At 51.5% G+C, this 102,100-nt stretch overlaps 1 protein-coding gene across 2 annotated transcripts; it reads right to left on the bottom strand.

The window, feature by feature from the left end:
• Positions 1 to 47,407: 47,407 nt before the first annotated feature.
• Positions 47,408 to 99,934, bottom strand: CACNG3 (calcium voltage-gated channel auxiliary subunit gamma 3). Of its 2 annotated transcripts, none has more exons than XM_019750202.3 (4): positions 98,701 to 99,934; positions 54,696 to 54,779; positions 52,094 to 52,234; positions 47,408 to 48,164 (listed from the first exon to the last, which is right to left on the bottom strand). In XM_019750202.3, the coding sequence occupies exons 1-4, from the start codon at positions 98,909 to 98,911 to the stop codon at positions 47,653 to 47,655; spliced, it is 948 nt and encodes a 315-aa protein (XP_019605761.1). In that variant the 5' UTR covers positions 98,912 to 99,934; the 3' UTR covers positions 47,408 to 47,652. The 2 variants fall into 2 exon arrangements, with proteins under 2 accessions (XP_019605761.1, XP_088657277.1); XM_088801151.1 differs by lacking the exon at positions 98,701 to 99,934 and adding an exon at positions 94,961 to 95,124 and having other exon boundaries at positions 47,592 to 48,164.
• Between the last annotated feature and the right edge of the window lie 2,166 nt (positions 99,935 to 102,100).

Here is a 102,100-nt window from a genome sequence, read left to right on the forward strand (position 1 = left end):
AGTAAGAAGCTCTTATACCCACTTATAATCGAATCCCACCAACGCCACAACAGCATGACGTCAGCAGCTTCGGAGTCCGGCCTCCAAGCTCTCAGCTCAGAGTCACAAAAGGTATGTCCCTTGTGTCCCCAGTGTATCTTCCCCTGGTGGTTGGTTGCCTTCCTGTTTTGTTTATTTAATAAATGAATGCCCATGCTAGGAGAAGAGATGCATTACATCACAGGCTATCCAGACGGTGGAATATGACATGGCAGCAAAAATAAAGAAGATACCGCTACATGAACAACATGAGTGTGGGGTCTTTTTAGCTGTTCTTGAGTCAAAAAAAACCAGTCTCCGAGGACGATAAATTGTATAATACCTTTTCTATGAATTTCAAAAACAAGTAAAACTAAACAATACATGATTTAGCTAGATATACGAATGGAACCCATCGGGAAGAAGACGACTGGAAAACACAGAATTCAGCGTAGGGATTACCTCCGAGAGGGAAGGCCGTGACAGGGGAGGAGCCCAGAGGGGGCGTGAGTTACGCTCTTGTTCTTGGGTGGAATGACAGCTGTTCGCTATTCTCCTGAAAATAGACAAATAAAGAGAATAATGAAACTACAAGGGAGCCATGCACAGAACAAGATGACAAGAGGTCACGAGCTCAGGAATATGACTAATCCATTAACCTGCCCCTGCTGTTGCTTCACTCCCTACTTCCCACTGCCAGCAAAGAATGTCACAAGCATTCAGACAGAAAAATGAAGTTCCTTAAGGACACAAAACTTAGGCTAGCTCCCTAAACTCGTCCGCAGCTCTGAAGGCCATAACGAGGCACACAACTCATGTTTTACTCACCTTTTCATAACTTGGTTCTCGTTTTCTTCTGTTGACTTCAGACAGGGGACGTGATCATCAGACACCTGGTGACCTAGAGCCAGAACATGCCACTGGCGACCTCACATTATCCAGTGTCTTCAAACGTCACTCCACCCTATACAAGTGAGACTCAAGAGCAGGAATATTTTTAAGAGGTGAGGCCTCATAAAAGCGCCAGTGGACATTATCTAGAGACAGCCACATGCCATGCCGGCTTCTCCTGGGAATTCAAAAGCTTTAGGTAAACAAACAGAAAGGTGGAGAAGGAATGGGGCTGTGCTCGTGCCAGAGCTCCGGCAAAGCACGGAACCTCGGAGAAGCCTCTTCTCCCTTGGGCGAACCCGATTCATTCTTCCACACAGGAAACATGTCAGGAGTGCCAGTGTGTGCCAAGCACGGTGCTGGGTGCCTGGCCGTCGGCGGTGAGCAAATCAAAGCCCCTGCCTGCTGGGGGTTCACTGCAAGTGAAGGAAGCCACATACTTTTAGCGACTCCCCAATTTGCTGTGTGACCTTGAGAAAGGAGCTTAACTTCTCAGGGCCTTGGTTCCCTCTCGGGCCTGTATCACGGGCCCCGTGATGTGACTGCGCTTGGAAGGGCCCTGTGCTCTGCGGTCACGGTCTTGGTATTCCTCACACATACCATCCTCATTTTCCTTTTGTGCTGAGCCCCGCAAACTATGTAGTTGGCCTTGGTTTCTTGATTTGTGATACAGTTTCGTGCCTCCCTAGAAACAGAAAGAGGGGTTGGGGGAGGGGGAAATGGGAGATGATGTTCAGTGGGCATCGAGTTTCAGTTTCGCCAGATGAAAAAGTTCTAGAGAGCGGGTGCACCAAAATGTGACCCTATTTAGCGCTACCGAACTGTACACTTCAAACTGGTTCACACGGTACATTTGATGTTACGTGTTGGGGAAAAAAAAAAAAAAGAAACAGTACCTCCCTCGGAGGGTCATTAAGACAATTCCATGACAGCTCCTGGTGCAGAAGCACCATTTGAATGCAGTTTGGGGAATAAACTTAAGTGGCAAATGCTAGCGATGTACTTCCAGCTCAATAAACACAAGGCCACCAGCAACTACGGCTGCCACTTCGCCACGTGTTTCCTCCCCATCACACCCTGCGTGCCAAGTGTTTGTCATGCAATCGTCCTTCAGTCCTCCCAAGAACCCTTGGAATCAGTGCCAATGTCATTCCCATTTTATAAACTCGGTAACGAGGTTCAGACAAGTGAAGTCACTTGCTTGATGTCATACTGGAACCACAATGTGAAGTGAGGTGTGCCTGGCTGGGGAGGGCAGTCTCCCAACCGCTGGCTATTTGGGGGCCAAGGTGTCCCCTGGAAGGGCCCAAGGGAAGGGGCTGCGTCTCTCTGGTCCCAACAGCTGGCCTGGCCCACTGCCAACAGTCCCTGCAGGTTTCCCTCCCTGCCTCCAGCTCACCCTTGGTTATCTCTGGTCTTGTGTTTTATCTCTGAGATTAAGTTTCTGGAGGGCACAGACCTCACGGGCTTCATCTACGTCTTCCCGAAGGCTCCTGGCAGTGCTGGGGCTGCAAAATGACTCTTGATAAGTGGTTCTGTCTGGCTTCTTCAGCAGAAACAAGTACCTGGACCTCGTGCTCCCGAAGGTCCAGAGCAAATGGGGACACCTGCATCTACATCAGCCTTCATTCGGGCCCCCCCCCCCCCGCACTCTGTATCAGGACAGCTGGGCCCGCCAGCCTGGCACTGGGCTCCAGGCTCTCATTGATCATGTATTGTCTCACTTATTGTCACCGCAACCCAGTGAGGACGGCGCAGTTCTTCCCCAGGTTTGTGCAGAGGAACACGGAGGCTCCGCGCGGGAGCCCAAGGTCACAGCTGGTAGTGATTCAAACCCACTGGTGAGCTTACTCTCCCTGTCAGGTGTCCGTCGTGGTGTCTGTCACACCTGTGCCTCTTGGGGCTACACCTTGCCTTCAGTTTGCCGGCGTTGGTCCCGGAGAACAGAGAACGCTGGACGAGATGGGTCGGGGAACAGGAGGAAAGCATTCGGTCATCTCACAGATATTTGTGGAGTGACAGCTCGCTCCTGGCATGGTTCTAGGCTCTCGGGACGTAGAGCAGTGGATGTGACACGCAAGGATTTTGCTATCTGGGGTTTCCGTGCTGGTGTGGGAGAGACCCAGTAAGCAACCATCCAAGCAAAGAGAAGCTGTAACCGTGACGGTGCTGAGTGCTATGAAGAAGATAAAACAGGGTTGGCGAGGGGGGGGTGGTGGCGGGAGAGGGTGACAGCACTGGATGGTCAGGAAAGGCTTCTCTGAGGAGGTGACGTTTTAGCTGCCATTTGAATGACAAGGAAGAGGTAGCCAGGCGAGGTTCTAAGGGAGAAGCTTCTGGGTGAGGTGCCTGGAAGTATAAGAGTCATGAGGTGCGCTCCAGGGACAGTCAGAAGACCGGTGTGCTGGGGGCGTGTGGGTAATGAGGGACAGGACTTCGGCCAGCGAGAAAAGCAGGGGCCAGGGCACGAGGGACCGGAACAGCCATCTGAACAACTTTTGGTTTGGGAGAGGAATGTGCTGGAAAGGCTCGAGAGCTCAGGACCCCCTATATCAGCGTTCGAGCCATCTCAGTATGGCTGACACCACGGCTTCCGAGGACCCAGTTACAGCGGAGCCATACTTCCCTTCAGCAGCATGCTGGCAGGTTCCAGAAACTTGACGGAGAGAGCGAGGAGTTGTCAGGTGTGGCGCACTTGAAAGGCAGAGCAGAGCTTGGGTGACACATACGCCATGGCAACTAGCATTGTCCCCAGTGGTCACGTGACCAGGTGATGGCTTCAGATGGGTAGCGACAGACGATCCCAAGACAGACCCTGCAGCTCCTGGAGCCTGTTCCACCCGTCGTGCAGGCTGGTGACACAGATCTGTCAGGAACGGCTCGAAGATAATCTAGGCTACGGCTTGGGAGAGGGCCCGCAGGGGCCTGGAGGCAGAAGTCCTCGGTGGCGAGGCAGGAAAAGGGAGACGGGAGGGGGCGGGGGTGCCCGCAGGGCTCCGTGCCAAGGCCCGCGCTGGTTCCAGGTGCAGAGGCCCGAGAGTCTGACTCAGCAGGGCTTCCGGCCAGGACTCCCACGCTCAGCCAGGGTTAAGAGTCAGGCCATTCGGGGTGGCAGGTGGTTAGGTGCTCGGACACAGTCCCCAACGCGCCGCGGTTCAAATCCCAGCTCTGCCACGCACTCCGGGAGGGGCACTGAGCAAGTCACGGAAGCCGAGGGAGCCCCATGTCCTCACTGTCCAGTGGAGCCGATAATCGCACCCCAGCCCGGGGCTGTCCCAGGGAATCCCGCTCCCGAGGGCAGCAGCCCCGCCAAGTGCCACACGACCTTCCAACCTCCTCGCCTTTTATCTTCAGCACCAGGCTATAAGGAAAGCGTCCTGAGCGTCAGATGTTTAGTGAGAGAGGTTTAGTGACCTTTCCAAGGTCAGAGTGCAAGTATTTTACTTGCGAAACAAAAAGACAAAAAGAAACACACTCCATTCGCAAATGCTCACGGAGCAGGGGTTCCATGAGCCACGTTACCCAGGGCTCAGCAGACAAGAAACAACAATAATGATACGTTTGCTGCAGGGCTGACCGGAAGGTGAAATGTGGGAGTTGGAGACAGAGGCCAAATTCCACTCGCGTCACCGTGGAGTCCTCCTGGAGCAAGCCACACGGATAACAACTGTAAACTCTGGACAGAATGAAAGCAACTAAGTAACTTGGGAAAGAACTGAGGAGCCATCAGACCCAGGCAGGCGCTAGAGGGGTGCCGTCACTTGGAAGAAAGGGACAGTACTGGGTGTCCTGTTTTCAAAGGCAGGGTGTCTGCCACGGGAAGGTAGTGGCCAGAACTCGGCTAGGATACCTCGCTTTATGGCCCAAAGAGCCAGAGGACCGGAGTGCACAAACACAGCCTCTGGAAACAGAGGAGGGATCCTGGAAAGGGAGATCGGGGAAGGGAGCCCCACATTCTGTCCGTGAACTCTGCCCGAATCTCTGGCAGATCTTTTGCATCCAGGGCAACACCAGCTAAGGCTAAACCCCAAAAGGAGGCTTCCCCCAAGTTACCCACCTGCCTCGAAAGAAGCAAAGGGACAGTGACGCGGGAGTATATTCAGACCACAGTTAAGTGCAGGGCTCCGTAAAAGCCAGCATGTGACATGCTTCCAGATTCCATGTGCACACGTTTGAATACGTGTATGCGTACATACAGGCACATACAAGCATGTTTCCATATCCACTTGTATATGTGAACAATATTTCTGGAAAGCTGAAAGGATACTCCAACTTCTAAGTGACTAAAAGGAAATGGAATTGCGAGTTTGGTTGAAGAAAGAACCACCTCCTGCCCCCCCACTTCGGGTTTTTTGTTTGTTTGTTTGTTTAAGTCAGATTCATTGAAGTATAATTTCACACAGAAAAAAATTTCAGCCTTTGTAGCTTACCGTTTTCTGATTTGGGGCAAACACATCCAATCATGTCACAACCACCACGGGAGGGGGCAGAGTATTGCCACCACCGTCCAGAGTTTGCGCTGGCGTCCTCCTCTGCCCCAGCCCCCCTGCGCCCCCGACGTCTCTGCATCTCCTCCTAGCCTCTTGCCTTCTCCAGCCACCGCTCCGCGTCACTTCTGGGCGCTGGCGTCCTTCAGATCGTGCGTTGCATCTGAAACTCATCCGAGTTGTATCAAGTGCTCAATTTCTTGTCCCTTTGGCTGCTGACTGAGCTTGCGGGGTATGGAGGCACCGCGGCTGGTTTCTTCTCCGCCTGCATGGGGGGTTGTTTCTTGTGTGGCCCTTACGAATCACACTGCCATAATATTCAAATGTAGGCGTTTGTAGGCGCATGCATTTTCATTTCTCCTTGGGCCACGTGTACATTTAACTTTGCCAGAACACCTGCCGAGCTGTTCTCCAGAGCCGTGGAGGAGGGTCCCCGCGGGCCCACAGCCTGTCGGCCAGGGGTAGTGTCAGTCCTGTTTCTTTCCTCTAGCCATTCTAACGGATACGAGGGAGTATCTCCCTGTGGTTTCCGTATACATTTATTCCCCTAATAATAAAGTGGAGCATCTTTCCACGTGCTTATTTGCCACCGTATATCTTCTTTACAACAGCGCTATGGAGATATAATTCACATACTGTAACGTTTACCTTTTAAACACGTACAACTCAGTGGCTTTAAGTATATTCACAGAGTTGGGGGACCATCACCACCACCTATTAGGTTGGTGCAAAAAAGTTAATTGCGATTTTTGCCATTTCTTTTTAAAAAACCTTTTAAACCGCAATTACTTTTGCACCAACCTAATAATTTCAAAACATTTGCATCACCCCATCCCATCAGCAGCCATTCCCACGCCCTTCCCCCATCCCCCCCACCCAGTTCCTTTGTGTCTCTGCGGACTCGCCTATTCTGGGCATTTCCTACAAATGGAATCCTACACGGTGGGACCTTCTGCATCTGGTGTCTTTCACTAATCATTCTATCCCCAAGGCTCAACCATGTCATAGCAGGGAGCGGTACTTCATTCCTCTGATGGCTGAGTGGTAGTCCACAGTATGAATATACTATTTATTCACTCATGATGGACGTTTGGGCTGTGACCACTTTTTGGTTAGGGTGAGCAATGCTGCCGGGAACACTTAGTACAAGTTTGTGTACGGACATGTTTTTATGTCTCGTGGGTATTTACCCAGGAGTGGAATTGCTAGGGCATACGGTAACTCCTAGCTTAACTTTTTGAAAACCTGCCCAACTGTTTTTTAAAGCAGCTGTACCATTTTACATTCCCCCCAGGAATGTACGAATTTGTCACATTCCCACCAGCACCTGTCCTGGATTATGGCCACCCTGGGGGGTGTGGGGCGGTGCCTCACTGTGGTTTCGATTTGCATTTCACTAATGACTAACGATGAGCATCTTTCCATGTACTTATTTTGGCCACTGATTTGGTCCGTCTGGTGGTTTAGCCTACATCTTCATCATTGAGGGCTCTGAGCCCCTGGTTTTCACGCCTGAAGGAGGCTGGGGTGGCTGTAATTGCCTCTTCACTGTTAAACTGGGCCCGGGAGCACCAAGGGGCCCCCCAGTGAATCCTCTGAGTTTCAGAATCCCCTTCTCTGTCCTCATTCCATAGCAGCAATTGGGTGTCCTGGTGGTAATGAGAGTCGATTAGCCTTGCAATACAGTAACTGCTGTTTTTTGCCTGCTGGGCTCCTAGCATAAGGAGCCCCAAATGACCAGGTAGCAGCCTTCGGTTAGTGGAATGGTTATTGTGTCACCCAGTCAGAGGGTCCCTCCCCTAGGATCCAGGACCTTACTCCAGCAGAGCTTAAAATGGCAGGGAGAGGAAACAGATTCCTAAGTGGGTCACTGGGAGTGCCGGTGGAGGGGCCGCTGTCACCCTTTGGTTCTCAGATCCACGCCTCATAGCTTGTGGGGACACAGCGCCATATCACGGCTGTTGGTTCAAAGTATATATTGCATCTTGTGGGGCAGCACCCGGACCCCCAAGGTGTCGTCCCCAATCTGGTGTTAGCTGGGCTGCTACGAGGCCATTTCAGTGTTTGATCAGATGGGCAGCTTATGAGTGGTGGGCGATATCACGTCACGGTCATCTCTTCTTCAACACGAGTGAGTCCCGTGGCCTAAGGCTGTGCTACCCGTGAGCCCATGATGGAAAATCAGACCCTTGGTCTTTCGACAGTGGCGCTGGCCAAGGTGCTGCAGATGGGAACGCAAACAGATCCATACTTGGGACCCACACGAATCCCAGTGGGGACAATGCACCGCCTGCTCCAGGGTAGAGAGTCCAGTGCAATCAACTTACCCCCAGGGGGCTGGTTGGGCTCTGGGGGGTGTGTGGCACCATACGGAGGGTTTAGTGTCAAGAGATGAGGCCCACTGTTCGGCTGCAGCAGTAGCTAGATCAGCGTCAGCGGGAGGGAGCCTGTGCACTGGGGCTTTTGCCGGGTCTCCACGTCTGCCACGTGGTTGCTCCCTTCAAGGTCACACAGTTCCAGCCCAGTTCCAGTTGCACACAGAGGCTGGCCAGTGTCCCCTGGACACATCACCCAGGCCACCCGTTGTTCAGGCGCTTCTTGTTGCTCGATGCTCTCTGGTGGGCTCTGGCGTGAGGCACGAGCATCCACATGCACTGTGGCCGCCCCACAGAGCCACCTACTACTTCTCTTCACGACCTGTGACCTTCTAACCTCCTTCAAGGCTCCCGACCAATCACGGAGCCTCTCACCACTGCTCTGAACTCGGCACCTCTAATCCAGGCCACTCTCTCCTCGCTCCAGGTCGACAGCCAGCTCTGCTGCCCAGAGCTCTGTCCAGCCTTGCAAAGCTGCCCGAGTGGGGATGGAGTGCAGCAAGAGTGCATTTTCAAGCCACACCAGTGTAGTGAGCGTCCATGAACTTGCCTTTGGTTTTCTCCTTCTCCATAGCTGTATGTAGGCAACCCTTTGTTAGGACATAGCTATGAACTGAGGAAGAGTGTCAGAACCATGGAGGTAGATAACCAGGCATGGTGTCAGATGGGTGCTAGATTTATCGGGGTGATGGATGGGAGGGGGTTGGGGTTAAAAAGGGAAGGGATTAAGTACAAATTGGTAGTTACACAATAGTCGTGGGGATGTAAAGTACAGCACAGGGAATAGAATCAATAATATGGCAATAACTATGTACAGTGCCAGGTGGGTACTAGACTAGTCAGGGGATCACGTCTTAAATTATATGAATGTCTAACCACTGTGCTGTACACCTGAAATTAACATAAAATAGTATTGAATGTCAACTGTAATTGAAAAATTTACAAAGGGGCGGGGGAGGTGAAGGGGAGTAAGAGGTACAAAACCAAATCTCCAGGTATAAAAACAAGTAAATCTTAGGGAGGTACTGTACAGCTTGGGGAATATTGTCACTAAGATTGTGACAGCGTGGGACGGTGTCAGACGGTTGCTGGGCTTATCATGGCGATCACTTCTTTAGGTCTATACGTGTTGAATCACTATGGTGTACCCCTGAAACTCATATACTATTGTATGTTAACTATATTTTTAATAAAAATCTTAAAAGGAAAAATAATGGATGTAAAAACCTCTTGTCACAGGATGTCTGCGTTGTTTCCGTGATGTAGCAAAGCGCTTTATAAATGGGAGTGTCTCTGAATACCCGCCGATGGTTCCTTCCAGCCAGACGCTGGGCCTCGTGGATAAACCAAGAGGGGTCAGAAGCCAGCCAGAATCGGGTTAAAACTGCCCCTGAGAAGCCGTGTGGCCTTCACCGCGGCTGTGACTGCTCTGTGGATGAGCACCATTCAGCCTGTAGTGAGCTGTCAATAAAAGCTGCCCAACAAAGCGCCTCGCTGGGGCCCACCCTTAGCTTTTCACCGTTTGAGCATCTCCCACGAGCTTTCCGCCGAGTTTTCTGTTTGACCACTAGAGGTCAGGCTAACCCCAAAGTTCAAGGCTGCAGCCGGAGAAGCCGTTTCTAGCGTCCACAGGCAGAAGCTGCCTGGTCCTGAGCAACTGAGCTTATCCGCCGTCTAGGGTGTGTCTCTGTCCTTCCCAACCAGCGCTCCGATCTTGTCACCAGGCCAAGAGGACGGAGACACCCACGGAAGGCAAAGACTTCGGAACTTCTATGAAATATCAGGGGAGCAAAGGAGACAAAAGGCAAAGCCGAAAGTAGGAATAACCATTTCTGGGCGCCAACTCTATGGTGGGAACTTTTACAAAGAATTTTACATGGACGAACAGGTTGAATGCTTATAAACCTCTGGGGTCGGTATTTGCAGTTTCTTTTGACGGATGAAAAGCTGGCACAGGGACATGAGCAGTTGGGATGAGCCTGGGCCCAGGCCTGAGATCTGAGAAACGCCAGGGGCTCTGAGCTCTTCCCAGGCCCTGATTCTTCCGGGCTTTGGGGCTCATCTTTCAGGCATGTTGGACACGATCCTTTCCACCTCTGTGGGTCTTTGAGGGTCACACAGACACGGAGTCAAATCCTGGCACCATCGCTCACCAGCTGTGTGGCCTGAGCCATTACGTACCTTGCTGGGCCTCAGTTTACCCTTCCTCACAGGTCTCCCTCCTCCAACCTCTCTACTCAAACACATGCACTTTCAGGCAGAGCCCTGGGAAAGAGTGCTCCGGGCCAAGAGTTGTTCTGGGCGTGCCTAGCAATCTCAAAAGCAGGCCTTGAAAGATTCACATTGTTTCCAGTAACTTAACTGCATCTGAAAACAACCGCCCACCCGCCGATATTTAAAAGAATGCAAAGAAACTTCAGCACTCAACAATGTAAAACTCACAGTGTCTGGCATCCGATCAACAATTCCCAGCCAAGCAGAGATGCAGAAAAACATGAAGGTGAGGAGAAAACATACAGTGAGGAGAAAAATCAGTCTATAGAAACAGACCCAGAAACGTCACAGATGACAGAGCTGGTTGACAAGAACTCTCAAACCGCCATGAGAAAGACATTCCATACGCTCAAGAAGCGAGAGAAAAGCACGAGCATGTTAATGAGAGACAGGGGAGCTACTACAAGAAGGCCCACATCAGGTCTGAGGTCTGAGAATCTCAAGGAAACCCACACGTATCTTGGCCCGACATTTGCTGTGGAACCACAGGCAAGTTACCGCATGTATCTGAACCCAGCTCTCATCTGCTGACTAAGGCCTGACACGGCCTACATATGCATTGTAAAAAGATGCCCCCACCTCATTAATTAACTCATCCTACACCTTGCATATTTATTTGTTTATTTTGGGGTGAGAACACCGAAATTCTACTCTCTTAGCAAATTTCAATTAACGAGATAGTGTCATCAACTGTCGTTGCTGTGGTTTACATTACAGCCTCAGACCTTTTTCATCTTAGAGCTGAAAGTTCATAGGCTTTTTTGGTGACGGTTAAACCAGATAATCCATATGAATGTGCTCCCTTAGCCGAGAGTGTTTGTTCAAAGTGGGGGAGGGGGAAGGAAGTTTCAAGAATGGCTGGTGTGGGGAGAGGGAAGGCAGATAAGGCCACAAATGAGTATTAACACCACTATTTACCAACCCTGGGACAGAAGCTTCTGGGATTTTGCTTTGATGGGGTTTCTTAAAAGAGAAACCCAACAGGCCAGCCACTCTTTGATACTAGGACTAGAGCTTCTCTCCCTGCCTCATCGTACCCAGAAGTCACCTTCTGGCAAATAGACTTCCCCAGTGTAATCCCTCTGAGCAAATAGCTACCATGAGGACAAAGGTCCCACGTGGGCAAAAGCACAGGAAAATGACCACCTCGCAGTCTGCTGCTGTGGCTTTTGGAGAAGCCTCTAGAACAGGGCTCAGAAGCCAGCTCTGCCACTTCGCTCTGGGACCTGGGCACCTGCAGCTGACGCAGCGTCCTCGTCTGTCAAATGGGGTGATGACAACAGAACCACTGCATATCAGCCCTGTGAAGATGCACGGTTCTTAGAACAGCGCCTGCCCCACAGGAAGCCCCCTATAAATATCTGTTCAATCAATGTCCATTCCACCTTTCAGGGCGGGATTTTCACCATGTGCATCAGCTTTCCATCACGCACGTGTGCAAAGATTTTCCTTCAAAGACGCTTATTGCGGCCATCAGTAAAACGCCGGCTAAATAAACAGTCGCAGAGGAAATCGTATGTCATGCAAGAGACTGTGCGGCTTCAGACCTCACAGAATGCAAAACTCTCATTATGCAGGATTCAACTTCCTACAAAAAAATTAAATGCAAAGCAGGACTCAAATCATTTCAAATTTTGCCCATAAAGCAAGATTTAATCAATATTTTATATCCTATATCCTACTGTTTCAAATTGTGTAATTCAAATTTGCATTAAATGTAACCTGACTGTGTATTTATTATGGAACCACACAAAAATTTATGTCACAGAAGAATAAGCAATCGCTGAGTAAGACATCCATGGTACATCAATTTGTAAAGCGTGACTCCATTTTCATCACACAGACATTTTTTAAATGTTGGGGGAAAATATACATTAAAATTTAAAGTGTGCTGGCAGGGTTACTGGAAATTTTTGGTTTCTTCTTTCTATTTAACTACATTTTCTAAATATTCCGTAAGAAACATGTACTATTTTTGTAATAAGAAACAATGAAAGGAACTTTTAAGGAATAGCTGTCACATTGATACTAACCTGACTTTGAAAAAAGTTATAGGAATGTGTATGGAAAGAAGTAGGTACATAAAAGCAGGCAGTTCCAATCTGTTAGGTGATGGCTACAGCTTTGGTGAACTGGAGGTGGCTTTTTGCTAATATTTGGCCCCAGGGACAGAACCAGACAGGAAATAACAAACTTGACCAGAGCTCAAACTGAGGTGCCATCGTCCACTTCCAGTAACTCTTTCAGATGGCAACAGAGAACACTCTAGAGGCCAGACTATACCAGACCATTTGCTCCATATGCCTGTATGTGCTTCTTCTGAGATGTCAGAATATCTTGAAACAAAACAAAAAGGTTTCGTGACTCGAAAAAGAGCAAAAGACGTGACAAAGCCATCAGTCAGCTTCTCTGAGCAGTCTCCCTCACACGGTTGGCTTGCTCCATGTGGAGTGGGGAGGGGTGGGCATCCGAGCGAACCAAGGGTCCCCCATTACAGCCCAAGCACTTGTGGCCCCCGGAACCTTATATTGTATAAGACCTGTTCTTATATTATAGCAAAATAGGACTGGATCTTATATTCATTTTTGCTCCAAAAGATGCATTGGAGCTGATGGTCCGGCTAGGTCTTATTTTTGGGGAAACACAGTATTAAGGTGGTGAAACTATAAAGCAGAACAAAGAATTGATTCTTTAAAAGGCTGGGGCTGTGGTTACCTCTGGAGGGTAGGGAGGAGGGGGTGATGGGAAGGGGGCACACGAAGAACTTCTGGGGTGCCAGCAATAAACTTATTTGTTGGGGGGGTACTTCACACGAGTTGCTGAGTTACAGGTTTGTGTTTTATACGCAAAGAGTGCCTTCTGGTTTTCAAGGAAAACGCATATCAAGCATCCTGCACCAGGCTGTCCAGGCTCCATTAACTAATTGAAATCCCTTGTCTGCGGCTGACAAACGTGAGCGTGGATTCCTGCGTTCTTATTAGTCCCCTCGTTGTTATTCAGCATCGGCCACGCAGCTGAATCTCGGGGGAGTGTGTCTGTCCCCCAAACGCCCATGCCTGAGCCCACCCTCTGAAGACATTTGCTCAGTAGATTCAGGCTGAAGCCTGGGCCGGGGGAGTTTGCAGACGCTCCCCGAGTGACACTGACAGGCAGGGGCTCCAAGCCTCTGCTTGGAACGAAGCTGGGAAGGTGCAATGTCTGCATAGTGTTCCCCTTAGTCACATACTTCACCCCAACAGTCGCCCAAACCGACAGGCTGGGCTTTTTTTTTTTTTTTTTAACGCATTTGTCTTGAAGTCAGGTTTCCTTTGAGTAAAAGAGTCAGGTCCTATTCAGTGTTATCCGGCATTTAGTCTGGGCTCCCATTCACCCACCCCCAGCTGAACCGCCCTGGAACTGCCTTTTGAATACCCTCATTTTCTCATTTGAAACCAAGTGTGCGTTCTTGGCTGCAGACAGCCAGTCCCCTCACTGGCTCTTCTCCTGGGCCGGCCACCCACCCAGGCGGAGATAAGTGCCTTTGTTTCTCGGCTCCCAGTCCCTTCCTATCGCGAGGGAACACTCCTTCCAGCCTCTGCTGACGCCTCTTTATCAGCGTTTACTGCAGAGCCTTATCAATAGACTTTTCAACAACCACGGAAATGGAGTGTGTGCCTCTTATCCTCAGTCCTTCCAAATAGCTCTAGAAACTGCAAAAGAGGAGCCCCAATTGACTTCCTTTTGGAGGAAGCACTTCTTCCCAATAGGTTTAAAATAAATGCTTCGGAATTTGTTCATTGGAAGGTAATTCTGTTACAGCCAGGGTACCCATAAGTTTCTCTTTGCTCTGGACAGTTCTCCTTTATGCCCGGTAATTGTTAATGTGCCCCCTTTCACTTAAAAAAAAAAAAGTGTCAGTTTGGACGGTGAATTTTATGGTGACGGTTAAACAGTAAAGCCCACGTGGCCTAGTTGAAAGATAACTAAGGAAAGGTCGGGAGCCAGATGCTCTCCCGTCAGGCCACAGGTTAGCTGTGTGGGTTTGGTAATCAATTACACACCCTCCCCTCAAGGTGTGGCCCCCAAACCAGCAGCTGTCACCTGGAGGCTTGTCAGAAATGCAGAATCTCAGGCCCCACCCCATGTCTGCTGAACAGGAATTAGCAGTTGCCAGACACCCAGGTGCTCTGGGAGCAAGTCACAGTTTTGGAAGCGCTGTCCTGAACCCAACTTTGGTTTCTCGTACAATAAAGACCGTCCAGCCTCCTCCACACGGCATTAGAACTTGTCCCATTCAGTTCACTGCATTTTTGATTTGGTTTTGGTTTGTATTTTTTAAGTGAATGAATGGAGTCTACTACACAATCAAGGTGCTACAAACACCCATTAGTTGTCACTGATAAGAAAGGGAGCTGGCTAACGTGGCCGTCCCTGGAGGGGTGGTGGTGGTGAGCAGCCTACACTCGGGGAGGGGGTGGGATGAGGTGTCCCACCGTCCCAGCTGACAGTATCTGGATGGTGCACCAACAACATCTAGTGTACGTTTCACTCAAGGCCACGCACTCTTCTCAGGTCTCTCATTAGGGTTCGAAGTATTCACTACCATGTTTCCCCAAAAATAAGACCGGGTTTTATATTAAGGTTTGCTCCAAAGGACCCATTAAGGCTTATGTTCAGGGGATGTCATCCTGAAAAATCATGCTAGGGCTTATTTTCGGGAAACAGTAATTACTCTTTGATAAGGGTACCTTTTAAAACCCTGTGCTACTGCTTTTCAGACATTTTTCTGAATGTGTCTCTGGCCGTTCCCAATCTTTGATCCAACGGCTAAGAGCAGGAGGAATGCCCAGAAGCAGGCAAACTACTCTCCGAAAGCCTGGCGTTTCCTTGAAATTATGTGTTTTATCTCTAAACATCAAATAAGTGTCATCATCTACTGAAAAAAAGAAAGAGAGAAAGAAATGTACTTCTTTCAAAGATCCAGATGCTGGCATGGTTTAGAAAACATTTAAGCGGTTTATTTATGATTATTGCAGAATGGCTCACCAAACATTCTGACTTGCTTGCATGTGTATGTCCCTGATTTGCATTAAAAATCCCCACACAGATGAAAACGGGAAGAAAAAGAAGACTTGCCGATACCTGTTTTTCTCTGCTGTTATTTCCATTCTCAGTCACACACTAAGGTCGCATTTACTCACTCAGAAAAAAAAAATAGTGCCGTAGTCACATTTCCGGGAACAGCAACCAAGGAAAGGGTACTTGTATGGACCTGCGAGGGACGTGCTTCTTGTCCTGAAGCGTAAGGAGCACAGGCAGCGCGCTCGCTGGGTGTTGGGGGTCAGGAGAGCAGACCGAATATTTCTGTTTCTCCCAAATGCATGTGTTGAAATCTTACCCCCAGTGTGATGGATTAGGGACCTTTGGGGGCTTATTGGATCATGAGGTGGAGCCCTCAGGAAGGGGACTCGTGCCCTTGTAAAAGGGACCCCAGAAAGCTCTCTGCTCCTCTGCCCTGTGAGGTCACAGCAGGAAGAGAGCTGTCGATGAGCCGGGAAATGAGTCCTCACCAGACACTGAACATGCCGGCATCCTGGTCTTGGACCTCCAGTCCCCAGAACTGTGAGGAACACATTTCTGTTGTTTCTAAGCCCTCCAGTCTGTGGGCTTCGGTTATCACAGCCCAAATGGACTAAGATGGTTCCTCATTTGGCACCAGGTTGGTACCTTCAAACAGGTGAGCCCAGAGCCTCACGTGTCTCCTGCAAAGCACAAGCGGCAGCTTTCTGGAAGCCCAGGTCTGGGGTGAAGTCTGGGGCAATTGCCCGCACGAGACACAGGAAGTAAAGGTGACCCACTGCAGAAAAGTCTGGATGCTGAGGGGACAGGCATTTCCTTACCAGCCAGAGAGGCCTGTGGAAGTAGCCAGAAGCTTCAGCAGTCAGGGCAACAGAAGGAATGGCTGTGGGCGTGGGGAGTGGGCATGGGTGGCTGAGTGGTCTGTCAACAGCAGCAGGAGAGTCACAGGGAATGAGGGGACCAGAGCGAGTCCCAGGCTGGATGTGGAAGCCCGTCTCGCCTGTGAGACACCCCCTCATTTGGAGAAACCCTAGGGACGCCCAGGGAGAAGTGTCTTGCTATTTGGTAGGTGGTACTAACCATCCACTGGACAAAGGACAAACTCTGAAAGTGGACCCTGGCCTGGCCGGGGGAATTTTTTTAGAGACTTTCCCGAGCATTATGGGAATTCTACTGTGATGACGGGTCACTACCCCTGGCGTACAGCCTGCATCCCGTCCTCACTGTGGTTGGAGAATCACTAGCTGAATGTGCCGCAGTGACTCGGGGACCCTGCTGGCTTCCAGGATTTCCCAAAGGAGAAGAAAACAGGGGAAGCAGCTGCGACTGTTTATGCCCATTCATCTCCAAGGTGAGACGATGATACACAGAGGGTGTACTGTTCAGCCGGAAGTCTGGCCTGACACTTTCTTCAGGAAGAGGTGGGGAAGGCGGGTGTATGTCTACGGAACTTTTCCACTGCAACAGACAGAAACTAAGCAAATGGCTTAAAAACAAGATATTGGTTCATGGACCCGAAGAGTTAGGGGTCTCTGGCTCGGGCCACTGAGATGGGACAGCGTCAGTTTTCGAGGCCACACTCTCCACCACATGGCGCTGCTTTCTTCGTGTTGATTACAATCTCTGGTGTGAGTCCAGATGTTAGAGGGTTTCAGGCAGCCTTGGGTGTGGGGGGACAGGGGCAGTCCCTGACTGCTTAATGGCTATTTGGTCCATTTTAGCATTCCATATCATTTTCACTCATTTTACAAAAAGATAGCTCTATTGGGCCAGCCCAGTGGCTCAGGCGGTTGGAGCTCCGTGCTCCTAACTCCAAAGGCTGCCGGTTCGATTCCCACATGGGCCAGTGGGCTCTCAACCACAAGGTTGCCAATTCAATTCCTCAAGTCCCGCAAGGGATGGTGGGCTGCGGCCCCTGCAACTAGCAGCGGCAACTGGACCTGGAGCTGAGCTGCGCCCTCTACAACTAAGACTGAAAGGACAACAACTTGACTTGGAAAAAAAAATCCTGGAAGTACACACTGTACCCCAATAAAGTCCTGTTCCCCTTCCCCAATAAAATCTTTAAAAAAAAAAAGCTCTATTACATGGACTTCTAAACTTTTAGTCTGTCTTTAAATGAGGGAACAGGGATGACAGCAAGATGAAAGGCTTGGGTGCCCTCCCCACCCCGACACGCGTCTTCTGCTCATTAGTGCCAGAGAGGTCTGTCTGAGTGAAAGCTAAACTTCTAACCCAGCTTCAGGGGACTCACAGATCCTCAGGTAGTTTTGGGGGGCAGGGGACAGACTTTCTCTGGAAAACTCTTGTCTTTGGAAACTTTGACAGCATTGCGACCTGTGAATACCCTGTGAAGACCACACACAAGAAATGTCACCCCCAGAACTGGGCCCGGCACAGTGAAAAGTGGCCGCTGGACAGGGGACAGCGAGCTCGACGCAAACTCCTTTGCATATGTGCCGCGTGCTGTGGGACATATAAATCTTCAAATGTGTGCTAGTCCTTTGCAAAAGGAGGACATCAGACTTATGGGAGTGTCTGCTGGCGCTCACGACGTGTATGAGTCATCTGACAGTCCTGGGAGGTCGCTTCCTGGTCCCCCACTTTCCAGACGAGGAGATGGAGGGGTGGAGAGGAGGGGTTGGAACGCACGGGTGCCCTTCTCCTCACTGCCCTTCACTTGTCAGCTGCCACCACAGCGCCCACGGAAGGCCCTGCCTCAGGGATGTCCCCGTTTGGGGCAGAAGGCTGGGTGAGACTAAAAATACACCTACCTGACGTATTTCCTCTGGACTTGCTGGTACTCTAAAGAGAGAGCCAAGAGTCACCACCACCTGGCCAATGATGAAACTGTAATAACCACGTCCGTGTTCATAAATTTTGTCCGTGACATCAGAGAGGACTATTTTTAGGATCGAACTTGGAACTAATACACCCCAAAGTGGGGGTGTGGATTTAAGCACGTATCTCTCCTTGAGATTTATCTTCTAGGACACAGCAACGAGGCCAGAAGGGGTCTGTCCCCAAGAGTCAAATTGGGACTCTGCAGGTACGCCGGGGCACACATCCGTTTGTCCCAGGACATCTCACCAAATGCGGAAGCTTTGTGGACGTCTATGCTCTTTGGTTCTTCCAACCTCCTAGGGCCCTTCATTCATGCATTCATTCACTCATTCATTCATTCACTTTCATTCATTCATAATTCATTAACTAATTCACTCAACATTGAGTGTTACTATGTGCCAGGCACTGGGGATAAAGCAGTGAATAAATAGACAATTTATTTTTCCGCATGAAATCAAAAGACTCCAGACAAATAGAATGAATGACCCCACGTTCAGAGGAAGTCCTGGGGAAAGGAAAAGAAGCCCCTTCAGAATGGATAGTAAGTTGGGGGTAGCTGTTCCTGTCTCCGCGAACACTGAGGACAAATACAGTCGCCTGGCAAGTCCAGGCAGACCTCGTAGAGAATATTCCAGAAGACAATCGAGACTAGCTCTGTCCTTTTCCTGTCTTTGCTCCACGTCCTCCTGCAGAACTGCCTGCAGTTTGGACAATCAGACACGGCTAACAGCTGCAGCCCAAGAACTCCGGTGCTCGGCAAAAAGATCCTGACACACAAGTGTTTCTTTGTGGAAAATGATGCATTCATCGGGCTCATTGGAAACAAAATATGTCTTGCATCTTAACTTCCTATCACAAGCTCCAGTTCTTCTGTGGATTTCATAACGTCTGATTTTGTGGGAGCAGCTTGGTGAGGCACACGCTTTACCAAACAGTTTAAATCCAAGCCTAGGTTTTTCTTATTTTAAATGGCAACAGCTGCTGGGCATGGTAATTATTATATTTCATCAAAATAAACTCACCGAGTTGCCTGGCAATGTTCCTTGGAGCTGCTCTGCTGGGGGCCGGTGGGGGGGTCCTCACTGCTATCAAAGAAATCACGAGGTTTGGCTGTGAAAACACGCGCTGAGTCCGGGGGTCTGGATGTGGAGGGAGGGACAGTTCCAAGGACACGAAAGGAAAATAGTCACTGGCTGGAGGCAGACCCGTGAGCTCCTTCCCTCTCAGTCTCTGGACTTTCTCGTCGCAACGTCCAGCACTTCCAAGTCTCGGAAAGGCGGACAGGGTATGGGAGGGAGGGAGGGACGACCCCATCAGGGGTCAGCGAGGTGTCACTGCTGTGGGAACGCCCTGGATTTACGTGGCAGGCAGTGGGACGACCCTCTTCTGGAGAATTCCGATCACGTCACTCCTGCGTAAATCCACCTCCAGTGGTTTTTCATCCCCGTGGTCTCAACCTTGGTTGCCCATCAGAATCATGGGACAGCTTAAAAACCAAAAACAACAACAACAACAACAACAAAAACCCAATCGCCCAGGCTGCACCCCAGACCAACTACAGGAGAATTGGTGGGAGAGAGACCTGGACGTCAGTATTAGCTCAAAGCTCCGTGGATGGTTCTGTCACCGTTAAGACCTTGCATTAGACCCTGAATTCAATGCAAACTCTGACCACAGCCCTGACTTATCTCAGGTCCCAGCCTCAAACACCCATCCTCTGTCTTAACTCAGGTGACGCCACTGGTCTTTCAGGTCTGGGGTCTGTGTGGACCGTAGGATTTTGCAGATGGGAAGGTCAGACTTGCAATGTCCCCGAAAACCTGAAGCAACTGGCCTCTGCCACCGGCCCAGTGTCTCCTGGGCCCCGCCCCTTCTCTCCCACTGCCCTTCTTTCTGCTCCTTCAGCATAGCTTTCCTTTCTGAACCTGTGCACCTGGAGTTTCCTTGGCCTTTTTCTGGTAACACATTCTTTCCCCAGGTCCTCCCAGGTGCCACCTGCCATTCAGGCCTCTGAGAAGCCTCCTGTGACGTGCTGCCTGTGACCTTGGTCGCTGCCGTCTCAGCACTGCATGTTGTCTCCTGTGCATCCAGTCACCGTCTCGTCTGAGGTCATCTTGTTTGTCTGCTTGCTGTTTGTCTTTCCCCTAGAAGGTGAGCTCCGTGAGATCTGAGACCTCCCGGCCATTCCTCGCTGCTGCGTCCCCAGGGGGTTGGCACGCAGCCGGTGTCCAGGAAGTATCCATCGGGGGCATAGTAAGGCACTCGATAGATATTGGTGGAAGGAATGAATGAAAGCATGCATGCTCTCATTTGTTCCTTCAAACAATCCCTCTTGTCAACACCACCTTACAGATAATTATCAGGGTCAGAGGTCAAGTACCTTTTCCAGGTTACAGATAATAGCAAGGGTTTATAAGGTTTCTGCTTCTGAAGGAAGTGTGCGTTGGGGAGAAGGGGGAGCGGACACCCTGTTTTCAGACTATGGCTTTTGGGGGAACTTTGCCACCACTAGCACAGGCAACTCCTTCACTAATCGGCAAGGATGTGTAGTCAGGTCTTAACTGGGGCTTCCGAAGACACTATTTTAAAGCCACATCTGTAGCAGCTTTTAGTGGAATCTGACCTTCTGACCTTCAAGAGGCTGATGGGAGGGCAGTCGTGATCCTTTGGAAACCAAGAGAGAACCTCAGTATTTTGGGGTGACACACTCTCAGCATGCCCAAAGGAGTGGGGGGCTGGGGAATGGAGCAGGTGTCTGAATCTCAGGGGCTTCCCTGCTATTGACTCATAGCAATTGTCATCTGGTCTCTACAGCGATCGGCAGCCAGCACTGAACCCTGAAACGGCATGAGTCATCCCGTGACGGTCTCGGCAGCCACTCAGCCAGCGTGGCAGGACGGGGCAGGACTGTGGCTTTTGCTTTCCTCTGCACCATTGGTCTGGGAGCCTTTATCAGGGTGCAATCCAAGGGCACCTTGGTTCTCAGTGCTGCATTTGGATCCACAATTAATAAACAGTAGGCGGATGCATTAATCTGCTGGGACTGCTGTTAACAAAACACCACAGATTGGGTGGGGGCGCAGCTTAAACAACAGACACGTGTTTTTGGACAGTTCTGGAGGCTGGGAGGCCCAGACCACGGTGTCGGCAGGTGTGGTTTGTGCGTGGGCGTTCCTGGTGCCTGTGTCCAAATGTCCTCTTCTTATAAGGACACTAGCCCGGCGGGATCAGGACCCATCGCCACGGCCTCATTCACCTTCATCTCCTCTTTACAGGCCCATCTTCAAATACAGTCACTTTCTGGGGTCCTGGGGGTAGGACTTCAACCCATGAGATTTGGGGGAGGACGTAATTCACCCCATCACAACATTTATTGACTGCTTATTACATGTTAGCCTCACGGCAAATTATTTTACAGACACCACCTCACACAATTTCCCCAACTACCCTAGGAAAACCCAGCACAGTGTGAATTGCCTCCACCTTCAGCCTGAGGGCCATGGGGAAGGAGCACCAACTCCCAAGATGCAACAGGGCAGCCGGGAAGAAGTCGAGCATGACACGCACGTCTACCCTGCCAGGCTCGGAATCACCTTGAACTTGTAGCCCCAGTAGCACAGCGAAGACCACGAATGCCTTCCTCCCCATGACCCTTCTCCCATCCGCCTGGTCTACGGCAGAGGACAGGCGGCAGGCTCTCGCAGCTGACTGGCGCTGTGCTGTGTGGAATGTTCTCTGGCCTTCTCTGGGGTCCCAGACAGGACAAGCAGAGACTGTTGGCTTGTTTCTCTGTGGGAGACGCAGGGTGGGTGGCTCGGGGGAGGTCTCTGAGCTAAGTGCGCTCCGTCTTGCCAGACGCCCTCTGCTCCTTGGGTCCAGATGTCTTCTCTGTCAGTCAAGCTCCCTGGGGAGGCATGTCCATCGCCTCTGGCTTTTTCTCCCTCTCTCTGTGAGTTTGTTTAGCTTCTAAAAAGGGATTTATTGCAGGAGCCTCCAGGCACAAATTCAAAAACACCCAAATCACAAGGAGAAATTTGCCCAAACTCACATTCTACCCATCCATGCAGAGCCGCCCCCACCAACACTGGGGAGGGCTTTCCACAACAGCCTGAAGGGCGATGCCGTTGTCCTTTGTCCAATCTGAGCAGTTGAGGCCTCAGATTATTTTCTGAATCCTCAGTGAGATGGGCTCAGAGAGACAACAACATCTGGGGGTGTGTGTATGGGTGATGATTATACTAGAATGATCTGGAGGGGTGTGGCTCCATCACCCCCAGGGCGGCTCCATCTCCCCCAGGGCGGCTCCATCTCCCCCAGGGCGGCTCCATCATCTCCAGGGCGGCTCCAAAATCTCCAGGGCGGCTCCACCCCCCACCTCCAACATTCCTTGATATTGCTCATGCTGGTCCTTTCGGTTCCTTTCAGTGCCCTTCTCTGCCTGCCAAAATGTGACAACTCTTTCTCAGTCTAACTTGTAGAAAGCATCTGTTTTTACGAAGCCTTCCCCGGTTCTCAGAGTTAACGTCTTTCTCATCTGCGCTGCTAGCATCGCCTGTACACCTTTCACTCACGCACGCAGCAGACATGTGCACCCATTGCTAGGTGCCGGTCCTGTGTGAGGCAGTGGAGACGTAGTGGTGAGTGACCTTGGGAAGGTGTTGGCGCCCCTGGAGCTTACTTCCTAGGTTGCAGCGACAGACACAGAGAACGCTCACCCAAGTCTTTCTCTCCCCCACTAGGGGACCAGCACGGCTCCCTGTCATCCTCCCCTTACGCCTCATCTTCTCAAACCCCTGAATCATCACTACGTGCCTGGCTCCTCAGGCACCAATGAACTCTCGCAAGGTGGGCACCTGCCTTCCTCACTCCGTGCACCGCCCCTCCCCCCACAGCCCAGAGTACCAAGCATCGCGTCTGCCTTGTGGCAGACACTCAATTCGCCTTTGTCAGATTCGTAACTCATCTATATTATCATATCGACTAATTCTAAAGAAGCCTGGGCAGGGGACGTTTATAACAGAAACCGTTGAATCCAAAGGGACCCCATCAGGAAGAGAGATTTCCTGGTTTCCTTAACCCCCATCTCCCAAACACATTCAAACATACACACAGGTCTAAGTAGAGAAACGAATGTCTTCAGGATCTATCACAGAGCAAGTTGTTGCAGGAACTTGGTTACACAGGCGATGAGAGAGATGATGGTAAAGTGTGGGAGATTTCAAACATGGCCAGCAATTCTTCCTCTTTCACCAAGACGTGCAGTCTATTTCTTTATCCCTTGAATCTGGGCAGGCTCTCATGAGTCCTTTTGGGACGAGGCAATGCTCGTTCAAATGTAAGTTCCAAGTTTGAGCTTCAAGAGGTTTCCCGCTTTTCCTTCTCTTTCCTGAAACCAGCTGCCAACTGACTGTGGCTGGTCTAGACTGTCGGATGCTGAGCGAGACATGTGACTCACCGTTGCCTCCTGACGGCCAGCCCGCCCCCTGCCGACCTGGCCTCAGACCACAGACGCATAAGCAGCCCGCCAGGACCAGCAGGGGAATCGCCCAGCAGATCCCAGTCTCAATTGCTTCCTCATGAGTTGTGAGCTGCACAGGAATGGCGGCTATTTTAAGCCATTAAGTTGTGGGGTAGTTTGTTTCAGATCAACAGCATAACTAACATATAAAGTAACCCAGAGATTAGCGACAGCAGGGAGTCACTGCCCTCTGAGGCCACAGGGACAAAGGGAGAACCTGGGGCCCAACATAACCAAAGCACCCTGAACACAGGGGATAAGGGCACAGGTGTCCTACAGAGGCTCAGCGACAAAGGAGCTGGAGGCGAGGCAGCTGGCAGAAGCAGGGACGGGGAGAAATAACCTGGGCTCTCCCTCCTACCTGCCCGCCAGTCTCCCACCTGGGCCAGCCATCCGCTGGGCTCAAAGGGCAGCGGGTTGGGGCGAGAGCCTAGAGACGCAGACTTCGGGAGTCAGCCTTCGTGCCACACGGGGCAAAGCAGGGGAAGGGGGACCGGGTCTGAGCGCAAACAGGGCTAACACTACACATCCTTCAGGAGTAAGAAAAAGAAGTGGGAATACAGATCCAGTGTTCAGAACAGCCCCATTTCATTCTCATTCATATTTTATTCCCTATTCAGGAATGGAGCCCAGACTAAAAATGACTTGTAGCTGTTGGAAAGCTGTGATTACAAGTGTCGCAACTTTTGACAAAATACACAATCAAACTGTATTAGCCTACTCATAAAATGTTGCACCACACTGGCCCATCAAAGAAACAAATCATCGAAATGTAGCCAGAAGGATGCTACTGTTAGGTCCAAAAACACGGAAGTTATAAAATACCAATGTGATTCATTTTAATTCATTCAGCAAGCATTAAAAACTTCTCACATGCTACGCCAGCCAACCACAGACAGAGCACACACATATACACACAGATAATTTCAGTAAAGTACAAATGTTGTCACTGAGGTAGGTGAAGACTGGGGTGGGGTCATTTAAGTTGGGTTTTGAAGAGTGAGTAAGAGTTCACCAGGTAGAAAAGAGAAAGCATAGCCTTTCAGGAGGAGTGTGCAAAATTCAGAGGGAAGACACAGGATGCCATGTAAGTACTGCAGCTCAGTGTGGCTGAAACACTGAGTGTGGGAGACGAGGCCACAGAAGTGGCAGGGGCACGTCCCCCGAGGGCTTATATGTCACATTGAGGAGTTTGCACCTTAGAGTCAACTGGGAGACATCAACATTTTTTATTTCATAAGATTGTAAAGAATTAAAATAATACGTTTCTTTCAAGGAGCTACAAAACGATACAAAAGGAAAACCCAAGTCATGATTTCCGCTCTCTTCTACCCTGGAGGTAGCCAGAGCTGGCAGAGGAGGGCGTCCTGTCACATCTTCTATTCAGGGTTGGTTGGTTTGCTTATTTGCTCCGGCGTGGATTGCGAAAGATGGTATACTACACTTCTCACACGGGCAGCTTGCTTTTTTCCCTTCAGATGAGTTTAGATTTAACTCATGTATTTATTCAACCATTCTCAAATTGGAGAGCATTCAAGTGGTCTGTTTTTAGCAATTACAAAAACATGGTGGTCTGTCTCCTTGAGGACACGCCTAGGTACATGGGGGCTTTCATTTCAATAAAATAGATTCCCAAAGGTAGGCTATCTAGATCAACAAATGTTCTCGTTTTTTATTTCAGTGGGTGGGTCCCGTTTGCTTTCTAATAGGTTGTAGCAATTCCTGTTTCTCAACACTGCCAGCCAGAATTGGACGTTATCACTCTTTTATTTGTAAATTTTGGCAAATATAATGGGTGAAAAAACTTGCTGCATTGGTTTAATTTGCATTTTCTTGGCTTCTACAGACATCGAGCATCTTATCGTATGATTACTGACAATTTGCATGCTCCCTTATGTGAATCGCCTTGCTCATTTTTCTATTCAGTTGTCTTTTTGTTATTAAGCGGTGAAAGCTCTTTAAATATTAGTAATTGTTCATCTTTATTGATAGGTTTGCAAAGGGTCTATTGGAGACAGAGAAACTTTCCCTCTTAGAATTCTTTTGGCCAGTCAAATAAATAATGACATCAAGGCAGATTAACGGGAGAAAAATCAAGTTTTCCTACGTGCACACGAGGAATTCATATAGCACGGAAACTCCAAAGGCAGTGAATCAAAATGAGGCATACACGTCATTCTGGACTAAGGAAGGGCCTAGAACTTCAAAGGGAACTTACCAGGAGATAAAAGATGTGTGTTGGACCATCTGGAAACAGTGGGACACAGGGAGAACTTTGCTCAGAGGGGTTTTGCTAGGTTCAAGCCTGTCTATCACACACTAGCTCAGACTGAACTATACTTATGTGTGGTGACACCCCCCTTGCCAGAGAAGGTTTTCTACCTTAAATTCTTTCAGGCAGTAAGGTTTTTCCTGGGTCTTTTGTTTCTTAAAACTAACCAGCTTGAAATCATCAGTATTCCAAAGAGTGTTTTGGGGTGGCAACTCCGGTCTGCTCAATTGCCTTTCCTTCTCAGATCATCGTCTTTTACAAAACGTTTTATTTGGAAATAGAGACGAAGAGGAAGGAAGTTGTGAAAGTTACAGAGTCGCATGTAACTTTCACCCAGCTTCTGCCAAGGGTAACATAACTGTGGTACAATATCAAAATCTCATTGGTCTTTGGATGTAGTTTATGGTTCTATTTTGATTTCAATAAATTTATAGTACATTTTAATATCTGATAAGGCAAGTCCACCCACTCCATACTTTTTCATTATTTTCTTGACTGTTTTCAGATTCTTATTTTTTTCCATTTGAAATTGAAAATAATTGTAACCCTTTTACTCCCCCCTCCCACCCCCGTCTTTCCCCCTAAAAAGCTCTCCTGGAATTCTGATTGCAACTCACGTCACGTTACATATATTCATTTGTGAAGGACTGACATTTTATGGATTAAGTTTTCCTACCCAGGAATGTAATGCTGTTCCCCAACTATGCAGGCCTTATTTCATTGAGAGTTTAGTTTTCTTCACATAGATCATGGGTCATCTATGAATCATTGATTCATAGGCATGTTACCGTCTTTTTTTTTTTTTTTTGTCGTAATAAAGGATGTATTAGTTTCCTCTTGCTGCTATAACAAATTACCATGAATATGGTGGCTTAAAAACAACAGAAATATATCCCCTTACAGTTCTGGAAGCTCTGGGGACAATCCATTTCCTGCCTTTTCCTGCTGTGAGAGCTCACCTGCGTTCCTTGGTTTGCGGCCGCTTTCTTGAATCATTCCTGCCTCTGCCCCCTTCTCATAAGGGATGGCAGTTATGCTGGGCTCACAGGCTTTGAAGGTTAGTATGTGAACATCTTTGGGAGGGGGTTGCTGTGTGTGTGTCATAATTCCTTCCATCTACCCCAAGTGGGATTCGTATTTTGCATTAGTTCCATGTCTTACTGTTTACTGTCGGCATGAAGAAAACTTTCCTTTGTATGCGTAAGTACTCTCGTGCGCCTCACCAAAGCTTCATTACTTCAAATAGATTTTGGGAAGAGTCTTTTGGGTTTTCCAAAGACACACTTATGTCATGTGAAAGTAATGTGATTTTGTCTCTTCTTTTTCCAACATTTATATGGATTGTTTAATTAATCATGATAAATAGTAATTAATGTACTGCATTAGTTAAAGTCTGCAAAGTAATGTTAAGAATGTAATGTTGACAGAAATGACTTCAGCTTATTAATATTATCGTTGCTGCTGGTTTTAGGCGAATAGTGGTTATCACTTTGAAGTCGTTTTCTTCTTTTGCATATTGGTGGGAAAAGAGCTCACAAGTGCTGTCACCTGCACTGGGGACTCACCCTCATACCTCTGGGTCCAAGAAGGGGGACAGACGGCTTTCTTTCAATCACTCACACTGACATGACACCAGGCCATCTAAATACTTCCACTGCAGCTCTCCTGGGCTCAGCAAGCGAGGGCCGTCCCCACCAAGGACACCCGAGGGGACCCCCGTGGCATCACAAAATCTTGGCTTCCAGGCGAGGAAGGAAGCCTCACACCTGTCTCTCCTCTCAGCTCGCGGCACAACTCCGGTTCCATCCGAGCTCTGATTCTGAGGGTTGCGTCGTTCCAGGGGCAGATTGCAGAGGGGAGGGGTGGGGGTGTTCATCCAGTTTGCCATCTGCCTCGAGTCTCCTTAGCACGTCATGCTGATGGCTTGAAGCACAAGAGAAACACGATCAGCTTTCTGTTTTATAAAATATTTCTGGAAGAAGCTTAAGAGACTGATTTGAACCGGATCCCCATTTGAAAAAAAAACACCATGACAAGGGGAACTGTTATATAAAATATGGTATCTCCATACCATTTCTGTTACAGTCGTCCCTCCTTAGCCACCGTTTCACGTTTCATCGGTTCAGTTGCTCGCGGTCAACCACGGTCCAAAAATATTAAATGGTAAATTCCAGAGACAAACAATTTGTACATTTTAAATTGTGCACTGTTGTGAGTAGCGTGAGGAAATCTCGGGCCGTCCCACTCCGTCCCGCCCGGGGGCTGAATCATGCCTGTGTGCAGCATTTCCATGCTTTAGGTGCTCTCGACCCATTAGTCATTGCGTAGACTTCTCCATCACATCAAATGTCACAGTATCACGGTGCTGTGTTCAAGTCGCCCCTGTTTTACTTGCTCATGTCCCCGAGCACAAGAGTGGCGATGCCTTTGATTGGCATCTGCCAACGAGCAGCCAGAAAGGGCTTCCCTTAAGTGAGAAGCGGCAAGTTCCGGACTTAATAAGGAAAGAGAAACAATGAACGCTCTGGTCGCTGAGCTCCACGGTAAGAACGACTCTTCTAGACGTGAAATTGTGAAGAAGGAGAAGGAAATTTGGCTCGTTTTGCTGTCGCTCCTCAAACGGTGAGCGTCACGGCCACAGTGTGAGAAGCGCTTAGTGAAGACGGACGGGCATTAATTTGTGGGTGGGAGACACGAGCGGAACACATGTCCCGACGACGGGGACGTGTGTCGTCAGAAAGCACTGAGCCTGTACAAGGCCGTCAGCACGAGGTCCCCGGAAACGAGTGACACCGGCCAGCGACAGCCAGTGAGGGCGCTTACGCAGGAGCGGGGTTGGCTTTTCTCGTCACCATCGTCACGAGAACAAGGGTGAGTAGGTACAATGCGAGACATAACCATTGTTGGCCTGCACTGTCCGATTTCCTATTTCATTATTAGTTATTGCTGCTAATCTTTTCTACGCCTAATTTAGAGATTACGCTTTATCACATTTAGGAAAATCAGTACATATAAGGCTCAGCATTATCCGTGCGGTTAGGCATCCACTGGGGGTCTTGGAACGGCTCCCCCATGGATAAGGGGGGACAGCAGTGCATACAACTAATCCTCTTGAGGCATGTGCGTGCGTGTGCATGTGTTGAAGGCGGGCCTGGGGTGAGGGTGATGGGTGGTGGCATTTAGAATTCCAATGTCCCCTCCATAGTCTGTTGCCCTTTAAATGGGAGTGAGTTGATGACCAGACTGTGTGGCCAGCTGGGTCACCCCTCAGAGGACATAAAATCCTGCCCGTGACTTCAGTCATTGCAATTTCTCCCTGCCACTCTTCTGGGACCAATGAAAAGTGACCACTAATTTTAGCAAGAGCCCCTTAAACTGTGTCTTTGGCATTGGCCCCAGAAGCTGTTGACAAAGGTCAGGAAGGAAGTTAATAAATTAACCCAACGCCACACTCTTCACTGGACCGAGGAGCCCCCCGGGTTAATTACCATCTGGGTTTTGCCCAGTGACCGTGGCCTGCTGGACCCTCAGGGCGTCATGTTGATGATTTAACATCATCAACAAGGTCCAAACCACACAACACCCGAGACATAAAACTCCCAGACGAGCCAGCGTGTCACAACTCTCTCTTTATCAACCTCACCCCTTGTTCCCACAGTGTAATTAAAGTTGCTTTTCTGTTTTTCTGCATGAATCCAGCCAGTGGGGACCTCGCCTGGGTGTGTCACTGGCTGTAAAGACTCAGCTCAGGCAGCTCAGCAGAATCCCCTGGGCGCTGAGCAGGCCCCGCCCCCCACGCCCACCCCAGTGACTCAGACCCAGTTCTGGTGGGGAGGGGCCCAGGCATCGGGATATTTGAAGCTCCACGGAGGTTCCAACCTGCATCCAGGGCTGAGATGCACTGACCTACAGCTCCTCCGAGCGGGTTTCCTGCAATGCCAGTCTCGCTTGGTTCCACCTCTCCAAAAGTCTAAGCCCACAGAACATTCTGTGCTGAGGGAAACAGTCAGGTCAGGACTGGGACGAGGGTGAGACAGGTGAGGCACGTAGGGTGCAAAATTTAAGGAGGCTCTTACTTTAGGTGTAGACCTTCCGTTTGCATGGCCCTGGTAGCCAGGGCCTCCTTAAATTTTGAACTATAAGTGCCACACCCTAATCTCAGCCCTGGTTTGCACAGCACAGGCCTTTCTGGTGGGGGTGACACTGCCCCAAAGGGGTGAATTGGTTGCTGGCTGGAGGAGGGGGGCAAAAAATCTTGCTGTTTTTATATGGGAAGCACAGATATTACATATAATATACCTGTGTTATTAAAATTTCTCAGGGGGTGGCGACCAGGAAAAAAATGTCTGAAAAGGCTCCTCGGGGCAGCAATAGTGAAGGAAAGGCGGACACGGATATGAAGCACTGAGCCCAAGAGCTGACAAGCACTTGAGATGTGGTGAGCGGGGCTGAGAAACCGGATTTTAAATGAAATCCATTTGCATCCATTTCAGTTTGCGTAGATGCCTGTCGTTACTGATTGCTGTGTCACCAGCACAGAAGGAGAAGAAGGGCAAGACACATCAGGGTATCGCCATCGCTGCGTTGGTCCCACGCACAAACACATCCTGGAAACCAGTGGGCGCTCCCTGGCCGTTCACGGCGTAAGCACTGAGCCACACGCACTCACACAACCGCTCAGACAGAAGCGGAGTCCCCCGAACCCAACCAGCCGGGCACCCGAGAGGGCAGACGAGAGGCAGAGCGGAGGGAAAAGAGCATGTTGCCCCACCCGTCACTCACCATCAGGGAGATGCAAGTCCAAACCACAAGGAGACAGCACCTCACACCTGTCACAAGGCTGTCACAAGACAGGAAGTGCTGGCGAGGATGGAGAGCAATTGCAACCCTCGTGCACTGTCGGTGGGGATGGAAAGGGTGTGGCTTCCACAGGGAAAAGGATGGATGCTCCTCCCAACATGGAAAACAGAACTACCCTGCAATCGTGTGATCCAGCAGACCCATTTCTAGTACGGATCCCACAGAACTGAAATCAGGATTGCGAACCGATATGTGCACCCCCATAGTCACCGCAGCATTGTTCACAGCAGCCGAGGTGTGGAAATAAGTGCCCATCAGCGGATAAAATGGATGACTATCAGGTGGTACACGCCTGCAACACGCCTACAACACGCCTACAACACGCCTACAACACGCCTGCAACAGAGTATTATCCGGCCATAAAAGGCATGAGGATTGGATGCGTGTGACAACACGGACGGACCTCGAGGACATTATGCTAAAGTGAAATACTCCGGTCACAGAAGGACAAATACTGTACCATCCCCCGTAGATGAGGAACCTAAAATAGTCAAACTCATGGAAACAGAGACTAGAACAGTGGCTGCCAGGATCTGGGGGGGGAGGGGAGCGTGGGGAGGTTTTCATCAGGAGCTACAAAGTCCCGGGTAAGGCAAGGTGAGCACGTCCTAGCATCTGCTGTACAACAAACACGGTCCTCACAGGTAACGATGCCGTATGGAACACCTGAGAGCTGGGCAGGAGGAGCCAGACTTCCGGTCAAAAAGGCGGAGCAGGTAAACGCCGTGCTCACCTCCTCGCACGACCGCGTCAGCTACAAGGAAACCACAGAACAACCGTCACGGAGAACCTCCTGAAGTCGAGCTGAACCGAAGCCTGACAGCTAAGGACGTGCAGGAGAAACCACCTCGAGACTCATCCGAGGGGCGGAGACGCGGACCAGGCGGGTGCCACACCCACGTGTGACCATTAAAAATCAGGAGGGATATCGCAGCTGTGGAGGCCCCTCCACCCTCCCGAGGAGCAAGAGGTCCCAGCCCAGGGTTCCAGTGCTGGGGAGGGAAGTCCCCAGAACGTCTGGGTGTGAAAACCAGTGGAGTTTGTGGCTGAGGGAGACGGACAGCGGCTGGAGCGCCAGGCGCTCCTCCCAACAGGCCCGCACGCGGACTTACCGCCCACGGACTCACTCACTCCGAGCTCCGGCGCTGGGGCTGCGGCTCACACGGCGCCAGGACATACAGGGGGACTGAGTCGTCTGGCCCCTGGGCCAGGGCTGGGGGCAGCTGCCTCCCAGACCGAGTAGCTGGTAGAGTTGCTGGCAGAAGCTGATGGAACTGGTGGAAGCCATTGTTCCTTTGTTGAGCCCGCCCCCTCCGTGCGTGCAGACGTGCAGACGCACGCACACACACATGAACGCACGCAGATGTTATACTTGCGTGTCCACACAAATGGCTAACGCTGTTCTTTCACCCAGGTTCCCTGAGACCCCGCCCCATCCAACTTTCGGGCACACACGAGCCACTTCCAGTGGCTTTTCCATACAAACCTCACGCCTTGGCTCGCGCTGTGGACTTTTATAAAAATCTCTCAAAGGTTCACGGAACCCAAACAAGCAGCATCTGGCTTTGGCGTGTCCTGTGTCTCTAGCAGAGCAGCCCTAAGCCGGCACTAGCGACAGCCGGCCTTGGTTCGCGGCTTGGCCTTTCCAGGCACCTGCAAGCACAGAGGGGGAAGTAGCCATCTCTGGATTGCTTTATGGCTCATGCCAGGTGGCCCCAGGCAGGGCACAGACTGTGGCAGAATTTGACCTGCAGTGGGTCCCCTCCCAGGAGGCCCCAGGCTGGCACACCTGGTGGCCAGGTTGTGACCCAGTCAAAGCATCACCCAGACACTTCCAAGGAGGACACACCCAAAGAGCAGGCTGGGCAGGCACGAGAGCCCTGCCACAGTGAATCCTGCTCTGTAGGGTCACCCCTGCATCACAGCTCCCCCACTGTAGTCACGGCCAGTCCTCACAACCAGTGAGCCCGAGGGTCCATCCCTCCCACCGATGTGCAAACAGCAACCAAGGCTCAGCTACAACAGGAGGGCACACACAAGGGACACACCTGGAGTGCATGGCTCCGGTGACCAGGAAGATTGTACCACTGAGCCCCACAGGACACCTCCTACATAGGCCAGTTTACTAAGACCGGGAGGCATAGCACCCTACCCAATACATAGAAACAAACACAGGGAGGCCGCCAAAACGGGGAGACAAGAAAACATGTCCCAAATGAAAGAGAACAATGTCCCAAGAGAAAAAGAACTAAACAAAATGGAGACAAGCAATATACCAGATGCAGAGTTCAAAACACTGGTTATAAGGATTCACTGTGATCTCAGGGAGAACTTCAACAGAGAGATAGGAAACATAAACATGGAGATAGAAATCATAAGAAAGAACCAGTCAGAAGTAAAGAACACAGTAACTGAAATGAAGACTACATTGGAGGGCATCAGCAGCAGACTAGATGAAGCAGAGAATCGAATCAGTGATTTAGAGGATAAGGCAGCAGAAACACCCAATCAGAACCGCAAAGAGAAATAAGCACCCAAAGACATGAGGATATGTACACGCAGGCACTTTCCGCCTTCCAGCCGAACCTGGCTGTCTCATCAGGACTTCTGGAAAAGGGCTGTGGCTGTGGGGTCAGCTCGGTCAGCTCTGACCCTGCCAAGCCCCGCTTCTGCTTCCCAAAGGCCCTGTCCCCTGGCAGGAAGCAGCCTGCTTCCACCTGGGACTCTGCCCAGCACTGCAGTTGGGCTTTCACAGGAAGGCGTGCTCCAAGAAGCCGGCCACCCACATTCCCGCCTTCTGACACACTCGCTTCCCTCTGCCAAGTCACCAGTTGTGAGACACGCCTCAGCACAGGAAGGAAGCGACGAGTGAAGTTGGCGGGTCCCAAGCCCTGCTCTCTACCCGCATGGCAAGTTAGTTGTCTTCAGTCAAAAGCAGCACTTTTTTTCTCTAGGCAACGGTCCTTCCTGTGTGACCTCCAGCCACGTCCTTGAGAACCAGCTGGCACCCATGTACCTTCCTGGCCCTACTGGCTTACAGTCTCTGGGGGTAGAGTCTGCAATTTTCATTGCTGCATCCATCCATCCATCTATCCATCGGCGCCTGCTGTCTGCCAGGTGCCCTTCTAGGCTCTGGATGTGCCAGGGAACAAAACAGGCAAAATCCCAGTTCACACAGAGGTTACAGCTGATGGGAAAACACCAAGTAATGAGCTATTTAAGTAAAATATATAGTACATTAGCTGCTCATAAATGCTGGAGGTAAAAACAAAGCTAGGAAGGGGAGGAGGTGGTATGGAGATGACAGTTGGTAAAACCTGGGGGTGCTAGAGAACCAGTGAATATGGGGGGGGGTGTGCCCCAGGCAGAGGGAACAGCAACCCCGAGGCAGGAGTCTGGTGGAGTGAGCTAGGAACGGGAGGGGCCCAGAACTCCCCAGGGGAGCAAATGCCGCCAGCCTGTCCTGTGAAGCCTGCGAATGCTGCCAGCCTCTTCCTTCTTTCAACACGTGTTTATGGGGTGCATACAAAGTCCCTGTGAGTGACAGGTCCTCAGGGTGATCTGGGTCTGTGTCCCAGAAGAGGGGATGGTGGGAATACTGACGGAGGTCGTCACAGGCATTTGTTGCAATGCTGTCTGTGTGTCAGGTGGGTGATTGTTCACCCCCCACCCCCACCCCAGCTGTCCATTGAATGTGCCGGAGAGCTTTTAAAATCCGTAAGATACAAGCATCCCACTGCAGACCAATGAACACGGAACCTCCAGGGCATGTGTAGATTTTAACACCTCCCCCGGTTATGCCAATATGCAGCCATGTGAGACGCGGTGTGAGACATGGTGAACTCGGTCAGCGACGTCAGCCTTGGCCGCACAGTGAAGGACCCAAGGAGCTTCCAGAAGGGCTGCTGCCTGGGTCCCATCCACAGAGACGCTCATTGGTCAGGGTGCAGCGGGTTGGGGAGTCAGTCCCGGTTTAGCTGGGTGCTGAAGTCCTAGGAGGAGAGAGGACGACAAAGGACTGGGAGCACTTCCCGCCCTCAAGACCGTCACTCTGTCACAGGAGGCACCGTGAGCCCGCCTTAACTAGGTCCTGGGAAAACCCCAGTCACCCCGCCTCCTGCACCTTCTCTGAGCTGAAAGCTCAGCCTCCAATGGCCTCTTCTGGTGACATGGCTGTCCTGCCATCTGTGGTCCCGTCAGGGCCAGGACCTTTACTGTTTGAACTGTTTGTCCATTGAACTGTTTGTCCGTCTTGTCCTTCAGTTCTTCTCAAAGTGACACCCCTTCCTACCTGGATCCCACAATCAATCACCGAGCAGCACTCTCACCTGTCCACCGATCCTCATGTCCTTGGCTCTCTGTCACTCTAACCCACCGTCCCTTCATCCATTCACCTCCCGAAGGGGCTGCCTCTCCACTCCCCCTGCCACACTCCCTTTTCGGCTCCCCCGGGAGCTGGCATGCCTGCTGCAGTTTCCCAAGTGGCTTCTCTGAGTTTGGCCACGTCCCTGTCCAGTCCTCCCCCAGCAGCTGGAGTGACCTGTCCAATTTTCATTTTGTAAATTTTATGCACAGTAATAGTTACTCCCGCGGTGGTGCAGGTCTGCGAGTCTTGACAAACGCGTGAACTCACGAAGCCGTCAGTACCATCAGGTAGAGACAGGTTCCATCACCCCCAGGGCCCATCCTGGAAACCACTGACATGTTTTCTGTCCCCACTGGCTTGTCTGTTCCAGATTGTCATGTAAATGGCATCATACAGTTAGTACGTAGACTTCCGAGCCTGGCTTCCTGCACTTAGCAGGAAGGGGTTGACTTGTGGGGGGGGTCTGTTGAGGACACAGAGGAGGGAGGGGGTAACCTGGGACCCTGGCTCCCCAAGTAAAGTGAAAGCTCTCAGCCAAAAATTCCACTTGACCACAAAAGCATTTAGGATGGAGGGGAGAAATGACAGGGTGCCCTTCTCCATTAGAGGGAAAAAGCGCCTAACGGGTTGTGAATAATTCATATTTAATTACGAGGAAAATGCTTTCCTTCTCTTTTTTTCTTTTTCCTCTTTCCCCCGCCTGACGTTTAGACAGCAGGTTTAGCAGACATTTTTGTTCCAGAAATTCTGCTTGAGAAATAAAGAGCCAAGTCCCCGGCTTTGCTCTGGTGGGTGTGAGAGCCGCATGTCTCAGGTGTGGGCAGGCAGGCGTCCCAGCTTTTCCTCCTGAACGCTGCCAGGCTTGGTGCCCTCTGTGGGGGCCCTCCTGTGATTCTGGGGCCCCTGCGCTTGTGGCCTATAAACTAGAAAGCACAGGTGTGAGATGCCCTCAGCCACGCAGGCGGGGCCACTGCGGTTAGTGGAACCGCTCTCAGCCCGGGGCCCAGCACTGCTCAGCAGGCCTATTACAGGCTTCCTGCCGTGGGTTTCCAACGTCCTCACTCCCTTCCAGCCCTCAGCGCGCACTCTCCCCTCTCCTATGGAAGATCGATTTTTTTCAATAACAGCAGCTTTGTGGAAGTGGAATTAAAATACCATAAAAGGCACCCTTTTACAGCGTACAATTCAGTGATTCTCAGTGCTTCACAGAGTGGCACAACCATCACCACCATCTGAAGGATCAAGGGACCGCTGTGTGGTAGAGAAACTCCCAGACCCTGTGCAGGCCCCAGCCTCCCACCCCTGACACCGCGCTAGTGTTCAGGAAGATGTGCTGTGGAAACAGACGGCCCAGCGCGGGCACTGAGCAGTTACCCACCTCTCTGGGCCTCACTTTGCTCATCCATAAAATGGGGATGATAGTTGTTCCACACTCCCCCCCCCCAACGCCCCGTGTTATTGCCATGAGGAGACATGCGATAAAGAACATAAAGTGCTTAGAACAGGGCCTGGTGCACGTTCACCGAGAAGGACTGCGTTTGTTTTTAAATCAGCAACAGAAGAGTCAGATCCCCAGCATTGCCGAGCCATGTGATCCTGATTACCTGCCGGTCAGCAGCCACCCTCCCTCCCTGTCTGTTTCCTCATTCACCGGCCCCTTCCCCCTCCTTCCACCCCACCCCACCCTCCCTGCATCTATGTGCTAAGCCTCTCCCTTCAAAGCAACCCAGAAGCTTGCCTCTCAGTCTTCCCTCTAATGGGCCTTAATAAAAGCCCTTAACCAAGCCTGTCATCTCCGTCAGGACGCAATGAGCAAGCAATTAGCATTCCTTACTTAATGTACCAGCATTTCTCGTGGGGACCCAGTACCAATTAGGGGATGGATATAAAGTTTTAATCTTGTTTCCTGACGGACAGGGTACACTGTGTTCAAGGAACACACAGGTGGGTTTGGGGACACCTTTACCTGTGTGGCACTGGACCAGGGACGTAGAGGCAATCGCCTGGTTTCGTAAGCCAGGCGTCAGAACTCCGAATGTGTCTTGTTGCTGTAAGAATGGCCATATGGACCCAGCTGGGCCAGGTTGGGAGGCGGGGACGTATGAGTCTAGAGAAAGTGATTGATGAAAAAACAGGATGCATCTCTGGCAAATCAGAAAACATCACGGACCAAGAGGTTGCCTGGACGGTAGAGGGTGCATTTCTGGCTGGAAGAAAGAACGCTCACATTCAGTCGACAAGGAATGGTTGCCAAGTTATCTATTACTTATTGAGTGAGCACCTACTATGTGCCAGTGACTCTTCTAAGTGCCAGGATGACAGCAGGAAATAAAACAGACCCACCCCCCACCCCCCTTAAAGTGGCTTACGCCCCAGTTTAAAGGTGGGCGGGACCAAGGAGCCAGAGGCAAAGGTAAGTTTGGCGGGTGGTTGAGGACTTTTGGAGGGGAGCAATGAACATGTCCAGGACGCTTCAAGGTGGAGTCGCAGGGAAGGAGGAAGGTCCCCGGAGCCCTGATCTGGGCTGGGAGTAGGGGCTGGCAGGACTGAGGGTGAGCAGGAGGGCCCGGTATGTAGTTTGGTGCCTGGAAGTAGGTTCTTGGAGGGGAGATGCTGACGGGTTGGTGGGAGCTCAGCCTTGCTGGGGTGCTGGTGGCTACAGGAATCCAGGCCTTTGGGCCGAGGACGACGAGGGTAATGTACTGTTTATGTGACCTTGAGAAAGACCTCAGTTTCTTCATCTTTAAAGTGGGAATGATGCTGTAGCTTGTTGTGTGGGTTTAGCAGGCTGTGGCATATAGTACATATATAGAGACGGACAGATAAATATAACATATCCTGTTTGCCAAACTGTCTCTCCATGGGCTGACTCAGCCGTGTCTGGAGGGTGACGGGCTGGAAACTCGCCGCTTCCTCCTAGGACATTCACAGCCACCATTGGGGGCGAGGGGTGAGTGGCTCAGACGCCCAGGGCTGCTCGGGGGTCGTTCCAGCTGGGCAGGGGCTCCTGGCTGCCTCCATGTGTCCTTCCACTTTGAGGCCTCTTTTCAGTTTGTTTTTAAATATTTCCCGAAGGTTTAATTGCTACACTTCCTCCAATGTTTTTAATACAGGCAATCAGCGACGACTGCAATTAGGAGGGCCTAATTACCGCCGGCATTCTCTTTCTTCTCTCAGAATCCACCATTGGAACAGTCACAAATAAACCTTAATGAAGACCAAAGATATTTCTCCAGTCGAAAGCCGTTTGTAATCATGATGGGTTCTTGTCGACGCCAGCAGGCAGAGGACTCCTTGGCAGGCTGTTACATATTCAGCAGCGAGGGGTGCACTGGGGCCTGGGGGGTGGGGGTGGGGAGTGGGCAGGCAGGCGAGGGCCAGACCGCTGCCTGGGCTTGGCTGGACCACGCTCGGTCTGTTTTTCTTGTGCTTTAATCGATTAATTTGGCCGATAACGTTTCTCAAGTCATTCTTACAAAAGTTACAGAGAGGCAGCATATGAATGGTAAGTTTAGCATCTAAGTCTTGAGTATAAGGTTTGATAAATTTTAAGTATCTGTACGGACCTCATGGATGGGATAACTGCAACGGCTACTGACAGGCGGGGAGACGCTGGACAAAGGAGTGATTCACGTCACGGGCGGGATGGAGCGGGGCTGCACGAGATTTCCTCACGCTGCAGTTTAAAACTTACGAATTGGTTATTTCTGTAACTTTCCATTTAATGTTTTTGGACCACGGTGGACCGGGAGTCACTGAAACTGCGGATAAGAAGGGACACCTGGACAGAGCCTTTCAAACACCCTGGAAGGTTCCCCAGGCTCCTGTGTGGTGTGGAGCTTTTAGGAACACAAAAGAGATGTACAAGTCTTGGGGGGGGGGGGTCCCTGGATGGGTAAGGAGACACAGCTGCCTGGATGCCCCTACCTTGGAGGGAACGGTGCTGGTCCTGAGGGAAGGGCTGAGCTGATGCTTCACTTGGGACATGGCGCTCCCTGGGCTCTGTCCGCCTTGAAGGGCTGTCCCGCCTTGTGCGTGGAGATGGCGGGGCTCGGCTGAAAGACAGCAACGTGTGCCATCCAGAGGGGGCATTGCCAGGGGAGGGTGGAGCGCCAGGGCACTGAAGCTGTCCCCTCGTCCTCTCCTTATTTTCCTCCCTACTCTGAAGCCTGCCCATGTCCCCAACGTCCTTTCCTCAAAATGTACTATCCCTCCCCAACGAATCACAAAGCCCCCGCCCCCCAAGCTGCCCCAAACCTGCCTCTCAGGTGTCTGCGGTTCTCTGCTCCCTTCTGCTGGCAGTGGAGGAAGATGAGCTCCCGTCCCCGTTTCTTCTGGTTTCTCAAGGTGGAGAGAAGGAACAGACCTGGTCCCACGGTGACACAGGCAAGGACAGAGGGGACACTTCCTGATTCAGCTGTGGTTTGTGGTCTCCTAAAGTACTGGCAATCAGACACTACTTGCTTCCCTGAGGACCGACTTCCTACAGAAACTACCCCCATTTAGTGACCTGAAAGGCCACGCGGGGGAAACCTGCAAAAAAGGAGGCAGGGGTGGGTGGGCTCAAGCCAGTTTTAGGTGTTTTGGAGAAAGTCACAATTTATTGCTGTACTGACTCTGCCCAGTGGTGTGAAATATTTAAAATCGAATACAGTTAATACTAACACAATTATGAGGACGATGGAAAGCGCGAACGTTTCAGAGGCCAGGTGCTGCCCAGGCCTAATATCAAACAGAACTGGAAAGAACCGGGCTGCTTTAAACGCCTTCCTTTGTGTTCAAAGAGGACATGATCTCTTGGTGTGTATAACGGGCCCCATTTGCATAATGCCTTTCCTTTTGTTCCTTCTTGTCCCAACTAATTGCTTTAGAATACTCCACCTCTGCTATTCCCCCCATCTTTCTGGCAATTACGATTTGCATTTGCGGGCCTGTTCCCTCTTGCTGTGTAAAACCATAGGTAAGCTGAGACACTTCAAAGCCCCAGACTTGGGACTCCCCACCCCTGGGGTGGTGGTTTTGGCATATGGACCCTGGGTGCTGGACAGTGGACCAGGGTAGGGAGAGAGCAGTCAGCTCCCTCGGGCTCCCTGCTAAATGGAAGTGTCTCATTACACCGTGAAAGGGGGAGGGTTTAAAGAAAAGATTGCAAGATTTGTTTGCAAAGTTCCCCTTTCTGAGATGGACCTGGGGTGGGGATTTCCCTCCTTCTCTGGTTAATAAAATTTGCTACATTGCTGTGACTCAGCTGTTCTGCCTTCTCTAAATTGTCCTGGGACCTTCAGGACTAAGACTACCAGGGCTGAGGGCAGGGGTGAACTGGACTAGTGTTGGTGACTGTCTAACACGTTCTCATTTACTAAGCGCTGGCTTCGAGCTGGTCATGTGTTAAGTGCCACACAAGCATTGTCTTGTTAATCCTCACTGCACTCTGTGTGCTGGGTTCTAGTGCTACCCCCATTTTGCAGCACAGGAGAGAAAAATCTTTTTCCTCTACCCTCTTAAGTTTAGTGACCGGAGCCGTGCAAATTAAACTGACAAAAGACGTCAACCGGAGAAGAGGTGCACTCATTTTATTTGATGTTAATATTTTAATTGCTTATATGTACCCGGGCTCTCACAGGAAAGGAAGCAAGAACTCAAAGAAGAGTTAGGCCTTAGAGCTTTTATACCGTTTTAATAAAGGGGGATACATTTGTGGAGAGGTAACTAGACAAAGGAAAAGGTTTGCGTTTCTAGGGGCAGGAAAGTGTGGGAAAGGAAATACAGAGGGGAAAACAGTGGCAGATAAGAGCTGTTTCAGTGAGATTTGTTTATCTAGATTCAAATTGGTGCCACCTCCAGTGATAAGAGTCATTTCCTTTTCCTGATGCTGGAATGGGGTCAGAACACCTTCACAAATGCTGTTGTATCACAGACGGAATTTCTTTGTCTTTAGGGAAGCCTCTTGAGGCCTTCAACTGATTGCACCAGGCCTACCCAAATTATTGAGAATACTCCCGTTTACTTCAAGTCAACCAATTGGAGACATTAATCCCATTTACCAAATTCCTTCACAGCAACACTCGATCAGTGTTTAGTACATTAACTGGGTTTTTCACATGAAACTGACCATCATGGTGCTCAATACACACTGGCTGAATTAATAAATAATAAGCTAGTATTTACTGAGCAGTTCATAGATGCCAGGCCCTGTTCTAAGAACCCTGTATGTATTAGTCTGTTTATCCTTCCCAACAATTTCATCGAGTCTGTGTTATTATTCCTTGTGCCCAACTTCAGTGCTGTTTGTTCATCAATATTTCCTCTTCTCCTTTCCCCAGACACGTGGCAGGTTTTCACTTTGCTGTCTCCTCTTCAAATCCACTGCAGCCACGTAACTGGCTTTGATGAACAGATTCTGAGCATAATCAACGGATTATGATCAACGAATTATGATGTGATCACTTCTAGGTAGAAACTTTCTGAGCCAGTTTATCCCCTTGCTTTCTTTTCTCTTTGTCATTTTGACCAGCAGCGTCCAGACAGTGGAGCCTGTACCAGCTGGGGTCGGTCTCCTGGAGTTGGCAACGTGATCAAACCCCTGCTGGCTGCGTTGGACACGGCATGTTTTTAAGCTGCTGATATTTGGCAGTTGCTTGTTTCGACAGCATAACCCAATTTGTCCCGATTATCCCATTTTACAGATGAAGATACTGAGGCATGGAGAGGTTATGTCATTATCCAAAGTCATACAACTAGGAAATGGTGGGACCAGGATTCACACTCAGCCATCTATCAGTTTTCGCTGCCTAGACCTCTAGAAAGACTGACTGCCATCCTTTCTCAGGTGCCGTCCTCCAGCTTTGCCGTCCTTACACTGATCCTGAATGGGGAGTGACTTCCCCTCCTGCCCCCACCCCCATTCCCAAGACGTGTGGCCAGGTCTGGAAACATTTTTGGTTGTCACAGCTTGGGGGAGCGGAGGGGGAGAAGTACTATGGCACCCGGGGGACAGAGGCCAGGAATGGTGCTCAACACGCAGAACCCCCCCCCCCAAGAGTCTTCCAGCCCCCAAGTCAGACGCACCAGTGTGGGGAAGCCCCAACCGGCACGAAACCCCTTCTGCTGCCTGAGTTCTCCACCGCTGGCTTCCTTTGCTTGCGCCCAGAGACTTGGGTGGGTTGTCAGGAGTTAGTTAATCAATTGATTGAAAACTGTGGGGAGTCAGTGCTGGGACTGGCCTTGTGTGTGCCGTTTGCCTCACTGGTCTGGAGGGGAATGTGGTGAGAGCGCCACGTGCGCTGGGGACACTCAGCTGTGCTCGGTAGTGAAATGCCAAGCCACTGGTGACAAACTGCGGGCACTGCTCAGCAAGCTGTGCGAGTGGGCACAGGATTGCCAAGGAGGAGCGTCGGTGTGGGCAAGGACAGGGTGCTGGTGTGGCAAAAATAACCGAGCTATACTTAGCGGCCGGGAGAGGGTGGAACATGACGGAAGGGAACACGCAAAGATGGGGCGGACTCCAGCCAGGGGTCTGTTAAGCCCCAGGCTGAGGTTCACCTGGGCTTGCGCTGCCGGGTACCAGGCCCTGCCCTGGACGCCCGGTCTCAGGTCTGGGAGCTGCCACGCACGCCTGCTTTTCATTTTCTGCGGGAAGACAGACCCAGTTTCCCCAGATTTTCTGGTTTTCAAGAGAAGCCCCGAATCCTGCCTCTCGTGAGGAAGTTCCCATTTTTCTTCTTTGTTTTTCTGGGTTTTTTTTTGGCACTTTTCACTTTGATCTAATGTCAAGCCTGTAGAAGAAAACTTCCCCCGATGATGCTGAGGTGCCATGAGGGCTGAGAACCACAGTTCTTGGTCCCTCACGGTGATTCCACTCCCCTTATTGGTGACACTCTCCAAACAAGGCAGGGAACTGGGAACACGGGAGGCACAGCCAGAGCACAGTGAGGACGCTAGTCCGACCAGGGCAGGGGTGTGTGTTGACACGATCTGGAAAATAAGATCGTCTAGGCGGGAAAGGGCCCGAGCAGGAAAAACACAAATCTCAGAACGGTCTTCAAGGACGAGAGCCAGCACTTCTGCGGTGCTTATTCTGCTCCAAGCACTTTTCCAAGTGCTTTATGAGTGTTACGACAAGCTGCCCGCCCCTCTCAAAAGGTAGACACAGAACTTGGCGAAAGGTCGGCTGTGGGGGAGGCAGAACAGAGAAGCACGGAAGGAAAATGGCGGTAGGACGTGGCGGGTCCAAAATGGGTGGGCAGGGGAGGGAGCTGCCTGCCATCTAGCCAACGGGTTTAAAAAAGTACCTGCTACACATATTAGGATTAAATAGACAAAAGAAGACGTTCACGACACGCTGCTTGGCACACACATGGGGGCCCAGTGGATGTGAATACCCTTCACAGGGGTTTGGTTGCCCAGGATCCTGGCTGTGAACCGGGAGTGGGGATATGAGTATTTACTTGAGGGCACCCAGCTGGGTCCAGCTGAGCGGTCTTCAAGCCAAGTCACTCCAAGGCCCATGTGCCAAATGAAGCCTGGCAAGGACCAGCCGTAGGTGCGGGGGCTCCTTCCAGGGCCCGGGGGCCTTCTTTTCTCCTCCAGTTCTCTGGCTTTTGCGGACTGGCTTTGTACTTTGGTCTCCAGAGCAGGCATCCAGTGAGTTCAGCCCCTGGTACCTTTCTCTCCATCGCTGACCCACTGCCCAGATGCCCAGTTTGTGACAAACTCCTGGTTCCCGGGGCTGCACGTGGCTGCCTTTCCCACCTCACAGTTTCCATCACCTACTGGCTCCATCGCGCGGATACTTCTCTCTCCACGGGTGCCTGCAGCCGCTTTCCCCAAAGTGGGATGAGATCGTAGGACATGACGCCCGGCTGGGCGTTAGAGAACATCAAATCGCAGAGTGCGGAAGCTGTTCCCTTTCCAGGTCTCCGCGGGTCCTTCTGATGAAGCCAAGGGAAGCATTTTGGCTGGTGCGAGGATGCTTTGTGCATCTTTCTAACATGTGGGTTATATCCTTTCGTACAAACGGCAGGCAGCTGACACTCGGCTCGGAGTCGCAGCTAGAATAAGGCGTGATTGTGTTGTTTTCATGGTATTTATTTTCCCAGTTAGCATTTGCTACTGTTTCTTTTGATCGTAGTGATACAAAGTTCATTTGCAACATATAGTTATTGAAGTAGAAAGCGAGTCAACTGAAGGGGGCAACATTAGATAAATAACCGCTGACGTGGAATGTGGCCATCACGAGGGTGGTACTCAAATGACTGACGTTTGGAACATGCTGGTCAGGGGAGGACGTCCGTCAAATTAGGAAGCAGAGGCTTGGACAGAAATGCTGCGCCTGTTACTCAGCTCCCAAGACATTTACTCTCCTTGAACCTCTATTTCCTCACCTGCCAAAATGCGGATAATAATTCCTACTGCACGCAGGGTTGTTTTAAGGATCCAGTGAGATCACCTGAGGTGTGTGAGCGTAGTGTCCATGAAATGGCACTTCAGTGCTCAAGAATCGAACTCACTGTGTGAGTGGGCACGTGGCCAGCTTCCCAGGGCTTCCATCCCACAGTGGGGATAAAGTCTGCACAAGTGGCGTCACCAGTTGTGCCTCAGTTCCCTCCTTGGTAAGTGGGGGCACTGCTGGGAGCATGAAAGGACGCGGTCTGCGTTCAGTGCTCAGCACAGCCTGGCACATGGCAGGCGTAGGTCCGTGAGCGCCTGTGGCCGTAGGTCTGCCCCTGAGTGACGGGAACCTGAAGTGCTGGGGGTACCAGCGCGCTGCAGATAGTCTGTGACGGCAGAGGCGACAGTGAGCTCCTGAGCTGTCTGCTGTCAAAGCGTCAAAAGCCCTTGCACTTTCTCGCCCAGCACCCTCAGAGCCTGTGCCAAGCATGCGCCCCCGCCCCCCAATACAGAATAGTTCCCGTTGGCTTTCACCCTCCTGCAGTAAGGCTTGCTGTGGACTGGATTATGTCCCAACACGTCCCCCAAATTCACATGATGAAGCCCTAATCCTTTACGTGATGGTATTTGGAGGGTGGGCTTTGAGAGGAATTTAGGGTCAGATGAGGTCATGAGGCTTGGGCACTTGGGATTAGTGGCTTTGTAAATTAAGAATAGAAGAGAGAGAGAGAGAGAGAGAGAGAGAGAGAGAGAGAGAGAGAGAGAGAAGAGAGAGAGAGAGAACACACACTGACTCTCTCTGCCATGGGGTGAAGGTGGCCATATGCAAACAAGGAAGAGAGCCCCCCTACCAAGAACCCACCTGCCAGCTGGTTGGCACCTTGACCTTGGTCGGCCAGCCTCCAGAACCGTGAGAAATAAGTGTCTGTTGTTTAAGCCGCCCATCTATGGTTTTTGTTACAGCAGTTCAGGCTAATGCAGATATCAATCTGTCTAAAATCTATCCCCAAATTAAAAACAGAGGGTGCTAAAAAAAATGTATACACATTTTAAGGAAGAAAAAAACGTATTAAAATTGTAATACTCAATACATACGGATAACAAAAGATGAATATAAGTCATGTGTATACATTTTTTGCCCCCCCCAATATATACATACACATATATATACACGAGGTCTGACAACTAAGTTCACGAATTCTTGCAACGATGTTGCTAACCATTTTTTTTTTTATCAGAGGGATTATTCATTATGCATTTGTACCAACTGGACAGTTAACCAAGTTTACTATTTGGAAGTGCTGAAAAGGCTGCGTGAAAAAGTGAAATGACCTGAACTTTTCACCAGCAATTCAGGGCTCTTGCATCACGACAATGCACCAGCTCACACAGCACTGTCTGTGAGGGAGTTTTTAGTCAGTAAACAAATAACTGTATTGGAATATCCTCCCTACTCACCTGGCCTGGCCCCCAGTGACTTCTTTCTTTATCGGAAGATAAAGGAAATAATTGAAAGGAAGACATGTTGATGACATTAAGTACATCAAGGGTAATACGACGACAGCTCTGATGGCCATTCCAGAAAAAGAGTTCCAGAATTGCTTTGAAAGGTGGACTCCCAAGGGGAGTACTTCGAAGGTGACTGTACTGTGTTTCCCTGAAAATAAGATCTAGCCAGACAATCAGCTCTAATGCGTCTTTTGGAGCAAAAATTAATATAAGACCAGGTCTTACAATAAAATATAATAAATACAATAAAATAAGTACCGGGCCTTATATTAATTTTTGCTCCAAAAGATACATTAGAGCTGATGGCCCATCTAGGTCTTATTTTCAGGGAAACAGGGTAGTGATACTCAGCAGTGAGGTATGTATACTTTTTCTAGGATGAGTTGGCGAACTTAATTGTCTAACCTCATATGTATATGTGTGTGTGTGTATATATATATATATAATTTACAATGTGCTGATCATTTCACCCCTGACACTTTAAGCCTCACAGCTCCGCAGAAGAGAGTGCTGTGCCACGCTCCATTTTGGAGGTTGAGGCTTGAAGGTTAAGTGGACTTGCTGGGGGTCCTAGGGCTACTGGGTGGGAAGCCAGGTATTTGAACACATGCTGGCCCCGAGGTAGCCCCCAGGGATTCAGGGAGTCCTGGACTCTGGCCTTGGTGGGTGCACCTTGCTGGCCTCAAGAGGGGAAGGGGAAGCCTTCCTAGCAGCCGGAGTGCACATGAGCCAAGCTCAGCTTCCAGCCCGGAGACGAGCACTGGAGGCAGGGCCCTGAGTGTGCAGCAAGCACCCAGAAGGAACAAAACAGCCCGCTCGCGGTCACAAGGCAAAACCTTTAATCACATGAGTGTTTATTACATGAGCTGCTTCGGGCTCCGACAGCTTTGATTTCTGGTCATGTTTTTCTAACACGGAGAGGTGAATGCCTCCCCCAGGGCCCCCTGGGCGGGTGGTGTCCTGAGGATTTGTGTGAGTGGACAATGGCGACAACTGTGCTCCCACCTGGGGATTCGGGGACCCCCCCCCTCCCCAAGCCACGGCCTGTGACTTCAAGTCTTCTTCCAAGGAGGGAAGAATGCGGAGGTCCTTCCAGCAGAGAAGGAAGAAAGGAACACGCGTGGCACAGATACACAGAGAGAGGAACGGCGTCGTGGGATTGGCTTGAAGAAGTGGGAGGGACGGAGGGGTTAGGACCCGGAGGGCCAGGGGCAGAGTGTGCGGGAGGGCTGAGTCCATTTGGTGCCGCTCTTTGTAAAAAGTAGTAATACCATCACGAGGCCCATGCCAAGCAACGTGGGGGGGGCAGGAGGAGAGGGGAGGGCTGGGGGTGGGCAGAGGGGGGAGGGGCGGGGAAGGGCAGGGGGAGGGCAGAGGGGGGCAGGGCGGGGGAGGACAGGGGGAGGGGCGGGGGAGGGCAGAGGGGGGAGGGGCGGGGAGGGCAGGGGGTGGGGGAGGGCAGGGGGAGGGGCGGGGAGGGCAGAGGGGGGCAGGGCGGGGGAGGACAGGGGGAGGGGCGGGGGAGGGCAGAGGGGGGTTGGGGGCGGGGCGGGGGAGGGCAGAGGGGGCAGGGCGGGGGAGGACAGGGGGAGGGGCGGGGGAGGGCAGAGGGGGGTTGGGGGCGGGGCGGGGCGGGCAGAAGGGGGCGGGGCGGGGGAGGGCAGAGGGGGGCAGGGCGGGGAGGACAGGGGGCGGGGCGGGGGAGGGAGGGGGAGGGCAGAGGGGGCGGGGGAGGGCAGAGGGGGGAGGGGCGGGGGAGGGGCGGGCGGGCCAGGGCGGCTCAGACCGGCTCAGACCGGCGTGGTGCGCCTGTTGGCCGGGTCGTTATGCAGGGCCTCCTTGAATTCTTTGGGCGTGGAATTGTGGAACTGTAGAAAAGTGTGCTCCCGGTCGGAGTTGAGCAGGGTCCCCATGGTGATCTTTGAGGGGTCCCGGGAGAGGGTGAACATGGAGATGTCGGTGGACGGGATGGTGTGGAAACCTTTGCTGATGGGGGACAGGTCGCGGGACCTGGGCTCCGTGGAGCGCGAACTTGACCGCCTGCGGAACCGGTACCTGTAAGGCGGCAGGCGCGCGAAAGTCGATTTCTTCAGGAGCTCGGAGTGGGATTTGGCGCGTAGCTGCTGATGCTTCTCGATGTAGATGTGCACGGCCACCACGCCCACGATCTCCGCGATGATGAAGGAGAAGGCCCCGAAGTAGAAGGACCAGCCGTACGAGTAGCTCTTTTTGGAGTCCCGCTGCCCGGGGTCCCCGGCGTTGGCGGAGATATAGACGATGATGCCGATGATGTTGCTTAACCCTGAGAGAAGGGGAAGACGGACGCGCTGAGAACCAACTGAGAACCAACACGGCCCCGGGCCCGTCCCCGCAGGAAGGCGCGGGCGGAATGAGAGGCAGGCCCTGCCCTTGAGCCCCGCGCCATCAGCGGGCGACACCAACGTCTCAAGGACGGAGAGGGCGCCACCAGAGACATGCATACGGCGGGACAGCAGTAAAGCGGCCGGGCCTCTTTCCTTTGACAAAGTGACACTTGCGCTGGATTCTAACCCTGAAGAAGGCCAAGCCGGGAGACGAAGGCTGGCATGGGAGCGAGAGAAGGAATGACCTATGAGGGTGCAAGGCTGGATCGTGGGGACGCCGGTGGCATCTTGAGCTAACCTAAGAGGCAGCAGGGAGAACAGGCTTAGAGGAGAGATTTGGGTCGGCCTGCGAGTCGGGGGTGCTGGTGAGAGCAGCCGTTCAGTGGACACACCAGGGGCAGCAGCTGCAGCTGGTGGAGCTACTGAGGCCCTTGGTCTTCTCACCTGCACGGTAAGAAGATGCTTTAGGTGATGCCTCAGAGTAGCTGGTGTTCAGGCCCAGGAACTGGGGACCGGGTAGCTGCTTCCCCAGGGGACATGGTCTGCACACTTAAGAGTCCCCAGGGGCGAACGGAATAGCACAGGCAGAGCTGCCTGCCAGGCGTCAGAGAGGAACTGGTTCTCGGGAGTGGGAAGAAGAAACCCCGGAGCCCGGGCTGGCGCCTGTGCTCCTGTCTGACCACTGTCTTCACACGCTCGCTCCCAAGACGCAGTGTCTCTTTGTGCCTTGGCTTCAAGGGCCTTATCTGGGCCTAGACGCCAACAACGGCTCAGAGACGCTGGTGTGTCCGCTGGCATCTCCTTGCCTCCGAGTTTACGCCACCTGTACGGTGGTTGGTGCTCACTGGAGGCCGTCCCCCATTATAGTTCCCAGCACCGGTTAGTAAATCATTATTTCCAGTGGCCTCCTGGGACCCCTCCATCCCATGAGCGCCCGCACGCTTCCTGGGGACCACCGAGATCTCCCCAAAGCGTTGAAGCTTGGCCTAGCAGGGCCCACGCTGACCGGCTGGTGCACAGGCACTAAGGGAAGTGACCGTTTTGAAGGTGATTCCCTGGCCACGCCATCGGCACCACCTTCTGCTGGGGGTGGGGCTAGGATCTGCCTCCGTTTCTCCTGGCTTTACCCTGCACAGGTATCCAGCAGGTAGGTAGCGAGGCTTAATCACTGAGCTGTTCTTCCCGCGGGGCTGACACAGCCAGCCTTGTGTGAGGCTGCAGAAAAACAGGATGAAAAGCGATTGCTCTTCCCAGAGTGTCAGCTCGGCTTGAAGATTTAGTGGGGCAGACACGTTCTTTTATATTAAAATGAACATGAGTATAATAAGGACAGAGCGGCACTCACGTGCATTTTTAAGTGTTCATGGGAGGACAGATTTCAGACATTTCAGCTTGCGGAAGGCGGTTGTCCCCTGACTTCCTCTGCCAGCAGGGAAATTGGGGTGGCAGAGTTTGGGAAGCTGTGACAGGAAGTCTTGCGGGGGTGGGGGGGGGGTTCAAAGAGAGGCTCAGATTTCAGATCAGGTGGAGGAGGCAGGAAGCGAACTGAGTTGCGTTTATTTACAGGGCACTTATTGTGTGCCACGTACTGTGCTTTCTTTACAGGTGCCGTCTCAGTCCGTCGTGGCAACAGGCCCACTTAAAAAAAAATCACCCCTCTCTTACAGATGAGGAAACTGAGGCACAGAGAAGGGAAATCACTTCCCAAGTCAGCACAGCTAGGAAATGGTGGAGGTGGGATTTGAACCGAGGACTGTGCCTTGGCCGTGGCTGGATTTAGATCTCGCTAAGGAGGCTTAGGAAGAACAGGTGTAAGTGGGCGGTGACTTTCTCCTGCCACGAGGCTGTCAGGTCCCTGAGGGCAGGGACCGGTCTAGTTTTGGTGGCTGCTGTCCCCATCTCGCAGCCCCGTGTCTGACCCCTAGCAAGGATGCCGCACACACGTGTGGAATTGAGACAGCGCGAGAATGAAATGGAACAACGTATATACTAGCGGCTGCTGCGTACTGAGCACTTACTGTGTGCTAGGCACTTCCCGGCACTCTGCCAACTCATAGTCCTCTCACCAGCCTTAAGAGGCAGAGCCATTGCTACCCCCATTTTTCAGATGCGGAAACTGAGGCACAGAGAGGTTAAGAGACCTGCCTGAGGTTACACAGCTGGGAAGTAGGAGAGCCAAGACTTGCACCGGGCAGCCTGGCTTCAGAGTCCATGCTCTTCAGCATTTTGTACAGTGCCTGGCACACAGTAGGTGCTCAACAAAGGGCTGTTGATTGCTTGCCTGAAAACACAGAACCTTAGACTAGTTGAGTGAGAAAGAGCCTTAGGGAACGCTGACTCCTCCAAATGCTTCATTTTATAGGTGGAAACGGGAGGGGGGCTTCGGGTTCCTTGGGGAGATGAGCGTCAGGGCGTTGAGGATTCAGCCCCAGGCCTCTGGCTTCCTCCCAGGGCTTTGGCACCTTCCGCACATCCCCCAGGCCCCATGGGGCTGATGGGCCTGCCATCCTCCCTCACAAGACCTCTTGTGAGAAGAACGCTGCTGGTGACACAGTCTTCCCTAACAATCCCCTTGGGGACCAGAGAATGACCGCCTGTTGAGGAAACCCTCACGTCCGCGAACCACGTCAGGCTCAGTCGGAGCCCAGGGCTGATTGGGCCACTGGAGACGAGAACGGGCCTCCAAGCGGCACAAGTCCCCAAGTTTGCCCGTTGTGACCATGTGTCCAGCCAGGGCGTGGCCGGGGGCCACAGATACCTTTGGGGTGACCATACCCCGGGGCAAGATGGCGTTGCTGGAGTCAGTTCCAGCCTCCACGCTTCACAGAAGGGGAGCCAGTGGGGACAGAACGAGAGAAAGTTCTTAGAGGGACCAGGACAATATCGCTGTCAATTCCCAATAGCAGAAAACAGCGCTGTGCTCTGTATGCTCAGCCGCCTTCCAACGCCCTAGGAAGTACGTATGTATGATGACTGCTCCCCGGAAACCAAGTCACCGCACATGGGTAACGTCCCCAAGGCCCCACAGGTGGAGCAGAACTCAGATCCAGGAGTGTGAGCCCCTCTTACCCACCAGCCATCCTCCTCCCCCGGCACCCATTCCACTAAACATTCTGCCGTTGCTGGGCAAAGCTTGAAGGTCCTCAGCAAACGGTCCAGCCCCGCCGTGTTCTGTGCTTCCTGAAAGCATTTCATCCAGATGCACTGAGGGGAGAGATGGTACAGAGATGGAAGGAAGGGTGGAAACCCAGAGGAAAGGGGAAGACCAGGAGAGCAGCGGAGGGGTGGAAATGGAGGGAGGCAGAGCGTAGGACCCTTTCCTGGGGTCCTCCCTGCTGCCCGGGGCCACCTTCTGGTCGGGGCTGCCACTAACACCAGGTCCCCTGAGAGCACCAGGGGCTGCTGGTTTTTCCCTTGTTCCCAGAGGAGCTCTGAACAACATAAGGATTTGAGAGCTTGAAGAGCTATGAACAATAGTCAACCGGCAAACAGGTACCTTGAAGAGCCACAGACTGTCTGAACAGGCCCAACTGTGAACAGAAGATTGGACCCCTCCTCTAAGCCGCGGCGAGCCAGGCTCCCAGGTCACATGTTACACGCCTGCCCCGTCCCGTGTGGAAGCCCGGACGCACTCTCAGCAATCAGTCCCGCCTGCTCTGAGCGGACCTTGCCATCCGTCTCCTCCTGACTGTCCTTCAGGCGACTGTCAGCATCTTAGGTCTGACTCAAGCCCCTGGGCCTCACTCGTGTCACTCATCGGACACGTGCCTGCGTGTTCCCTGCGGGGACCTGAACAGCATCGCCTTGTCCCGCGGGCCTGGCTGGGGTTTGGTGTTGGTGCACTTCTTGTGCCGGGCCAGGTACTCACCTGCAGAGACGAAGAAGACGCCGGCGCTGAGGATGACGCTGTGTCTGCTGTGGTGGAACTCGCTGGCCGCCACGCAGAGCCCGCCAAAGAAGAGCAGCGTCACGCTGAGGATGGGGAAGACGCTGGAGGCCCTCACAGCCCCTGTGGAGAAGGAAAGAGGGCTGTGCCTGCACCCCAGCCATCCCTGGATCCGTCCGCCCCCCACAGGGATACCGGCGGAGGGACCAGCACTGGGCATGATGCTGTGCGGTCAGCCGGGGTCCTGGGCTTGGGGTCCTTGGCAGGCAGCATCCAGAGACAACTCCTTATTTTAGTGTTGACTTTGTTTTACAAGGACGTTGGATGGGCCAGTGCAGCATGCACTGGGGGCTCGGAGCCCTGACTCACGGGGGATCCCACCGCCCACCGCCTCCCTGCCTCCTTGGGATGGGTCTTCAGTTGCCCACTCTTCCACCCTAACCAGTGACCGATGCCACCCTTCACTCCGGGTGGGGGCTGGACGTGGACACAGGGAGACTCAGGGCTGGGTGCAACCCTCAGGCACCTCTGTCTGAGTGGATGCGCTCACCCCTCAAGTGTCCTGGGCAGGAAGGGAGAAGGGCATTAAATAATAAATGAGAGACACCATGCCAGTCGAGAGAGAGATCACAGGAGAAAGAACACCCTTTTCACCTGCGTTTTGCACCAGGAACCCCGGATTTTCACCCGGCACTGAGCCCTGCAAATATTACAGTCCACATCCAGCTCTGGTCTCAGGATTCCCACCCGATTGCAGTCCGGTCCCGAAAACGCAGGCGCATTGCCTCATGCTGTGTTGGTGTGTTTCCCTGAAGTGTGTGCTGTGAGACCTGTCAAGTGTGGTGACCTTTGGCGACCAGTTGGTGGCCAGACCCCACTCCACCCCGCACGGCCCCTGTGAACTCTGGCTGCATGTCTGCCGCACGCAGGACACTTGCTGCCGCCACTGTTTTCTAAGTCAGTTTGCGTCCACTCTGGGCTTGGTTTAGCCCAGTGGACATGCGGTGGCTTCAGAGAAACAACTGGCCGCTCCGAACAACTCCAAACCAGTGTCCTAAGTTGTAACATAGAAGCTGCAGTCTACTGAGTCTCCAACAGGGCAAACGTCACAATGTTTCATCCAGTAGGAAAGAAACAAAATGACAAAAAAGATCTATGGAATCTGGGAAAACCCCACTGGTCATGACTTTATTTTTTTTTTTTGGTCATGACTTTAAAGTCATTCTCTTTTGAGGGGACCCAGTTCATCTCTGGCGTCCCCCAAACTTTGGCCAACTGTGGCCTTTATTCTGCACCCTAAATCTTTCTGAGCTGCTGGGATACACCCATCCTAGTAGGCATTTGGATGAATCCTAGTAAATGGATAGGGGCTGAAAAGAGAGAAATGGTATGTTTATGCTGCAAAAATTAGCTTAAAAATGACTATTTCTTTCAAGTTGACCCCCGCACGGCTCACATCGTAACGCGATGAAAAGCTCGTACGAGTATGTAGGTTCACAGCCCATCTGCAGACTAGCAGGCGTGAATAGAGCCCCAAATGATTTTAATTGTTAAGAACAGTCTTCTGGAGCGATGAGTTACAAGCATAATCTGAATAGGACGATTTTTCTCGAGGTTTTTATTTATAAGAGGCGTGAAAAAAAACACAACCCAAGCCTTAATAGCAATAATTAGTCAATGCCTTCGAATCCTCCACAGAATTCCCTCCTTTGCGTGAACTGGACACGCGTGCTTGTTGAAGATGCCACATGTAAATTACATCAAAGCCCTGCACTAAGGTCTTCATTAGGCACCTGCCCACAGCTGGACGTTGTTAGCTCAGCGCAGGCAACAGAAAGAGCGAACACGTATCGCTTCCTGACAGGTCGGGCCCGGGGCTCGTGAAATGTGCGCTAGTGTATTTAATTTTCATGACCCCGTCAGACGGGTGACATTAGAATCTCATTTCTGACGAGATAAAGAAAGCTAAGAGATGGAGAGGTGAAGCGGCTTGGGCGGCTCCAGCCCAGCTGGAAGGGACGCAGCCTGGAGTGAAAGGCCAGGTCCCCCAGCCTCCAGACGCCTGTCACCACTCGCTACGGCCTCCAGGGGTGCAGCGTTTGTGACAGTCCCCTGTCATATCTGGGCTGTGACCTTGGGACAATGCTACACAGACACTGGCCCTGCCCCGTAGGATTGAAACTGATGGGAAGAGAAAAAGGGGTGGGCTTTGCTTTGCATTTCCACCCGCTTCCCGGGTCTTGTCCTAAGACCTCTCCCATCACACCTCAAATCAGCCCACTGGGGAGGGGGAAAACTTGTATTCAAGTCGAGGAAATGCCTTAGATTTTCTCGTGACCATACTAAAAAAAAAAAACCTTTCCGTGTGGACTCACCTACTATTTTCCCCTCCCATTTCTAGTTCACTGAAAGGAAAGAAACTTCAGTATCAGAACCACTTGGGCGGCTCCATGTGGTAGCAAGGCCCCCGAGGCTCCTCTGCACGCAGCCGTTTCCAGGGCTGGGTGTTGCAGCCTCAGGCACCCTCCCCGTCCCCGTCCTGTCCCCATCCCTGTCCCGGGAGGCCCTAGAGCCCGGAACTTACGCAGGAGGTACTCCGCCGTGTCCTGCTCATAGTCAGCATCTTCCGGGAAGTGGTCGATTTTCTTGCACACCCCTCGGAAGGCCCCTGTGGAAACACACATGGTCCTGAGAGGGGAGCAGAGGTTTCTGGGGCCCAGCCTGGGCTCCCCCCACCTCCCCAGGGTTGTTGCAGGCTGTGCTGAGATGAGCCCATCAGCATCTTTCTTAGAGCACAGCAAGGAGACCAGTCGCGGGGACCCAAAGCAGAAGACGGGACATCCCTGCGTCCTAGGGGTGGCTTGCCCGTGGCGTCTGCTCAGAAGAGCCAGGTGCTGTGAACCACACGCATTCATTATAACGACTGTCTTACCTTCCCCCCTTGCCTCCCCATTAGTGAGGGGAAAGGGAAGCGGAATGGACATCCATTCATCTTCCCGTGTTGCAGACGAGCAAACTGGGCGTAAGAATTTTGCTCGCACTCACGGGTGAGGAGCATAAGCAGTGACCTGCTGAGACCCGCTGACTCCTGGGTATAGATTCCAGACAGAGACTCAGGAGTAGCCTCTGTCCCCAGGACCGTCCCCTTCGCGGTCGCCTGGCCCTGGGCCACAGCTTTTTGGCTTCTGCTGGGTGGCTGACCCTTTCCAGAGACACAGAGCCGCCCGCGTGCATCTTGGGAAAACCGACGGTCAGCATTTTCCTTCCTTTTCTTTTCTCAGCATCAGCTTGACTTCGCTCAGTTGTGGGTGTTTGTTAACTGGCCAACCACCCAGTCTCTGGGGGCAGCTCCTGGTGCGGCCAATTCTGATACACGGCGAACAATTTCAGAACTTCTCACCACACACAGCAGGGAACGCGCATGGCTGTTTGGTCCCTGAGGTGGTGAGGGGCACAGCCAAGGCTTAGAAGCGTGTAGGTTGGGCTTGGCTCTCAGAGCGGTTCCTGGACGAATTAAATAAGGTGATCTGTGAAGATGAGGTGTTTTTGCAAAGCTCTAGGCCCGTCAGGATAACGGCTGACACTGAGAAGTGCTTCCAGTGGGCCAGACACAGCTGAAACCCAAGGTTCCTTCTCTCCTTCACTTTTGTTCACCGCCCTGGGGGGTGGGGCGTCGGCTCTTAACACTGACATTTGATGATAAGACCACCGGCATCACAGAGGAACTTGAGGGGTCCCAGATGGAGGTGGAGGAATCCGTATAGGAATCCAGCTGCCAAGTCTGTGGTCTTTGCCATTACAGGGAAGGGAGGGCAGGTGGGAAGGTAGAAGTGAGCAGGGGCAGGAGGGAAGCAGCCGGGGCAGGAGGCCCCTGGCAGCTGCTGTCCCTTGGGGCACAAACACCTTCCTTGCTCAGCTGGATATGGCGAACAGGGCACGTCACCAGAAGAAGGAAAAATGCCGAAGCAGGAGGGAAACCACCCCGCTTATCAGAATGTACACTCAGCTTCTCAGGACCATTTTAAGGAGCTTCTCACATAAATCATGGGAAATGGATGGGTTCCCGTTTTCACCCTGAGAAACAACCCCGGGAACCAGAAGGGAGGACGGGACACCTCAGCAGAGAGAGAAAGATCACAGAGGGGGAGCCGGGGAGACGGTTCTGCCCACAGAGATAAAAGCCCTCCCGCAATGGAAGGAGGGTGCTTCCCTCTGTCGGGTCAGCCGGCTCTGTGTCTCAAGCATACTCGCTTTTACTAATGAGTTTCTGGCCGTCCTAAGCTGCACAGACTCTGTCTCTGGACTGAATTCTTTCCTTGGAGGAGACAAGAGCTGAGGTGTGACATCATTTCCTGGTAACACTATGAATGGCAGCCATTATTACATTCTGTATATATTTTGTCTTGTAATAATGAGTGCCATGTACTGGACCCCTACTATATGTAGGCTCCGGGCCAGAGACATTTCACAATAAATCGGATGCAGTATGAGACCCATTCTCTTGGTTCGGATTCTCTGCTCACCAGGCAAGAACGGACTTGGAACCAGGAAGGGGCGTCCCGGAGAGGAGACGCAAAGACTAAAGGAAATGCTTGGAAGAAAGACAAACTCATGACTTCCCCCCTGGTGTGGAGAAAAGGCCTTCATTCTTTTTGTTCACATGTTCCAATGTTGGAGGTTCATTCCCATGTCCCTGTTTGTCCCCTCCCCTTCCAGCTGGCTGGATAACAAGGCAGAGTAAGTCACACACATTGTGTGCACACACCATATGCCACATGCCAGCCTATGCACTTTACCTGTTTTATCCTCTTTAGCTCTCAAAACAGCCTTACGAGGTACCTGGTATTATGATCCCCATTTTACAGATGAGAAAACTGAGTCTTAGTGAAGTAAGGGATTTCCCAAGGACACAGCTCCAAGTGAAGTCTGCCTGACCCCAAGGACAGGATCCTAACCATCACTGTGAGCGGCACTGTCTTCCAACACATTTTAGAGTTGTACAAAGTCCTTTGCCAAGTGGCTTTGCGATCATTTTGTGGTCCATCCACCGCTATGAAACCAGACTGGTGGCTTTTCCACCAACCATGCTTTCCCAGGATATACAGGTCTGACAATTAGGTTCACGAACTTGTTGCAACGATGTTGCTTAATCTTTTCTGACATCAGAGGGATTTTTCATTATGAATCTGTGCCACCTGGACAAATAGCTAACCAAATTTCCTACTTGGAACTGCTTAAAAAGGCTGTGAAAAAGTTAGACGACCTGAACTTTCCACCAACAATTCATGGCTCTTGCATCACGACAATGCACCAGCTCACACGGCACTGTCTGTGAGGGTGTTTTTAGCCAGTAAACAAATAACTGGATTGGAACACCCTCCCTGCTCACCTGCTCTGATCCCCAGTGACTTCTTTCTTTACCCAAAGAAAAAGGAAATATTGAAAGGAAGACATTTGGATGACATTCAGGACATCAAGGGTAATACAATGACAGCTCTGATGGCCGTTCCAGAAAGAGTTCCAAAACTGCTTTGAAGGGTGGACTAGGCACTGGCATCGGTGCATAGCTTCCCAAGGGGAGTACTTGGAAGGTGACCGTAGTGATATTCAGCAGTGAGGTATGGAGCACTTTTTCTAGGACGAGTTCGTGAACTTAACTGTCAGACTTCGTATGTTGGGGGCCACTGAACAAGGGCCAGGGTGGTGGCTGTGGGGCCACCTTCTATTAACTGTCTTACATTCTCCATCAAAGATCCCACAGGAACAAAGGTTCAGCTGAAGCCAGAATGCAAGCCCTGCTGAAACAGACAGGTCAGAACCGTGTGGTAGAAAGGAACTAGCTCGTGCCTGAGTGTGAAAGGGGTCTGACCTAAGGGAGCCTGGGCAGCCAGAACTTGGACTTGGAGCCAACAGATGCCGTAGCTCCTGGAGAAACAAACGCTGCAGGGTTTTGATGGTCTAATGCTACCTAGCTCATGAGCTAAGAACGGTGGTGCATATTTAGCTGCTTGGAAAAACTCCAAAAGGAGAACATTGTTTCATGACACGTAAAAACATATATATGGAATTCAAACTTCTGTGTCTGTAAATAAAGTTGTATTGAAACACAACCATCCCCATTTCTTTGCAGTTTTCACACTGTAACGGCTGAGGGTTGTGGCAGAGCATGCGGCTAAGAAAGCGTTTTGCTGATCCCTGAGCTAAAGATTTCTGTCCTGCGAGGTAGCACACATTCTGGGAGGGCAGGCGCCAAGACGTCTGGGCCTCCCTGGGACTGGAGGACGTAACCCAGGCGGGCGCTTGGAAAGCACATCATGTCGGGTGCCGAGGGCAAATCTGGGTTGCGGAATGTTTTGCATTGTTTTGGTTTTTTTAATGTGCAGTATTTTGGGGCATGTTTCATTGTATTTTTAAACAACGAAATATGTTTCTGTGCTTTAAAATTCAGGATTTGTCACATGAGAGCCAGATCTGCAGCTTCTCCTTAAAAATGGAGGATGGGGGTACTCTGTCCCGTGTCCCCATGTGACCACACTCCATGCAGCCAGCCGTCATCAGCAGCCCCCTTGAGACAAGGGGGGCGGGCGGTGAGCTCTCCAGTTGGCCCAAGTCCCCACCTGGCCCTTCCTCCCCTGGGATGCCTACAGCAACCACCTCTGCAAACCTCAGTGTCCTCCTGCAGAATGAAGATGGTCAGAGAAAGTTGCGGTGTTCTCCCTTGGAATTCATGGAGGCAGTAAGGGAGGTCTCCGTGGCCGACCCTGGCCCCAGCGCTGTACGCGAGGACCCCTAACCAGGCAGGAACGTACAACGCCAAGCACAGCTATTACTGCCCTTGTTTTTGGCGCGTATGTCAGGACCAGGCGAGGCACGCTGGTGCCATGGTGACGCAATATAAAAGGAAAAGAGAATCAAGAATTTCCCCGAGGAAGACTCCACATGGAACACGAAGCTGCTGGCACCACACGTCAGACAGTCCCCGGAAAGGGAGCTTGGCCATGCACATAAGCAGCATATTGCAGGCCCCCAGAAATAACCCTGTGTATTTCCTTTCAGGCTTTTGCTCCCCTCGCCCTCCCCACGCTTTCACACTCAAATGGTTTTATACAATTGGGGTCATGCTGTCCTCAGTTACGTGTTCCCAGGAGTATTTTTCCCACATCAGTAAATCGAAGGAAAACAGGATGGGGTTGGACTTGCCCATGAACAGCAGAGGGAAGGGCTGAGGGCGATGCTGACATACACCCCACAAGGACGGAGTTGGGGCGCAGAGGCTGGCAGAGCGCCAGCACACGTTAAGCTAAGGCACTGGGGCAGAGACACAGAAGCACGGCTTGAGCCTGCCTGGCAGTGACAGGAGTCAGGAGCTCAGCGGGTTGTCAGACGTGGGGCGGCCGGGGCAGGGGCTCTGGGAGCGGGTCGTGGCCTCTTCATACCTGCGGCGTTTAGGTGCTGACACCTCCCGAGGTGCCTGGAAATGCTGGACCCACCCGCCTAAGAATCACCTGAACTCTTGTTAGGAAAAAGTCCACGTTGCTGGGGGCCCCACACGGCGCACGGTTAGGTGGTCTGAGAACCCGAGGCTCCTGCAGGATTCCAGGGCCGTTTTTGCAGCCAGGTGGACCCGCCACCATCGTCTGTGGGCATCTGAGACCGTGGCTGGAAGACAGGGTGGGAGCTCGGGGGCTTTGGAGGGTCTAGGAGATACCTGACGAGATCTGAGGTCGAGGCCCTAGGGGACGTGTTTGGGAAGCCCCCCCAACAAATGAGCGTCACACAGCCCCAGGTCCCTGCCCCCGGCTGTGAGCTCAGAGCCGGCCATCCCTGGTTCTGAACCTCCTCATGTACGGGTGGCATTGTTCCCAAATGCAGCACAAGGTCACAGGGACCTGCTGACAGACGCAAGGGACATTCTCGGAACCTGTTCCTCATTACTGAACCCTCCGTTTATTCTCTCATTCCTGTAAGGAAACGGCACAACTACATAACGTGTGGAGGCGTGGGGTTCAAATGTTACTATTTTAAATAGATTTTCTGTTTTAGAGCAGTTTTAGGTTCACAGCAAAACTCAGTGGAAGGTGCAGAGATTTCCCACGTCCCACGTCCCCCGTCCCCACAGCCTCGCCCCATCCACACCTCCCCACAGAGGTACCTTTGTGACAATAGATGAGCCTGCACTGAGATAACCACCCAGAGTCCCTGGTTTCCATTAGGTCCCTCTGGGTGTTGCACAGTCTGTGGGTTTGGACAGATGTGCAGGGACATGGGCCCTTCACTGGAGAGTCACACACAGCAGTGTCACCGCCCTAAACGTCCTCGGTGCTCTGCCCTCCCTCCCTCCCGCCCCACCCCCTGGCAGTCACTGATTCTATAGCGTTGTCTTTTCTAGAATGTCATAGGGTTGGAATCATACAGTCTGCGGCCTTTTCAGATTGGCTTCTTTCACTTGGTAACAGGCGTGTCAGGTTCCTCCACGTCTTCTCAGGACTCGATAGCTCATTTTCTTAGCGCTGGGTGACATTCCACTGTTGAATAGGTCACAGGTCATTAATCCATTCGCCTATGGAAATACCTCTTGGCTGCTTCCTGGTTTGGGCAGTTTTGAGTAAAGCTGCTATAAACATCTGTGTGCAGGGTTTTGTGGGATCCAAATACCAAGGAGTATTTGGGCAAATACCAAGATGTGTGGCTGCTGGACCTTTGTAAGAGTATGTTTAGTTTTGTGGGAAACGGCCAAACCGTCTTCCTGTCCCAAGGTGTGTTCCCAGCAGCAGTGAGGGAGAGTTCCTGTGGGTCCACGTCCACCCCAGCGCTTGGCGGGGTCAGTGTCTGGGTGCTGGCCCCTCTCATAGGTGTGCAGTGGGGACTGGCTGTTTTAGTTTGCATTTCCCTGATGACATGTCCCTGACGGGGAGCGGCTTTTCATGGGCTTCTTTGCCGTCTGTGTTTTCTCCCATGTGCTGTCTGTTCAGGTCTTTGGCCCATTTTTTAACCAGGTTGCTTTCTTAGAGTTGAGTTTTAAGAGTTCTTTGTGCATTTCGGGTTCTAGCCCTTTATCAGATGTGTCTTTTGCAATTGTGTTCTCCCAGTCTGTGGCTTGTCTTCTCATTTTCTTGACATTGTCTTTCCAAAGGTTATTTAAATCCTAATTTGGCACTTCCTTTACTTAAAAAAATAACCCGAGTTAAAAACAACAACAACAACAACACGAAAACAAACAACAAAGGCTCTCAACACGTGATGCTGAGCTGACTTCTGCCCTCTGCAAACTCTGTAAACATGTCGCACAATCAAACCCACACAACTGAAGCCTCTGTTTAAACTGCCTCTCCAGAAAGCCCCATGGTTTTGACATTTCGTGCCATTCTGACTGCTCACTTGATGAATGAAGTGGGGAGAGGGGCTCCTGGACCCGGCTCCCGCTACCCTGCGCTGCTCATTTCAACCTCCGCTGGTCAGCACCGCCAGCCACTGACGGATTTGCTCCCAAGCAAATTCCTGCCGGGGCCCTGACATTTATCCAGCGTTGCTTACTCTCTTCTATTCATTAAGCATGGGCGGTTGCCACGGTAACCATTAACTGCACCTGACATCCAGGAATAGTTCTGGCGCTGGGAGCAAACACCACACTGGGATTTAGTTGTGCAAAGTAAAGAGGCTGGCTGCCTCCCTCTAACCTCTGTGGTGCTGTGGTTTTTCCCCTGAATCTAAATATGAGGCGGTTGATGTGAATGACGGCCTCGGGAGTTGAGCAGTGCACCACCTGGGCAACTGGACATGGGCTGTTTTGTGGACTGATCGCTCACTGGGTAGGTAGGTATTCGTTTAGATATAGAATAGTCATGGCTATGATCTGGGCGTAGAGCTGCCTCAACAGGAAAAGGCTGAGAAGGTTACTTTCGACGGGTTACTTGGGGATGGGATAGAACTTGGCAGAATAGGGGATGACTTTTGCCTCTTATTTTCTATTTTTAAAGTGGATTATGAATGAGTTTTACTTTGGGGGCTCCATTTCCCTGCATTTGTCACCTGTAAAAATCTTCTAAAGACAGAGATCATACATAGGAAAATGTTTGGCTGATCACTGCCTGGCATAGAGTTTGTGTGTTCAAAACAACGGCAATGAGAGGGGAAAATAAGGCAATCCAGAGTATGTCTGATGGGGAGGGCAGGTCACGAGGCTTAAGGAAACTGTGGCCACGGAGGCGCACAGCTTGTCTGGGCCGTTTCTGGCGTGACCAGGGTTCCTTCCTCTGAGGAGCTAATGGGACCACAGCTGTCACAGGCCGTGGCTGGGGCACCTGGAGACGGAGTCTCCTCTTTGTCACCTAACTAAGGAATGAGGCTGATGTGAGCGTTTAAGCCGTAGCAGGAGAGACGGAGTCGTTGGCAGGGACTGGGCTGGGCACGGGGGCGGCCACATCCAAGGCCATTCTCCCGTCATCCTCCAGCCTGTGTGGCTTCCATATTCAGGGCCCCTCACTGTACCAGCTGTGTACCCTGGGCAAGTGAATTCAGTGCTTCAGGCCTCAGTTTCCTCACCTGGAACTGGGTGTATTCACAGCACTTAACTCTTAGGGTCATCGTGAGCGTTACACTAGGGGAAGCACGGAGCCTGGTAACATACTCATTAACTCAGTGAGAACGCATATCTGTATTATTTCTGTGGTCCACAGACTCTGGAATCCAAAAAGCCCTGAAAACAATAAATGTTCCTTGTCATTTTTGGGGAGCCAAACTGAGGTCATCGCATGGACTCACTGGATGGCAAAACCTTGAGCTGAGCTGAAAAACTAAGGTGCTAAACCATCTCTGGTAAATGCACCCTGCGCTCTTCTAAAATCTGGAACATTCTGCGTCCTGGAAAGCACAAGTCTGCGACGGCAGGTACAGCTACAGCCAACCGCACGCGCCCCCAGTCTTTATGCCTTTCTCCATATATTTATATCACATGGGTTAGTATTTATTTTATATTCCTCTTTAAGTCAACTCACTTGAAAAACAAGCAAACAAACAAACCCGAAATTTGTTTTCAAAGGAGACTTTATACCTAACTGTAAATGGAAACCAGGACCGCTGGCCAGAAATAGAAAGCCGCTGCAAAATAAACATGAAAACAAAACTGTCATGAAACCCCAGCTAGGTCGATGCTGTGCACTAAAGAGCAAATAGCTTCCTTGCCTGGTGCTGAGATGTTGTTTAATCCCACCACCCGTACCAGGCACGGGCCATGGTAGGTGTCACCGGAAGCGTGGCAGCCTGGGGGCCTCCCGCAGGAGGGACTGTCGGGTGCCCCCCCAGAAGGAAGGGGCTACATAACGCCCTTCCCTCCGGCACTGACTTACCATGCCTCAAGAGGCAGCATTAACAGCTGCCCTTGGAGTGATGACAGCAGCCAGTATTTGCCCCAAGCCACCCTGTCCCTGCCACGCCTCCTGTACAGGAAATTTCCTCCTGAGCTGCAAGACCGTCCAGCCTGTGTTGCTGGAAACTTGGCTTTGAAGGAGCCATTGTATAATAACCAGGGGTGGTAGCTTGGGGTGGGGGGGCTGAGGAGCTGGGGTCTAGGTGGGAAGCTGCAGTTTGCTCATTCATTTGTTCAAATGAGGACCTACTATGTGCTGAGTACCAAGCATGGCTCCAGGGATGCAGAGGGTCAGAGGGTGAATCTCGCCTTTGTTGGTGTTGGAGAGACAGAAGGAACAAGCTCATTACTGCCTGGGGAACAGGGATGAAGGAAATAAACAGGTGCCATGACAGCCACGCACAGTCGCAGCGGGAGGGGAGGGAAGCATCTGGAAGGAGCCTCTGAGCTGAGGTCCGAGCTGAACACGCAAGGAGGGGGAGAGCATCCTGGCGGGGTGACCAAGAAACGCAGAGGCCGGGTCGCTGGAGCCCACGTCCCAGGAGCCCTCCTTGAGGGCTGTGCTTCTCAAACTTCAGGGGATGCAGAGAGCCCTGGAGGGCTCCTTAAACGTGTTCCCAGAGGCTCTGGTCGGGCAGGTCTGGGCAGGGCCCGAGGGCGCTGCATTTCTAAGTTTCCCAGCAGACGCTGATGCTGCTGGTCCAGCATCTATTCTGCACGCCCCCCACCCCCACCCCACCTACAGTGCTCCCTGAGGGAAGCCCCTCACCTGCTCCCAGCCACTGGCGCCACCACAAACACAGACGGCCCCGCCCAGGGTGCTGGGGTGTGCAGTTTCTCTCCAGGCTTCCAAACCTGCAAACACTGCAGGTCCAAAACCAGACCTCACTCTGTCGGAGTCGCCCCACGGTCCCAGCGAAAGCGAGGAGACCTGTTCTCTCCAGTGGCCCTGCCTGGGCTGGTCTCACCCACATGTGACCAGCGGCTCCTCCACACTCCGTCCACCCCGCCTCCCAGACCCGATCCCTCTGCGATCACGGGTCTAGTCCAACGGCCTGAGAGAGAGAGAGCCAGCCTGGTGGGACACCTCGGGGGTTCTGAGTTCAGGCTCAGGACTCAGCCAACCCCAAGTCCAAACCCACCTCTGCCCCTTCTTGCACGTGCAACCTTGTTCACATTTCTCAGCATCGCTAAGCTTCAGTCTCCTCCGCGGGATTAAATGAGGTAAGAAAAACAAAGCACTGAGCACGTCCGAGGGACTTAGGCTATGCGGGCAGTAATGATGGTGATGGTTACTACGCAGCCTTGGGGGTCACTTGTGGGACCCCTCACTCTCATTCACTCATCCATCTCCCACTCCCAGTCTGGAAAGCTGGCCCTACTTCCTGGGAATTTTACGAGGCATGTTCCCTGTTACCCTAAATATGTTACACGTGCATTTTTATCCACACCTCACTGGGGAGAACACTCCCCATCAGGGAAGCGATCCAAGGGTGACCCAGCCTAGCAGCTGAGCTGGGGTTTGTTTGTTTCCACTCCCCATGGGGCCACCACCTCCAGACCCTGGGGGACGCCAGACACCTGGGCAGAGCTGTCACTTACGCCCAAAAGCCAAGGGCAGACAAGGCACAGCCGGGACCGGGTAGGGGGCTCGGGGCCTCCTGGGGTGGGGTGAAGTCTCAGGGTGTCTCAGCTGAGCTGCTGGGACACGGGCTGGGAAGGTGCCCAGAGCAGAATGAAACCACAGATGGATCAATGAGTTGTCGCCCCAGTGAGCAGCCGGACAGCATGTGCCATGCGGGGTGCGTGGGGGACGCGGGCAAGCAGGCTATGACCTTCCCGCCGGGGCTTCGTCTCATGGGGAGAGGGCACAGACCCACAGAGGAAAGCCATTCAGAACAGGCGGCGAGCGCTCAGGGCTCAGAGGGCCCCAGAGTGCTGGGCTTTGGGGCTGGAAGGAGTCTTGTCCCCGAAAGGGCACTGACAGGGGCAGGCATGGGGCGTGTTCCAGGGGCTGGTGTAGCCCAGACAGACGGAGGGTGGGGGGGGTGTCTTGCCAGGAGTGACAAGGAGGCTGAGCCTGCTAATGACGCCCTAAACGATGGATGAGGCCCAAGGGGCCCCGAGACCCTGAATGGGTGGGGTGGGGGTGGGGTTACTGCTCCAGCCCCCTCCCAGGCTGTGTGACCTTGGGTGAATTACACTCTCTGAACCTGATTCCTCCTCTGTAAAACAGGGAGAACAACATTCCCAGCCCCGGGGTGTGCTCCAGGCGGCACGCCCATGGTCTGGATCATAGTACACGCTCAATAAATGCTATCAATTACAGGTGCTGCTGAGGGGTGGCGGTCAGCGCAGGAAGAAGGGAATGGACAGCTGAGTCAGTCCACACATCCCTTCCTGGACTGACTTGTGGTTGAGAGCCCGCTGGCCCATGTGGAACTTGAACCGGCAGCCTTCAGAGTTAAGAGCACGGAGCTCCAACCACCTGAGCCACCGGCCGGCCCAGGAGGCTTATTTTTAAAGCACCACGGAAGCCGACAGACAGCATTAAGCAGAAAGATAGCAGATCTTAAGGATGGTGTCGAAAGTTTACCCAGACTACAGGGCGGAAAAAGCACAGGCGGGATAAAAGAGCCAGGGAAGTGAACAAAAATACAAGGGAAGGCTGGTGATTTCCTTGCTTTCCTTGTTGCCTGAGATCCTAGGGGCCCTGGGCACTGGCGGAGCCAGAGCTCGGAAGAGTTCTCCACAAAGTGAGAAACAAAAGTAGAAATAACAGCTTTCCGTCCGGAGCGTCTCCTCGATGTAACTGAATCTGAAATCCCTCTCTGTCATCGCACTAGACACTGAGAACTCCCCCAAGCGGAACAACTGCCCCCAGCAATACTTTCATGCCCAAATCCATGCCCCCACCAGGGGACCGTGGAGAACAGAACAGAAGAGCAGCTGCAGGGAAGGAGACAGAAGCACGCACAGCTGTGTTAAACTGTACGAAAATGGTCACTAATGTCTCAACTCTTGTGGCCACCTAATCGTGCTCTCGTGGGTGAAGGTGCACAGGCTGCATCCCAAGAAGAATGAAGGAAGCGTGGTTTCCGTCTGGAGACCCCATCCTGCTGGCTGCATAACGATCGCCCAGCCCCACTCCCTGCCTTGGGCGACACCCTCAACAACCCCTGTAAAAAAGAGCCCCGAGCCAGGAAAGCTCAGGGAAAGACCTTCCGTCTCAGGGCCCACACACCCGCTGTGACCCTGCTGGGCTGCGGGCACCACACCTCTCCCCACACTGCACAGAAAAGCTGCCTGACTCAGTGGTTCGCTGCATTCCAGCCTTAACCCTCCTCCTCCTCCCGAGAACCCAGATTCCAGCTTGTCTGGAAACTCATCGGGTGAGGAAAGAAAGAAATGCCGACGTGTTTGCAAGACAGAAAGACCCAGTGGCAGTTTTAGCATGTGAGACCCCATTTTTCCTACAGAAAGTTGGTCATGGGTCCTCACATAACCCAACTGTTATGCTTTTTTGCATCAATAAGAGAGTGCACATACAGAGGTTGCCAACTGGGGTCCTGCAGGTCATGGCCAGAGGACAGCGCCTCCTACAGCGTTTGGGGAAGACGGCTCATTCTAGCCAAGATTCAAGAACTGCAGGGATCACACAAGAGTCTAAATCTCTGGCTTCTTCCCCAGACTCAGGAGACCTGGCAACAGTGGGCCCACCTTTCTGTAACAGGTTGCGGGACCCCCAGTTGGCCCTGGTGACCCCTCCCGTTGGATATAACCCTCCTGGCTCTGCAGGAACCCGCGTTTGTGACGCTTGCATGCAGGTTCAAGAGCCACTGTTTGCCCCAGGAGGCCCCAGATCCACAGGTTGGGGACAAAAGACAGCTTTCTATCTGGGACATAAAAGGACTTTGGAAGCCATTCAGATAAAAGACCTCAGTCAGAGCTCGGAAGAGGACTCCACAAAGCGAGGGAAAAACTGGAAATAACACAGCTTTCCTCCTCGATGAAAGCGGCTTCGGGTTCTCAGAGAGGGTGAGGTGTGCACACAAGTCCGTTCAGATTTTGATCTCTTCGAGCACAAAGGACCGCAAGTCCCTCCAACAGCTGAGAACTGTTATTCTAGGATGTGTCCCTTCATCCTGCGTGTGGGCAACCAACTTCACTAAAACCCGGTCGGCAGTAAGGAGGTTCGGTGGGGTACGGCTCCCCCTCCTGACCTGCCCCCACCCCCCAAAACAGTCTGTGGCAGGCATGATGGCGGCATCAGCCAGACGCCTTTCACGTATTAGGATCCGTACATTTCCAAGCGCTGTGTGCCGAGCCGGCCCGGAGACAAGAGCAGAAGTAACCAGAACCCAGGCCTGGGCTTCCCACCCCATTCTCCAGGAAACAGAAGGAAACAGCGTTCCTTGGAGGACGCCGTCTAGGACGAGGGCAGGATGAGCCTGGAGCACCTGGAGGCCAGGACGGGACGAGGTGCTCACGACACACACAGATGGAGTGTGTCCCAAGGACACGAGCCCCCTGACAGCTCCTAGCGGCCCAAAGTGGAACAACCCGAGTGACAAAATCAATCCTGGATGAAGATCTGAGTCACGCTGTATCAATGAATGAATGAATGAATGAATGAATGAATGAATGAGTGAGTGAGTGAGTAAACGGGGGAGAACAGACAAGTCTCGTCCTGTACAGAAGTCTGAATGATTTCAGCATATCTCCACTGTCACGGGAGGCGGCACGAGCTGTGGGCCGTTCACAGAAACCTCCTTCCAACAGCACCGGCTGGAAAGGGGGGGAGAGTATCTCTACGGTGGAGAAACCCGATACACACGCCCTCAGCCCGCGATCAAGGTCAACATCAACAAGGACACGTCACGTGGCAAGCGTGAGCCCTGGACACGATGTGACGAGGACAGCACTTTTGTGGTCTTCCTCTCAAAGCCCCATAACGCCCGACGTGGCCATGAGAAGAACGTCAGAGAAGCTGAATGGAAGGACATCGTACGGACACCTGCTCAGTGCTTCACAGAATCATCGTGGTCGTCAAACACCAGGCGTCTGGGAAACTGTCACCGTCTAGAGGAATCTAAGGAGATGTGACGACTGAACACGATGTGGGACCCTGGGCGGGGCAAAGGGCCGTAGGCAAAACCTCCCACTCCCAGAACGATGCGGGGCATTTGGTGAGCGACAATGTTTCAGGATCGCTTCATCAGCGGGACAAACGTACCACACTGGCACTGCCGCAAGATCGTAACAGCAGGGGACACTGAGCTTTACGTCTTGCAGGGGAATCCGTGTGGTCAGGACTGGGGACGCTCTGAGCTCCTGGCCCGGTTAGAGGGGCAGCTGCAGGGCAGGGCCATCTGCAGACCCCACGTGACCAGAGGGCGCTGAGGGAAGAACCAAGCCTTGCCAGCCCAGGGTCACCTCCTCGGGACTTCGCTAACACACAGGCACCCAGCAGCCCCTCTGGCCTCCCCGGGAGGGTGTCCTGAGGCTCCTGGTCCAATCCTGGAGCCCGGAGATCATTATTCAGACACAGTAGGAGTTGTCACCTACACCCAGGAATGGGTGGGGGGTGGGGTAAGGCTTTAATTCCTTCACTTAAGAGGAGAAGAGGGAGAGACCACAAGCGTGACGGGGGCCTGTGGACCCTGAAACAGCTGCCGCTGGGCACACGTCTGCAGCAGCCCCAGCCCCAGCCCTGAGAGGTTAGGAGATACCAGTGGCATCGCCACAGCCCCTGAGCTGCTCCTTTGCGGCTCTTATCTCAAAGGTAATTGATTAGTTTGGGGGGCACAGCTGGGTGCCTGGTGAGAAGCGGCTCAACCTTGTTTTCTGCAAGAGAAACAGTTGCTATGTAGAGTACAAATTTACAGAAGGGGACCAAGGCACAAAGTTGGGGGGCCCGGTCAGGGCAAGCTGGCCCACCTAACAGGGAGGGTGATGAGCACCCCTCGATGGAAGTCACCCCAGGGCAGAGGAGGCAGGTCGAGGAGAGAGTCCACCGAGAGGGAAAGAGTCGCGGACGCTGGGAGCACTCCTGAAGGCAGATATGAACGTGAATCTGAAGATCTGTGTGTCTTGTTTTGGGGCGATGCACCTCATGCAACACCCCGTCCGCAGCTCCTCCAGGAAGGCTCGGTGAGAGGCCCTGGCTCCTGGCTCTGTGCCTCAGTGCCGTGACCAGGAGGGTCACTTACCCTATCAAGACTCAACGTCCTCACTTGTAAAATGCGAACAACCCTAGTCCCGACCTCTTAGAGCCGTTTCCAGGATTAAACGAGTGGTTGTATGAAACCTGCTCAGAATAAAACCCAGTCGACATGAGTCAGCTGTTCTTCTGACTCACACTTCAAAGGACCGCAGCAGCCTGGGTGGAAACTGCACGCCCTCCGGGGACTAAGCTCTACCTGCCGTCAGTACCGGGAGGAGCACGGTGAGAAGCTGTCGGGGACTTCCCGTCCCAGGAGGCAGGCTGGGTGGCTTCCAGCGTGAAGGTGCGTTCCGAGGCTTGCATCTCGGTGGCACTTGGACACACGGCAGCCTCCAGGGAGCACGACCGGGTTCCGGTTCCAGCTGCAAGGCTGGAGAAAGCTGAACTGACTGGCCATTTGACCCGGAAACTTAGGAAGAGATCTGAGGAAAGAAACTGGGCAGGGCAGGTGGAGGTCTAGGACTTGGCCTCTGGAGGGCGCTCCGCAGAAGCCGACCGTGCAGGCAGATGGCAGGGGCACACCTGTCTCCCTCCACGTGCACAGGAGGGCAGCTGGCCACCCAGCACCACTCTGTCCCCAGTGCCTGGCACCCAGGGAACTCGGTATCCGTCCTTTGAATGAATGAAGGCATGCACGTACAAATGAAGGCGTGCTATATAGTTCCAAAATCCTTTTATACCTAGTTAGTATCTCACTTCATTCCCGGCACAGCCCTGTGAAGTACACAGGGCAAGAATCACTCCTCTAATTGTGTTAGATAAACGGGCACTGGACTCAGAACTGGCAAGAGTCCAGGTCTCAGGCCCTAACGCTTTCTCCTCTAACACGTGCTTCCCAATGGCCAGGAGTTAGGACAATGTGGTCTCGTCCCCATCGTCCTCCTGGACTCCCCTGGAGGATGTAAAGTCACTTGCCCTCCTTGCCAAGTGTCCCCTGGCTCTGAGGACAATTATCTCCTCCAGTGCCCTGGAACTGGACCTTCTGTCGGTCAGAGCTGACAGACTTCTCCTTGGCCGGTGGGCAGCTTTAATGACGAGCGGCGGGAACCTGCGGCTTTGGCACAGGGGCTCTGCGGCCAGCAGGGATGCTGTCCTGTCCCTTCACACTGGCTAATTCAGGGGATTTCTCATTCCCGAGCCAGGGAGTGCTGGCCCGACTGCCTGGAGGGGAGACATGCGGCTGTCTTCTTCCGATGTCCTCTCCACGCTCAGCGGTGGCAGATAAGCGGAAGGAAGCGAGTTCCTATCTGCTCTGCCGTCTCGCTCCTACACCTGCAGTCAGTTACCCAGCACCAGGCTTGTGGGAAGAAAACATCTTTTCAGAAGCAGCACTTTTTCCTCCGAAGGGAGATAAGGCAAGAGCAGTGTTCTACAAAAACACACTCCTACAGCTAAGGAAGAGGCTGGATGGGAGAAGAGGCAAGAGAATCGGAAAAGTCCCGATTCAAGGGCTTTTTGCTTTTCCCCCCACCCCCCGATTCCTGGATGTGCCCCAGAATGAGACGCCCTTCCCCTTCCAGAGCTCCTTCCAGCAGGCGCTCAGCAACAGCTCCTGACTGTCGAGGGTGTCCCGAGAATCTCATCACCAATGACACCGTCACTGCTGAAACAGTCGCACCATATACTGTTTATTTTTATCACAAATTAGCGCAGGCTCTGTTCTCGTGCAGTCGCACTGATACACCTTCTCGAGCGGCTGGGAGAAAAAGTGGAGTGAACAACCGTATTGTTCTCCCCTTTCAGATGAAGAAAAGCAGCACCCTCGTGAGTTCAAAGCCACGCGTCCTATGAGTCACAGCTGTGGGGTGTAGGGGACTGATTCAAATGCGGGCGCTGGGCTCCAGAGTCCACGCGCTTAACTGGCTGCCACGTGGCACGACAAGGTCCCGGAGAGCCCGACACTGAAGGTCAGAGTGGGAGGAGCCTGCAGGTGACCTAGGCGCACCTCTCATTGTGTAAAGAAGGAACGGCCCCTAAAAGGCTGCTTCATTCCAGGGCACAGGGCAAGCTAGGGACACAGCTGAGACCAGAGCTAACGTTTTGCTTTTCCAACAGACAAGACTTCAATAATTTCTTGACAGATCTAGGATCTTGAAATCCAAGGGAGACAAGAACTTTTTCACTTGGGTGGGGACCCACAGCCAGCGTGGCCGAAACATGAAAGGCCAGGTCTACACAGACAGACGGTCAGACTGACTGGTCTTAACCTCCAAACGGTGGAAGACACATGGCTTTCTCCTGCCGGCTCTCAGGGCTTCTAGTCAAACTGCTCGGCTTGGCTGCGTCTCTAACACACTGGTCTTCACGTCCCCTCCGTCCCTCCCCGTTCCTCCCTCTGTCTGGGGAGCTGAGAGTCTTTTCCTTCATCCATTTCATTTTTCAGGGTTATTGTTTGGCTCCCTCTGGCTTAGACTGTGCCCAAATGTCTTAGGACTGACTCAAAGGAAAAAAGCATTTTGTTAAAATAGCTGCGTTGCTTTTAAACAATTTGCCCTCCTCCTCACTTTTTCTTTTTGGGAGACAGAAACTGAATATAGATTTGTGGGAGAGAGATAAAGAGGGGACAGGAGAGGCGAGGAGGTAGAGGAGGAGGGCGGGCAGGACTCAGAGCAATGAGAGCCCCCGGGGAGGCTGCCAGGACGCTTTCCCACGTGGGGGGTGCACACGCTGCCACCCAGCCCAGGCCTCATTCATGTCCAGAGGGAATCAACGGCTGCTCCCTGTAGGTCCCTCAACACGAGGTTTCACTTAATGAAGAGGGCAAAAGGCCCCTCTCTGGTCCTGAAAAGGGGTCTCGGGGAAGCCCATGGCCTGAGTCCAGGAGAAAGAGGCACTCGACGTGGGGATTCCTGCTGACTCTGTTTCCCCACTCGTGGGAACAGATTGAGAAATCGGGCTGTTTGGCACAGCGAGAGGACAGTCATGCATATTCAAGGCCGTCCCTTCCAGAGCTAAACTTAGCTGCCACCTCGCTCACTCTGAATGCCTCCCACATGCACCTACAGGGCGGTCCCTCCACCTGGGCGGTCCCCTCACCTGGGCGGTCCCTCCACCTGGGCGGTCCCCCCACCTGGGCGGTCCCTCCACCTGGGCGGTCCCTCCACCTGGGCGGTCCCCCCACCTGGGCGGTCCCCCCACCTGGGCGGTCCCCCCACCTGGGCGGTCCCCTCACCTGGGCGGTCCCCCCACCTGGGCGGTCCCCCTACCTGGGCGGTCCCCCCACCTGGGCGGTCCCCCCACCTGGGCGGTCCCTCCACCTGGGCGGTCCCCCCACCTGGGCGGTCCCCCCACCTGGGCGGTCCCCTCACCTGGGCGGTCCCTCCACCTGGGCGGTCCCTCCACTTGTGCCCAGGAGCCCATCTAGTCTGTGGCCCCGATGCCCTTTCCCTGAGTCTTTCTCCACCCATGGGCTCATCCTCAATCACCATCTGCCTCCGTTTGGAAGTCCACCCTCTGTAAGCCTTTCACCCATCCCCATGCTGCCCTCAGTCTCTCACCCTCCTTTCACTCCATGATGATAACAGCTAACACTTAGGCTGGCTTTCCTGGGTACCCACGTTCAGTGCTTCTTATGTACACCAAGTCACTTAGTCTTATCACAACCAGAGGACGTCGGCACTGTTATTGTTTCTCCCCTTTGTTTTTTACCAATGGGGAAACTGAGGCACAGAGTGGTTAAGTAGCTTGTCCCAGATCACACAGCAAGGGAGTGGTGGAAGCAGTCCTTGAACCCAGAACGGGCTGACTCCCTGTGCCATGCTAGCCATTAAGCCGTAATGACTTAACCCCATGCCCCTGGCTTTCACCAACACCGTTTTCTTGGGGATCCTGAAATGACCTTCCATTCAGGCCCAGGTCCTTATAAGGCCCTTTGTCTTCTTCTCCTAAAGGACACTGCTTATGCCCTTCACTTGACTATCCCAGATGATGTGGTTTGTGCTCAGTTGACAAGATCAAACAGCTGCATTTGAACAGTGCTCTGTCATGCTCCCGAGCCCTGCACACTATGGCTTTAGGGACCTGCCATCACTGATGCAAGCGGCCGACACCCTGTCGTATGTGAAACCCTATTCTCTTAGGAAAGGAGGCTTTCCTATCTGATCTCAGCACCAAGGACAGCGGCACAGCTCTCTAAAATCTAAACTGTATTTATTTGAGCTACGATTTACTGACCACTTACTTCCCAAGTGGGTGGTGCTGTGATAAACACTTTACGTACATTATTTCATTTTACCCACAACAAAACCCCATGACTGCAAGTATTAGCCCCCTTACAGGTGAAGAGGCAAATTCCGAGAGATGAAGTCATTGCACAGGGACAAGCCAGAGCCTGTTTGTGAGCCGAGGTCAGCCCGACGGCACATCTGCCCGGCCACCCGCTTTCCTGCGTCCTCAGCCCTGGGACGTGCCATGGGCCAGGCTCCCCACGGCCAAGAGACTGGCAGGAAGCTGGGAGCCTCGTGAGCGGCAGCCTTACGAACCCCCCTCGGCAGGAATGTGCTTCACTATGAGACGCAGTTAGACTCATTCTAGGCTCTGTCCTGTCCCTATTTTTTCTTTCTTAGCCCAATTCAAACATTGGACCTCGCTGGTCTTATTTTGTGTATCTAGAAATTGCCTTAAACCCTTTCTGGAACAAAATGGGTATGCACCAACCAATGTATTAAATATTAATTTTGGATCGCAGTAGGGTTTCTGAAACATAGTAGGCCCTTGCTATATCTACGACGGTGTTTGTCCTGACCTCACTCTTGACTTGCTAGCGGCTAAGCCTGTCTAATGGCCCCCGGCTGGGCTTCCCACCCGTCTTAGCCACGACTCCAAATCTTTCTTTGCAGCTGAATTTTGTCGGCTAATAAACACCAGCCAATGTTACTGACTATTTCCCATGTTCCTGGTACTGTCCTATAATACTTTCAAGTCTTAACTCAGCCCCACAGCAACCCCATTTTACAGATGGGGAAAACCAAGGCACAGAGGAATCCGGTAACTCAAATAATGTCTTCCAGTTTATCGGTAGTGGAATCCGGGCTGCGAACCCAGGGGTTTCCAACCCTTAACCACTGTGTGTGCTGCCAGCAGCTACGAGGGCATTGGGCAGACTTTCTGGACGAAGGTCCAGGGTCCCTGAGTGTGAGCTCTGCAGGTGGAAGGGAGACCAGGACCCCCCACAAAGGGCTTCCCACATGCTGATGGCTCCCGCTTGCTCACGGGCTCATCAAAGCCTCTGAGATGCAAGTCTCCCACTCTTGTCAAAATGCACCGGCTTTGCAGATTTCACTTTCAATCCTGCCAACGTGAAAGTTTTAGCATTTCAGCTGCTTCAGAATTATAAAAGCCTACAAATGCTAAGGTGCTTTTTTTAGAGTTTAAAAAAATGTGTCTTTTCCCCACCATCACTTAACAATCTGAAGGGATTTTTTTTTTTTTTTTTTTTTACAGATTCTTGCCAAATCTGTATTTTTACAGATTGCGTTTGGCCAAAAACCAGAGGTGGAAAATCAGGGAGGAGCGTTGAGGAAATCTTCAGGCGCATCCACAGAGGAGGAGAGCGGATGCTGTTTATTTCAGCTTTCTTGCTACCTTGGGTGACAGAGTGTTTCCTCAGGACACGGACACTTCAGCTGGGTGGGTGGCCTGGAGGACAGTTGGACTGCAGCCTGGCCAGGGCAGACCGCCGTCACTGCATGGAACGCTCCCTGTGCAGCTGCTGCCACCAGGAGCCAGCTTGCCCCTCGGTGGACAAAGTTACTGAACCCCCTGGACCAGGTGCCAGCTCCGTCCTCACCAATTAAGTGTCTGGGGGGTGTGTGCGTGTTTATGCGTCCCAGACACGCTTCCAGGGTGAATCAGCTCAGTCATGACTTTGCAGTGTTTCAGCTTCAGACTGCAAACATGCACCAACAAATCGGGGCCTTGCTTTCTAACGAGCCGGAGATGTGTGGAAAATAGAATCACTCACAGTCGTATTGAGCCACAGATGTTCCCGGGAGCCAGCGGCCGTGCCAAGCGCAGACGGGAAGCAGGATCGCACCACGAGGAGCTGCTCACAGAGCCCAGAAGAGGAGGGCTGAAGACAGGCGGGATGAAATCTGGTTCCCCCAAAGCCTGGCCTTCTCTACGCCCGCCGACATGACACTGCACTTGGGAGCCGTCCAAGATGCTGAAGGCGTAAATCTGAGGAGGGGCCGTCATGGGCTTCACTCCCTAAGCAAGGGGAAGAGATGCCTCCAAGGAAGTAGAAAGACCTGGGTTCAAATGCCAGCCCCAACGCTGGCTAATCGGGTGCCTTGACAAGTCAGTTAACCTCTGGGGGCCTCAGTTTTCTCATCTGTAAAAGGGGATAGTAATGGGACTCACTTTTTGGGTTGTTGTGAGACTTAAACGAAATCATGCAAACAGAGCTCTCAGCACTGGGTTTGCACACAGCAAATGCTTAGTAATCAGTAACTACCGTCATCGTCCTCACCGTCATTCCTAGCTCCAGACAGCTCACCCTCATCCTGCGACGTTTCCTTTTCCTCCTCTGTACACTGGGACACATGACGCCTACTTCACAGAATTGAGTTAATGATTCATTTCCAGGGCAGTGTCAACACATAAACCCTCTATAAATGTGAATCCATTTTCCCCCTCCCCTTTATTAGCCCTCAATTTACTTGAAAACATCAGTGAACTTAGTTACTGAGAATCAGTGTTTGCACGTAGTAGGCAGGGTCCCTCGGGGCCTGTCAGCCACGAGGCGGGGACCTTGGCTGGTCCCCATGGCGACGACGCACTCGTGGGCAGGTGAAGACACTGAGCAGAACGCTGATGCTGCCGCGAAGCCCGGGACGCTGAGAGCATCTCCGGAGACGGGCTCAGAGGTCAGGGGGCTTCCAGCCAGGGCGCTGTGACTCCGAACCCACACTCTTCACCAAGACTGCATATTACTACTCCTTTTTCTATTTTTGGATAGTTTCACTGGTTACAGCAAACCCATGTTACTCTTACAGTTTTGGAAGAGGAAACTTAATCTGTATTTGAAGGTGTGAGAAAACAACAATGGTGGGAGGTAACATAGTGATACAGGAGGTCCCAACACCAAGACAGACTTTTTCTTCCTGCTCCAGGTCCCTGAGGGTGGGGGCCACTCCTTCCACGTCTGTGTTCACCCCCACCCCACTCCAAAGGAACCAATGTTAGCAGCTAAGTGTGTTTTCTCCACACGCCCGGCTCTCTTCGGAACACACCCACACGTGCACAGGGCGTGGGACGGGGCACTGTCCGGCCAGCACAGGGCCTTCCGTGGCCAGCCCAGCCCTGGACATGAGTGGCCCCCACTACCTCGGCCGGTGAGTCAGGACCTGCCTGTCCAGGGCGCTCACTGAGTGTGAAGTGAGTGCACACGCGGGTGAACCTGCTCACGGTGGCGGGGCTCCGCTCACTCTCCATCCCAGTTACGTCCTTGGACTTCTCCTTTGCAATCTGATCAGTCACACTGGCAGGTGACACTTAGCCGGGAGGGCCAGTGACTGTGGGATGACAGTTGGGACCCCCCCCCCCACCAAGGTCTTCTTCTCAGGAAAACATGTCAACCTGAGCCAGAGGAAACTTTAAATCTGGGTGGAAAAGCCCCAAGAGCAAACACTTGCTGCTCAGAGTGGCATTTGGTGAGCTTCTTAAAACACACATTGAAAAACAGAAAGTGTTGAAAACGCAAAACTTAAAAATCGAAGACCGAAAGACAGGTTAATGGCATACTTATCGAAGAAACAACACCAAGTTTAATGCAGTTGGAGACAGAATGAGAAAATACAGAGGTAGAAAAGACAGACTCGAGAAAACAACCATCAAGCGATCACGCGGTTCAACTCTATAGTAAAACATTTACACATTGCTGTGACGTGATCCACACGCTAGGACACAAAAACGACTCCAGAAAAAGGCCAGATGTAAGCAAACAAAACATGAAAGAAGTTGTCAAAGGAAAGATCTACGTTTCAAAAGGTCCCAGCCCAGGGGTTTTCTATGTAAGTGTCCACACTGTGTAATCTGTTTCAGAGCATAGAAAATAATTTTATAAAGCTACTACGACTCTGATATCCAAACTAACACGCGAAAAAGCAAACTACAGACAAACGTCATTGACAAACACAGACAAACATCCTCGATTACATATTATCATTTCTTTTTCTGCATTGTATTATCAAAAATACAATACGCCTCCGAAAGGATTTATTACCAGGACGAATGATGCTACTACAAAAAGCATGAACACAACTGATCCTATTAACAAATCAAAGGAGAAAAGTTTGCGATCTCAGTACACAGCCTTAGTTCTCTACACAGCGACAGAAATCACAGCACGATAAAGAAAACCTTTCTAAACCAATAGCAAGTACCCTGCTTCTTGGTGAAACCCTGGAGCCGTTCACTTTAGGGGGAGAGGGAATCACCCAGGAGTTTGCTACAATGCACATGACCAGCTTTGCTTAAATTCCGGGCTTTGTCCCTGTGTCTGTACCACGTGTGACAAACACTGCCTGCAAAGGATTACAATTACAGTCAGGGACAAGGCGAGGTGGTCTGTAAATGCCACCATTGTCCAATACTGTCCTCTAAGGCTCTCTATGGTTTACCTGGAAAACCAAATGAAATTAATTACAGCTCAAGTAGCTTATATGCAGATAGTGACAGAGCAATAGCTTCCTCACATACCAGTAATAGTCACCCCTTCGACGGTGTCCTGAAAACACCACCTGTTAACATTAGCAATCGAGAATATAAAAGCTAATTAAAAATAATGTATCCGATCAAGGCACAGCCGTGAATGAGGAAAATGGCACCATTTCTGGAAAAACACACAAAAGGAAACATGAGCCAATGGGGGATATATTATGTTTTAAACGAGGAAGACTCAATGTTGTCAAGATGTTGATTGAGCCCAGATAAACTGTTAATTATAATGTTATGACTATTCCAGTTTTCTGGCAACTTGACACAGTGGTCATACAATTCACTGGGATAGTCAAAACTTAAGAAGTAAGAAGATGCATTTAGTCAGAGTCTTAGAAAACTATCTTCATTCAGAGAGCAGAACGGTGGAACCTCAGAGACAGAATTATAGACGAAAAGACAACAAAGTCCAGAAACACATACCAGTCTACTACGTGTGTGGATTTCGTAAAAGATAAAGGTCCTAATTAGACTCAATGTGGATGAACTACAGTTTACAGAGAATATATCTGTATCTATATCTATTTATCTACACAGGGTGCCAAAAAATGTCTACACGTTAAGAAAGGGAAACACTGTATTAAAATTACACTGATGGGACCCCCTTTGAGCACGTCTTGTAATTGCAGACGTCAAACGTGACTTGTGTTCACCTTTTGTTACCGGTATATATTGCGTGTTACGATGTTAGTACGACTTTTTTCCTTTCTTAAATGTGAATCCATTTTGTGGCCGCCTCTGTGTGCACACCCAGCACCCCTGAACGTGCCAGCTCCTGGGGTTCTCCTGTCCGCCTACAACAAACAGGAGGGAATCCTCACCGTGGAGGCAGCGGAGGGTGACGCGTTCAGGACGAGCCCAGGGGGAGTCTGCAGGCCCGGGTGCTTTCTGAACATTTACTGGACTCCGGGCGACATTTCTGCAAGGTCAGAAAGGACGGGCCTGGGACCCTAGTCCCTGCCCCACGGTTTACTTGATGTTGGGTCCAGAGCAAACACTCAGTGAACCCGAGTCTCCATTTCCTCGATAGAAAGTGGGCGTTAGCAGGTCCTGTCTCACCTGTAACGCTGTGGGGACAAAGGAAGTCACTTGGGAAAGGCCTGTGTACCTGTAAAGTGCTGAGTGGACAGCGGGTAAGCCTACCCTGACGTCAGGTCTGAGAACCCAGGCAGTGACGGCAGCCTGCCTGCCTGCATCGGTGCAGCAGCTTCATCGTTCAGTGCCTGTGGGTCTTTGCGAAGCTTACTTCCCCTCCGGGTACCTTGGTTTGGTCATTTACCAGCCACGGGTCCTTGGGCAAGTTCCGTGACCTCACTGCATTGTGGCTTCCCTCACCATTAAAAGGGTGGTGACCCCACTACCTACCTCAGAGGCTGTGATCAGGAGCAAGTGAGAAAAGCACGCATGGAGCTTAGAACAGTGCCTGGCATGGAGTAACTCGGCCAAAATGCTTCTTGTTTAGCATCATAATTATCTCTGGGGATTTATGCATCTCCTGCGCCAAGGCTGGAGCACGTGTCTCGGGCCTGAGCCAAGCAGCCTTTAGGGACCCCTGGTCTACAGTGATTGGCTCAGTGATGGACATGTGACCTGATCAGAGTCAATGAAATGCAATGGGAGTTTCACTTGCTGGGAAAGAAACTCAGTCTTACGCAGGGTTCAAGCACAGAATGGAGCCCTGAGCGCTGCCACTGCCCACCTTGTGTTTCTGAGTTTCTCAGTGTTGGGGGCGGCTGTCAGGGGGACGTGACCAACAGGTGGCCCACGAGCTGGCCCCGGGCGATCAGTGGGTCCTCAGCCCCTCCCCTGTCCTGCCCACTGTTCCCACAGGGAGGCCGTTGCCAAGGATGCAGCCTCGAGAGACTAAGGGGTGGTCCAGACCACCTGGATGGTACACGTGACCGAACCCAGTTTCAGATTCTGGGGGGCAGAGGTCAACTGGTCTCGCGGTCGCCCAAGACAAGCCTCATGAGTCAGTGCCCGCGCTTGTGAAAAGCGCCACCGGCCGGTCTGGAGGGGCCTGTCTCTCTCTCTCTTTTTTTTTTTTTTGGTCTCTCTTTGCCTTCAGTGTATGGGGGCCAGTTTATGAACCGCTGCTCGCCAAGTTTTCTGAAATGGAGTCAACGGAGAGGAAGCAGAGAAGGGAATAGTTGGATGAAGACGTTGTGCTATGGTGCCATTTGCAATAACACGGATGGATCCTGAGATTATTACGCTAAGCGAAATAAGTCAGGCAGAAACCGTCGAGAACCATATGACATCACTCATATGTGTGATATAAAACTTTACAACAAAAGAACAAGATAAAAAAATGAAGAAACAAAAACTCATAGACATAGACAATAGTTTAGTGGTTACCAGAGGGTAAGGGGGTGGGGGGTGGGAGATGAGGGTAAAGGGGGTCAAATATATGGTGATGGAAGGGGAACTGACTCTGGGTGGTGAACACACAATGGGATTTATAGATGATGTAATACAGAATTGTACACCTGAAATCTATGTAATTTTACTAACAATTGTCACCCCAATAAACTTTAATTTAAAAAATAAATAAAATGAAAGGCAATGAAAAGAACAGTAAGAGAAACAGCGTACTTGTGGATTTGATCCCTGAATCAAGCCGTATCTTTACTATCCAGGGATGTGAGCCAACAGAGCACCCCCCTCCCCTTCCCTTAAGTAAAACTGGGTTTTCTGTCATTTGCAACGGAATGAATTCTAGATGACACCACGGGATCATGGTATCATTATGACCTCGTACAAAATGTTCCCCAACTCGCCACAACAGATTGGGTCTTGCTATTAAAAGAAACTCGGCACTTACAACATTTTTCATCCTCAGTGTGTGGTCACACAATTATAAATGATGACCCTTCATCCAGATGATGGGCATTTTCAGGCTGAAAACAACACTGCCCTTTTCTAAATTCTGGTTGAGAGCAGAGGGCTAGAGACAAGTCAAACGCTTCAAGTTCATGACCTTCAAGCAGCAGCCCCAGGGGCTGAAATGAAAATGAGTCGAAACCATCATCTCAGATTTGCAAAGGTCACCATTTATGAAAGAGACTCTTTCATGTGCAGCCGCAACCAGATGAGAAGTCGGAAATGAAACAACGGTTGTGCATGGCTTGCTTCCCACGACCCAGTAAACTCTGTCTGCGCCCAATTAGACTGGCCGTGACCTCCCGACGCCATTCAGACATTTCGCAGCAGTTAATCTGTCACACAGGACCTCATCGAATGCCCTGTCACTGGTTGTCTCCAGTAGAATTAGCAGAGACTGGAGTGTGCATGTTTGACTATTTCCTGACGAAGAGAAGAGCCACGGACATGGGAGTAATTAGACAAGACGTCCCTTAGGGGTTCCCGGTCAGCGTATGCAGCGGCGCTTTTAACACCCCCGCTTGAACGTTAGATGGGAAGCTGCAAATGCAAATGTTCGCCCCCTATGAACTTTCATCAGTAAGACATCACTGCCCATTGAAAGCTTGAAGCCAGAAGCATGGGCGTCCTGGGACCTCACTTTCCCTCACCTTTGACATCCAACAAACAGGAAATTCTGTCGATGCCACCTTCCAAGTGTCTCCCAAAGTGATGGCCAACGTCCCCCACACCAGTTGCTTTCCAGGGAACTCCATGAGCGCGCCTGGATTGTTGCGTGAAGGCCATCAGACGTGCTCTTCCCTCCCCCACTCCACTGACCGCACACACTCCAGACAGCAGGAGCCTCGCACACGAAAACCTTACCCTGTCAGACGCTGACCCTCCCGTTTGGAACCTGCCACAGGATTCCTGTTGCATCCGGGATAAGGTCTAACCCACGCATCCGGGAGAGGTCCCGCGACTCTCACGTCTCAAAGGTCTGTTTCCACGTGGCAGCTGACGATGCTGTGAAAACCGTCAGTTCAGATCACATGTCTCCTGTGCTTCAAATCCTTCAGCGGCTTCCTGGGACCTCGGTCATGGCTCCCAGCCTCGGCACTGCTGCCATCTGGGGCCGGGGAACTCTTGGTGGTGGGGGCTGTCCTGCGCATTGCAAGGGGTGTAGCACACCCTGGTCTCTCCCACTAGGTATCAGCACACTCCCCCGCACCCTGATCCAAGCTATGACAACAAAATGTCACCAGACACGGCCAAATGTCCCCTGGGGTCATGATCACCCCTTGTTGAGGACCATTGCCTTAGCATGAACTCTTGACACGTTATGACCATCTTCAAGGTCATTCCTAGGTCACATGCTCATCCTGAGAGCCAGGCTTGAGTTGGTCCCCCAAACCACACGGACGGAGGAGTAACAGGATGACACGGTGACCCAAAAAGAAAATCAGACTACACTAGTTCCCCGTATCCACGGGGATATGTTCCAAGACCCCCAGTGGATGCCTGAAACCACGGATAGCACCAAACCCTATATCTGGGGTGACAAAAATATGTATACAAGTGGACATTTGGTCAACATTGCCCAAGCAGTAATTCACTGTCATCAGAAATGTCTGGACGCTGATGGGAAATACTTTGAGCACCTCTTGTCATTGCAGAAGTCAAACGTGACTTGTATTCCTCTTTTGTTACCAGCATGTATTGAGTATTAAAATTTTAATACAGTTTTTTCCCTTCTTAAAATGTGTATACATTTTTTTTGGCATCCTCTGTGTATGTTTTTTTCCTTTACACACTCAATTTTTCACTTAAAGGAAGCACCTCACGGCTTCTCTTTGGTATATCTGAATTGCCAGCATCTCTACTCTTGCACTTTGAGGACACCGGTAAGTAAAATTAGGGTGGTTTGGCCCCAAGCACCGTGACAATTGCTCTGACAGCGGTGGCTTTTCAGTGACTAATGGGCGGGGAGCGTCTACCGTGTGGAGACGCTGGACAAAGGGCTGAGTCACGTCCCGGGCAGACTGAGTGGGCCTGGACAGATGTCATCACACTACTCAGGATGGCACACGATTTCAAACCTATGTATTGTTTACTTCTGGAATTTTCCATTTCATATTTTCAGACTGTGGTTGACGGCGGGTAAATGAAACCATGAAAGGAGCGGATGACTGTACTGTTACCAGAAGCAGGGAAATGGACGTGGAGCTGGCAAAATAATAAACGAACAGGAACAGGTGTTCATGGTGGTGCCCCCAAACCTCCCTTACGTCTCTGTTTCCCAGTGCCTGGCATTTATAAATTTAAAGCCCCATCCGCCAACACCATAGCTCAGTTTTCCTACACTTCACTTCGACGCGCATGTAAGGAACCTCACCACAGATTCCGAGCTTTCACCTCTTTGTGGCTTCGGGGCAAAGCTTTGCTGGTGTTTGTGAACAAAGACACAAGACACGATGAATCCTTCAGGCCTGGTCAAACTTCCTAGCAGCAGGGTTGCATTTTAATCAAAGACACCTCTTTCGGAGCCTGCTGAAATCTCACGTTGCTTCTGACATCCCAGCGATGGGGGAACAAAGGCTTAGCTCAGCTGCAACTAGAGAGAACTCAAAAACAGAGTACGGAAAGGTGCCAAGGGACCCGGTTTCGTCTCCCAGTGGAGAAGAAAAGGCAGAACTAGAAGGAAATCTTCTGCCAAAAGTACGAAAATGGGTCCTTGGGTTTCTCTCCTCAAACTTGAGGTTTGTCAGCAGAATTAAAATACAGCTGTAGCAGAGGCTGTCAGAGTTTTGGGTCTCACACCTTCTTTACACATGTGAAAATTATTGAGCTGTTGTTCATGTGGGTTATACCTATCAATATTTCCTGTGTCGGAAAAATAAAACTCAAAAACATTGCAAATGTTTATTTTGAAAATTCATTTGAAAATAATGATCAATCTAACGGCATGTTAACATAAACAACATATTTAAATGAAAAACAGCTATTTTTTTTTTTCTAAAACAAAACGAAAGCGAGAAGAGCGGCATTTGTTGTTACATTTTTGCAAATCTCTTTAGTATCCGGCTTAATGGTAGGTGGACGGATTCTCATATCTACTTCCACATTTGACCTGCTGACACATGTTGTTTGAGTTGAAATGTAGGAAGGAAATCTAGTCAGACAAATATGTGATTGGCAAAGAGCAGTATTTGATTAGCCTTTGAAGAGAACTGTGGACATTCTTCTTTGATACTACACCAAAACTTGACAAGCGGTGGTGTCTTACACGCTAGTTGCCACGTGGAATCTGAAGACAACTGAATTATCTTTACATGCTCTATCTAGTGCATGAAAATCCATTGTTCTAATCTACTCTATTCCTCTTTGGATGACTCTTGTACTCAGGGATAATTTTGTAGCGTCCTACACTGGTCATTTGGATAATATCGGTTCACTGAGTCATACAGGTTTTTCCAATTTGACATATTCCATTACACAATATATAAAAAAAATTACACTCACTCGTGGGAGCAGATAGAAGCAAAATTGTAATTTGCTTTTGAAACCTTGAATTTTATCTTTGGCAACAAATACTGTCAGTTGCTTTCCTGGAAGCGACAGGCTCACTTAGCTCATTTTTGAGAAAATGTCTGCCAGATACCTAAGCCTGAAGACCCATCATTTGCCTGACAATTGCTCGTTCAAGTAAATATGGTGCTCATTCAGTTACCAAGTCAGTTGCACACGTGACGTTGCTGGAGACCAACAGTGCACTTTGGCTTGCAGCTAAAGTGCTTTACGTGGACTTCCCATTTCGCAATCTACAAGATTTACTAAAATTCAATAACAATAGTGCTTTTTTTACGGCTTCATCAAGGACATTTAAAAGTGAAACCAGAATTTTCTTTCACTGCCAGCGAGTGGTGCTGATGAATATCCTGACAATTCGTACAGTCTGGTGCCACTGCCTTTGTTCGCTCCCAGGCTCCAGCAGTGTTTGTTACTCACCAGTGTTTTTGTGCCATCAGTGCAAATGTCAACACAGTGACAAAGGCAAATTGCATCTTATTATCACTAGGAAATAGTTTTGACCCTGCAGACCCCCATGAAATGGTCCAGGGAAGTCCCCCTGCCCCACCCCCAGAGTTAACAGGACACATGATGAGAACACTGGGCTATAACATCAGTATTAAGGACATCGGTTTTCAGATTTAAAAGACCTCCATTTGCTCATCTGTAAAATGGGTATAATATAATATCTAACTGGGCTCTTGGGACGACTAAGGGGGATAATGCATGTAAGCACTCGCTATGCACTCACTGTTGTTATTTGTTAAATGCTAATGGCTCCTCAATGTGGCTCATCTGGGGGATATTCTAGAATACAGATTCCCAAAGGTTTTGACCACCTCGTCGAGTAGTATGCAAAGAATCAAGCGCAAGACATATCACCAAAGACCCTGAGTTTCCAGCTGGGTCTCCTTCAGCTATATCACTGCTTTTGCTTCCGGGAAGCAAAGAGTTGTGAAGGTTCTTGGGGACAAATAGAGCAGTGGGACCAAGGCCTGGATGATTCCTTGCTGGAGGCAGAAAATGTAGATGGGCAGAGTCTGTCCAATCTGCTTATCTCAGGAAAATGGTAACAACCAACACCAAATTGTTTATGTGTACCAGGCACGATTCCCAGTGCCGCATAAATATTAACTCCTGAAGTACCCACAGCGACCTTACAAACAGGTGTAATAATAATAATCCCATTTTACAGATGAGGAAACCGAGGCACAGAGATGTTAAGTAACATGCCCAAAGTCACACAGCTGGGGGGTCACTGACCTGGGACTTGAACCCAGGTAATCTGACTCTAGAGGCTGACTTCTTAACTACTACACTGTACCAAGGAAGCAGGAAAAAAAGGGAGGGGGGATTATTCCAGAAGGGCCCTTCCCTCACCATGTTAGAGCAAAAGCCCAATTTTATTCTAAAATGACCTGCTAGAAAAACACTTCGAGTCCATCAGAAACTCCAGGAAAAATGAACATTGTACCCAAAAGCCCAAGTGTACTATATAAACAAATATATAGCAGGGTTTTTGAACAGCTGGTTAAGCGTTAGGAAGGAGACTCCATTTGGCCATTTTTCTTTGAATGACTCAGAGCTTGTGGCATTGAAACGGCGAAGAGAAAAGTGTAATCGTAGACAACAGCTGAGCTGTACTCTGAACCTTATCCGCCTACCCATGACAACGACCACTGGTTTCCAAACTTCAGGACTGAGCAAGAGCTCTGACATGGAAGACGTCAGCGTAGAGATGGAGTCAGATGCAAACGGAGTGAGATTTGACAGTGAAAAAGTAACAATGTAGCTCATGGACCTGGCGAGGCAGAAGGAGGGATGTGGACATGCTCCCTCTACCAGGTGGGAGGCCCAGGCCTCCTGCCCAGGAAAAGGAGATGAAGTTTACGTGACTTAGAATCAGAAAGGTCATCAATACGGAGGGCGGAGGGACTTAGCTCAATCCTCGCCGACAGTGGCAGGAAGTCAATAGGTGATAAATCAAGAAATAGAGGGGTAAACATGTTATTTAGAGATGTGGATGGAGCCACGGGAAGAACTGAACCAGGAACAGTGAAAAAAAAAGAAAAAGCCTGCTGTGAGAGTAGCACCTGGGGTGAGCAGCGGGGCTGGATGTTCGTCCTTCAAAACCTTTCCATATGAACGGACTTTTTAAACACTGTGCACGATTCAATGTCTTAATAAACTGTAAGATCATTTGGAAAAGCTTGTAAGTAAATTATGAAGAGTTTAGACTTAAAGAGAAAAAAATATATCCTTTCTAATTTCTTTGACTCAATAGAGCAGAAGATGACATGGTATCTATTAGCTGGACACTGATGGGAAAGTTGCCGTATCATTTGGGGGTGAGGGGAGGGGATCGTAGTGAAGGTAGAGGGGACAGCTTGGCTTGTCTGTTTTGTTTTCAACATTTGTACTGAGAATGTGTTGTTGTATTACTTTCATATGAAAAGTATTTGAATTAAGAAAATACAACAGGAAAAACAGGCCACTCAAAATAACATGACAAAAATGAAATATCCAGGATTTGAGAGAGAGAGAGAGAGAGAGAGAGAGAGAGAGAGAGAGAGAGAGAGAGAGAGAGAGGTGCTTACTGAATTTGCCTCCATGGATTTCTAGACGTACGTTATCGCCCTGTTGTTCCCTGTCTGCTTAAGAATTAGAAACCTGGACTCTGAATTCATTTCCATGCAGCCCCCAGCCCCCAGCCCCCAACACTCATTTGGCAAATGTGTGTTGAGCACGTCAGGACACAAGCCCCAGAGAACATTTGTATGACGAGGCCCCCTCGCCTGACAAGCCAGACTCTTAGTCCAAGCCCCAGGGCGTCCTGCACTGTCCAGCTGGGCGCCGCGCTCAGCATCTTCCCCGCACTGTGATCTTACCAAGGACGGCACCGTGTCTCCTTTATCCTCAGCTGAATCGTCGGCACCGGCTCAGAGAGCAGGGCACCCAGGCCGAGGTCCCCCCAATGCAAACCACTCACATCATGGCTCCCAAGCCTCTCCAGGCTGGGAGGGGGGACCTGCAGGGCAGACGCCAGCGGGAGTGGAGAAGGCCGGGAACCTGTGAGTTAGCCCAACAGGACGGGACTCTAAGATCCGGGAAGCATAGCAACTGCCACATGGTGGTCACGTGCTTTACCCCACTTCCCCACTCTGAGAACTGCCATCCTGAAAACGGTTTGGGGCCATGGGTTTGTCTTCTGGGCGAGAAGGAAGGCAATGCTGGAGAGAGAGGCCCAGCTTAGAGAAATGCAAGGACCAGGCCAGGCAAGACTTGAGAGACTGACGTTTTTGTCATGGGGGTGACAAAAGGGGGTCACGGGACGAAGAGCAACTAGCGCAGATGAGCTGCACACCCAGGCTCGGCAAGGTCGAGAACGGGGCATTGCTGGGCTCCGAGGCCAAGCCCTCACTGCTTCGGCCAGCACCCTACACCACCTCCCCTCCTCTCCCGTCCTCTCAGTCCCACTGACACCCCAAGCACCTCCCACCTCGGAGCCTTTCCATTCTCTGTCCCTTCTGCCTGGAGCCCTGGTCCCCTGAGAACCACCTGGCTTGGTTCCTCATTCCCCTCAGAGTTTGGATTAGATGTCACCTTCTCCAGGAAGCCTGCCTCGACTGACCTTACTATTTACCATTTGGTCCCCTTCCCACCCCCGCCCACCCTCCTGCTCTGGCACATTTTGGAGGAGGTCCCGGATGCTGGGCTAGCTGGCTCCATTTCCTGAGCCAACGGGATATCAGTGCAGCCGAGCCCCAGGGACTCTAAGTGGAAAATTATCTTTGGGGGGGTGGCCCAGACTGAATCTTGCTCGGTTCAGAGCTCATTGTCTCATGGAACCCAACCCCTGCCACCTCCCCACTGCTCAGAAGCGCAGCCATCACTCAGCAGAGTGGAAAAGCAGAAAGGAGCAATTACGATGCTACGCGGCTGGCCTTCACTCAAATTAACATCACTGCCTCTTGATTTGATCTTTCTTTAGTTCTCTCTAAACACTTAGAGCGTTTCGATCGCAAGCCAGATTCACCTTGGGTGAAAAGGAGTATTTTGAACAAAAACAGGACGTCTTTGGTGGTATTTTAAGGCATTTTAAGCAGATAAACACTTGATTGGTTTTGCTGTCCTGTGATTTTCAAAGGGTCAAAATGATTTGCTGTAAACATGCGTCTGTATTAACTGCTCTGAGCCAAAACCAATTTGCATAGGGGACGGCAGAATTTTATGCCGGCTGAGGCGATGGAAGACACCCATGGTTTTTTGAATTGTTTCAGTTTAACAGGTAGGTACGATTGTATTCCGAGGCAGAGATGCAGGACGCTGCCTGGCATCTGCTGCAGAATACAGAATGGCAGACGTGCCATTTCCTAAACATGCAGGTAACCAAATACACACAGAACGTCAAGTTCAAGGAACAGAAACTGTCTGCTGCGTGTCACGCCCTTTCTGCTTCCCCCCAAGTTTGTACCCCGAGTATTGAGGGAATTTTTTAATGAGACTGTGGAATTACTCCGGATAATCTCCGAGGGAAACATGGGAAATAAGGGATGATGGAGATTTTCCAGGCTGTGCAGTCAGACTGCCTCAAACCGCAGGCGGCGGCATCACCGACAGTCCTGGCCAGACTAGGATGTTATTTCAACGTGGGTCTATAAGCCCCTAAGAGCAGACCAGTGAGTTCAGCAATTCAGATGGGTTCACTAGGAGACGCTCAAGGGACTGGATTCCCTCCGCTCACACAACACCTTCAGTGTCTGTCCCCTGAGCACCTACTATGTGCTGCTGGTTCAGAGAAATGCGGCGGAGAAAGCGTTTCGATGATATTATTTGGTCATGTTCTTACACCACGCAGGTTTAAAGGTGGACAGATGATGTCAGGCCTTGCCCCCCACCCCAGGTCATTCTGGCTGCCCATTTCTGGCCTGCTCAGGCCCAAGGTCACTGAGAGCCTGGCCCGGTGGTACACTGGTCTACTGCAGGCCTGGTGGGTGTTTGGTGCTCTTCAAGGATGGTTCTGGCTCTCTGAACGCAGCTGAGAACCGGCTGCAGATCCCGACGCGACAGAGCTGTCCAGCCCCAAAGCCTGACTCCTGCCTGACGCAGACGCTAAAGCTCAGAGAAGCCAATCATTGTGTGATTGAGTTTTAATCATCAGAGAAATGCAAATAAAAACCACAATGAGCTACCACCTCACCCCAGTCAAAATGGCCGTCATCAATAAATCAACAAACAAGTGCTGGCGAGGATGTGGAGAAAAAGGAACCCTTGTGCACTGTTGGTGGGATTGCAGATTGGTGCAGCCACTGTGGAAATCAGTATGGAGGTATCTCAAAAATCTGAAAATGGAACTACCTTATGATCCAGCAATTCCACTGCTAGGTATCTATCCAGAGAAATCCAAAACTCTAATTCAAAAATCTTCATGCACTGCTATGTTTATTGCAGCACTATACACAATAGCCAAGACCTGGAAACAACCGAAATGCCCATCGGTAGATGACTGGATTAAGAAACTGTGGTACATTTATACAACGGAGTATTACGCAGCCATAAAGAAGAATGAAATCTTACCATTTGCAACCACATGGATGGACCTAGAGAACATTATGTTAAGTGAAATAAGTCAGACAGAGAAAGACAAATACCATATGATCTCACTTATATGTGGAATCTAAAGAAAAGAATAAGTGAATGAACTAATCAGAGACAGTTTTGGAAACATGGAGGAAAAACTGAGGGTTGCTAGATGGGAGGGGGGGGTAAGGGGGAAGGTGAGGGGTTTAGAAAATAGTCGGTAACCACAAGATGGCCACGGGGTTTTGAAAATTAATTTGGGGAATGTAATCAATAATGTTATAAAGATTTTGTAGGGAATCCGATGGACACTTGTCCCATTTGGGAGACCACCTCAGGGATGATGTAGATGCCTGATCACTGCACTGTACACCTGAAGCTGAAGCTGAACAATAATGACTGTCAACTACAATTTTATATATATATATATATATATATATATATATATATATATATATATATATATAGTTATAAGAAGCAGAGTACAGCATTAGGAATAGAGACAGTGGAAATGTGATGACTCTGTGCGATGTGAGAGGGATAATTGATGGGGGGAGAAGGGTTATCACTATGTGAGGGATATAAATGATAAATGTCTAACTATTACATTGCTTTGTGCACCTGAAACTAACAAACAAATTTTCATGAAAAAAATGTCACTATAGATTCCTATATATGTCTCTCCAGTGGGATATAGCAGGGGTTGGCAAACTCCTTTTTCTGAGAGTAAGTATTTTAAGCTTTGCAGGCCAAACAACGAAATCAAGTATACTGTGTGGGGACATGGACAGCAAGAGAGGAAACAAATTCCCATAAACCTTTTTGGGCAGCATTCAGAATTATAGGTGCCGAAATTTGAATTTCTTATCATTTTTATGTGTCCCGAAATACTACTGGATATCACATCATATAATTTCTGCAACCATTTAAAAATGTACAAAATATTCTTAGCCTGTGGGTTGTACAAAAACAGGCAATGGGCCGAATTTGGCCCACGGGCTGTGGGCTAACCCCGGATATACAGTGTCCCACAGTATATATACACGACCGAGTCTTCAACTTTTAGGATTTCAGAGACAAAGCACGATGACATATATCCTGCTTATTGATGAGTGTCAAGTTAGGGGAGCATAAACTTGTCACTGTTTGATTTTACCTTTCAACAGTGTTATATTCAATCCCTCATCTCCTTCTTGATGTTTTGGGCAGATTTCATACTTGGGCAACTCACGCCCCTTGCTGCTGAGCCTGTGATACTCTGTGAAAACACTGAAAAGGCCCTCCTCCCTTGGGAAGGACCAGCTCTGGACCACGGCGCACGGTGTGGGGAGGGGAGCGTGGGCAGACTCTCAGCCCCTGCTTGGCAGGCCAGGCAGCCCTGTGCTGCCCCCCACCTGCATACACGCCACGCAGCCCTGTGCTGCCCCCCACCTGCATACACGCCACGCAGCCCTGGCAAGGGTCTTGGCAAGCAGGCTGCTCGGTCGGGTGGAATACTGAGAAGACGGCTCAAGCTCAGCCATCCACCCTCAGGTCCACTAAACTCACAGGACGTCCCGTGCCAAACAGGCCGCCTGGTGCCATCCCCTGTCCCAGCCCTGGTGTTCCCTCCACTTCCTTAAAGAGGGACGTGAGCCGATGAGCAGCTGTGGTGCCTCAGCAAGTGTCCAATCCGGGAGTGACACGCCAGTCTCCCTTCTTCCTAGGCACCCTCGCCCTTGACAAACGAGTCTTCTTGGAGCCACAGGTAACTCGTTGAGGCACTAAACGTCCTGGGAGGAAGGGCAGTGGCAGAAGAGAGCTAACGTCATCCGTCTTGGCAAATGGATATTGTCCAAAATGGATGAACCAAGGGCTACTGGTCAACACCTTAACGGGAGGTATGAAGACGTGAAGGAGCCACAAGAAGAGTGAAAACAGAAACCATGGAAGGCACTTGCTACTTTTGTTTTCTCATCTTACAGGGAGGAAACTCATGCTCAGGGGTTAACCACCTTCCAACGTCTCACGGCCAGAAAACGGCGGGATCCAGGTGAGACCCAAGTCTACCTGACCTCGAAGCCCCTGCTGTTAGCCGAGATTCTCCGTGGTCTCTCATAAATGGTTGAAGGCCCACTTGCTCCTATGCTGAAAAAGTGTCTGCTGGCAGGGTTGGTGGGGTGGGGTGGGGGGAGAGAAGAGAAACAATGTTGGGGTTTTGTACGCTTCTCTTTAACCTCAGAAGCACTGGTTTCATAGGGGATACCTCCACATGTCAGAGCATAGTTTTCAAATTGTTAGGAACACATTGCGCCTAAAATACACAGGGAGTTCATGTTAAGGTTTATTCAACTCGTCAGTGAGGGAACCAGCAGGATGAATAGGGTGGTTCAAAGGAGGAGGTTATATATATATTTTTTTTTCAGTGAAAATATTCTGAAATAAGATTGTTACGTTAGATATAAAACTGGCTCCTATCCTAGAGGGGAGGCAATAAACCCACAACATTTGGGGTAATCGCTAATGAACAGAAATCATTCACACCTTTACTGAACAAAAAACTTCTATGTATCTTCCAAAGGTTCCCACAAGTAAACATCTAACTGCACAGCTGGGCTGGACTCCACAGCACAAGCTCCGTCAAACCAAGTTCCATGCCCCCAGAGGACCCGGGGCCCCTTCGGGAAGCTTGTTAGACGCAGCTGAGAACAGGAGAAGCACTCAGGCATCTTTTTGCCCGGTTTCTTGGTTTCTTTTCCCCTAATGAACGCTGGTAGCCCTCACTGGTCACCCAACCATGGAACGTGAGTCACTTGCCATCATTCTAATCCAGAAGATAAAATTCCAAGTGATGAAACAAACAGAAGGGTTTTCAAGGCCTCTGCTTCCCCAGATGGACACGGTGCTGGAGTCAGAAGGGAGAGGGCTGGGTCTGAGGCAGAAAGGAGAAGGTCCTTTCCACCAGTGATGACACAGCTAGGAGTAAGAGTCTAAGTATTGACCCAGCAGGAGGGCTCAAGAGCAGCCCATCAGAATGGACACTGCACAGGGCTGGGGCATCACCAGGGCGGCCCTGCTGGGCCACCACCCTACGTGCGAGGGAGGTTCCAGGAAGGCTGGGGTGGCTGTAGTGGTGGCTGGGTGTGGGGTGGGGGGACTCGGGCCGGAGCTGTTCACCAACAGGTAGGGAAGGAGTTCCACACCGAAACAACCTGTAGGGCTGTGCGGACGCTCTGGCTGGCTGGTGGCCAGGCGCACACACTCCGCCACCTTTCTAACCCCGACCCCCCACCCCCAACACAGTCACGGTTACTCCGCCCCGTCCTGCCTGCAGACTCCAGCCCATTTCTCTCTTCTATCGAACTCTTGGTATTTAGGGACAAGGAAAGGGCATGGGGAAAGGTCGGGAGTCAGGGAGGCGAGGAAGAGCGTTCTGACGCATTCTGCACCGGTGTCTACGGGAGGGTGGGCATGCGACCGGGCGTGGGAGCGCGGAAGTGACCCCTTGGTGCTGTTTCTAAGCTCCAGGGACACAGCAGCCCCCCAACAGATAAGAGTCCCTGTGCCTACTGAGTTTATATTCTCCTGGGGACAGATGGGACAGGAAAAGCGTGAGTTCATGCCAGTGAGAGCTCCTCGCACTGGGCTTGGCGCACAGGAAATACTCAAGCACTGGTACCTCGGCGTGTCACCTCTGTCCCCAAGCCCATCTCTGCAGCTTCCCTGAAGGCTTCTGATCACACAAAGAAAGCTGGAATCCCATCTGGCTGAAAAAGTCAACCATCTGGAGATGTGGAAATAGGGGGAACTTCTAATGACTGGCTGATGTTTTTCAGTTTTTCAGCCAGATGTGTGATATCATCCAGGCCCATCTGTGGCAGGAATAGCAGCGAAGTGAAAATCTTTTCCATAATTTTAATTTCCCTGTCCTAAAATCCTACATGGGCTTTCTTTTCTGAGTAGGCATTTTGTAAATGAATCGTAAAGGTGGTTACTGACTATTGAAGGGCAATTCAGGAGTTCCAACACGAAAATATCAGAAGTTTGAATTAAAGGGGCCTCATATATAATTTCCAGGGCTTGAAGCTGGCAGCACACGGGTCAAAGTCGGCCACACGGTGAGTGTGACTTGGTTGACACCATGTTTTTAAAAAGTTGAATTAATTAACCAGGTTTTTAAAATCAAGAGATTTTACATCTGGCTTCTTAAATTTTGGAACATTGGGCCACATTGGTACCCATTTCCCCAGGGTAAAAACTGCCTTTATGTAGCATTTGTCCCTTAGGTGGGGCTTCTGCTCTGCAATGTGCCACAGGCCCCACCAGGCTCTGCTGCCCCCACTGTGAGTTTCCTGCTGTACAACTTCCCAGATGCACAGTTCCCGTCCCCCGATCCTGGAGAGGGCTGTGAAATGCTTGTTTCACACTTTACATTTTCCCCGCCACGTCCACCTGGAGGACATTTGGGTTTGCTACTCCCTAATCTTACTCAAAGCTCTCCTTGTAGGTTTGGGGAAACCGAGGCCCAACGGAGGAAAATATCACGCACCGTTCACGTAGCGTAAGTGACAGAAGTGTGATTTGCAGGCAGGGCTCCCGCCTCGCCGGCCGGCGGTCTCGCCGCGATCTAACTGCATCCCTGGGACTGTGCCTAGGACTGCAGCAGCTGTTCTTAGCGAGCGATCACGTGTGCAGCCCGCTCACTCATGCTCGCACGCTGCCGCTGACACACGCAGCAGGTCGGGGCACCGCGCAGAACCTCCCGGGCACTCCGGGTCGCCAGCCAGGCAGTCGGCTGGGTTCTCAGTGTGGGCGTCTCCACGGAGGGCAGCGGTTGTTTCATTCAGAGCAGATCCTTCGCTGCCTCTGAGTCTGTGCCTGTCTGGTGACGCCTGTGCCTCTGCAGACGCTGCAAGGGCAAGCGGGGGGTTCCGGGACCTGGAGCTCCTGGGGGGACACACCAGGTGTCTGGGCGTTTGCACAAGTGAATGTCTGTACCAGGAAGACACCCCACTAGGCACCAGAGCACCAAGCATCATTCTCTAGAGAATGTGCTCAGAAGCCATATGGCTGAGGTGGGGTCGAGCCTGCGAAGTGGACGTGTGTGTGGCCCTGGGCACGTAACGTAACTTCAGGTCTCAGCGTCCTCATCCGTAAACTACGGGTAATAATACTACCTGTATCACTGCGGTCCTCTAACCATGGACGTTAACGTCTCAGAATCCTTAGGCGAGTCCTAGCACCTAGTAAATGCTGAACACAAACAGCATCCTGGTAAGTTAGAGGAATGAAAACGGGAAACATCCCTTCTGTCACGTGCGCGACGAGACCCTGCCTCGCACGCACTGTACTCGGCACACGTGGGCTTTGACGCCACGGTTCCTTGGAGCACTTTTAGAAAACGCAGACTCCCGTGAGCCACCGCAGACCTGTGGAAGCAGAGACTCTAGCTGTGGCCTGAACATCTTTTTTTTAAAAAAGCTCCTCCTAGGACCGTGCTGAGTACCCAGATTTGGCAGCAGTGGATGTACCGAATAGCTTCCTTCTTCTTGACCAGCTTGTGGCAGGGAATTCATCACCTCTTGAAGCGTCCCATCCCTTTCCAGAGTGGACACTTTTGTCTATTGAGGGAAAACGTGTTTTCCTCCGGCTCCCACTTCTACCCCCTTGAGGCCACAAGGAACATTTAAATCCCTTTTCCATGTGACAGCTCTTCAGATGTGGCAGACAGCGGTCATGTCCCTGATGAGTGCTGTCTTCTCTGGGACAAAATGGCCACATTCTCTCATGGCTCTTAAAACAGTACGGCGGAATGGACTCTTCTAATTTGATATCTTGAAACAAATGAGTTACAAGACTGCCCCACCCCCTGGGTATCCTTTGACACCTAAAGGACCAGAAACGTGAGATGCTGAGGCAGTGGGAGATAGTTGCTGCCCAACGGGAGGTGGAGGTGAGCCTTCATTCCAGCAAATCATGGATCTGCCTACTGCACGTGTCTGCCCACGCAGACATCAGAGGCCACTGCAAATTCTTGAACGCGGATGGACTCGGCACATGAAGACAAACTGTGGCTTCAGATTTCAGCCAGGCCCATGTGGGTGCTGGGTATATGGGTGCACACATAGAGAAATTCATTCACGTTTACGCACCTTACTGTATTTGACATGTCAAAATCATGTACAAAAAAGGGGGGGGGGCTGGGCCAAGTTGCATGGAGGCTGCAACAGACTTTGCCAGAATTCCCCTGACCAGGAGCCCAGCTTAGAATCATCCAGTCCTCCTTGATCCACGTTCTCACTTCTCACAGAACGCCTGGCTGGGGTTTCAATTCTTTGTACCAACTGTGGGGGTAGGACATGGTGTTGGGGAAAAGAGAAATCATCAGCTGAGACATTCTAAGGGTTCAGGAACCGTAGGCTCTAAGGAGGGGAAGCCAAAATTGGTGTTTACTTGTACATTGCAAGGTTCAGTTCCAAGAGGCAGGAGAATCACAAAATCAGGGAAACATGGTCAACACACGTGCCATGTTTGGCTCGGCAGGAACCTCAGATTGTTATGCCGTCCCTAGAACCATGTAGCCATCAAAACACCCACCAAACTACAGCTTTACAAAAGATAATTCAATTCCTTACTGTCAATATAGGACAGGGAATTATGGAATTTTCCCTGAGGCAAATGACTTCGCCATACCCGACCACAAATGATCACAAATGTTAGCTTCTTGTTGGTGTTTAGGAAAGAAGTATTCTAGAATTTCCATCAGGACCCTGGTTACAATGAGCTTTGGAAAGTGCTCATTCAAGACCACTCATGCAAATGAACCATTTCACAGATTAATAAACTGAGGGTTGGAGAAGGCAAATGTCTGAGCCAAGGTCATGCAGAGAGTTTGCAGCATTTACCCAGGTGTTCTGACTACACCTACAATGGTCCTTGTTGCATTGAAAGTGGTCCTTTCCCACCTGGGCTTCCCACCAGCTGCAAATTTGCACTGGAAGCAGACTCAGTCGTGGTAATGCTACAGGCAGGCAGGAGAGCAGTTGTCCAGAGTGCCAGGGCATGGGAAGACGACCAGAGTATGATGCAACAGCACTAGTAAGTGATGTCATAGCATGATTTCCTAAGCGATTGACAGAAAGGCAAGTTCTCAAGAAGCCCTGACAAGTGCCAGCCAGTGGGAATGCAGGCCTGGAGAACCAATGACAAGCAGGGGAGGGGTGCACACAGGACTCCCAGCTTTCCTTGCTGTGACAAGCTTCCCAGATTCCTGAGAAAACGCCTTTCTGTTCCTGTAATCCAGAGCCTTCCCTCAGGCGCACAGGCTCCAAACGCTTTGATTTCCTTCTGTATCGTTCCGTTTTCTCCCACTGACATCCAGCCCCTGCTTACTGATAGAGTGACTCCTGGTGCAGTGACAGCAACTTTAATAGTGACCGGCGACCCAAGCGCCTGACACCCGAAAATGGATTTGTCCTCTTCATTACAACTGGGAGCTAATTAGAAGTGATCGACTGCCATTCTCAGAGACTCAGTCTTACGCAAACATCATGGGGATATATTTGTTGGGTTTGGGGATGATTTAGAAGAACAGACAGGTGGATACCAACACCCAGACTTCACTGTTGTTTTGATCCCCAAATAATGAAATGTGTGTCAATAAAGAAGTTTTGTTTTGGTGTGTGTGTGTGTGTGTGTGTGTGTGTGTGTGCGCGCGTGTGTAGGGGTTCACATATGTTAGTCTGGAACTGGTTGGCAATGGAAGTTCATGAAAATATCTAGTTACACTAAACTCAGAAAAAACTGATAAGACTATGTTAAATAAGGAAATAGCTTAAAGCATATCTGGCCAGGTCAGGGCATCTCTCTCTCTCTCTCTCCCTCTCTCCCTCCCTCCCTCTCCCCATCACCCCCTCTTCCTCTGTCCGTCTCCCCACACAATTTAAGCAAAGCCAAAGACCCCATCTCAAGCCAGAGATCAAAGCAGTTCACAACATGCCTAGGGATTTTGTATTTGAAGACTTTCCAGCTGCAGAAGCTGCCTAGAACGCTACCAAGTCTCACCATGAGGCGTATACCAAACACCCCACAAGATGCAGCCCTTCATCCCACACGACACAGCATTAGCCTTGCTGGGAACAGTCTGGACACCGGCACGTTCTCAGCAATGATTTGAACGCGTCCTCTTTCCCCATCACTGTCTCTCTCCCCACCCCCCAAACCCCCAGGGGACTATGAGAAGAGCAGAAACTGGGTTATTTGGGGCCATTGACAGGAATGTGTAAGTACCTTCTAGGCAGCAGGTCCTCCAGAGCCCCGAATGGGTCATTACTTCTTCATTCTTCCTGCTGGTCTCATTATCACTTGTAGATTTAGTCCTGCACACGCCTCTGGAATATAACCAGTAGTCCGTGCCCACTGCAATGGTCATTAAACTAAAAGCTGCAAAGGCGCCCACAGTGGTGATCAACATCTGGATACCTCTGTCACACATCCTCATAATTCTTCATGGTACTCTGGACGGCTGGGGGTCGGAGGGGAGGTTCAATGCCAGAGGAAAAAATCACTCTGCAGCTGGGTAACCTAGGACAGGCTCTTCCACGAATTCGGGTCTCCTTTTGTCAGCATCCACAGGGACTTTGGGAAAGCTGGGGTTTCCTGTCTGGAGCTCTCTCCAGTTCCCTGGGTCGCCTATGGCCCTCGGAAGGGTGCAGGCTCCAGGGGGTTGGTCCACATCACGGCTGCCTTCTGAGGGCCCCTGGGTCCCTTTCATTCCTCAGGAGATTGGTAAGGAAGAGGGTCCGTGCAGGGCATGGCTCCGGAGCCTGGAACTGCCAGCTCGGTCTGAGATGCGCCCGGTTCCTCACAGCCTCGGGAGACTCAAGGCAAAGAAATCCAGAGAGGTCTGTGTGCGTGTGCGTGTGCGTGAGTGTGTGTGTGTGTGTGTGTGTGTGTGTGTGTGTGTGTGCGTGTGCGAGCGCGTGTGCTGGGGGTGAGGGCGGATGGTAAAAAATAGCACTGCTGGGAGGCGAGTCGCTGAGAAGAGTGTTCACTGCTTCCCCAGCCTCCCAGGAAAGCTCTCCGCCTGCTACCGACACCCCCGCTCAAACTGGAGAAAAGACAGTCCTGGGGCGGGGGCCGGGAGGTTTCCGTGGGGGGCAAAGGTCCGCGGTGCTGAACAGACAGCTCCCCGCCTGTTGCCCCGCCTCCGCCCTCCTAACGCCCAGGCTGAGGTCGGCGGTGCTGAACGGACAGCTCCCAGCCTGGCTCCCACGGCTGCACCCCCGCCTTGCTAGCGTCCGGGCTAGAGACCTGGGGTGCAGAAGGGTCCTCTTCCGCCCCCCCACGCCCTCCGTCATCCCTTCAGAGGCCAACCAGCCGGCTCGGCTCTGCCTAGTTAAGCCCAGGCTCCGCGCAAAGTTTGGGGAGCCCAGGGCAGTCAGCGCCCCGGCTCCTTGCGCTGCGGCACGACCCTCTTTCTCCGCTCCCGCAAGGGTTAAGGGAACGGGAAGGGGAAAGAAGCCCGCGGCGCACTCTGGCGCTCTCTCAGCTCCCACCCAGCGCAGCGTTCCCACCCGCCCCCCACCAATGAGCCAGGCAAGTTTGCCTTTTGCTGCGGGCGCCGCTGGAGCCCACTGGGAAAGACCGAGTCCTCTTAAAGGGACCAGCGACTCGGGGCGACGGTTTTATGGCTCACTGGGGCGGGCAAAGTGTGTGTCACAGGCATGTCTGTGCATAGTCTGTCTCAATTTGGTTCCCCAGAAAACAAGCCAATATGTCTACCCTCCGTGCTCTGGAGCTCCAGCTTCCACCCGAGACAACGCGCTCGGATCAGACCCGGAACTGTTCATATACATACGACCATGTATCCCCAAAGGACAGAAGGAGCGAAATGTGTATGGACTCTGCTCTACACGTTTCAGGGATTTGGGGCGGGGGTGTGAGATGCTGCTCTCTGCATGCTACCTCAGATATTTTAACATCCCTACATTTGGAGGAAGGGTGATGAAGTCAACATGCGAGAGCCAGTGAAAACGTGCAACTCTCCAAAGGTCCCTGGGACATTCAGTGGTTAGACCAGGAGGCAGGTAAAGTTAGGACTGCTTTCCTTCGTAATCTGAGGCGCAAATGCCATCACACACCCGAAGACTGGTGAGAGTCTCCCTGGAATATGGTCACTGTTGCAGAAACTCAGCACTGAACCAGCTTTGTGTTGCCGTACATTCTGGCACAGACATGAGCACTCACGGAGGTGACTAAGAACAGTCCACAGGACGCCTAGCTATTTTTTTTTCTGTGGCATGATGGGATGGGTACCGAGAGGCCGGTGCCTGAAACGGAGGCTGCTTGGGTTATTTCTGCAGTCCCTGTGATGTGTCCTTAACCAGCTGTCACGTTTGAATGGGATTTCACTGGACAAAAATATAATGGGAGGTCATCCCAGACACTCCTGCTGCCCTCTCTGGCTGTCTGGTTCTACACAGGCGACCTAGTAACAGCAACGGATTGAAGAGTCCCCGGTACCGCTGGGTCACAACTTCTCGGTGACGTGCCTACTTCTTTGGTGTGAAGTCACGTGAAGACTTGGTTCTTGCTGTTACATACATGTGCTCGTGCACGCCTGGGTGTGAGGAGATAGTCACGGTGTGATTGGGTTCAAAGGTTTCCTGTGCTGTGTGTGACTCAGTCATGAGTTCGGAATTCACTGGCAAAGTAAAGCAGGTTGTGGAGAGCCCTGTGTGTAACGGCTCGCTCTGTTGTGGGCCATGTGAGTGTGTTTCTGCAAATGTATAGCTGTGTGCCCGTGTGGGTGTGCGTGCCCGGCTATAGGTGCACTGTGGGCTTGTGCACCTCTATGTACTTAATTGAATATGCATGTGTGTGACTCACAAACACTGGCTTGTGGGCAGGAAGTAGAAATACTGAAAATCTGTCACATAACCGAAATGGAACAGAGAAAGTGGAGGCTAGGACCGGAGCTAGCCACATCCCACAAGCATGACAGGAGACAGTAGGGGATCCTGTACGGGGCCTTCTATAAGTTACTCAGTGTTCCTTTGTTTTCCTAACAAGAAAATTTGCTTCTCAATAAAACGTCCTTCCTTGACTTTTTTTTTTTTTTAAAGAAAAGCCACATGTAACATGGAGGTGAAGGTGGTCTTTCCTGGGAGGGGTTATTAAATATGTGAAATTTTCCCTCCTCCTCTCTCAGAAACATAAATGCTATAGACTTCATAATGACCCAAACTGCCATTCTAGAAATGGTTTGTGTGTCTCTTTACTCCAACAGGGATGAGAAAGGGCTTTTCTCGAAGCAGGACCACGTAGGTGGGCTTTGGGCTCAAGGAGACTGGGCTGCCATCACTGCCTTCACCAGGCTCACAGTAAAACAAGAGCCGCTGACTGTCTAACCTCCTCAGCGTGTTAGAAAAGCCCCGACAGACAAGGCGTGGTGCTCAGGAGGCCCGGCAGAAGGAATCAGGGGTCTAGGTGTGGGGTTGGGGGGCAAGGGTCAGTTCAGGCAGGCGACGGTGACCACCACGCGTCACGATGTGAACGCTCTCTCTGAAGGAGCAAACGGGACATGTGTAACAAGAACGGAGCTTTGCTTTGCACTGAGCCTGTGCAACCCCTGCCCAGGGCCGAAGCCGGTCACAGAGTGTGGGAAATCCTAAACCTGTGTTTGGAG

The sequence above is a fragment of the Rhinolophus sinicus genome, chromosome 10 (assembly GCF_057876585.1).
Source record: "Rhinolophus sinicus isolate RSI-liver-muscle chromosome 10, RSI-T2T, whole genome shotgun sequence".
In the NCBI taxonomy this organism is placed as follows: Eukaryota; Metazoa; Chordata; class Mammalia; order Chiroptera; family Rhinolophidae; genus Rhinolophus; species Rhinolophus sinicus.

What these genes read in the sequence shown, in the direction of transcription:
- CACNG3 (XM_019750202.3), bottom strand. Translation starts at nt 98,911, where the DNA reads ATGAGGATGTGTGACAGAGGTATCCAGATGTTGATCACCACTGTGGGC. An exon ending in GAGGACCTGCTGCCTAGAAG is followed by an intron (nt 54,780 to 98,700) that starts GTACTTACACAT and finishes GTGTTTCCACAG; the next exon opens with GGGCCTTCCGAGGGGTGTGC. An exon ending in CGTCTTCTTCGTCTCTGCAG is followed by an intron (nt 48,165 to 52,093) that starts GTGAGTACCTGG and finishes CCCTTCTCTCAG; the next exon opens with GGTTAAGCAACATCATCGGC.